Here is a 144,179-nt window from a genome sequence, read left to right as displayed (position 1 = left end):
TTTTCCCATATACAAGTTTTGTTTTCATTTTAATTATGTCAACCTCTACCATCACTTTTAATGCATTCTCAATCTTGAAACTTGTCTAAGGAACAATCTAATTTTATACATATGTATTCATACTTTCACATAATAATTTTCAAATGTTTAAAGCTTATGTTTTAGTATGTCTTATGCAAATGTGAATTGAATTGTACAAAAAAGTATAGTTTGCTTATATTGTCTGCTTTAGGAAATAAATCTATACTATAGTATTTGAAATCTCCTGTGTATTCTTCCTTATCCTAAAATTTGAGTTTTATTATTTTACATATGCCTTTACTATTTTATTACATGAGAATATATATCTAAGCAATATTGTTTTACAAGTTTTAAAAATTTATATATATATTCATATTTTATGCATTCTTTTGCAATTTGATTTTTTCAATATTACGCAACATAATATTAAGTTTCCTCCATTTGGAGATTTTTTTCAATATTATGCAACATAATATTAAGTTTCCTCCACTTGGAGACCACTGTGTTTATTTAAAAAAATTGGTATTAAAGTTGCCTATATACTCTGGACACAAAATATTTTGGAGTACATATTGTACAGTATCTTATCCCACTTTGTGGTTTTTGTTTTTGTTTTATACTATCCTGTTTTTAAACAATTTTAGATTTACCTAAAAGGTACAAAGATTATACAGAGAGTTCCCATATACTCTGAACTTTGTACATATATCTGGTACATTTGGTATATTGTCACAACCTTGAAACCAGCATTGTTACACTACTAATAATTAAACTCTAGGCTGGTTTTTTTCCCCCTGGTTTTTCACTTAATATCCTTTTTCTATTCCAAGATTCAATCCAGGATGCCACATTACATTTAATATACTATCTTTTAATGAAAAATGTTTTTTACATTATATAGAAGTTGAAGAAGTTTTCCTATAATTTGTGTTTTTTTGCAATTTAAAAGTCTTTCCCATCTAAGATCATGATATATTTTCTTACATTTTCTTCTGGAAAGTTTAAAGTTTTGTTTTCCACATTTGAAATTAATCCATCTGAAATTTGTTTTTTGTAAGATGTAAGGATGATGAACAATTTCTTTCCATGTGCATTAAGAGTTGTCCTAGGACCAATGACAAACTTATTTCCCCACTGATCTCTAATGTCTCCTCTGTTTATGTATTATTGCCATCATAGAAATATGTATATGATTATTTTGAAAAAAATGAACAAATGTGTGTTTCACCAATAAGGAGTAAAGTGTGTGAAGGGTGTGTGAATGTGTGTATGTGTGTACATGTATGTGTATGTGTTGGAGATGGAGGCTTGATAACCAGAGTTTCCAGACTTGGTAAGGGAAAAATGAGAATGAATTAGTAGAAATGGGAAGGGTTGGAAATAAGCTAGGATAACAATGTGATGATACATAAACAATGATTTAAAAGGAGCACATCCATCTGGTAGGTACTTTTATAGCTAATTTTATTATTATGTTTACTAATATAAAAGAACACCTTTTGCAGCATCTCTTCCTCTAAGGAAGTTATAACGTCTAAGAATTATTGCCTCATTTATGGCATAGTAAATTTCTCAACCTAAGGTTCCTGTTACATATAATTCAATTGTAACTTGAGGAACAAATTAAAATTCCAGTTTGGGTTCTGTTTCATCAAACTCTGCATCTACTCGGAAAAGTCATAATGCTGATCTGTCTCCAGTCTGATTCTTTATTAAAGTTTATGCTAAATTTTTTTTTTTTCCCCATAAAATCAGGGTCCTAGCTTTGCTGGACAAAGCAGCAGATACAATGTCATGACTCTATTCTTCCATTGTTTCACAGTTGTGAAAATCTTTTGTTAGTGGAGTTTTGTGAAATTTACAACGCATAAAGTTAATGTTTAAGGAGGGAAAGATCCCTTCTTCAAAGTCAAGATGAGACTTTTATGCAACCTCTCCTCAAATCTGTACAAGTTGGTCCTAGTATCAGGTCACAACTAACGAGATTATCTTTTTGGCCATGTAAATAAATTATCAAAACACATCATTTTCAAACGTGTGAAACATTCTGCAAATCCAAGGGAAAATAATGCATAAACAGAACTTCTAACAAGGCTTTCTGATTTCTTTTAAAAAATAAATTTATGTCATTTAACAACATTTCATTTGAATGTAAAAATAGTAAATTAAATGAATGGAAAAGTCTCTGAGCCCAATGTCCCTGAAATAATGGAAGGAGAATTGTTCAAGACTCTTCTAATTAGTCTGACTGTAAGACTGAATGAAATTTTTGAACAATGGTATTAGGAAAAGTTAGTTTAAAATGTCATCAGCTAATAAGACACATACCAAGGTTTTTGTTTGTTTTTAAGTTAAATTGTTAGATGAATTGTTCATTGAATTTACTCAATAGAACGACACTTGCTGGTCATAGTCTTATTTGCCACACATTCACTCAAAGTCCTTACTTTTATCTCATACACTTTTAATTGCTAGAGGTAAGGATATGAAAAAAGACAGTTTTAATTACTTGTGATTCAGTGATATAATAGAAGTGTCTGTAGGTAGCCCAAGAAAGGTGCATGAAGGGTTCAGAGATACATGGATAGGCTGCAGTCAGGAAATGGCATGTAGTAAGGATTTATTTAATGCTTATTCTATATCAGGTAAGTTGGTAAGTACTGAGAAAATGTGATAGTCACCAGAGAAACTGAAACTAGTTCAGTATTTTTATATAAGCCTCAGTAAACTATTAGTGATCTATGAACGTTCCAAACAAAATGTTTACAATAGGAATGTGTTTTTAACTTCACATTGTAAATATAATTTTTTAAAGATTTTATCTATTTATTGAGGAGGGGAAGGGAAGAGGGAAAGAGAGAATCTCAAGCAGACTCCATGCTGAGCACTGAGTCCGATGAGGGGCTGGATCTCACAACCTTGAGATCATAACCTGAGCTGAAATCAAGAGTCGGATGCTTAATCGACTGAGCCACCCAGGCACCCTGTAAATATAATTTTAAAATAAAATTACTTATGTTTATATAGGTAGTTTGTTACTTTTAATATATAACTTTTAGTTTTCCACAAACTGCTAAAGCTGCAAACAATATTTTGGTGTATTATTTTCCTAGGAGCACTCAGTTGTTATAATTCGGAGTGGCAATATATATAATATATAATTTATATATACTACATACATATGTACTATATATATAATTATAGATCTTTAATCTGAATTATATAGTGATTATATATAAATTATACACATGAATATATGTTACAAATATATATATAAAATCTTAAAGTTGGGGCTCCTAGGTGACTTAGTTGGTTAATCTTTCCACTCTTTTTTTTAAATTTTATTTTATTGTATTATGTTAGTCACCATACAATACATCATTAGTTTTTGATGTAGTATTCCATGATTCATTGTTTTCGTATAACACCCAGTGCTCCATGCAGTACGTGCCCTCTTTAATACCCATCACTGGGCTAACCCATCCCCCTGCCCCCTCCCCTCTAAAACCCTCACATTGTTTCTCAGAGTCCATAGTCTCTCATGGTTCATCTCTCCCTCCGATTTCCCTCCCTTCATTTTTCCCTTCCTCCTCCTAATGTCTTCCATGCTATTCCTTATGTTCCACAAATAAGTGAAACCATAGGATAATCGACTTTCTCTGCTTGACTTATTTCACTTAGCATAGTCTCCTCCAGTCCCATCCATGTTGATGTAAAAGTTGGGTATTCATCCTTTCTGATGGCTGAATAATATTCCATTGTATATACGGACCACACCTTCTTTATCCATTCATCTGTTGAAGGGCATCTCAGCTCTTTCCACAGTTTGGCTATTGCGGACATTGCTGCTATGAACATTGGGGTGCATATGGCCCCTCTTTTCACTACATCTGTGTCTTTGGGGTAAATACCCAGTAGTGCAATTGCTGGGTCATAGGGTAGCTCTATTTTTAATTTTTTTTAAAGATTTTATTTATTTATTTGACAGAGAGAGACACAGTGACAGAGGGAACACAAGCAGGGGGAGTGGGAGAGGGAGAAGCAGGCCTCCCGCCGAGAAGGGAGCCCAACGTGGGGCTCGATCCCAGGACCCTGGGATCATGATCTGAGCCGAAGACAGACGCTCAATGACTGAGCCACCCAGGCGCCCCTCTATTTTTAATTTTTTGAGGAAGCTCCACACTGTTTTCCAAAGTGGCTGTACCAACTTACATTTCCAGTGTAAGAAGGTTCCCCTTTCTCCACAAACTCTCCAACATTTGTTCTTTCTTGACCTGTCAATTTTTGCCATTCTAACTGGTGTAAGGTGGTATCTCAATGTGGTTTTGATTTGAATGTCCCTGATGGCTAATGATGATGAACATTTTTTCAGGTGTCTGTTAGCCATTTGTACTTCTTCTTTGGAGAAGTGTCTGTTCATGTCTTCTGCCCATTTTTTGACTTGATTATTTGTTTTCTGGGTGTTGAGTTTAAGAAGTTCTTTATAGATCTTGGATACCAGCCCTTTATCTGTAGTGTCATTTGCAAATATCTTCTCCCATTCTGTGGGTTGCCTCTTTGTTTTGTTGACTGTTTCCTTTGCTGTGCAGAAGCTTTTATCTTGATGAAGTCCCAATAGTTCATTTTTGCTTTTGTTTCACTAGCCTTTGGAGATGTATCTTGAAAAAAGTTGCTGTGGCCAATGTCAAAGAGGTTACTGCCTATGTTCTCCTCTAGGATTTTGATGGATTCCTGTCTCACATTGAGGTCTTTCATCCAGTTTGAGTTTATCTTTGTATATAGTGTTAGAGAATGGTCGAGTTTCATTATTCTGCATATGGCTGTCCAATTTTCCCAGCACCATTTATTGAAGAGACTGTGTTTTTTCCATTGCACATTTTTTCCTGCTTTGTTGAAGATTATTTGACCATAGAGTTAAGGGTCCGTATCTGGGTTCTCTATTCTGTTCCATTGATCTATATGTCTGTTTTTGTGCCAGTACCGTGTTGTCTTGGTGATCATTGCTTTGTAATATAGCAACGTGATGCCCCCAGCTTTGTTCTTCTTTTTCAACATTTCCTTGGTGATTCGGGGTCTTTTCTGATGCCGTACAAATTTTAGGATTGTTTGTTCCAGCACTTTGAAAAATGTCATTGGAATTTTGATCAGGATGGCATTGAAGGTATAGATTGCTCTAGGTAGCATAGACATTTTAACAATATTTATTCTTCCTATCCATGAGCATGGAATGTTTTTCCATCTTTTTGTGTCTTCTTCAATTTCTTTCATGAGTGTTTTGTAGTTCCTAGAGTATAGATCCTTTACCTCTTTGGTTAGGTTTATTCCGAGGTATCTTATGGTTTTGATGCTATTGTAAATGGAATCGTTTCTCTAATTTCTCTTTCTACAGTTGCGTTGTTACTGTATAAGAAAGCAACTGATTTCTGTGCATTGATTTTATATCCTGCCACATTACTGAATTGCTGTATGAGTTCTAGTAATTTGGGGGTGGAGTCTTTTGGGTTTTCCACATAAAGTATCATGTCATCTGCGAAGAGAGAGAGTTTGACTTCTTCTTTGCCAATTTGAATATGTTTTATTGCTTTTTGTTGTCTGATTGCTGTTGCTAGGACTTCTAGTACTATGTTGAACAATAGGGCGAGAGTGGGCATCCTTGATGTGTTCCTGATCTTAAGGGAAAGGCTCTCAGCTTTTCCCCATTGAGGATGATATTCGCTGTTGGGTTTTTCATAGGTGGATTTTATGAACTTGAGGAATGTTCCCTCTATACCTATACTCCGAAGAGTTTTAATCAGGAAAGGATGTTGTATTTTGTCAAATGCTTTTTCTGCATCAATTGAGAGGACCATATGGTTCTTCTCCTTCCTCTTATTAATGTGTTCTATCACATTGATTGATTTGCGAATGTTGAACCACCCTTGCATCCCAGGGATAAATCCCAATTGGTCGTGGTGGATGATCCTTTTAATGTATTGTTGGATCCTATTAGCTAGGATTTTGTTGAGGATTTTGGAATCCATATTCATCAGGGATATGGGTCTGAAATTCTCCTTTTTGATGGGGTCTTTGCCTGGTTTGGGGATTAAGGTAATGCTGGCCTCATAGAATGAGTCTGGAAGCTTTCCTTCTGTTTCTATTTTTTGAAACAGCTTCAGGAGAATAGGTATTATTTCTTCTTTGAATGTTTGGTAGAATTCCCCAGGGAATCCATTAGGCCCTGGACTCTTGTTTTTTGGGAGGTTTTTGATAATTGCTTCAATCTCGTTACTGCTTATTGGCCTATTCAGGTTGTCAATTTCTTCCTGTTTCAGTCTTGGCAGCTTATAGGTTTCCAGGAAGGCATCCATTTCATCCAGATTGCTCGGTTTATTGGCATATAGTTGTTGATAATAATTTCTAATAATTGTTTCCATTTCCTTGGTGTTAGTCGTGATCTCTCCCCTTTCATTCATAATTTTATTAATTTGGGTCCTTTCTCTTTTCTTTTGGATAAGTCTGGCCAGTGGTTTATCGATCTTATTAATTCTTTCAGAGAACCAAGTTCTAGTTTCATTGATCTGATCTACTGTGTTTCTGGTTTCTAATTCATTGATTTATGCTCTAATCTTAATCATTTCTCTTCTAATGTGTGGTTTAGGCATCGTTTGTTGCTTTTTCTCTAGTTCTTTAAGGTGTAGAGTTAGTTGGTGAATTCGGGATTTTTCTATTTTTTTTGAGTGAGGCTTGAATGGTTATGTATTTCCCCCTTAGGACCGCCTTTGCAGTATCCCATAGGTTTTGGACCAATGTGTTTTTGTTCTCCTTGGTTTCCATGAATTGTTTAAATTCTTCTTTGATTTCCTGTTTGACCCAAACATTCTTGAGCAGAGTGGTCTTTAGCTTCCAAGTGTTTCAATTTCTTCCAAATTTTTTCTTGTGATTGAGTTCCAGTTTTAAAGCATTATGGTCAGAGAATATGTAAGGAATAATATCAATCTTTTGGTATCAGTTGAGACCTGATTTGTGACCCCGTATGTGGTCTATTCTGGAGAGAGTTCCATGCGTGCTTGAGAAGAATGAGTATTCTGTTGTTTTAGGGTGGGATGTTCTGTATATATCTATGAGGTCCATCTGGTCCAGTGTGTCATTCAAAGCTCTTGTTTCTTTGTTGATTTTCTGCTTAGATGATCTGTCTATTGCTGAGAGTGGAGTATTGAGGTCTTCTATAATTAACGTATTGTTATCAATATGACTCTTTATTTTGGTTAACGGTTGGCTTATGTAGATGGCTGCTCCCATGTTGGGGGCATAGATATTTACAATTGTTTGATCTTCTTGTTGGATAGACCCTTTAAGAATGATATAGTGTCCTTCTGTGTCTCTAATTACAGACTTTAGTTTAAAATCTAATTTGTCTGATATAAGAATACTACCGCAGCTTTCTTTTGAGGTCTGTTGGCATGGAAGATGATCCCTTCACTTTCAGTCTGGATCTATCTTTATGTTCAAAATGAGTCTCTTGTAGACAGCATATGGTTGGGTCCTGTCTTTTATCCAATCTGAAACCCTGTGCCGTTTTATGGGAGCATTTAGGCCATTCACATTGAGTGTTTATTTAAAGATATGAATTTATTGTTATCATGTTGCCTGTGAAGAACTTGTTTCTATAGATTGTCCCTATAAATTTCTTTTCTATATCACTCTCAGGTATTTCTCCTTTATAGAACCCCCCTTAATATTTCTTGCAGGGCCGGCTTAGTGGTCACATATTCTTTCAGTTTCTGCCAGTCTTGGAAGCTCTGCATCTCTCCATCCATTCTAAATGAAAGCTTTTCAGGATAAAGTATTCTTGGCTGCATGTTCTTCTCGTTTAGTACCCTGAATATGTCTTGCCAGGCCTTTCTGGCTTGCCAGGTCTCTGTGGATAGGTCTGATGTGATTCTGATGTTCCTCCCTCTGTACGTAAGGAATCTCTTCTCCCTAACTGCCCTTAAGATGGTTTCCTTGGTTCTAAGATTTGTAAGTTTTACTATTACATGCCGGGGTGTTGGCCTGCTTTCCTTGATCTTGGGAGGGGTCCTCTCTGCCTCTAGGATGTGAATGTTTGTTTCATTTCCCAGATTAGGGAAGTTCTCAGCTATGATTTGCTCAAATATATCTTCTACTCCTCTCTCTCTCCACCCCCTCAGGGACTCCAATAATTCTGACATTGGAACGTTTCATGGCATCACTTATTTCTCTGATTTTATTTTCATGGATTCTGAGTTATTTTTCCCTGGCCTCCTCTTTTCCCTTTTTATCTATTAATTGGTCTTCTAGGTCACTAATTCGTTCTTCTGCCTCACTTACCCTAGCTGTTAGATTAGATTGGATCTCATTGATAGCATTTTTAAGTTGTGCCAATTCACCTTTCATTTCTGCCCTTAGAGACTCTATGTTGCCATTAATTGATTTCTCCATTCTAGCCATTGTCTTCACAATTGCTAGCCTGAATTCTATCTCCGACATCTTGGTTATATCTGAATCCATTTGTAAATCTGTGGCATAAGTCATAATGTCTGAATCTTTCCTATCTTGGGGGTTCCTCCTCCTAGTCTTTCTGTTGAGGGGTGGTTGAGGGAATGTATAGAGTCCAAATTATTGACCAGAACCCAAGCAAGATGCACCTGTTTTATAGGGACCTTAGGGTTGCTGGCCTCTTGTTCTCCCAGCCTATCTTCTGGGGGAGGGGCCTACTGTGCTGTTACTCAGGCAACACTATTTGGGCAGAGTTGCCCTGCCCCCTGTGGTGGGAGATTGGCTCAATGAAAACCAGTTTTGGGGGGCTTTTGTTCTCTGGAGGCTTTCCCTGGCAGCTTTCCATGTCTCTTCCGAGGGTCAGAGCAGAAGAGACCATTTCCAACCCTCTGCTTCAGAGCAGAGAGATTGCAGTCTGTTCTTCAATGAGCTCTCCATGCCACAGTCTCTCCATTTCTGTCTGTGCTGCTATAAACTGTGGCGCCCTGGGTTGTGCACCCCTCTGCAGCATTCCCAGTCCTTGCCTCCAGGTCGGGGCACATCCCTGCCCTTTGTGCTTCGAAAACCTCCAGCTACCCCCAGTTCTCACATGCGGCCCCACTGCTCAGGGTTTCCATCCAGGTGGGGCTGCCCTAAAGTCCTTTCCCCGCCATTACCGGTCTGTAAGTCTGTGCCCAGTCCCCAGCACGGGAGACTATCACTCACCGGCGGTGTAGGATCTCCATGGCTGGCTCCCTCCCCACTGCTGTATATTCTCTGTTTTCTGCCCAGGTAATCATGGCTACCCGCTTAGTACCTCAAAACCAACTGCCTGCGATATTCTGTTTGTAGAGATCCAGATCTATCTTCTTGCATCTCAGGCTGATTTCGTGGGTGTTCAGAGTGATCTGGTAGATATCCAGCTCAACTCCAGGGACTGGTTGGAATAGGGTCCCCTACTCCTCCACCATCTTTTCCCCCTTACCTAATCTTTCTACTCTTGATTTCAACTCAGGTCATGATCTCAGGGTCCTGAGATCCAGCCCTGCATAATATTCTGCCCTCAGCAGGGAGTCTGCTAGAGATTTTTCTCCCTCTGCCCCTCCGCCCACTCATGCATACATGGGCACTCTCTCTTTCTCTAAAAATAAAATAAAATCTCAAAGTCTAACTTATATTATCACTGGTGTGCTTGTCATTTAAATGTATCGTCTCCTTCTTCAGTGTGAATTATTATGGATAACAGAGGCAAATATCAGTTTTTATAGTGAAGACTACTTTTACTAAGTGTAGTTTGTGAAACTTAATAGGAGTTGAAATACGATTGGCCAACATTCATAGGAATCAGACTTAGTTAGGAAAAGGTAAACAAATTAATAGAAATAGAAAGGGTTGAAAATAAGCTAGGACAAGGGTAACAACACATAATCAGAGGTATAGAGATAAAAGGAGCACATATATCTGGTAGCTAATTTTATTGTTTTGTTTACTAATATAAAGGAATTTAGGATGCTACCTTTTGTAGCATCCTTTCCTCCTGGAAAGTTATAATATCTAAAAATTATTGCCTTGTCACAATCTATCATGAGGACATCAACCTTGTCCTCTAGAAAGTTGGACAGCAATGGCCCTGGAGACTCTGGAGACTTTGTCCCCTCCCCTGCCACACCTCGCCCTTGTCCCACCCAGCCTTTGAAAGATCTACCCATGCAGACTAATGGTGATTCCATCTCCCAGGTCATGGTCAGGACACTTGAGGTCAGAAGAGGATGAAGTCACTGTCCTTGGGCATCTTAGCAACACTTCAAGTGTTTCAACTTTAATTGTCAAGGAGTTGTACCTAGTATTTGTTTAATTTCTTTTATATCTGTGACTATTCATATTTCGTTACTAATTTTGTATATTTTGACTCTTCTTTAGTTTCAGACTAAAAATCTACTTAACTATTTTTTTAAAGATTTTATTTATTTATTTGACAGAGAGAGAGAGGGGAGAGAGCATGAGTGGGGGAAGGGGCAGAGGGAGAAACAGACTCCCCCCTGAGCAGGGAGTCTGATGCAGGACTCAAACCCAGGACCCCAGGATCATGACCTGAGCTGAAGGCAGATGCTTAACTTACTGAGCCACTCAGGCACCCAAAATTTACTTAACTATTAATCTGATATTATTTTAGGAACAGTTTTGGATATATGCATTCTTCTCACTATTTCTTAGTTTTCTGTTTTATTGATTTCAGCTTGTGTATTTATTAACTTCCTTTTCCTACATGCTTTTGTACATTTTGTCATAATCCATACCAAAATGAACATCAGATTAAATTTCTTCTGAGGGACACTAAAGAACTAACTTTCTTAATAATAAAGATATGTAACTTTAGTGTCTCCCCATTTCTCTGTGTCTTACAGATTTTTATATGCACACTTTATTTAAAAATTATATAATTTGACAGATTATTTTTTCTTGATGTGGTATTAGCTAGGGATCATTTCTTAATTTTCAAATAGAATTTCATTTTTGGCAAACTTTCCAATTTTATTTTTCCTACTCTTGATTGGACTATGATCACAGGATGCAGGTTTTAATATCTCTACTTATTAAATTGGTTTAATTATCTTTGTGATCAAATATATGATGGATTTTGGTAAAACTTTTATTATTATAAAGTAATGTATATTTCTTATTTTATAATATATCTATATCTCTATATATGGAAATTGCAGCTTTTATCTTCTTTACTGACTCACTCCAAATCTGAAAGACATTTAATGGCGGTTCCTTACATTTACACTTATCCCATTTTCTAGTTGCACATTTTGCTTACAAAACCAGTGGATTTACTAAAAACTATTATTTTTAATTGATGTTACAGTAATGCAAACTCTGATTTTATGCAACTGAATTTTTTGTCCCATTTATTGTCGTTTTTCCTAGATACACATATATACTGTTACACAGTCAATAGTGTTTCTTCTCAACTTTATTTTTTTTCATTCTGTGGCCATATTGTGGTTGATTTATTATTTGGTTTGAGTCTTTTCTCCAATATTTTCCTCAGATAGGCTATATGGGTAATATTCTCTCTCAATTCTGCTGTATCGATACACATTTTTCACTTATCTATACAGGTGAATGATATCTTAGGTAGATATGAAACAGATATACTGATTTAGTCTTTGTCAATTCAAATAAATGTTCTTTATCATTTGCTCTCTGCCATCTATTTCTTTTTTTTGAATCTCATACCAATCACAAGAATCTAAGACTCTCGTGATTTTCATACTTTTGTATTTTTGTTCTGTGATTTGAGAAAATTTGTCTTGTTGTTTTCCCAAATCACCAACTATACACTGATGGTTCTATCTTTTATTTTGTCTGATTTTAAAAATTGCTTTTATAATATATTTACATTTAAGTTGCTCTGTTTCTTCCACTGACTCTATTTGGTTGAATTCTCTTAATATTCTCCATCTCTTCTTGTCTCCCTTCATTGATGTGTTCCATCATTTTTACATCTACTGTTTGAGATTGGGGTCAAGGTGTAAGCTGTAAGTTCTAGTGGATCTGTGAGTGATATTAGGAAAAGTATTCTCTGCTGTACTCTTGGTTTGAAGTAGCTAGCCAGCTTTCAATCCTTCATTACACCACTGGTAGAGGTAGGCTGTTTTCCTACAGTCTTGGAAAGTAGTAGAAATAGCCCATCTTAATAGCTCGTCTTTGAATTCTTGGGACCAGAGGGACCAGGTGTCCTCAATGGTGCACTCAACTTCCCTACTGAGAGATCTAGAGATCTCTGTGAATGGAATTCTTCCCAGAGTGCCCTATGTGTTCTGATCCCCCACTAGAACAGGTTGATAGTGTGTGCAACCTTTCCAGTGATTGATCCACTAAACAGAAATCTCACACCTCTTCCTCAGTCTGCATGCACAAAATATCCCAAGCCTGATTCACACCAGGCTACTTGCTGACTCCTACAATACCTGGTCCTAGGAAGGAAGTTTGTCAAAGTTGAGAGTGGAGCAGAAACCAAGTCATTTTTCTCTTGGAAAGTTCCACGAAACAGAGCATCTATTCCTAGTTCATCAGAAATAAAAGTTTCTTACACAATCACAACTTAAATAACTTTAAAACAAGAAATGCATTAGCATCTTTATTACAAATGTAATTGGTTTTCTTTTATTTTTCTTTGTGGGGATAGGGTCACTAGTTAAAATACACCACTGTAAAATCTGCAATTTAAATTTCATTTCATGGTGCATTGTAGAAGTAGTTTACATAAATAGCATCCATTAATCATTTAAAACAAAGGTTAAATGTAAATTAGGATCCTGCTATTTATTTCTATGATTATTTATGGTTTTCTGGTAAAGTTCGATTTTTCTGAGGGTAAAAGAACTAATATGTTTGAAAATAAAATATCTTTAAACTAAAATTGATAACTTCCAGAAATCAATCAACCTAGAGAGAGTGCCATAACATTGCAAACAACATCTAAGTTAAAAAGCATGCTAGGTTTCAGTCCCAATTTTAACTGTCACGATTTAATCATGAAATCTCTTTCTCCAGGAGACCCACCTACTAATATTAAATACATACATCAAACACAATTGGAAAAAAAGATCTTTCTGGTGGCTGTAATTTTTTGAAGAGGGTTAGAATATTGGTTTGATTAGCTTTCAATTTTTTCAGCGAAAGAAGGTAGTAAAAAGAATAAACATGAGGATAAGTTAATAAAGACCATTTAATTTAAGGTGCATTGACAAAGGGACAAAATACCTGAATAAACACTTTGTTTCAGTGGTTTGTATAAATTATTATTTATCCCTTTTTTATGAAATACCTGAATAGTTGACCAAATTTTTACTCACCATTTTAAACTATTATCCTTGGATAATTGCAATTAGTTTCTTTAAAATATATCTATTCTTTAATCTGTTTCTTATGGTTTTACTCTTTTATCACAGCTTTGATAATGATACCCATGTCAACAATGACGGTCTGAGCTTTAGGAAACAAGGCCAAATAAATAATTAGACATTTTATCATTTTACTAAAGTTCTAAATGAAAGCATAAAGGATGTTACCAAAATTAAAGTTATCTGAAAGAAATTAGTATTTTGATGCATAAGAACCTAGAAATAGTAAAGATCATAGTCACAGGGGGGAAAAAAGCACCAATAAAATAAAACCAACTGTTTTATTTCAGAATCTATTTTATTATGTTGCTTTCCTTACGAAAGTTGTTAAAAGTATAGTCAGCAATGAAGGTACAGTCAGCCTTCTTTGAATCCTAAAACAAAGAATTCGATATTCTGGTGAACAATATCATTGTAGCTAGATGTCATTATACATCTTTCTTAGTTCTCTGGGTTTTTGAGCAACAATCTAAGAACAAACTGAAGTTACAATCGGAAGAGTTCTATCCTTTGTAATACAATAATAGCATCTACAATGTTAAATAAAAGTTTTTCAATGTATTTGCAATAATTTTAATAAACCATCATTATAATATCCATTCAGAGAGAATTTAGTTAACTAGGGTGTTATTTTGAAATATCTGAAGCAAAGTTCAAGTAATTGTCTCTAATAAACTCTTTTAATGGCTTTTTATTCATATTATTTCCAGATCGTGTTATTGAAAGTTGATTATATGTAAATATAAGTTTGTAGCTCATTGTCTCAAGCAAAAATTATACTTTAATTATGCTCTGAACATATTTTGTGTAGCTCTTTACCCATCCAAGAAAGCAATTGCACTTTAACTCTCTTTTTCTGGTGAAATAATAATCAGAATGCATTAACGTGTTAAAAAGGATAGATTACTACAAGCAATGTCATTTAGAGAGTGAAAGTAAATGATTCAGGGTCAGGAAATTATTTTCAGGATTTTGAGAGTAATGCTTCTTAGAGCGAGGCCAATTTACAGATGTTTCCGTTCGAAATCTAGGTCTCCATTACTGTATCTATCTCTAAGGACAACATGGTTTGAATTTGATCCTTTGCAATGTAACCTTTAAAATGAGCAAAATCCATATTTTAATATCTCCTGTGAAGAGGAAACAATATGTGTAGCAAGTACACAAGGGGAAACTTTATAAATTAATTTACATTGAGAACAAATGTCACACAAAGTGCATTTTTGATACTACCTCGAAAGGACAAACATCAGCCCTTGAACACCATATGTGGTCTGCATTATGGCTTCTTGGCACCAATCCACAATCTATTTCCAGCAGCTACCATTTCAAAAATTTATGAGGACCTGGAAAGCACAGAAGGGCTAAAGAAGCCACTTGAGTTCTGCCTGTTAGCATACTCATTAAGCCTAATCAATAATTGATGAACAATTTGTGAAAAACATATGGATTAAATTACTTCTTGGCTTAGATCATTCAGAAAAGAGTCATAAGTATTGTTTGCTGTGTAAACATGATGTCAAAACTGATTCTGTAACAGAAAGCTGAAAAGGCTTGCACTTTCCCTTCTCTACAGACCAAAATTATAATGTATTATGCCTTTTTTTTTAAATGATTGAAATGAATTTAATACAGAAGCTACTGAAATGTAAAATTGCTGGAATATAAGAACTTTTTAAAATTTTTCAAATAGCTCATAATATATACTTGAGAGAAAAAATCAAAAGCATCTATTTATTTTAAGATTTTATTTATTTAATTATTTGACAGAGAGAGACACAGCAAGAGAGGGAACACAAGCAAGAGGGGTGGGAGAGGGAGAAACAGGCTTCCCGCTGAGCAGGGAGCCTGATGCAGGGCTCAATCCCAGGACCCTGGGATCATGACCTGAGCCGAAGGCAGACGCTTAACAACTGAACCACCCAGGCTCCCCTCAAAGGCATCTATTAACTAAAGTTCATATTTTATTCTGATTTCTTTAACTTTTATCTAACGTCCTTTTTTTAATTTCATGATCCCATCTATGATACCACATTACATTTAGTTACCATGTGTCCTTAGGCTTTTCTTGGTTGTAACAATTATCCAACTTTCCTTGTCTTTGGTGACCTTGATAGTTTGGAGGGGTATTGGTATTTTGTAAAAGGTCTCTCATTTGGGATTTGTCTGATGTTTTTCTCATGATTAGACTGGATTTTGGAGATGTAAAGTGCATTTCTCATCAAACTGTATCAGGGTACATACTACTAACGACTAATTACTGCTGATTTTAACCTTGATTACCTGGCTGAAGTAGTTTGTCAGGTTTCTCTACTCCAAAATTCTTCTTCTTTCCCCCTTTACTATATGTATTCCTTGAAAGAAAGTCATTAGGTACAGTCAACAGTTAGGTAGTGGGGAGTAGGCTTCATGAATGGAGTATTTATGTAAATTATTTGGAATTCTAACATATGAGTGATTTGTCTTTTCTCCCCATTTATTTACAGTATTCATTTATTCAATCATTTATTTCTATCAGTACAGACTTGTAGATATTTATTTCATACTTTGAGTTATAATCCAATACTACTTAATTTTTTTGCTCATATTGTTCTAGCTTTGGCTATTGGGTGATCTTTCAATTGGCTTCTGCATCACTTTAGAATACCACTGTCGTGTGTGTGTGTGTGTGTGTGTGTGTGTGTGTGTGTTGGTGACCTTCCTTACTTTATGGCACTACATTATGCTCAAGGTTCAGACATTTTGTCTATTTTCATTACAGTCTTTAAGGAGCTTTTATTTATTTGTTTTAGAAAGATTAGGAATAAAGATCTGGGTCCTAGTGTGCTCTTTGCTACTAGAGTGTTATTTCTTCCAGGTTCTCTCATCTGAGAGAGTAGGTAAATATATGGGTGTATACTAACATATCTATATATATTTCTACATATAACAATCTGTGTCCATATTAAGTTAAAGGTGAGTTCATACTGATGTCTCCAACTCCAATTCATTAACACATGGAGCATTCTAACTTCCTCCCCTTGCTTATCTATAAACTCTGAGTCCAACAGATGTTCAGTGGCTCTGAACAACCACCATCTATTTACTTAATTACTCAATTCCAGTATCCATTCACCTATTGAAGAATATGTTGGTTGCTTCCAGTTTTTGGCAATTATGAATAAAGCTGTTATAAACATTCACATGCAAGTTTTTGAAGGTATTTAAGTTTTCAAATAAGTTGGGTAAATAGCTAGGAGTGGGTTTGCTGGATTTCATGATAAGACTATCTTTAGCCTTGTAAGAAACTGCCAAACTCTCTTCCATAGTGACTGTACCACTTTGCATTCCCACCAGCAATGGATGAGGGTTCCTGTTGCACTTTATGTTTGTCATCACTGGGTGTTGTCAGCTTTTTGGATTTCTAATATGTGTGCAATGGTATCTCGATGTTTTAAATTGTATTTTTCTAAAGACAAATGATGTTGAACATCTTTTCATGTGTTTATTTGGCATCTATATATCTTTTTTGGTGAAGTATGTATTCAGATACTTTAGCTACTTTTTACTTGTGTAGTTTGTTTCCTAACTGTTGAATTTTAAGAGTTCTTTGTAGGTTTGGATACCAATCCTCTTCCTGGCATGTGTTTTCCAACTATTTTGTCCCAGTCTCTGACTTGTCTTTTCTTAATTTTACTAAGTTCAACTTTTCAATTTTTTCTTTAATTGATTGAATTTTCGGTATTCCCTCTAAAAACTCATCAACAAATTCAAGATAATTTTGATCAGATATTTTCTTCTAAAAATTTTACTGTATTGTTTTTTACAATTAGCTTTATGATTGATTTTGAATTAAATTGTGTAAAAGGTATAAGGTCTGTGTTTAAGCCATTTTTAGGGGTTTGTTATTGTTTTGCATGTAGACATAAAATATTCTAACATCGTTTTTTGAAAAGATCATACTTTCTCATTGGATTGGATTGACTTTGTACCTTTGCCAAAGATGTGTTGACTATATCTATACGGTTCTATCTAGCTATCTATTCTTTTCCATTGATCTGTGTGTCTATTCTTTCACTAATGCAATACTGCCTGGATTATTGTAGCTTTCTGTTAACTATTGAAATTAGGGAGTGTGCGTCCTCTAATTTTTTTTCCTCTTCAATACTGGATTGGCAAATCTAGGTCTTCTGGTTTTACCCATAAACTTTAGAATTTATCAATATCTATAAAATAACTTGTTGAAATTTTTAATGGAATTGTATTGAATCTATAGATCACATTGAGTAGAATTGAAATCTTAACAGTACTGAATGTTCTTAACCATGAACATGGAATATTTCTCCATTTATTTAGCACTTCTTTGATTTGTTTCATCAGAGTTTTATAGTGCCTTGTGTATAGCTCCTGCGCACATTTTGTTAATGTTATATCTAAGTGTTTCTCTTGTTTTAGTGCTATTTTAAATGAGATTATTTTAAAATTTTCAAATCCCAATTGTTATTTGTTGGTATATTAAAACAACAACAACAACTGACTTTTGTCCATTAATCCTGTGAACTTGCTAGACTTGTTCATGAGTTCTAAGAGCTTTTTTGTTGAGTCTTTGGGATATTCGACATGGATAATCATGTCATCTATGAATGAAGACAGCTTTATTGTTTCCTTTTCAATCTGTATACCTTTAATTTCTTTTTCTTGTCTTACTATACTAGCTATGGGGTCCAGTACAATGTTGAATAGCAGGGGTAAGAGATTTTTTTACCTTGTTCCTGATCTTAGGCAGAAAGTGTCCAGTTTATCACCATCAAATATGATACTATGTATAAATTTTTATAAATATTAAATACAATTTTAAATACAATTTTTATAACACTCAAAATCCCAATAATCAAAATTTGTTCTAAGATCCATCATAAATTCGTACTTATTTCTCTAATTTATTATTACTTGTCCACTGTCAGTAAATATTTTTCTAATTCTAGCATGGAGAAACATAATTTAGCTTTAGTTAGTTGGTAAGGGCACAGTTACTAAATTTAAACTCCACAGAAGTCTAAAAGCCTAGAAAATAACCATAAAAATAGACATGTCAATAGGGCATTTTGTAAATACAAAATGAATTGGCATAGATGTTCAAGGGGAATAAATGTAGAAAAGTCATGCAAAGAATAAATGAAATTATGTAATGTAGACAAAAAAAGATAATCAGGAAATATTTAGCGCCTGACATCCAGTGAGAGAAATTTAGAACATAAATGATACTAAAAGAGCAGACGTTTATAATTTCTATTTTCTTCTCATTCTATCTGTAATAATATTTTTAAATTGTCAGCAGGCTTCAGATTGTTTCAAACACCTGCAGTCAGAGGACAAAAAGTCAGATTGAGCTAAAATAAAAGACATAAAGATCATTGTATAAATGAACACAAAGCCACTTTATCATCTACCCAAAAGTAAAAACAAAACAAAACAAAACAAAACAAAACCACCAATATTCTTATACAGCATGATTTTTTTCTTTGTATTCATAGTAGTAACCCTTTAAAAAGACTATGAAAATAGAGTTCTCTAATAAAGAATTATGCTAGGGCTGATACTCTTAATGTTGGATCATACAGGAACTAAGTGATATTTAAGGATATAATCACAGACTCAGTATCAGGAAATTGAACTATTCAAAAAATTCTACTATTAAAGATTAATTTTTAAAGAAAGTTAAAATCCAACTTTGAGTTTTATTCATTCATTGAACAAATGTTTATGGAACATTACTTTGTCCCAGGTATTCTAGGTGCTGGCTAGAGTGGTGAGGAAATAGTCCCTGACCTCATAGAGACTATATTTGAACAGCGGCATGTATAAAGTATGCCTTTATGTATATTATATGTATTATATATTATAAATATATGGCATTTGGTGGAGAACACAACTATTGAAAAACTAGTAACTATATGCTCAGAGTCAGTTTATATATTTCTGAGAATGTTATTTAAGGTGCACAAAAGGGTGCATAAAAAAGCTTTTTATTGATAACATTGAATCAGAAGCCTTAAAGCCATTTTAAGTCTTTGACCAAGTAATTCAAATTCTGATTTAGCATGAAGAAGTAACCAGAGAAACAATTTTAAAAATCACATATAAGAATGTCCATGTCCATCTTTATAACAGGAAAAATTGGGGAAAACTTTTGTATAGAGAGGGAAAACTGTTTAAATAAATTATGGTGTATTGATTTGATGATATATTTTGCAGCAATTAATATTGCATTTTATTAAATTTGAATAATAAGAAATGCTCATAGCACATTCTGTGGGGAAAGTGAAATACATAACTGTATATACATTAGGATCGTCTTATTTCGGTATTTTTTTAATGTGTTATATTGTCTGAACTGAAGTGCCAAAAGACATCTTGAAATACAAAAGATTTCTGTCTTTTTCAGTGGCAAGGACTTGAATTATTCTTTGCGTAAATTTCCTTTTACCTGAGAAAACGTCTTTAATCAGTCCTTCAATTACTCATATATAAAGTGACCATATTCTCCACCTTTAGAAGGAAAAAACTGAGAAGAAACCATTAACTTGAATGCAAATATTTTAGAGAAGCCAAATGTTCTGTGTGGCATGTGTTTTATTTATTGTGTTTTTTTATGAGAGGTTTGTCTCTGCAGAAATTGTGGCTTTTGGGATTTATGCTTCTTGTAAGAATGGAGTTTGATGGCTCTGTGCTGCACTCTTCTGCTCATTTTTGTGGAGCTGTCTTCTCTTGTCAGTAGTTGTTTGCAGAAGATGCAGAGCTGAGACAGAAGAGCCCAAGAAGGATGTGTGGACCCGATCTTCACCTGATACTGCAAGGGAGGGACATAAAAAGTGGTCCAGGGAAATCTCACTATGGACTGGATTGTTATTGATGACTGTATCCATAATCTATTGTTGAGTTGCAAATCACCCCAAAACTCAGTGGCTTCAAACACAATAATTTATTATGGTTCATGAGTCTGCAGATGAGCTGGAGTTTGGCTAATCTAGGCTGGGCTCTGCTGTATGTCTCTGCATCAGGAAGCAGCAACTGGGACAGCACTACTCACTGCAGGTCTATTGGTCATGTAGGGTAATTTTAGCCCACGTTTCTGTCACTCTCCCTGCACATGTGGACTAGCTGGGCAGTTGGGTTTTTTTCCCTCTACAATTGCAAGGTGTAAGCGGAACACATAAACTTCTTGAGATTAGGCTCTGAACTGGCATACTGTCACTTCTGCCCATACATCATTGGCCTAACAAGTCAGAAAGCCAAGCATAAAGTCTAGGGATGAGGACATACACTGGACCTACAGTGAACATGACAATGCAATTTGTCACAATGAGGTTATACAAGCATCAAATATCTTGACGATGGGAAATGCACAAATGTTGGGGCACCGTTTTCTGATGTGACCCATTGAAATCCGTGTAGGAAGTCACAGCCCTTGGTGTTCATTCTTCTCTAAAGGACATGAATATTACCCACTGTTAATCATCTAGAAAATTGCAAATTCTATGATTCAGTGACTCTAACTAAGCTGGGGCGTTCTTCTCCATTGGTCTTGTTCATGCTGAACTTTGTGTTCAATAAAGTCTTACGGTTTTAGGGATCCCATCTCAAAAATGATGTCAAAGTTTTTGTGGAAAACATCCACCCATGGCCTAAGTTTTGTGTACTAATTTTGGTTTCTTTGAAAAGTGTCCCTATAGTGTCAAACTTGTAGTAAGAGTTCTTTTTTTTTTTTAAAGATTTTATTTATTTATTTGACAGAGAGAGACACAGCGAGAGAGGGAACACAAGCAGGGGGAGTGGGGGAGGGAGAAGCAGGTTTCCCGCCGAGCAGGGAGCCCGATGTGGGACTAGATCCCAGGATGCTGAGATCATGACCTGAGCCGAAGGCAGACGCTTAATGACTGAGCCACCCAGGTGCCCCATGTAGTAGGAGTTCTTTGGATCAGCTTCACCTAGACTAGTAAACTCCAGGCTTAATCCTTACATTTAAAGAGATTAACAGACAAGAGTTTATTCTAGTCTTCATGATTGGTCATGTTGATTATTTAAGTTAAGACTTTGTAACACTAAGTCTCTTAAAATAAAAGTCAACTTATTTGAAGATATTTTAGTAAATGAATCAAAACCATGTATTTATTATTTCACTGCTAATTTTAGTCCAAAAGCAGGATCAGTCTTATGTGATCTTTCATAAGGCTTTTGAGTCCTCTAACACAAAACCAGCAGAAGTAGATGTGGGCAAGACATGTTGGTCACTGCCAAATCCCAACTTCTATGTCAAGGGAGCATCCAGACCAGGGGAGATCTCGGTTGATAGCTCTCAGTTGTGGAATGACACCCATCGCAACATCTGGGGCTACTGATTTATCAAAAGATACTCATGTCTTTGAGGTACAGTTCTGGTTCCCCTGGGACATTTAACCCCTGCTTCCACACTGATCCTGAAAGAAACGAAAGCTAAATCTACTTAAGAAATGTACTGATCCTTTATGGCCATGATTGAGGATAATAGTCATTTGCCAATTCCTCTATTATTATCCACTTGATGAATATTCTGTCTCTAGTATGGCTTTACTCTTTCCCAGAGAAAAAGTTCAACACACAGAATATCTTTAATGCACATAATTAGGTTAGCATAAAATTTCATAAATTGATCTTTTCTCCTTTCTTATACATCCGTTCTGCATAAAACCCCTTAATAAATCTGTTATTTTTATGTAAGAGGATTTTTTTTAATACTTCCCTGATATAGAACATTCTAGATCACTGAGGTGATAGTAGCTGGTTAATGTGCCACTAACACTTCTTGCCACATACTAACATGTTGAGGATCATTAAAATTCCAGAAAGCAAAGTGCCATTACATGACATACATCATATGAAGAGGGAAATATATATGAAGGATGATTATTTTATTTTATAATATGTTAGTAATAAAGGCAGAGGAGAACTACCAAAGAGGGCAGAGTTGGGGAATCTGAGGTCCTACTTTGCAACAAGTGAAATTTTAAAGCATTAAGCCTTAGTTGGTATGTTAATGTTACCTTATTTGTACTTCTATGCTGGTAAGTCCAGTTGTCTACAATTAGAATTATGCACTCAAAAATGTTACCAATGACTTTTTAAATAATAGCAACAAAACAACAAAGATCATTGTCTCTGTTAAAAATATAAAATGGAGCTGGTGCCCCCAAATTGCTGTGGTGAAAGATAGAATAATCGTTAAAGTGGTCCCTTTATGTTTTCCATGCCAAGGAAAGGATATAAACTGGGAGATTGTGGAACATGGTAATTAATGGTTGTTGACTACTAAGGGGGATGAAAACCACAATGGGATTGATGGGTAAGTGCCTTGATGACTCAGGTTTTAGTATCACACCTATTTATAGCAACTCATTCTCATCAAAAGTGAAATCGTGGATCTAAAATAATAATACATATAAATGGGCCCTGAAGGATTTTTTTTTTTTGTCCTTTGCACTCTTCTGTTTGTGTACTATGATAAGCATGTAAGGGAATTGCAAATTATCCTAGAAAATTGGGCCACTGAAATGTTATCAACTGTAATAGTAAAGAGACAAAGGTTAAAATGAGATTAAATGTTACTAAAAGAATGAGAATATCCTGCATTCCCTTCTTGTTCACAGTGATCCACTATTTAGTCTTGCCTTTACAAACAAAAAAAAAATGTTCTTTTTCATTTTCTAGCTTCAACTGAAGCTCATATTATACTTAATGAATGGCCTTTTGCTACTTATCACAGTATTGCAAATGACTTTGGGGAAAAAAAACAGATTTCAAATGCAGAATGAAATTTTAATACATGAGATGAAAAATCTTAAAGAAAATTATATAATATGATCTGTTATTCTGAAAATTCATTTGCACTGAATTATTAGCACCAAAGAATAAAATGTTTCTGAAAGATGTTTTAATTTTCCCAAGAGTTATTGGTCCATATCTGAAAAGGAATAGTTGGTTTCTTCCTTGATGATTAATTAGAATGTGATGAATAGTGTCAGATAAAGGAGTAGTACTTAGCATATATTAATGATATTGGAATTTAGGTATCTGTTCCACATTACAAACACCAGTGGCATCTTAACAAAAAAAACAGAGTATAAATGCACGCTATAAATCCTGTTTATGATACAAACACTTAAATATGATATTCTGCTTTAAGTATAGCTATTAAAGTATTTTTAATTACTTAAGTATGTTTATTTGTCATTATTTTCTGCAATTCTTTAACTCTGTTTTTCTCTGCCACTACCCATGTATTTTTGCCTTAGTGCCTTAGGTTATAAATAATAATACAAATACATGCACCAGAATTTTCAATATCCAAACCAAAATAACGTTCAAATATCAAATGTTGAAGAAAAGACACTTTTAAACAATTTTTAAAACACCAAAACTTGTAAAAGGATCAGTAAGTTGTCCCTAGAAATATTTTTATATGTGGCGTCATTATTTCCTAATTAAAAATTGGATATTTCACAGGGATAACACATTTTTCCCCCAAAATAAATGGTATCTAATTAGAGTAGCTTAAATCTCTTTTAAATAGAATGTTAATTATGTTATTGTATTATTTATTCTGATTAGACATTTTCTGTAAAATGTAGTCAAATTTATTACGAAAATATATGATCAGAAGTGTATGATATTTGGAATTAATTAAAATCATCACCGTTATAGGATAAATAGGGTTTATATTATTCAATTTACTTGATAAAAGTTCCCATTGTATTAAAAAAAGTTCATTTGAAATTTATCAATTCACTCATTCAACAAATATGTATTGATTGCACAGTGTGTCCCAGACACTGTGTTGAGACCTGAGTTAAATCACTGAACTGAGCAGACATTGCACATAACCTCTTGGTGCTTACCATGTTGTAGGCAGGAAGTATAGATTTAAAACATAATAATTAGAAGTAAAGGGGCGCCTGGCTGCTCAGTCTGGGAGGGGGCAACTCTTGATCTTGCGGTTGTAGGTTTGAGCCCCATGTTGGAGGTAGAGATTACCATAAAAAATAAAATCTTAAAAAAAAACGAAGAAGAAGAAGAAGAAGTAAAGAGTGTGGCAAAGGAAAGTACATAGTACTGTGGATGTGAGGATAAAAAAAATAATAAAAATAATTTTTTTTTAAAAATCCCTCATCTGTAAAGTAAAACAAAAATTAAAAATGAAGAAAAAATAGCACAAATACAAACAACACGTTTAAGCTGAGATCTGAAAAGTGAATAGGATTCAGCCAAAAGAGAAGTTGTGAGAGGCGCGCGAATAAAATGGGTGGAGGATGGAGTAAGGGGAATGTGGGGGTCCCTCCGGGAAGTGAAAAGGGCACCCAATGCGGAGCATCCACCGTCCGTCTTTGGACCTGGAAGAAGTAACCTGGCTGGAAGATAAAAACTGAAGCAGGATATGGACTGAGATGATTAAATGTGAGTCTAGATCAGGCACGACTTTATAGGCCATAATATGAAATTCTGCCCTTACCTTAAGAACAATGGACAACCACCAAAATGATTTAAACAAGGAAATGAGGCGATAGATCTGAATTCAGGAGTAAGCTCTCAGACTGAGGAAAATGGATACTGAGTTAGCTTGCAGCCCGTGGAGGCATTTCAAAAGGCTATTTATTGCAGGTGTTTGGGAAAGAGGTGGTGGTATCAATTGTGGTGACAATAATGGAAATGCAAAAAAATAAAAAGGGTTTGAAAGGAAATCGAGATGTAAAAGTTTATTCCATTTGGTGAATGGTTGCATGTACGGAGTAAAGGAGAAGAATGAGCCAAAGACGACTTCCAGATTTCTGGCTTGAAGAACCCGAAGGTTTCTGAACAGCTCTGAAAGTGGGAAAAAATGTGTTCAGTTACAGACATATTGAATCTAGGTAGAGAGTTCAAGGAAAGAGTTGTACTTAGAGAGGATAGGAAAAGAATGTCTCAAATACTGTAGTATGACTGTTCATGCATCATTCAACAACAATAACAAAATTGACAGCCTGTTAATCAGTTTTCTGCTAATTATACCACCATGCAGACAAGTTAGGCAAATAAGTGTAATGGAAAGATTGAGTTATGGTAAATCTTACACACAATGAGTCTATTTTGAGGACTAAGGTGGGGAAATAGGTAACAGAATGTTCAATTTAAAAAATCATGTCTGTTACTCTTTTTTCCTCAAACTATAGAATATTAACCTTAAGTACTAGGGTTAAAAACTGTGTGGTTGAGTGAGAAATACAGGAAATATAAATTAAAGAAATTTAAAATAGACAAAAAATATTATAAATTTAATATATATTTCTTTCAAGACACTCCAAATGTATGTGATTAATGGCAAAGCAGGGACATCACGAAGAAGTTGACCGTATGAAATATCTCCGAATATTTTTCAAATTTTACTGGTGTATAGTTTAAGCCACTATGATTTGCAGTTTAGCATTTTAAGTCCCATTAATTGTAGAATAAAGCCATGCTTCATTTTTGACAATTAAATACAATTTTACTGGAAGGGAGAAAGAACTCTGAATTGGACTCAAAGGAGAAATCTTCTCTAAAGGTCACCCTTATTAAATGGCATGACAATTTGATTATGCCATTCATGCTCAATACCCCAGTCTATTCCCAACAGAGAAGCTGGAGTAATGCTTTTTAAAATGAAAGTCAGATCATATTACTCTTATACCCAACACCCTACCATGCCTCCACATTTCCCTCTGAACACCCAAATCATACCAAAATACTCATGATCTGTTCCCCATCATCACCTCCCTGACAGCATATCCCCTTACTCTTCCCTTGCTTACTCTAAGTAGCCACACTGGCCACCTTGCTCTCTCACATGCCAGGCTTAGCCCCTGCCTTGGGGCCTTTTATGTTGGTTGTTTTCATGTCCTGGAAATACTGTCTGTCCATCCCAGATTTTTACAGGGTGAACTTCTTTTTCTTCTTCAACGTATACTTTCTCCATAAGACTTTTCCTGATCTTATTTTAAATCAAACCATTCCTAAATGGCACCACTCATCCCTATTCTCCTCTATTTTAGCCTTTTCCCATAGCATTCAACAACTTTCAAAATACCATAAAATTTGTGTACATATTATTTTCATTGTTTATTTTCTGTTGCCCCCTTCCCATTGAGAATATGAGTCCCAAGGTCCTAATGATATTGTTTATTTTATTCACTTCTGCCTCCCAAATAGTACCTCCCACAAAGAGGTGCTCAGTAAGCATTTGTTGAATGCACAAACACTTATTAAATCTTATACTTACAGAAGGATTTTAAAATCTTTTTGTGGGTAAACTTTCAAGAAAAACCTAATGGGCTCCAACTTAAGATGTAGAAAATTGAGGGACGCCCTGGGTGGCTCAGTAGGTCAAGCATCTGCCTTCTGCTCAGGTCATGATCCCAGGGTCCTGCTCAGTGGGGAACCTGCTTCTCCCTCTGCCTGCTGCTCCCCCTGCTTGTGCATATGCTCTCTCTCTCTCTGACAAATAAATAAAATCATTTAAAAAAAGAGATGTAGAAAATTGGAAAGAGCTTCAAAATATCTGAACCAAAAACTTAAGGGACTGTGAGGAGAAATAGACAAATTCATGTTAAAAATTGGAGACTTTCCCACTCCTCTGTTAGCAATTGGTAGCACAAGTAGACAGATAGTCAATAAGGACACAGAAGACCTTAACAACACCATCAGACATTATGACCTAATTGACATTTAAGGAACTCTTCCCCCAGTAATAACAGGAATTGTTTTCAAGTCCATGTGGAGCAATCATTAATATATACCATAGTGTGTGCATTTCAAAAATATTAACAAATGTAGAAAAGGATACTGTACAATGTGTTTTGATCATAACATTGTTTATGGCAATAAAATAGGTTATATTCACATATTTATATGTTCCTATGTTATTACTGGAACAAAATAAAACCAAAACTCAAGAACAGAGAGATATGTGGAAAATGCTCAAATATTTAGTCCCAGAAGTTAGTCAAAAAGATACTCTCAGTGGAAGTAAGAATACTCTTAACTCTTATGGGTTGCCTGTCTGAAGTGAACTGAAAATCTATCATCATTGGAGGGTTGGAGCTAAGGCAGTACTAAAAGAAGATATTATGTCATTAGTGTTTCTATTAAAAATAAAGGTGTGGAATCAGAAATCTAAGTTTTTCCTTTAGGAAACTAGGAAAATAAGCAAATTAAAAACTCAACTTAAGCAGAAAGGAAGAAATAATAAAAATAACAGTAGACATTGATGAAATTAAAAACAGAAAATCAATGATGTCTAAAGCTGGTCTTTGAAAAGAGCAATATAATTAACATAACTCTATCTAGACTGGTCAACTAATGAGAGAGAAAGAAAATGAATTACTTACACCAGGATTGGAACAAGGACAATAACTAATAGACACATGGGCATTAGAAAATTAATAAAGGAACATTACATACCATACTATGCCCATAAATTTAAAAATTTAGAGGAAATGGACAGATTTCTTCAAAAGACACAAACTACACAATCATACACAAGAAAATAAATAACCTGAATAGTCCAACATCTTTTAAAGAAACTGAATTAATAGTTAAGTACCTTCCATCAAAGAGAACTCAAAGCCCAGACTGTTTCTGGCACTTCTGGTCTAAGCTTTGAGAATTACTAGAATATCCCCTCTCTTTCAGTTAGAAGCTATGGAAACCGCCCAGTTATCTGAGTCATAGTATAGAAGAGATTAATTATTGGAACTTGAAGATTTCAGAGAAAGAATATACAGGCTTCTGAAGCATCAGATAAATTTACTGGATGTGACTATAGCTAAGAAACAGGTTAGAAATTTTGGTTTAAGCAATCTTCATGGATGCCTAGTATTTCGAGAAATTACATCCACTCTTGGGATTGGAAAAATTCAATTGTAGATATACCTGAGCTTATTTAGGATCCTTAATTCACCTCACTTGTTGAAAAGAAGATCCCTGGAACTGGAACTAATGCTATGAGCCAAGGTGACCGACAGCAATTAAATGGAGGAAGATATTCCTTAGGAAGCACCAAAGTTTTGCCTAGAGGTAACAGGATCAGGGATGGGAGAAAGGAATTTTGATTGTATGATCTTAACATACTACTAGAATCCATCAGGGCTGCAGGGCTTGGAGGAGAAGTGATGGAAATTCATAGAAAAATCCATAAATTCCTGTCTGTGAAAAATGCTTGACAGCATTTTTGATCAGATTTTTGATCACATGCAAGCAGGAGGGATGAGAGTGGTGTCTGCACATGGTATAAAAATGGAAGACATGTGTGAGAGTTTTCATAACACAGTTATCTGAGGAACATTTTGGAAAATTAGATGTAGTTAGAGTAAATCACTATGGGAGTAAGATATCTGTACCTGGAAAAATGTAAACTTTCCCCAGGACTAGGGATTATATAGAAAGTTAGTTCAATGAGAAATTTGGTGATAGCTGGGCAATGATCTCTATATTCCAACGGGACTGAGTCTCTTTTTCATTCATTCAGGCATAAATTGTAAAAAAAAAAAAAAACCTTAAGTCTTTGGGCATCCTTTTCCCACATGTATGAAAAAAAGTCATAATAAGAGTAGGTATTTTATTAAATATAATAGCAAAATTACTGAGAAACAAGAGAAATATGAGGAAGGGAAGAAGAAGGTTTGTAAAAATTCATATTATATTCCACTAAAGATAAAACAAATCTTTATTTGCAGGCACAGTTTGCTGCTTCTTCCTCAGATAGTACCTCTTTCAGTTGTTTTCACTTTGAACTTGGTGATAATCAAAATCATTATCTCTAAAAAATATATGAAACATGTATATTCCAAAATATCTCCTCCCAAAAGGCTATTTGATCCTGTGAAAAATATGCTTTATTTTGCCTGATAACTTAACCATTTTTTATAGCCTGGGATAACAAAGTCCACTTATGAATAATAATTTAATGTCTTATGTTTAAGTAAAAACCACCAATTGAATTTAGCTTATGATTATTATATACTAATATCCTATGTAATATCTCATATTGCTATCATATCTTAACATTCTTTGAATTAGAAAAGTGTTTAATTTGATTGAATTTCTTGAAGTCATATTTTCAAATTTATGCACAATTTTAAATTTATGCACAATTGATTTTTTAAAAATTTAATTATGCTTCATGGAAAATGCAAGCAACATATTCTTTGAGTTGGCGTTGTATTTCTAGAGCAATTTTGAGTAGCATTACAAATTTAAAATAAATTAAAAAGGTCTTCATTGATAACACTCCGTTGAAATTAAGCAGAAGCAAAACCAAAGCAAGCCAAAGCATCTGACAAAATTAAAGTACCTAATTTGAGGATCATCAACATCAAACCTCTGATAATAAGCAGACCACCTATTAAGAGTGTAAACATATCTACTGGTCATTTTGACATATAATGACTTACACTTCACTAGGCTGTTTTGACCTATTTCCACCAACCACTCTCCTCTTCAGTTTAGTGCTTGTTACCCTGAACGAACGGTCTGCACGGCACTTTCTAAGTGACTTGGCCTTTCCTCATTTGTCACTGCATTTCTCAATATATGACATTCCTTGACAGTTCTGCTTTGTGTCAAGTGATTTTTCTTTTAAAGGAAAAATGCCACTATAGAATTGTATTTATTTAAAAAAAGGAAAGAAGGGTAAATTTAAAAGCCAAACAAGGAGAAATTTCAGGAGACTATCATTATCACATAGGTAGAGAATTGGTGTTTAAATTTTTTGATATTCCATTCACATGTATATTTAAAGATTTGTCTGATAGGAGGCGATTTTTAGATTGTTTCTGAATGTTGTATTCAATGGCGTGTATGAAATAAATGAATTTTTATATTTAGCATTCTGCTACTCCACCATTAGGAAAATTTATTAATAGTCTTCAACATTTTAAATTATACGAATTTGTTTTCTTAGATCCTTTAATTTGTATCCAGATTTTTCCATTCTTAATCTGGTGTTGAGTTCTGAAACTAAGCTGCATGATTTTACTGATTTTGAGAGATGCTAAAAAAAAGATTAAATGCAGGTAGAAAGTTAATTGCTAATTATAGTTATCTGAAAGCTAGATCATATAGTGTTTCATGTTGCTGTGAAAATAACTGGATAAAGCAAAAATATGAAAGCTATAGCTGTTATATCAAAATAAAGTGTGTATACACACAACACACGTGTAGATAGCTAGTTGGAAAAGTCTTTTATTTATACTATATATGAATATAGATTTTAAAGTAGATAGGTTGATAACAAATAGCTAGCTAACTAGATAGCTATACAGATTTAGATGATATAGAGGTGGATAGATAGATGTAGTCGTGGGGATATGGCTATTTTACCTTACTGATTACCTGTTCTCTTTTATTTTATCAGAAGTTCATTCCAGTTACAAATTTCACAGAATACTAATTCATTTCTCCAGCTCTATGTTCTATCAAACACAGAGATAAAAATACTCATCTATGGGTGAAAAAAAGCTCTGATTTTAGTTTAGAGTCATCAGTATTGCAATATATTTTTTTACCACCTTCAATCACACTAATGGATATTTCTGGATCAATATATCCTAGGAATCTTCATGATACTGCCATTTCGTTTATTGAAAATTAGAATGTTTAAGGATTTGTTTTTCTTATTATTACTTCTAAGGTGCTAAAAAACTAAAGGTTGAAGATGGTGTTGAGAAAATTGGACAGTCACATGTAGAAGAATGAACCTGGACCACTTTCTTACACCATACACTAAAATAAACCCAAAATGGATGAACGACCTAAATGTGAGACAGGAATCCATCAAAATCCTAGAGGAGAACACAGGCAGCAACCTCGGTGACCTCGGCTGCAGCAACTTGTTGCTAGACACATCTTCAAAGGCAAGGGAAACAAAAGCAAAAATGAACTATTGGGACCTCATCAAGCTAAAAGCTTTGGCACGGCAAAGGAAACAGTCAACAAAACTAAAAGGCAACCTACAGAATGGGAGAAATTTGCAATTGTTGCAAGATAAAGGGCTAGTATCTAAAATCTATAAAGAACTTAATCAAACTCAACACCTAAAAAAACAAAAAATCCAGTAAGAAATGGGCAGAAGACACGAACAGACATTTCTCCCAAGAAGACATACAAATGACCAACAGACACATGAAAAAATGTTCAACATCTCTCAGCATCGGGGAGATACAAATCAAAACCACAGTGAGATACCACCCTGCACCTGTCAGAACGGCTAAAATCAACAACTCAGGAAACAACACATGTTGGCCAATATGTGGAGAAAGGGGAACCCTGTCACGCTGTTGGTAGGAATGCAAACTGGTGCAGCCACTCTGGAAGACAGTATGGAGATTCCTCAAGAAGTTAAAAAAAGAGCTACCCTACAACCCAGCAATTGCACTATTAGGTATTTATCCAAAGGACACAAACATATTTATTTGAAGGGGCACATGTACCCCAATGTTTATAGCAGCAATATCCACAGTACCCAAAATATGGAAAGAGCCTAGATGTCCATCTAAAGATGAATGGATAAAGAATATGTGGTGTATATATATAGAATGGAATATTACTCAGCCATCAAAAAATGAAATCTTGCCATTTGCAATGACATGGATGGAACTAGAGGGTATTATGTTAAGCGAAATAAGTCAGTCAGAGAAAGACAAATATATGATTTCACTTATATGTGGAACTTAAGAAACAAAACAGATGAATATAGGGGAAGGGAAGGAAAAATAAGACAAAACCAGAGAAGGAGAACCATAAGAGACTCAACCATTGGAAACAAACTGAGGGTTGCTGGAGGAGAGGTGGGTGGGGTAACTGGGTGATGGGCATTAAGGAGGGCACTTAATGGAATGAGCACTGTATATTATATGCAACTGATGAATCACTAAGTTACCTCTGAAACTAGTAATACCCTATGTTAATTAAATTGAATTTAAATCTACAAAAATTAAAGTTGAACTTCAATGAAAAGTTCAAGGTCTGTAGCACAGTCTAAATATTCTGCTCATTTTCATTTGGTGTTTCAATTTTCCCTCTATGTATTACCTTCAGGTGAAAGAATGACCAGTTTTTGTCACATTGACATCACTGTGGGTTTGGTAATTCACAGAGAAAAATCCACCAATCTCAGAGATATAACACCATGAAATCATTAATATTTGTAAAATATTATTTACAATACTCTAAAATATAAATCACAATACCAAATAAAATAAACTATATTAATAATAAAAAATTTATGAATTCAAACAATGTGCTTTATCCTGTATTATCTCAATGGCAACAAAATTCTACTCCTCTTCAATTATTTGGTTAAGTCTAGGCATTATTATAGGTTATACCAATGAGGGTAGCAGTTTTAAGTTTATTGTCATTTGATAACTGATGAAAATACAATTCAAAATTTGTTCTGGTTTATTATCCATTAATATATCTTCATACATTTTCTCATATTATCACAATGAGATCAACCACTTGTACTCAGTCTTGGCAAATTCTCTTCTCTTTTGAAATTCTCTTCATCATTTTAATGGAGCCATGCAATTTGAATTTTTTCTGTCCATCTCACCCAACAATTTTTTTTAATAGTTCTTAAGATTACTAATTCAATGTAATGAGAAGCTTCCATTTCTAAAAGGGCTAAGAAATTTTGAAACAATTACTTTATTAACCAAAAAACACTACATTTAATATGTTCACTGTAAGGTAGATAGTAATAGGAATCCAGTTGTCTCTTTTTGCCTGATTTATTTCACTTAGCATAGTATCGTCTAGGTCTTTTCATGTTGCTGCAAATGGCAAGATCTCATCCTTTTTTTAGAGCAGTGTAGTATTCCTACACACACACACACACACACACACACACACACATACACACAACACTTTTTTTTTTTTAGATTTTATTTATTTGACAGAGAGAGAGAGACAGTGAGAGAGAGAGAGAGCAGAAGCAGGGGGAGTGGCAGGCAGAGGGAGAGGGAGAAGCAGACTCCCCGCTGAGCAGGGATCCCAATGCAGGGCTCAATCCCAGGACCCTGGGAATATGACCTGAGCCGAAGGCAGACGCTTAACCAACTGAGCCACCCAGGCGTCCCTATACCACATTTTCTTTATCCATTTATGTATCGATGGATACTTGTGTTGCTTCCATATCATGGCTATTGTAAATAATACTGCAATAAACATAGGGGTGCATATATCATTTCCAATTAGTGTTTTCAAATCACTGTTGTACACCTGAAACTAATGTAACATTGTGTGTCAACCATACTCAAATTAAAAATAAATAAATAGTGATTCAACATTTCCATACACTACCTGGTGCTCATCACAAGTGCACTCCTTAATCCCCATCACCTATTTAATGCATTCTGCCAGCCACCTCCCCTCTGGTGTATGAAAGTGTTGAATCACTATATTGTACACCTGAAACTAATATTAAATTGTATGTTAACTAGTTGGAAATTAAATAAAAATTTAAAAATAAATAAATAAATAAAACACTTGATAAAAAATTTCTAAAGTACCATTTTTATACAAGTTAAATCTATTTGAATCAAGAATAGAATTAAATATTATATTTGAATTAGTCAATGGAACATCCAAAATTAAAGTTTAATGGAAAACTATTACAACTTTAAGATTTTTTTTTTTTAAGATTTTATTTATTTATTTGACAGAGAGAGACACAGCGAGAGCAGGAACACAAGCAGGGGGAGTAGGAGAGGGAGAAGCAGGCTTCCCGCGGAGCAGGGAGCCCGATGTGGGACTCGATCCCAGGACCCTGGGATCATGACCTGAGCTGAAGGCAGATGCTTAACGACTGAGCCACCCAGGTGCCCACAACTTTAAGATTATTCTGTGCCAAAGCGTATCTAATATTATCAGTTTTTCCTTTCAACTTCTATGTCTTCCTTCCTGAGAAACCCTTCCCAGAAATCTTGTATCTTTCTTTATAAAACTATAGATTCCAAAAGAAGTTAAGAATCATCATTTACAAGCTATAGAAGAAGGTAGTGAGGAAAGTAGATTATGGGATCTGAGAGAGGCAAACAGAGAAATTGATGAAGATACATATTTTGAAATTCAAGGAAATCTAAATATTAAACCTTTGGCAAACTTCAAAGCTTAAATTACATAAAATAGCTGTTGGTCCTGACTTTGGGCAAAAACAAATAATCATTTTCAAAATAACTTTACCTAAATATACAAATGAAGCACATATCACTCATAAGAACTTTTAAGACGCAAGATAGCTAGAATGCATTGCCACCCACTAAAAAGCAATGTCCCAGGCGCCCGGGTGGCTCAGTCGTTAAGCGTGTGCCTTCGGCTCAGGTCATGATCCCAGGGTCCTGGGATCGAGCCCCGCATCGGGCTCCCTGCTCCGCGGGAAGCCTGCTTCTCCCTCCCCCACTCCCCCTGCTTGTGTTCCTGCTCTCTCTATCTCTGTCTCTGTCAAATAAATAAATAAAATCTTTAAAAAAATAAAAAAAAAATAAAAAGCAAATGTCCCTATAATTTCTGAGGAAAATACCAAGACCTCAGCTGACACTAAGAAGAAATGACAGCATGGTTTGTCATCACAAGGATGTTGCTGTATTCTGTTCGTTATGCCATACTCTCTATTATTGAACGGAACTGGATGATCTTTATTTCATTTACTTTAATCAGAAGCCTCTTCTAAAATGCTTCTGGTTAATATTTGGTCTGAATGAAGCACTTTATTAAAAATGCTAGATGTTTCCACTTAACATAGCCTGAATAGCTAAAAGGGAAATAATGGCACAAACATAAAATGGCACAATAAATCAAAGGGCACCCTTTTCTTTCTAAACATTTCCAAGGTTAGTTTTCATCTTAATAGATTTGCTGATCTGTCAACTGATCAACTGTAGATATGCCTGTGACTTGTTTCAGTGGGAAGAGGGATGCCAAAAATAATGAGAAATAACCCTTTGAGTCTTGTCTAAAAGCATTTTTGTTTTTTTGCGCATGCTTTGTGTGCATGGAAAATTCTTTTCCCTTCCTCAAAGTAAAATTCCAATTGATTCAAAATAGAAGGATTTAGCTGGTTCATATTTCTAAGGAGCATGGGACAACAAATCATTGTGGTAAATAACATTTTCAGGATTTACTTTAAATTGTAATGGCGGTAATAACACTTGATTAGAAGTGTCCAGTTCCACCAGGAACAATAAGGTGTTACTCCCATTTAAAAGGTTAAAAAACAATATAATCTGAAGCCAGAACAATATTCATATTGCATCAACAATAATTAGGACCTCAAGATCATTTCTGCAAAATGAGAGAGATCTTTTCTTTCACCCCCTATATATACATTCCAGACTACAAGTTACACTTTCACCGATAACAAGAATTTTGAAATCCCTTCAGACACTTACAGTGACAGTTGTCACTTAATTCCAGGAAAAGATAAAGAGTCTCTAAGGAAGATAAGAAACCCAGGTTGTGCCATATCATATCATCCAGAATAAAGCCTTTAATCAAGAAGGTGGCACAACAGAAAAGTATTTCAATCAGTTTTGAAATTAGGTCATCACAAAGTAGGCAGAGAAAATATCTATATAGCTCACCCTTTAAGTGAAGGTCCCTCCCTACTGACCTCAAGTAAAAGTCTCTGGTTAAGTTAAGTGGCCCCTTCCTCTGAAAAACAAACTGAGGGTTCTAGAGGGGAGGGGTGTGGGAGGATGGGTTAGCCTGGTGATGGGTATTAAAGAGGGCACGTTCTGCATGGAGCACTGGGTGTTATGCACAAACAATGAATCATGGAACACTACATCAAAAACTAATGATGTACTGTATGGTGATTAACATAACAATAAAAAATTAAAAAAAAAAGTTAAGTGGCCCCTTCTTGGCAGGCCGGGCTCTTTCTCGAGACTTGCTGAAAATACTCCTCTATTAGAATAACTCAGCTGAAATTATACATGTCTCTAGGTGGAAACTAAGTTTTATTCATGATAGAACCCCAGTGTTTATCACATAGTAAGCATTCAATAAATCCTTCTTGAACCCCTGTGGAGGTGTACATTTCATTTAATCAGCCATCAGATTTCAAGTTCTCTCAGGGAGAGTCTAAAGCCAGAATTTTGATCCCCTTCTAATCAAGGATTATACATAGAGAAGCTAAGAGTCCCAGTGTTACAAAGGGTAATTGGTATAGCTTTAATTCATCCACAAATCCTTAAGATTGGAGCACATACTTTTGCATGGGATGAAAGTGCTTTCAATAAGAACATGTCATTTAGAAGTCTTACCCAGTATTTCATTTGGATATATATCCTGATACTGTTCCAGTGTGATAAGGAATATTTTGAGCTTTAACTTGGGTAGAGCACAAGGATATCTTTCAAGTCATTAGTCTAATTGCTTTAATCTGAGCTTTAAAAAAATATTCTCGAGAAAATCAGAGAAGATGATGCATTTAATATACAAGTCAAATATCAAGGGAAAACAGACATAAATTTGTGAGTGTATGCACACACACACACACCCTGAAAAACCTTTCAAAATACCTTCTACAATCGTTATTCCCATTAGTTTAAGAAAAATAGCTAAAACATCCTTTTCTGTAACTCAAAGAGCTCATAATAAAACGAATGAAATGGGACAGTTCAAATAGGTCTTCACTTTTCATTTATTTTTTTTTTTTTAACTTTTCATTTACTTTTCTCTTGGACATCTCGCTTTCATCCCAATCCCTGATGGCATGGTTTGTATCTCCACTGCTAACGTTTAGCTTCTCAGATTTCATCACCGCATTTTACAAAACACAAATACAAAAAGTTTTCCTTCCTACAGAAATAAGTATGAGAAACAGAAGTAAAATGCTAGAGAAATATTTGCTTTCTACAAATAAAGAAGCACAGACAATCCCTGTATTCTAGAAAATAAGTTTGAAGTTAAATGGTATAATAGTAAAAAAGTGCTCAGAGATACAAGAGCAAGAATTAAAATCATCATACACAAGATTACATCATTTGTTTCTATAATGATGCATATGTACCTCATTATTTAAAACAGTAGCTGTGTGATATCATACTATATTAATATAATTTTATTCTTTTTTATACTTACCTATTTTTCTCTTATAGTGTAGCAAAATGGCTTGTAATATTTCTTGAAGCCCAGCTAATCTTTTTTGGAATAAAGTAGGTTCATTGTCATTAATAAAACAGTATATTTATTATAAAAATAAAATTCATGCAAAAAAGATTTTAAAGATAACAATTGAAAGAAAAATTATCCACAGTTCACCTACTTAAATGTGATGCTAGATTAGCATTTTGTAAATTGGCTCTGTTTAATACAACCCTATCTGTGGTACAATACTAGCGGAATTTTTTCATCTTTAGAATTTAGCTAGATAAAATAATAGCACTATTACAAACTACATTATTGTTTTAACCTACAAACTACATACATAGTTTAAAACAATACATATATAGTTTTATATGTAGTTTATAGTTTGAAACAATATTTTATTTATAACCTATAATATACTATATTTATATTACATTACATTAGTTATACTATATTGTGTTGTGTTATATTTAAATAGTAATAATTTAAGACCTTTTAAGTGTTTGTCATGGTTCATTTTACATATCAGCTTGACTGGGCTAAGGGATGCCAAGATAGTTGGTGAAACATTATTTCTGGGTGTGTCTGTGAGGGTGTTTCCTGAAGAGACCAGCGTTTGAATTGGTAGACTGAATGAAGAAGATGGCCCTCATCGATGCATGTAGACATCATCCAATCTGTTGAGGTTCTGAATAGAACAAAAAGGTAAAGGAGGGCAAATCTGGTCTTTGCTTGAGTTGGAACACCCATCTTCTTCTGTCTTGGAACTTTGGCAGTCCTGGGTGTCAGGCATTTGGACTTGGATTCAATTATACCCCTGGCTTTCTTGGTTTTCCAGCTTGCCGACAGTACATCACGGGACTTCTCAGCCTCCATCATTGCAAGAACCAGTCCTATAATAATCTCTCTTGATCAATCTCAGATAGATAGATACTAGATACATAGATATCCATTTTTTTTTCTGTTCTGTGGAGAGTCTGTTTTGTGATCAGCTATTAGAATTTTAGTATTTTTCTTATTGGCTTATATGAGTTCATTAAATATTAAAGCTATGAAATCTTGGCAGTATTTCCTGAATATATTTCCAAAGCACTTGCTCTTTACTTTCACTCACAATGTGCTGGAATATTATTGCTATGTGGTTCCTGTTCTGATATATAGAAATTCTTAAATTATCCCTTTCAAATAATAGATTGTATAATCTATGCAGCTGAGAGTCTCAAGATGTTATCACTGAAGTATTTCTTCCAGAGCATTCTGAAAGGTTACCATTCAGTGTCAAATAAGAAAAATGTACAATGTTTGAAAATTAATATTGCCAAAAAGGGAAAGGAAATACATGTTATTACATAACAAACAAAGTGGAATTCTTTTCACAATGTAGTTGACGTCAGTTGGCTTGGTCTACCATTTTGTGTGTTTTGATATGAAGATGACAGTCACTGAGGAGATGCATCTTCCCCTCTGTCTTATCTTGTTGAAGTTTGAGTTGATTTCATTTCATCCCACATTGATCTGATGCAGCCGCTTTCCCTTCATTCTACTAATACCGTAACAATATCTAGGGCTTTCTGTCCCTGGAGAGTCGAATGTATATTCTGAATCATTCACAGAGGTAGGCCAGGGGGTGGGTAAAATCTTGGGCAAATCAAGCATCACTTCTCCTGGGAAATGTCTGGGCAGTTTGCCTCACCTGATAGCAGGAGGAAGACCACTCGGCACTGATTTATAGGTTGCTAGCTGTCACTGACAGGACCCCTGAGACTCCACTTTCTCCAACTCATTCCCCTGTCCCTGTGATACTTCCCTTCTCTTTCCCCAGCCTTAGCCATCTTCTAACCATTTTACAGGGTAAACCTGAAATCTGCACACCAATTAATATTTCAAAACATCCTGTCATAATGCATATAAGAGATATTACCAAAAAACTGGAGACCTGAAACAATGCTTTGGAGGGCATGACACTGAGACAATGGATGTCTAATCAAAAAGACTTTTCTGCTACAACCGCTGTTGTATACATGAGGGCACTTAAAAAACTAGAATTTTTGCAGGGATTTTAACTCCTATCTGTCCTTTTTCCATTTGCAAGCTGCAGGTTATTTTCCTCTAAATAAATTTTTGTCTGACAATTTTTGAGGCATAGATTTCAGTAAGAAGTGTTGGGTAAGAACACTACATCAAAACTAATGATGTAATGTATGGTGATTAACATAACATAATAAAATTAAATTAAAAAAAAGAAGTGTTGGGTAAGCTATGCCTATTATATATTCAAAAATTCTCTACTTTTTTATAGATGGAGAAGCTTTTGCCCAGAAAAGCAATATTCTGCAACATAAATTATCCAGAAGAAGGCTTCTCTGACTTGGGTGCTTATAAATATTTTTTCTATTAAATCTACATTCTCCTGCTAGCCTCAAATGTATACTTTTCCTCAGATAAAACAGGTAGACAATTGAATGTTACAAAATGCAATGGACTTCTCATGGTGCGGTGGGGGGGGGAGATAAGAATTTTTTAAATTTCCAAATTGGATTATATAATTTTCCCTATAGTATATATAGGTGATGAGAAGGGGAGAATTATGAACCCACATTGGATTTGGTTATTGAGGAGCTGGCTAGGCTCACTCATTAGCTTATAGGCACCCTCACTTACACTATCCCCATTGTATTATTAAAAATAGAGCTCAGCAAAATTATATCAAATTATATACTCTGCATTTAAGAGACTCAAAACTGTTAATGTTACAAATACATCATGTGCCTATATGGTGAGCAAGGAGATAAAACAAAAAATAATGCAAAAGACAGACACAAATTATAAAAGTAGTGTTTTAAACATTTGCTTCCAATACATTTGAGTTTGAGGTTTATAGCAGTTACGTTAAAAGTTTGGGTACAGTAGTAGACACATCGATAGGTCAACACATTTATAATTAATCACCATTGTACAGTTTGGTAGATTTCATAGCATAAATAACAAAAAAGGAATAAGATTACTGAAAAATCAAAATAACAAAAAATTATGTGTACTCAAAGAAGACATTTCCCCATGAAGAATCTTTCTTAAAATTACATCTTTCAATATTGGAAGTATTCAAGGAATGAGGAAATTAAAATTCTACTTCTGAAAATGCAGCACAACTTGCTGAAAATAATTATTCAGTGACAGAAATAAATGCATCTAAGAGCATGTGAGTATAATTATGTACCACAGGTAGTAAATGTCATGTTATGTTTCAATGATTTTATGGATATCAAACTCATCTGTATGCTATTTCTAATAGCAATTTTATGACTAAAACTAATAAATATAGGAAACTGTTCTGATTTTTAATAATACATGGTTTCTTATGGTGGTAGTTTATTTTAGCTGATGTGAAATGATAAATCTGAAGGCTAAGGTTAAAGCAGGCCTTGAAAAATAACTTAAAATATTAAATGCATTCCTTGTCCTAGATCTTCCTAAAGTCATTATGGCATTTTTTGAAAGTATACTGTAGGGGCTTCTTTTTCACTTCAAAGTTAAAGCCATTAAACTTACTGTTCCATGTAATAAATTAATAAACAAGAATAGATTAACTAAATGATATGGAGCATTACCTTCTTCCACTTCCTCTCGTTCTCATCTAGTTCATTGTTTTTTCTCTCTTGGGAAGTGGTGAAAAGTTCTATTTAAATTTAGATTGAATAAAGTGCGTGGTAAGATATTTCAGACTCTCAGAAGTGTGGTATGTGGTGGAGAGAGAGGGAAATGGACTTTTTTTCTTTTCCTGGAGCTTCTAACTACCTTGACCTGTGCCAAGTGGAGTCGGCAGCCAACTCAACAGAGCACTGGCAGTGGGGAAGCTCCCACCAGAGCCGAGGAAGCAAACCGGAAGTGATTTCCCTAAACACCAACTATGGCCTGTGGCTTGGTGATCTCTAATACTGACCTTCATTATGAGCCTTTGCCCTTATCTTGTAGAAATCCTTCAGACCTGGGGAGATGTCAAGGGGAAAAGACCAATAGCAGCAACCACCAAGCAGCTTTTCTTCGTGGTTGAAACTCTTCCTGAGGCTTTGCTTTCATTTGTGACTTTCACCACAAAAGACTTCACTATAACTAGGAGAGCTCTCTGCATTGTCTATGGCTGGGGTATGGTGTAACTTATTAAACTGGAGCGATTTTGAGAATGAAAGAGGATCTAACTAACAATTATATCAGGTCGACTATACACAACAGCAAGGGATGAATAACATAGATATGGTACTGAGGGGAAGGTGCCAGATATAAAAGAGAATCTAAAGTGTGACTCAGGCAAAACCTATCTATGATGTCAGAAGTTAGGCTAGTACTTTCCTTGGAGAAGGAGTTGTCACTACGAAAAGAGTACAAGAGAGTTCCTGCAATTGGGTTAGTGCCTTTTTTTCTCACCATACACTGGTTACATAGCTGGGTTTACTTGGTGGAAATCTCTTGAGCTATACACCTATGATAATGTATAATTTTCAGTGTTTAAGTTACATTTATATTTTAATAAAATCTAGGAAAAAACTATAAATCACAATAATTAACATATATATGCATACATATGCATGTTGAAAATATTCACCATAGCATTATTGAAAACAGATTAAAAATTAGAATAAATCTAACTGTCCAACAAACTTGGTTAAGTAAATTATAATTTACCCATACAGTAGACTCTTGTGCAACCAAAAAAAAGTAAATTTGTAAAAGAATATTTATTTATGTGGAAAGATGCAAATAATACAATCTTAACTGAAGGAGATTTAAAAGGATATGTGCCTATTGAGTATTTTGTAAAGAGACAAACACATACTAAGACCTCAGACTAGAGTAATCTGCACAATGGGTAGTATTTTCTGCTGGGTGTGACTTTAGAGGTGCTTTCACTTTGCTATTGTTTTTGTTTGTTTATTAGTATTTCCTGATGATTTTTAAAAGTGTGCAATATTGCAATATTTTTTTGCAAATTTGCAAAAAATTGCAAAATTTTTTTTAAAAACTATTTTAAGACTTGTCCATTTTAAGTACTTTGGGAAAAGTTTGAAATCAACACTATGATTTGAAATCTAGAGGAGTTACCCTGGCCAGTGTCAGTCAGGAAGATAGTTTGGAGAATATGCAGACAGATCTATTAGTATCCACAGCTAGAGAAGAGTTCTATAAATATGCTGCTTCTATTTGGGTCTCTCCGTATAAGATCTCAACCTCAAAGAGATCTAAGCCTTCGCAGTATCAAAAATATCACGCTGACATTGCCACCACCATTCATTTATAAGCATCATAAGCCCCTGGGGGTGATAGATGACTTCCCTCTCCTGCTGATAAAGAGAAGCTGACATTGCTTTATTATCTCCTCAAGGTTAAAAATCAATGATTTACCTGTGAAAACATCTGTTTGTAAGCTTGTCTTCGCTTCTCTCAGGGGCCGCATTTACATGCTGGGCTTTAAGCATGCCAGAAATGAGAAGCTTAAGTTTCATTTGGCGCATTTTCTTTTTAAACATGCCAGGACCAGCTCTCTATGAGAGAAAGGGAAAAGAAAAAAAAAAAAAAACTTGAACAGCAATGTAAGCCTACACTCATCCATTTGTAATGAGAACAAGTTAGATTTCACCTGTTAAAAATTAATGAATAGTCTCTCTGAGCAGGTGACTAGAGACATGAGCATTGATTTTAGATCAAGTGATGGATGTAGAATAAATACCAACCAAGGGAATTCAAATAAGGCTAACTTTGTTGTTGCTGCTGCTGGTGCTAGAGAAGCCTAAGGAAAAAATGGATTAAATTATCTCATAGAGAGACTGGAGAGATTTTCATATTTAATTTGACTTGTCTTCACCAAAATCAAAATCCCAAAAAACTCAGAAAATGGTCTATTGGAGAGCTGAGGACTTTTCATCCAAAAATCTTTAACACAAGAGAAGAGGGGTTTAGGTTAAAAAGACAAACAAAAACAACCCATCAAAACAAAACAAAACAAAACAAAATAAAAAGTCCCACTGCCACCAGGTCGTACATTCTGCAAGCACAGTTCATGGGTGTATTTGAGAATAATTTTCTAGAATTTCTCAGTATTCTAGAGAAAGCATCTCAAATTCAACACAGCCAAAAACTGAGCTCCTCCCTCTGTGCCCCTAAATCCACTCTTTCCTGGAGCCTTGATCTCTGCTCACGGCAGCTCAACCCTCCCACTGTGCCCAGGCCCTAAGCCATGTCATCATCCTTGATTATTCTTTCTTCCACATCCTCCATCCATTTATCAGCAAGTCCTGTTTGATCCAACTACAAAATATGACCAGAAATGAACTTCTCACCACCCCTATTGCTACTACCCTGGTCCAAGCCACCCTATCTCTCATGTGGATTATTGTCCAGTCTTCCAAATGATTGTCTGATTCTGTCATGCTCCCTATAATCTAATTCTAACCCAGCACCCAGAGCCATTCTGTTAAAAAGCAAGTGAAGTTATGTTCTACTTTTGCTCATATTTCTCCAGCAGCTCCCCATCTCACTCAGAAAAATTCTCACCATGACTCTCAAGACCATATCAAAGTGTAACCTTTTATTTATTCCTTTGCAATGTTTCCAAGCAAAAACTCATAGATTCTGGCTTCTATTAGCAGTTTTTGGGGACTTTGGGGGCTTTTTTTGGTTTGTTTGTTTTGGTTTTGTTCTATATTTGAAGCAAAATCACTTGGATGCTAACTTTCATTTAAATGCTGTGTTCTGTTCTTTATGGTTTTATACATGATCTCAAGTGGTTTTACATATCATTTATACAACTATATTGAAAGTGAGAGCCTTGGGCATCTGGCTAGCTCAGTCAGCAGAGCATGAGACTCTTAAAGTGGTAGCCTCAATTCTGTTTGGTCAAGTGTTCTCTTTGTTTTAGGGCTTATATATGTAACAGCCAGCAGACTATATCTAATGAATTAGCCATGTTTATAAAGATAATTTTCTCATAAATGATACTGTACCACACAGAATTGCATATCCATAAAGTGTTTAATACATAAAGCTTAGAGGAATGGGTACACTTGCTTTAAAAATCCGTTATCTTGAAGTTGAAAATGTCATTACTAAGTAAGACAGCACTCTCGGATGTACTGATTGATGAAATCAAATCAAAGGAATATTTCCAAGGTAAGATCTTAGTCTCAAGAAAGAGGCTAGTAGAGCCAGAGTCCAAGAATCCTAATATCAACTTCAGTTTCCCAACACTTATGTCTTGTAAAAAGACAACAAAAGTGTCTGGTTCACAGGTGATATGATTTACTTCTCACCCAGCTTGTCTATGGAAACAATGGTGTGTTCTCAGATTCACTTGTATTTGATCAGAATTAAAGAATATTTATAGAAACTTCCAAAGCATGTGTGGTTTCCCTTCAGGAAATAAAATTGTACCCTAATAATCCAGAATATGGTGTTTAGCACTCACTGTAGCCTCTGAGGTGGGTCTGCTTGATTATACACCCATCTCTAACACTTACAGACTCTAACCTTAGATAAGTTATTTGGCCATTTGTTCCCTCCATTTCTTCGATGAAAATGTGATAATAATAGTTTCAATCTAACAGGGATGTTGTGAGGTATTAATATATATAAAATATATATGAGTCCCATAGCATTATCTGTTATCTTTTTACTAATAGTTACTTCTCCCACTCCATTCTACAGATTTAAATAAATTAAACATGCATTCAGTAAACTTATTTTCTATTAGTTTTTCCTAAATACAAGATATTTGAATTTGAATATTTATGAACTCTCTAATGATTCAGGAAAGCTAAATTCAGCATTAGATAGCATTTTTTTTTCCAGTTAATCAGTGCCTTTTCCATACCAATGTGGTTTGAGAGGGGTGTAAAGTATAGATGTTTATTTGGGTTCCCCCAGACCTGACCCTATTCCAAGGACTTAGGTATAAATAATTTATTTGGAGATGCTCCCAGGAAACATCAGGAGAGGAAGAGAAAAGTGAGAAAGGGAAGATAAGGAAGCCAAAAATAGAGTCCCTCATCAAGCAAGTTACTACCATGAACGAGTGCAGCTCAATCCCACGGGTGAAATCTGAGAGCCATTGTAGGAGGCAAACCTCAGTTATCCTGTCGAAAGAGTAAGAGAGCAGGAGCATTTATCCACCAATTTCCAACAGTCAATGGTTAAGTGTTGATTCTGGGTGGTAGAAACTCCTTGGCACTTCTGGCCTGGTTCAGGAAAGCTCAGGCTCATAGGGCCAGAGAGCATCCTCAGATAGAGTCACATATTCTAGCAGTTGGAAAAAGCACCAGAGTGCATGGAAACAGTAATTGCGAAGGGGCTGTGAACAGAGCACTGACAGCATCTGCTACGGAGTAAATAGAGAAAGAAGCAAGCTCAGAACCAGAAAAGCACTTGTCAATTTCTGTATGATATGAAATCTAGGTAGAAGGCAGAGTGTGTAAGTGTTCTATTGTGAAAAAGGGAAATAATCTTAAAAATTTAACCCTGGAACAGTTTTAGAGAAGAGGGGATTTGAGGGTAGTTTAGATTTTAAAATCCCCCTAAGAAATATCTAAAGAATTCATTACAATGGTGGAATAGAATAGAAACAGGAAGAGCAAAAGAATAATATGAGTTACCAAAGACATTTAGTGCTATCCCAATTCCTCACATAATGATGAATTTTATTGCACCATAATTCTTATTTATTAAATTTTTTTTGTGTTTCAACAGCTCCAATGAGATGCAGCTCTTTGTTTTTATGTTGGTCCAGGGAGCATTAGAAGACACCATACTCATATAACATATTAAGCACACCATCACTTGTACATCAAACTCTAATAAATTCCTGCATCTTGTGATTTAAAAGGAATGCAAGGTCCTGAAAGGTTAGAACACATTGCAGTCTTAAATTTTCAAGTGTGAAACCTTGTTTTCTGTACAAATTGTAAAGAGTTTGAATACTAAGTTTTAACTAGGTTTCCTTGAGAACACAGTCATACTAACTTCTTGTAGATTTTTGTCTTTAATTGACTCTTACAAGAAGAACATGTGGATTTATCAGTAAAAAATATCCAACCAAGTGGGTGGCATGCAGTTTTAAAGGAAAATAATAGGATATTTACTGTAACCTATGGGCAGATCAGTTATGAGTCCCAGCCTTGGAGATCAGACTGGTAGAACAATTTCTTTCTGGTATGAAGAGCTAAGTTATGTGAAAACAACTAATATACTACATAAAAACACATTTTGCATGAATCTTAAAGCATGGGAGAGCTGAAAAGATATTAGAATACTACCCGGGCAAATTCTGAGAAATAAAACCTAAATCCAAAGCAGTAAGTGATATATCAGAGTGTTAACACTGCTTCTGTCCTTAGGGTATGCATCCATCTATCTGGCAAATTCAGGCTGTGGTGTGTGGCCTCATTGGGCCATTGTAGGTGAGAAGCCATGGAAAAGATATTGCCTCACAGTCAGTGGAAATTCCCCCAAATCTACACCATCCAAAGAAAAGTAAACCAGAACTGGTATCCCTCACCACTCCCACAATTCTGGTGCATGGCAGGGTAGAGACATCCGACTGGCTCTGAAAACAGCATGGAGAACTAAAGGAAATGAAACACACACAAACTTCCCTTGATAAACTGCCAAGCACAGCGCACTAGAGAGGAATATGCAGCTGAGATGCACAAGGCTCAGTGAGCCAGAGAACCACAAGCTCTGAACTTGATTTAAAGGGGTTTCTATCTTGTTTTGCTCCCAGGTTTCTGGTAGAAGCACATTCAGATCTTCCCTGGGATGTGCTTTCATCTTCTGCTTTGAAGAATCCCCACAAACATTTTCCCCGGAGCAAATATTAGCACACTTAAAGGGAGCCAGGCACCCAAGGCATCATGAACAAGAATAAATACAAAAAATATACATTAGAAACAGGCTCACACAAATTTTAGATATTGGGGTTATCAAACATTATATAACAACCATCTTTGTTTAAATAAATGAAAAGTTTGAAATTGTCTATAAGTAACAGAAAATTCTACATTAAATGACAGCTGATCTGAAAAAGAAACAGAAGCGACTTCTAGAAATAAGCCAACCAATGTTTAAAAAAAAATATTAGACAGAGATGGCAACAAACAGAAAAAGCATAACAGAGAAGTAGTGAATTTAGCAACAAGTTTAGAAGAAATGAACCAGAATATAAGTGGTGGTGGGGGGCGGGGGGAGAGAACTATAAAACAGAGGATAAGAAACATAGACTACATGATGAGGAGTCCTAGCGTTATGTTTAACTGAAGCTCAGAAAGAAATTAGAAAAAGATGAGTGAGAGGCAATATTTCAAGAGATAATTGGTAAGAATTCTAGAATTTATGAAACATACCAACTTACAGATTCATAGAATCAGGCAGAAAAGCCACTTCCACTGAGTAGCTTTATGATCTTATGCACATTACTTATGCTTTTGGACTCTCAGTTTCCTCACTTATAAAAGGATAAATCCCTAACAGACTAGGGTTTTCAAAAAAAACCGAGTGAGAAAATGTACAAAAACATCTTTTACACTGACTGTCACATGGTGTGGACTCAAAACATGGTAGATACTATAACCTCGTACACAAATTAATAAGGACAGGTTCTGTAGGAATTTCATGGACAGAGGATATCCAATATCCTACATAGGAATAGTTGATAAAACTTTCTAAAATAGTCTAAAAACTTACATACTGACTACCAACCATCAGTTATACCAAGTGGTGGCCACTAACATTCTTAAGACTCAAATATCCTTCCATCTGAAGAATCTGTTAATATCCAGACTAATCTGATCAGTTTAAGACATTTTTAAGAAGCTAAACCCAATAAAATAGAAGACAAAAAGATAGGAACCAGGTATCCCCAAAGTGAGGTAGTTGCAGGTGACATGAGTTGATAAATGTCACAGACAGCTGATGGACCACAATAGTACTAGATATGACAAAACATTAGAAATGTGGACAATATTTTGTGACATTCAAGAGTCAGTTTGTGTGCCTTTAAAGTAAATGTTGAGGGCACTTGGGTGGTTCAGTTGATTAAGCATCTGCCTTCGGCTCAGGTCATGATCCCAGGGTCCTGGGATCAAGTCCTGCATCAGGCTCCTTGCTCGGCAGGGAGACTGCTTCTCCCTCTGCCTCTGCCCTTCCCCCACTGCGTGTACTCTCTCTCTCTCTCTCTATCTCTCTCAAATAAATAAAATCTTTTAAAAACTAAAAAAATTTTAAAATAAAGTAAATGTTGAAATATATTTAGTCTCCTTATAACCTATTTTTCTGGATTGAGATTACTAACTTACTTATCTTCTACTAACCATGTCTATAAGCTCTTTCAGAACACAGACTAGCTCTAGGCCTCAGAGCCTGTCACGTAGTAAATTTCCCCAAAACAGTGAGGATCAATTGATTCAAAGAATTAGTGATTATAAGAGGCAAAAATGTGAAAAATATTTATATAGCGTATTAATTAGAAAAGCAATATTGTATAAAAGCAAAATTGTATATATAATTACATAGTATTTTTAACCTATGCATAGAAAAATATGAGAAAATGTACCAAAATGTTGGCATCTGTTATCAGTGATTGTAATTATATACTGAAATTGGATTTTTCCTATTTCTACACTCCTTTTTAATTTTAAGATGTTCTCAAAAGAATATGCGCTGCTTCTGTATTAAAAAAATAAGAAATATGTAAATATAGATATAATCTCATCAACACAATTTCTAATACATAATACAATTTCTAAGACATCTCATCATAAAATGCAGCATTGTATCTGGCACTGATACATTATTACATCTCATTTTCATGTCAAGTCAGATCAATACATATTAGCTAAATACTAGTTCAGACAAGTGCAAGATGGGATTCCTTTCCTCACAGAACTTTCTGAGAGCAAAAAGTGTCCTATAATTTTTGTGTTTTTTACGGTGCCCACCATAGAATCAGGCAATAAGCTATGCATGTAGTAAATATTGATGACTTTCTTGATCAGAGACTTAAAGGAAATTTAACATCTGAGTTTAGGGAGATGAAAAATAAGGCATTTCTCCAGAAAGAGGACTATCTTTTCAATAACATAGAAGAGAAGATAAGCACTGAGCATGTGAAATCTCATTGGTATGAAAGACATTATTTCTTTCTAAATATTCTTTGCAGACAGCACCCATTTATTTTATGACCCTGATGGGAGAGAGGGGGAGACCTTCCAAACTTGTTTTTCAAGATTTTTAATTGTCACCTGAATTAGTTATCCAGTAAGAAGACAAAGAATGAGGAATATCTGTGCTCTTAATTATAAGCTTAATTATTTTACTTTATTAAATCCTATTTTTAGAAATAGAACATTATAGCCTATTTTTGACATTTAATACAAGTATATTCATCAGACCCCTACTGTAGGTGACATCAAGTTTTGATTGTAATCTAACATTTATATAAAGATTTTTTACTTGAAGTGTTCTGGGTAATTATGCCACCCACACAAGGATGAATAGAAATGCCCTTGGATACAAATGGCAGGTTATTTATAAAAAGAAGAAAACAAAAGAGTCCAAAAATACTCTCAGATTTATGAAACCTATCTGTTTTGCAATTTGATTTACATTCCCAAATTGCCACTGTTTGTGCCTTTCATACAAGTTATTTTTAAATTCCTCTGAGATCAACTAGGCATATAAAGTTTACTTAGAAAAAAATCCCATAATTAACTAGTTCAAACCCCCTAGTGAGGTAATTAAAGTTATCTTCATCAACTGTGTTTGACGTTTATCTAGTCACCTTCTTGTGTCACTGATAACTCTCAGAGACAAACTATGCAATAAATGTTAAGTCATCCCTTGGACAAAGGGGTGGGGGCCATAAAAGCTTGTGACAAAAACCAGGACAAGCAAGCATTCTCCATATATCTTGAGATACTTGTTACATAAATGTTATTAAATTCCTTTTGTCTATCTTATGAAATTTCTTTTAATGAAATCTGAATTCTTACATTGGTTAATAATTTGAGCATTTTTGCTGACTTTGTCTCCGTTGGTTGTGAATTCGGTCTTGGGGATTAGTCCATTCAGTTCTGGGAGCACATTCTTAATTAGTTAGGGTAGGAATATGATTTATATACAATAATGGTAAGAAATATTTTTATTTTATTTTTTTTAAGTAAGCTCTACACCCAACATGGGGCTTGAACTCACAGCCCTGAGATCAAGTGTCACATGCTCTAACGACTGTGAGGTATAACTGGATGATCCTTTCAGATCTTAACTATTAAATTCCCATCCACAGTGTATAACTAGGATCATAAACATATCTGCCCAAAGACGGATCTTTTCCCAAGAATGAGAACACACCCGCAAATCATAAGGACTCTCATAAGCTCTGGCTTTCTCTAGTCACATAACTGGGTGGGGTCAAATCTATGTTACCTATAGGGAAAATCTGGAGAGGGCTGTGGACGTGGAGTCAAGAGCAGTGAGTTCCCAATAGAAAAGACTGTCAGATTCTCAGGGCCGGGGACAAATCTTCAAGTCAGTTATAATTCCAGCACCTAGAATAATGCCGAGCACTTAGCTTGTACTCAAACACATAATTTTGTTGTTGAGAGTTATTTCACAGATTCCATGCTAAACCGCAGCTAGATGAAAGCAGGTCAGGATTGGCACTGAAAGGCAAACTAATTGGGATGAGGCATTGAGCAATTGCCATTAAGAGAAAATTCCACAAAGATATGGAAAAGACATGAAGGTAATCTTCTCTACCAATGAATCCCTCGCCAGTAATCAGACCTGCTTATGTGTACCTTTATGAACTACAATTAAATTATAGGTGATGACGGGTATGAATAAGAAGAAATAGGTGCCTCAAGTATGATAGGTAATTTAACATTTGATGAGATGGGCAAAATAAAAATTTGACTCCAGGTAAAATCTTAAGTGGAGAAATAAAATTTTCAAATATTATATTTGAGATTTGGATTTGCTCTCAGCTACATTAAAATAAAATTTAAAAAACATAATGAATTTGTCCCAAGTTATAAGAATTACAATGAGATATATGAGAAGTATAAAGACTTTTTTTTAGGAAGGTGAATCAAATGATCAATAAGAAATTATTAGAAAAGAGTGATAAAAGGTATGGTACATACAAGTACTAAAGCATAGAAGAATCAAGATGAAGGAAGAAATTTAAGTCAAAATCTGTATCTTCATTTAATTTTAGCTTCATTTTCCCAATAAACAGAACACAACTTAATACCATGTATCTATGGTTAGAATTAATAGATGTTAATATTTTTATATTTGTTTCAGAACATTTTTCAAATAAATAAGGCTGGTGTATATCATTCCCATTCAAGTTTTATACTTCATCTACATAATTATATAACATCATGGATCTTGGGGAAAATATAACTCTTTTAGTTAAACATACGATAAACCAATAATGCTTATTTAAAGTTTTGAAGTTATGAAGAACAAAGATACACATATCATAAAATACTTCTTACTGAGCAGGGATTTCCTCCTGGATATTTGCAGCTCTGAGAACAATGAAGATCTTTTCAAAATGTTTCCTTGAAGCCTGGAACTTAACTTACAAATAAAGATGCTCCAATTATATAAATTATCATACTTTGAATACTACTGAAAGAAAAAATAATTCTGATATTTTTTAGCAAAATAACATGTGCTATTAAAATAATGCTTTAAGCCATTAAACCCAATAGAACAAACTGCACAGTTAATACCTACCTCGCTAGAAACCCTTAACAGGATTACAAAAAGTCCCTAATGTGTTTTGAAGATTCATTTATGACTGAGATAATACGAAGTCATTAGTTTTGCATCAAGGTTGAAAGGTAGACACACATAAGAGTGAACTCTGACTGAAAGCCAACTCCCAGGTGATACATTAAATATGACAAGAATGTTAACAGCCAATAATAAAAAAAAAAAAAGATCTTGTCATGCCTCAGTTCAATAAAATGTTTATGACACAGTTATTGGGTCTGCTCAAATATTGCAAGAAAAGAAATAGAGTTATGGTTTCAAGTAGATATTGACATTGAATCCTCCTTATCAAAAGTTGAAAAGAAAATTTGTAAAGAATGTCAAACTGACAACATAAACTATTTTGCTGTATTAACATAGTAATTAGTCTTGCACAGAAAATTTCCCAATTGCAGTTAGATAAAATTGAGAGCAATTTTATATCAAAGTGGAGGATTTTCTAGTGTACTTCCTGGTGCAGATGAGCCTCTCAAAATTAATCATTGCATTCAAAACAAACTACTTAAAAAGAAGTGGCTATATGAGACGCTTGTGGTCGTCTTGATGTTCCTTATGATAAAATGTGATTATATCTAACATTACTCCTAACATATTTCACTCCATTTCTTTTGTTAACCTTTATTTATTTATTTATTTGTTTGTTTGTTTTGCTGTGATTGATATACAGGAAAAGATTTACATCATAATTCAAGTAATTGAGACCGGAAGAGAATTCCTATCCCCACTATTAACTTCTTTCTTTGTCCATGTCACTGTTAACTCTGATGGACTTCAGTTTTCTGATATTTATGTATTTCAAGGTTACATTATAACATAATAAGAACAGTTTCTAGTGCTATCAGTTTATATAATTCAGTGTTCTGCATTGACACTGTAAAGTTTCCTAGTATAAGATTCCGAGTTTTGTATTTCTAAAGATAATTCCTTTAGTCTGCCTCTTGACTAAACTGAAAAAGCATTTGTTGAGACTTTTCTAACAAAGTCAAAAAATAAAGAGTTAACAGTTACCTAGATAAGTCAAAGTATCCTAAACACAAACTCATTCTTTGTTCTTGAATTCATAAAGTAATTTATAGCCTCCCATTACTTATTGTGAATTCTATGCCTCATTAGCATACAAAATAATTGAAGTTTTGTATGTTCAAAAAGCAATAGGGGTGCCTGGGTGGCTCAGTAGGTTAAGCATCTGCCTTTGGCTCAAGTCATGATCCCAACTCTTGGGATCGAGCCCCGCATCAGGCTTCCTGCTCAGTGGGGAGTCGGTTTCTTCCTCTCACTCTCCCTCTGGGTTCTCTCTCTCTCTCTTTCTCAGAAATAAATAAAATCTTTAAAAAAACAAACAAACAAAAAACAAAAAGCAGTATCTTATATGCTTAATGCTGATTGGGTCTGCAGTAGCAAAGTGGAAATCTCAGCCCTTATCCTGTAATACAGATAATATGAACCAAAAATGCTTAAATATTTTTTCTTCTTAATTGAAGAACTTTTGCCTGTTTTATGAAATCAGATGTTGGGATTATAATCAATCACTGTTAATGACTTACACCAGGAGACAGTACTTTATGGTGCTTGAAAGTTTGAGCACTGGAGTCAAACTAATTAGCTTCAATTCCTGAAGTTCTAAGTAGGGGTTGACTTTGGAAAGTTACTTTAAACCCTTGTGTTTCCATTTTATCTACTTTAAAATAATATTTGGATTCAATTAATTAAACCATGTAAAGACCTTAAAGTCACTCCAAGCAGATAGTAAGTATTCAATAAATGTTAGCTATCATTATTATTGCCCCAACTTACCATACGCTTTATTTTTTTAAGATTTACTTATTTATCTTAGAGAGAGAGTGAGTGGGGGAAGGGGCAGAGGGAGAGAATCTCAAGCAGACTCCCTGCTGAGTGTAGGGCCCAATGTTGATCCCACCACCCATGAGCTCATGACCTGAGCCGAAACCAAGAGTCAGACACTTAACCGACTGAGTCACCCAGGTGCCCCTCCATACACTTTATTATAATAAATCCCACAATAGCCAAAAAAGTATAACTTGTGGCAATGTATCATCTTTTATAATATTGTAAAAAACTTCTTTCAAAGAAAGTAGAAGGTATTGCATACTCAAATTCATCATCATTATAATTCTCTAAACTTTCTGTATAAAATGCCGGTCCACTTGTAAGACAACTGTTAAAAATTTGGGGCAACTGTTGTGTTTGTATGAACCATTTCTCAAAACCTGACAAGGTGATTACTCTTTTCCCTAATACATAACATCCAAACTACCAGGATAAAAAAATCGTCACAATAAACCAGAAAGAAAAAGTATTCTAAGTGAAACAACGAAGAAATAATGGCCTCTCAAGCATTTATCAAAGTAAACCAGCAATAAATTCTAATCAATGGTGTGTCAGTTCCCATTAAGAAAAACTATACCTGTTATCCCATCTACATTCTGACATCAAGTTTTCACCTGTAAGAAGTGAAATGTAAAACCTTAAAATCTAAATTTAATAAGCAGATGGTAGCTGTCTGGAAATGCAATTGTTTTTAAAGCAAAACAAAATTTTAGATGGTTCTAAGAAGCAGGCTTGTGGTATTAATACAAGGACACATTTATCCAGAAGCTGCACCCTTGGAGGAGTGAGACTTTCATGACTCTGGAAGATTTTCTGTAGTACAGGGATTTATGTCTGCATTGGTACCATTTTCTCAAACTCCACTATTTCTCTGTTTTAACCATATTACTTTGACTTAGGTTTGGTGAGGCCAGAAGCAGATCAAGAGAAAAAGCAGAGTCTTACAGTTTTGTTATATTCACAGTTCCCTGGGGAGAACACAGCAGCCACACAGGGTCACTCAAGGAAAGCACTAAAATCTAAAATGAGTCAGAGGGAGAAAACCCATGTGGATAGGCACCTTTTTTGTTTCCAAGAGAAGCAATTGGGCAAGGCAGGCTAAACAGGTTTAGGTTTAGGAGTAGCTAGTTATGTTTGAAAGGGGTACCCTTGTGAAGTTCATGCCCACCATGACTGTTAAAGCTATGGTTTGGAGCTATGGAAAGTCTCCAGATGTTTTGGGTGAGGCAGGATCTTCCTGGGAACAGCTAGTAGATGTTAAATCATCAATTTAGAAAAATTACAAGCGTGATTAATACAACACGGGAGGGCTTATTCAGTAATGTAAATGTTATTTGTTCTTGGTTTTCAGAGAAGTCCTGAATAACTAACTCAGAAGAACATTTATAAGAGGCATTTTCAACTTATCCCATACCTCCCTCCCCGCCATGTCTCCATTTCATCCATATTTTACTGACCGCTACCTCAGGACATGCAATTTATTTTTTTATCCTTCCCTTCATGGATGCCAATGTGATTAATTCATCAGATCAAAATAAAAATAATTTCGTTTGTTACCTTTTCTGTGTAAGGCGTGCATTTTACAAGATGGTGTGGAGAAGGGGTTCTCAAACTTGGCTACATGGTAGAATCATCTGTGGAGAGCGGGAAAACTTACTGCATAAGAGGCTACCACTTCCAGAAAGTCTGGTTTAATTGCTCACAAGTGTAGCGTAAATGCTGTTTTTTTTTTTTTTTAAGCACTCTCCAAATGATTAAAATGTGCAATCAAAGTTATGAACCACTAGTCGAGAGCAATGATTTCCATGTTTTTTCTTGTATTGTTATTAATTGTGTCCCATGTTGATCCATATATAAATATCACTCCCCCCCCCCAGGTGTTTGTGAAATACCTCTTTTTAAGGATCAAAGGACTAAGGAAAGGACAACGTCTTACAGAACTGGTACATTACCCGTGATGGAACTGCTGAGAGCAATTTTCTCTCCTAGTGCCCTTCAGATCCAGCTGCAGAAGCCACCACTGAGAATGATTCCATTTATTTTTGTTTTGGTAAAAAGATCAATGGTGCCCTAGTCCTCTTGCCATAGCAAGGTCTTCGGGAAACACAGCCACTGCCCAGAATCCCCTTCTGCTACCTGAAAGGTCTGCCCCTGCAGTGTAGCCCGAGGGAGGAAGGAGTGCGGAAAGTCTTTCCTCTCTCACTCAACTAGCTTTTACAAGAGGCTCAAGTGGCTTCCTTAGCCAATACTGTTACGCATCCTAGAAGATCAAAAAATTAAATATAAAGATAGCCCCTTATCTTCAAAAATTTACAACAAACTGGGTAAAAATGATATATGTTCAGAAAACTGTTAAGTCAGATCATGTAGATATAAATGGGTTAAAATGAGTAATTCAGAAAATAATTGTCTTAAGACAGAGTATTTAGATGTTGGTTAACAAAATCCAGAGGTGCTCAACTGAGGCAGAGGGAAACAGAATAGACACAAACTTGACTCTGTAACAGTCACCAGCCAACTGTGGTGAGTGGATCAAATTTGTGGATCAAATTTTGCCTGTTTTTGTATGGCCTGCAAAAGAAGGGTATTTTCAAGTTAAGGTGACTGAAAAGAAAAAAAAAAAAATTAAAAGAAGACAATTTGTAGACTCAAGAAAATTATTCAAGATTGTGTCCACCAATAGAATTTTATTGGAACATGGACAGGCTCATTTGTTCTCACCTGTGGCTACTTCCCCCTTACAGCAGGAGAGCTAAGCAGGGCTGATGAAGACCATGTGGCCCAGAAAGCCTAAAAAACTCATTACCCTTGCCAGAAAAAGTCTTCCCACTTCGATTTTACACATTAAAAAGAGAGGGAGGGGAAAGCAAAAGTTGTTTTTTTTTTAATTTTTTTATTGTTATGTTAATCACCATACATTACATCATTAGTTTTAGATGTAGGGTTCCATGATTCCTTGTTTGTGCATAACACCCAGTGCTCCATGCAAATGTGCCCTCTTTAATACCCATCACCAGGCTAACCCATCTTCCCACCCCTCTCCCCTCTAGAACCCAAAGTTTGTTTTTCAGAGTCCATCATCTCTCATGGTTCGTCTCCCCCCCGATTCCCCCCCTTCATTCTTCCCCTCCTACTATCTTCTTCTTTTTCTTTTTCTTAACATATATTGCATTATTTGTTTCAGAGGTACAGATCTGAGATTCAACAGTCTTGCACAATTCACAGCGCTTACCAGAGCACATACCCTCCCCAGTATGTATCACCCAGTCACCCCATCCCTCCCACCCCACCCCCCACTCCAGCAACCCTCAGTTTGTTTCCTGAGATTAAGAATTCCTCATATCAGTGAGGTCATATGATACATGTCTTTCTCTGTTTGACTTATTTCGCTCAGCATAATACCCTCCAGTTCCATCCACGTCGTTGCAAATGGCAAGATCTCATTCCTTTTGATGGCTGCATAATATTCCATTGTATATATATACCACATCTTCTTTATCCATTCATCTGTCGATGGACATCTTGGTTCTTTCCATAGTTTGGCTATTGTGGACATTGCTGCTATAAACATCGGGTGCACGTACCCCTTCGAATCCCTACATTTGTATCTTTGGGGTAAATACCCAGTAGTGCAATTGCTGGATCGTATGGTAGCTCTATTTTCAACTTTTTGGGGAACCTCCGTATTGTTTTCCAGAGTGGTTGCACCAGCAGCAAAAGTTCTTTACAGAGTGGAAGGATTACATTTGTGAAGTCCTGAGAACAAAACATGAAGATTGGGAAAAAAGGAACCTTGTGGGAAAGAAGCTGGTTTGTTTTAAGGAGCATGGAAGCTAAGGTGAGATACATTCATTTAACAAGTCTTTTTTGGGGTGCCTGGGTGGCTTAGTCCATTAAGCAGCCCACTCTTGATTTGGACTCAGATCATGATGTCAGAGTCGTGGGATCGAGCCTCGCATCTGGTTCTGTGCGCAGAAGGAAGTCTGCTTGGGATTCTTTCTCTCCTTCTCTCTCTGCCTCTGCCCCTACTCCAACTTGTGTGTGCGATTTCTCTCTCTCTCTCTCAAAAATAAATAAATCTTGGGGCGCCTGGGTGGCTCAGTCATTAAGCATCTGCCTTCAGCTCAGGTCATGATCCCAGGGTCCTGGGATCGAGCCCCGCATCGGGCTCCCTGCTCAGTGGGAAGCCTGCTTCTCCCTCTCCCACTCCCCCTGCTTGTGTTCCCTCTCTCCTGTCTCTCTCTCTGTCAAATAAATAAATAAAATCTTTAAAAATAAAAATAAAAATAAATAAATAAATAAATAAATCTTTTTAAAAAAGTCTTTTTCAAGTGCTTACTGTTTAAAGCAATATGCTAAGTTCTGAAAGTATGGAAATTTTTATTTATACCCTCATAGAACTAACATAATCTTGAAAGCAAGATATATATACACACAACCAATTAAATAGATATTAATTGGATTCATCTACACCGAACACTCATTTATAAATTGGTGGCTGGCACTGACTGATACCTGACACCTTCCCTGCCATACGTTTTTCTGGCCTTTCCTTTTTAGCTTAGACACATTTACTCTGACATTGTTCATTTCCTTTACACTTAGACAATCTAAACTAGCCCCTCTGGTTTGGTTTGTATACCACTCCTTCTTAGATGTGTTAGAACTAGTCTCATTTCATGGTGATGTCTATGAAAAGGATTACATGAAGGTATTCTGTAACCCTTTTAGTATTAAAATATTTTATAACTTCCATTCTTGATTAATGTAAAATACTAGAACTTGAATCCTTCATCATAGTTCTGCTATATGAGATTTATGTAAATGTTAGGCCCTTGTCATTCTGATGCATTCTGGAAAATAATTTAAGTGGTATCCTTGATGTTAAAGTATTAAAAGTATCCAGATAAATCTGGGAAGCTTTTATAGAGCAAATTGATGGATAGTGAAAAGCAGAAGAGCTCACAAGATGCAGATGAGAACATTGAAACAGAGCAGAAGCTTTTTCATTCTGTCTTTCTTGATAAAATCTCCCTTTGCTTATTATGGAAGTGGGAGGGCTGAACTAAGAGGAAGCCAGAAACAATATTATAATATGGAAAAGGACCTAGGCCATGTAGGCTTCTGGAAATCCTTACATTGTTAAAGTAAGATGGAGACATTTCATGTTTTCTCTCCCTGCTCACAGTTGACATTTCATGGAAAAGGAAACCTCCCTAGGAATCCACAAGTTAAATCTGACTCTGTCTTCATCAAGTCAGACCCCAAGGTGGTCATACCTATGGGAACATGTGGCAGAGGCAAGTGGTAATTGAAAATGATGAAGTCATAGATTTGGTTCAAAATAGAGAGTAATAATCTTTGTTTATCAGGATATGGGGCACAGCGGTTGAGAAATTTTTCACACAATCACCTCTGCTTATTACAGCTTCTCCTTGAGAAAGTCCTTAATTTATCTAACACTCAGTTCTTCAACTATAAATCATGATAAAATTAAATCATAGCTGTATTGTGAGAAAGTATGATAGGCACAGGGAGAGAATGGGAGGTAGATACATGGTAACATATAGGGGAAAAATTAATAAATGTAGTGCCTAGACCTACATCGTACAAGAACGCCAGCAGAGATGACTGGACACTGGAGCTGAGGATGAAGAGAGAACAGTGGCACAATTAACATGGGTTTTTGAACCCTTCTAGGGAAATTAACTCGACCCACCGAGGCCACGTATTACATTGCTCTGCTGCCCTGGATTCACACCATGGAGGTTGTTTTCAGTGAATCACAGTTTAAATCGTGTTCTGCCTGCCCTTCCTGCATTGGATAACCCCACTTCATCTAATCTACAACAGCCACTTAGAAACCTGCTGTTATTTTGTTCAAGCTGAAATCACAACAGTCAACTTATGCTGTACATCTCTTTGGTGACAGTAGACTGGCTGTGTTGTAAGACTTTGTGGATGTGCTTTTCATCTCTGATCTCTCGATTCTTAGCAAGGGCTCACGGGGGCATTGATCTCAGAACCCGAGACATGATCTCCATAGCAGGTCCACTGCCATGGTGGAGGGAGCTTCAGGGCTCACAGGACTTTTAATTTGGTTTAAAGCGACATTTCACAGTGACACAATACTCTCTTAGTCTGCTAAAGGACATATCGGACACACTTTGATTTATTTCCTACTTCTTTTCTGACTATGGCTAATAAGGAACGACTCTAATTGAGCATAGCTCTTTGATCTCTTGTAGCATATTGCTTTGAAAGAGTTTATTACAGCTGTTAAAAGGGAGCTATAAAGATACAGATCCTAATAAAACATCTTATTTGGTTAAACATTAAGGCAGGAGTTTTTCAATAGCTGTTAATACTTGTTTTCCCCATAAATTTATTCTTGGATCTCAGATTTCATGGAACACAGCCAATTTCCTAAAAGAGAAATTATGGGTAGAGAGGCTATTTGACATTGTCGTTGTAATTGGGATGGGCAATGAATGAGATGCCCCAGCTGCAAATGTTGATAATGAATGTTTACACACAGAGCCCCAAAACATGGCCAATTTCAATTTTATTCAAACAAATAGTTGAATTAGGGTAGAACTAGGTAACATAGAAAATTTTTGCAATGGGTAAATAAAATATGTGTTCAAGATGTTCCAAATGAATGCAAGCAGGCAGTAAGTGTGTGGGAGGTATATGTGCTCATAGCCAGGTATCAATTATTGAATTGGATTTTAAGGAAAAGGGTATAGCCCTCAGGAAAGGGATAGAAAAAATAATGTATGTAAGGTACTAGATGGCTTGAATAGAAATCCAGGAAAATATATATATATACATATTTAATCTGAAGCATGTACGGTTGAGCAGCATGTTAAGAAATTAATCAGCTCAAGAACTTGGGATAGGAACAAGTGTGGAAGAAATGGGGCACTTGGAAGCAGCCATATCATCTCCCTGGGAGAGATCCTGTGCTCCCAAGATGGGGACTTTCAAGTATGGAAAACTGAATGATATAAACACTGCCCATCTTACCTTCTCAACATGCTGGACATTGCTAATAGGTCATGTGTTCCTGAAAAGCAGTAGTTGACGGTTGTTTATAAGTCAGGCATGGACAGATCAAGCCATTTCTGAAATGGAAATACAACTGATATTCACACGACACCCCATCAGTTCTAGACCGTGAATGCCTTGGTCAGGTCTCACTATTTTTATAACTATCCCAGAAATGAGCATATTTCTTTCTATCCTCTACCTGTTACCCAAAATTCTCCTGCAGCAATCAACCAAACTTCAAAACCTGGTCATTTCTAAATTTCCTTTTGGATACTTTGTCAGTTTGTTCCAATCGGATTATTTAAACTAAAATTAGTGTTTAGACTATGTATTTAGTCATTCTTTATTTTCTGAGTACTGACACTGTGATGGGTCTTGGCGGTGGAACGCTGAACACAACAGGCTCTGCTCTTACACTTATGAATCTTCCATTTCAGTGGGTTTTAGAGCCAGAGTGACCGAGGGGCAAATGCTTTACGTACTGTTTCCTAGTTCTGGGTTGCTGGGGAGGCCACTTAATTTCTACCAGTTGCTTTTCTTAACGCCTAATATATCTCCTCTTTGGATTCCAATAACAATTTCATTACTTTGAAACCTATATTATTTTCAGACAAATAAATACGAGATGTATTTCAACAAAGATACCCTTTTCCCTTGAATCATACATAAATCTTCCAAAGAGCAGAATAGAGAACATTCAGTTCTTTGTGTAAGAAAACATACATATATGTACATTCAAAATTAAAATTAAGAGTCTCATGCTCTACCGACTGAGCTAGCCGGGCTAAAATTAAAATTAATATATATTTAATAAATTAATACATATAATGCTAGAGCTTGACAGATTTTTCCCAAAATTCTTATGATACCAACTGTAGTACTTTTATGTCAATCCAAGAATTATATTTCATATTTGCACATCCCTATATATACTTTGAAAAAACAGGGGTTCCTGGGTGACTCAGTCGGATAAGCATCTGCCTTCGGCTCAGGTCATGATCCCAGGGTCCTGGGATTGAGCCCCACATCGGCGTTGGGCTCCTTGCTCAGACGAGAGTCTGCCTCTCCCTCTCCCACTCCCCCTGCTTGTGTTCCCTCTTTCGCTGTGTCTCTCTCTGTCAAATAAATAAAATCTTTTCCAAAACAGAAAAAAATATATGAATGTAACACTCCTGCTTCTTATTTGCCAAGGTAACTACCATATTTGGAAGCACCTCCAATTAAACCCGAGGAAGAGGAGAGTTGTTATCATTGAAACTAAGATCTTAATTTTAGATCATAATTCTTCCCTTCAGGACCAAAGTGCAGCACAGCTACCTGCCACGTGATACAATGACATGACTCATAAGTTGTTTTTCAGAACTTTGTGTAACAATATACATTTACATATTACACAGAGTAACTAAAGAAAGGACCTATTCTTAGGGGACCCACCTCTCCATCCCTGTCTTCCTATTTCATTGTAGCACTACAGTCTCCCTTGAGAGATATTAGCTAATGACAGTTCCTTCTATATTTTTCCTTTTCTATTGTCTTCTGTTTACAATTGTTTTTGTAAATGCTATTGAGGTTACTATGTTTAATGCACTCTGTTCCCCTGTGACTGAAGTATGTGTAGAAGAAGGAACAATTTATTTATTTATTTATTTATTTATTTATTTATCAGAGAGAGAGAGAGCACAAGCAGGGGGAGCAGCAGAGGGAGAGGGAGAAGCAGGCTTCCCTCTGAGAGGGGGCCCAATGCGGGGCTCGATCCCAGGACCCTGGGATCATGACCTGAGCCGAAGGCAGACACTTAACGACTGAGCCACCCAGGTGTCCCAGAAGGAACAATTTATGAAAACGATGTTTGAACATCCTGCATCATCTTAATGTCTTTTTAAAAATCTTGTCACTAGAATATAATTCTACTGACCTCTAGGTCAACATCTGTCAGGGGAATTTCATCTATCCAAGTGGACCTGCAATCCAGGGACTATATAACCGTATGCCTAAGCACTGGCTGTCTTAATAGACAATGCATCTCTGCAAAGTTTTCTTTACTATTTACACAGATAAGTTATAATCGCTATGTGATAGTTAAGGTCTTATGCCCTAGACAGATCTTCCCAGATGCACTGCATGAAATTGACATTTTCAAGTTTCTTCAGCAGGATATAAAGATTTTATATAAATAGAAATTTTCCATTTCCTAAGTGACATTCTAAATGCTATAACTGGCTTATACAGGTACCAGACAAGAATTTTGTTCATTCTAACTTAAGAAACATGCAAGGAATTAATTGTAATAAAATCTCTATTTTTACTGATTTTGTCTACTCACTAAAAATAATCCTCCCCTGACCAAATATGAAAATACCTAAATTTATAAATATTCTCCTATCTCTCACTTTACTGTCCACCATTCCTAACCATCAGACCAATACAACAAACAAATTAAATGAATCAGTTGAGGCCTTCTCATTTCTCTCTTATATTGTGCATACAGTGTAAGAAAAACAGCAGGGAAAAAGGGTTCTGGTAATGATTTGCTAGAAACTGATATGCTTTCATTTATAGTATTTAGTAATCATTCCTAGTTAGGGAAGTTTAACTCACAGGATTGGTAATAGGAGCCTCCTTTCCATTTCATGAGATAGCTAACACACCACTGAGTGTCTCACTCTCAGTGATCCCCCTTCTTGGGGAAACCTCATACACAAGACCTGCTGCCGCCAGGGGTCCTGCCCCTCTGGCCATAACTGAGTGATACAAGAGCAGATGCCTGGCCCCACGTAAGACAATTATGTTCTTTTTCTCAGATAGTAGAATCTTGAAAACAAAGACTGAGGGTAATGAGATCTCAGCACATTAAAGGCAGCATAATAGAAGTTGTGTCTCCACATCTCTGCTCCTGATACAAACAGGGTTACCTTTCCACCTGTACTGCATACAGGTGGACCATTCAGTTCTTCCCAACATTATATGTCATAACTCCCACCAGACATTCAATTTTTTTTCCTCTGGCTGTTTAACATAGTAAGAGTACATTCTCATTGCCAGTTACAAAAAAAGGAAATTTAGTCACATTTCTCAAGGCTAAAAATGTTCCTTTTTAAATCACTATTTGGTTTTCTTTAGAGGGTTAACATTGCTAAAATATATCTAGGGAAAGAGATAAGCCTCTGAGAATGCCCAAATACTCTTTTGTAAGATCCCCTACCATCATCTGAATGTTTGTTTTAATAATACCCTCATCGTATAAATATAAGTGGAATTTTCAAGTGTTTAAAACCAAAACATATTTTCCTGTGCACTCATTGAGTTCTTTTTGTCATTAATACAACATGTTTTTTGACAATTTCAAATCAAGGACCTATGCCATTATTATTTTACACACTTTCCTGTTGTAATGATTTTCATGGAGCATGACAGAGCTGGGATCGTCCTCTTTTATCATAATTTCAGAAATAATCAAAATATTTCTTACTATAATAACAGCAATACATTTACTTAACATGTAATAATATTATTTAAATTACTGATATGCAAAGTAAGCAATACCCCTTTCTCCAGATTACTAAGCTTAAACTTTTAATGTTTTATGTTGCCGACTCTTTCTCTTTCTCTTTCTCTCCTTCTCTCTCAACTCGACTCTTTGAAATCTGTACCATTTCTCAAGAGGAAGAAAGCAATTTCATCATTGGCAAACAAGATCTCTCTTTCTATTCTCACACATCTCCAATTCTGCCTCTGCCAGGTCCTTTGAAGCCTTATCTTATGCATTACATCTACAGACAACTCTTATTATAGCATCACTTACAATGCTTGGTTGTGGGATTTAGTTCATTGAATTTTTTAAAGAATTTTGAATTATTCAAGTGCTGAATGATCATTATAAAACCCTAAAAAACAGATAAAATAAATAAGTGGATAAAGTATAAATAAATCATAGAGAATACAGTGAAAATCATACATGATTCCCCAACTAGAAACAAAAACTAGTAATATTTTGGTGTAATTTCTATTCATGGTAACTCAGGATTGTTCTTCATCAAGACTGGCTTTGGTCCAGATTTCCACCAGGTTTCACCTCCACTTTCTTTAGCAACAGAATTCCCATCCTTTAGCTAATAGCCACATTACTACCCACCTAAGGACTTCATCTTGCAAGTTCTTTGTAGCTCCATGGGGTCATGTGGCTCAATTACAGTCAGTGAGATGGGAGCAGATGTCCTTCTTCCAGGTCACCCTCCGGAAAAGGAAACAGTACATCCTCTGCTATCCTTTTCCTCTTCCCTCTGTCTAGAAGTCAATGAGAACTGGTTCGTTGATCCTCAAAATGGAAACTTCATGTAAAAGAAGGAACAATTGCTCTAAGAGTTCTAAATTACCGTCTTCTGAACTACTTATTTGAGAAAGGAAAAGTCTATCTTAAGCTGTTATATTTAAGGTCTCTATATTGTAAAACTTTGTGTTCAATCCAATCCAGACATTTGTACTGGAAGTGGTCTGCTGCTCTCACAAATCCTAGTATAAAAGGTACTGGCTTAGCAGTGGGTGAGGACACAGACTGTTGTGCATTGGAAGCTGGTTGTGATAAGGTGAAAAGCAGACTGTATGCCAACAAAGCAAATAATGAAAGCCCAAGCCTAGTTCTTTATATGGATGAAAGGAAACCCGATTAAGGTGCTGGAGAGACGGTAAAACTGAGCATAGGACCAATAAATGAGACTTTAGGTTTAAGAACTGTATCTAGGGACAAATAGGGAAATATTGGCCAAAGGATACAGACTTCCAGTTATAAGATGAGTAAGTTCTGGGGATCTAGTGTATAGTTTGGTGATGATAATAACAATGCAATATTGGATACTTGAAAGTTGCTAAGAGAGTAGATCATAAATGGTCTCACCACAAAAAAGAAATGGGAATTATATGAGGTGAGGTAGTGTTAAGTAACACTGTGGAATCATTTTACAATACATAAGTGTGTCAAATCAACACAAATACAGCTTAAATTTATATGTCAATTATATCTCAATAAAGCTAGAAGGAAAAAAAAAAAGAAAAAGGAAAAATTGCAGCCTGGGCAAGGATCCTGTTCTGCAAGGCTATTATTCAAATAAGTCCACTTTTATTTATTTTTATTTTTTATTACTATCTTTTTTTTTTTTTTGAGAGAGAGAGAGAGGCAAAGGGAGAGGGAGAGAGAATCTCAAGCAAGCTCCACGCCCAGCAGGGAGCCCAAAGCAGGGCTTGATCTCACGACCCTGGGATCATGCCCTGAGCCAAAATCAAGAGTCAGACGCTTGGAGCACTTGGGTAGCTCAGTCGGTTAAGTGTCCAACTCTTAGTTTCAGGCTCAGGGCATGATCTCAGGGTCGTGAAATTGAGCCCTGCGTTGGACTCCGCCCTTAGCATAGAGTCTGCTTGAGATTCTCTTTCTCCTTCTCCTTCTGCCCCTCCCCCTGCTCATGCTCTCTCTCTTTCTATCTCTCAAATAAATAAGTCTTAAAGAAAAAAGAGTCGGACGTTTAACCAACTAAGCCACCCAGGTGCCCCTCAAATAAGTCCACTTTTAAAACAGAATAAAAATACTATTCAATAACATCACAAGTCTAACAACACTCAACTATAAATTACCTAATGACAATTATAGCAATAACACTGTACTTAGTGTAATGAAAAATTAACACTAAAAAAAAAAAACCTATATATAGGTACAATTTGCACCGATAACTCCTTTCACATGGAACTGACTGGAAAACAAATTGAATACACCTACTAAGTTATGGAGGGCTTTTTATTGCCAGGGAAAGCACAACCTGGTTTAAAATACCTGTAATTGTGTGACTCCTAAGGCAATTCCTGTCCCCCCAAACTGTGTAGCCCTCAAGGAGAGCACATTTTCCAATGCACACTTCAAATGTGATCATAAAAGAAAATGGATAAAGGGACCAGAGAAGCAAATGGACAAAGGAGTTCCTCTGGAGACCAGAACAAGAACTAACCAAGCACATCTTGCAATGCCAACACTTGCTCAGCGGGATTTGATTATTGCTCTGGGCAAGTGACTGCTCTGTGTTCCCTTTATTCGCTTTTCTGAATGAGATTTTTAATTGAAGTTATCTTGGTCTTTCTCCATTATTGTTTAATGTGTATAGAGAAGGAGCAGATAATTTATCTATCGGGTTATAGGTCACCAAAACACCAGGAACCACATACTGACTTAGTGGAAAGAACCAACAGAGAGGTTGGCATTTTAAGAGTCGTAACTGGATATGGCTTTCATTGTTATCTGTGGAGGTGATTGTGTGGGTTCTATGAGTGGTAAGAGGAATACCAGATAGATATCAGGGTACAGACTGCTAGTTGTTCCCTGACATGTATCCATTCTTTTTTCAATAATAGAACTCCCAGGTTTTAGCTGGGTATATAATCACACAGATAGAGTTTCCGCTGCTAGACTCCCTTGCAGCTTTGTGTGGACATGTGACAAAGTTCTAACCAAGAGGGTATGAGCTGAAGTGATGATGCCATTTCCTGATTCTACCTCTGAAAACAATTTTGTCCTTACCCTTCTGGTCACCCTCTTTTCCCTTTTGAACAGAGAGATGGTGTGGACAGTAGCGACTGCTTGAGAATCTGAGACAGAAGTCTTGAGTATGGCAAGGCACCTGATCAGCTGTGAAGCACTAATCTCTGAACTGTGAAATGAGAGAGAAATATCATTTAAGCTACTCTCTCTTGCTCACAACATACTAACCTATAATCAAATACTCTGGTCTTTTCTAGGTTTTTATCATCATCCATTTCCAAACCAACACACACAAACAAAGCCTTGTAACAGCAGGGGGAAAAAAAGGTTCTTCCTCAATAGAAGGGAGGGGAGGAGGGAGGATTGGAATATTTACAGATTTTTGTTTTGTTCTTGTCACATACACAATATTATGTTAACATATAGTTTTGTGCTAATTTTGTTTTTTACTTACAGGTCCCCAAGTTATTGAAAAAAATACTTTTAGTACCTTTATTCTACATGACAAATTAGTCTAGAATAGTGGCAGCCACTGGAAGCTGAATTTTGTAGGAACATCACTGAGACAGTGAGAAAGTGTCTGCACAGATCACTGGTTGGGAGATCCTGGGGTCTTTGGGCCGAGGGACAAATAGCATGGGAGAGGCAGGAAATGTCTTAACTGTCTTAGTAAAGGCACTCAAGCTTGCTGTTTCCTGAGGTGAAACATAGAAATGAACAATCTTTTTCTCCTCTTTTCCTATCAACCTTCAACTTAATAAAATTTTTCCCAAAACTTGTTTCCCTGAAGTGTTAGTGTTCTATGTTATGAATTTTCATTGTTGTTCTTCTCTGGTTCCATGATATTTTAATGGAAATTTAGGAGTTATATACTAATTTGTTTACTATCTGTCTCTCCTGCTACAGTTTAAGATCCACTGAGGAGAAATTCTTTGTCTGTTTTGTTTTTAACACCATCTCCAAATCATAGACCAGAAACTGGCCCAGACTAAGTCTTCAATCAATATTTGCCTACTGAATAAATGAATGAATAAATGAATCAATCAATCCAATAATTTAGGGACCATTAGCCAGATGCCATTTTAAGTTACATGTTCCTTCTTTACATTTTTCTCTTGAGTTGTCATCCACACATACTGTAAATGAAGTTAGATGAGTAATACGATTAGCCAGAAAATTGGACTGTGAAAAGAGAGTAATTTTACAATCACAAAAAATAAAGGCATAGTCTTATCTGAAACATTTTTAAAAAACCACTTTGACCAAATTTAGTATACAGTTACTCATCACCATGTTTTCCTTTATTGATTTCCACCAAGGATTTCTAAGCATATTAGATAAGAATATTCTCAACCTTGCAAAAAGGAAAAAAAACATAATTTTTTAGATCTCAGGTTTGGTATATTAGTTTTTTCTTTTCTTCTGCTATAGTAAAAATTATTGAACATAAACTCAAAACCTGCCTTACACTGGTCCACAATGAACGCAGGCAGAATAGCCCAATGTGAAGCACTTTGAAACCAAACTTGGTCTCCATCTGTCCTATAAGTCATTTCCATGGCCCAAAAAAGTGAACAAACATGCCTTCCGGGGATGCTCTCTAGATTAACAGATGTTGGCTTTATCAGATGGATAAGGGAAAATAAGTTTAGAGCTAATGGCTCTTCAAAGAAATATTTTCCCTTCCACTGTTTTTTAGAAACAACATTTAAAACATTAGGGAGAATGGCATCCTAAAGCTCGGGTTGTAACATCTGTAAGCAGAGAAAGGGAGTAAGTGGAGATATTGTTCCTTAATGATGATCTCATTAATTAAAATCTTCATACACATCCAGATTGAGCCATCCAAGCATAAGGCATTGTGATAATGCACCCTTCTTATCTACACTAAAGTGTGAAACAGGTCAGTCTGTCTACATTAATCATAACCTTTTTGTTTTTAATTTCTCAAAACTTTTTAGCATTTCTTCATCAATTCTCTCTACCCCAATATTAAAACATTTACTAAAATATACAAGTTCAAAGATAAACTAATATATATTTATGATTTTTAAAGATGAAAAGTATTAAGCCTTGGATTAGACTGAAGAATTTAGAATTTGGGAATTATGATTGACTTGGGGTTGAGAATGTCTCATTTAACTTAATGGTAGCCAATAAGTTCTAGTTTTATATAGACCGAAGTGACCTTTCAAGCATCACATTGATGTAAGTAGAAAAATATGCTCTTTGGCTACAGGATTGTCTGGATAACCTTTTGTTTATTCCGACGGGCAGCTCTCAGTGGTGTCCACAGGCTTTCACTCAGCAATGACCCCAGGACAAATCACCGTGTCAGACAGAGTATCTCGGACACCCCGCAACCTCTCTCTTTGCCCCGTTCTTATTCCCCCTTTAGCCTTCGGCCCTCAGGATGTGCAGTTCATCTGTCAAAACCTGCTCTCAAGAAATGATCAGAAACACATTCACACTAAAGAATGTTTGACAAATAGTAGTTTCAAATATGAGCTATTCTAAGTCGCTCTGAATTTAAATGCACAAAAGCCAAAAACATTAAGTTCGTACTGAAAGCCCTAAATATAATTTCCATTTTCAGCCAAAGTTATCCTTGCCCTTCTAGGTTTCATGCCCCCTGGCCAGCTCCTCCTCTCATTGGTGGGAGAGTCAAGGGTTTATATCTGTGTTTGTGTTTATGTTTGTGTTTGTGTTTGTGTTTGGAGAGTGTGAGGGTGTGGCTTGTCTATATATGCCTGTGTATGTGTGTGTGTGTGTGTGTGTGTGTGCATGTTTGGTGGTATGACTTGTGAGGGACGTGTGTGTTTGTGTGTGTGTGTAATGGTACTGTGAACATGGAGGGCTTCTTGGACACTTATAATCACACCATGTAAAACCACCACCTTTGTATTTTAAAGCTCCTTCAGTTTTCATAAACATCCTGAAAAATAGTAAAGAAAATATTTGAGTATTATTCCACATTAGGAAAGATATCGAAAGGTGATGATGAGTCAATGCTTGTAATTCTTAAAAAGGTACAATGTTTAAATCACCCTTCAACGTCTTTTCTTACCTCTTACACCTTCTGGCTCCTCCACTTTTGTCCTCAGGTCTACATCTTGCGTGAAACAGAACAAAAGCCAAAACAGCTTTATTACCTGTTATTTGCGTTGTAATTTAAATTAGTTTCTTTCAGTAACGCATTCTTGGGATTGGTAGCTGTCTCCACATATTTCAAGAGAAAAAAATTTGCCCCCACATCTCTGCGGCCATGTCTGCATTGGCCCCTTGATCTGCTGGGCAGTGGGAGCCATCTACGGGACGCTGTCCTTTGAATCTAGACCTCTTTCGCTGAGTGCCCTAGTGAGCATGTCACCAAGGGATTTCTCTCTGGTGTGTGTGTTCGGGAAGCTTTAATCAGCACAAGCAGCTACGGAAATGCTGATACACCTGTCAGAGAGGAGCGGGATGTTACAGAAAATGTAAGGAGTTAAGTGAGGGACTGGCAGCTCTGTCGGCTCAGCATTCACCTCAGAAAATAAGAAGAAGCTCAGTCTGCAGACATGTTTATGATTTTCTTATTAAGTGTCACAGGCAACCCAGTCTCTTCCAGAATATAGGAACAATATTGAGAAGGAGGTATTAAAATTTCAACCAGTAATAGCTGAGGTAGAAAATAAAGTGAGCTGGCCGAGCAGAAAGAGCTTTGGATTAAAAATAACCTGGATTTAAATCCAGGGTCTTCCACTCACAGGATGAATGACCTTAAGCAAACTGTCTAACTTCTATCAGGCTCAGTTTCCTTATCTGGAAAATGGGCATAAACATCTACTTTACGCAGCCTTTGGACAGATGAGGTAATATTTGTAAAAAACAAACCCAGACACTGATACTCCCAGGCTTTCAAGAAATGATTGGAGGGACGCCTGGGTGGCTCAGTCTGTTAAGCATCTGCCTTCGGCTCAGGTCATGATCCCAGGGTCCTGGGATCGAGTCCCACATCGGGCTCCTTGCTCAGCAGGGAGCCGGCTTCTCCCTCTGCCTGCCGCCCCCCCTGCTTGTGCTCTCTCTCTCTCTTTCTCTCTGACAAATAAATGAACAAAATCTTCAAAAAAAAAAAAAAAAAAGAAATGATTGGAAATTAGTTATTATTGGACCACAGCCACAAGTCTGCTACGAACACTTTGCTTAGTCATCTCCACGGAGCTGGTTCTTTCCTCTGTCGTCGTTGTGGTCATTAGCCTTTTGTCTTTGTGTTATTAGGTTTTTGTCTGTTTCTTAAATTCTGTGACTTATTCATGTTTGTATTCCCAGGTGCTACTGTACTATCCTGAATATGATCATAAAAATAGCAGATAAACTTTACTGGATATTATTTGCCAGGCCCTCTTCTAAGTACTTTAACGTTCTACATTCTCACGAGAATCCTATTAGGGAGTTCCTACTGTTATCCTCATTTTGATGATGAGACATTCCCTAAGTTGTCCCTTATCACAGAGCCAAATAAATTTCAAAGCCTGGATTCCAAACATGGACATCTGGGTCCAGATCCTGCCTTTTGACCAGCATGCAATTACACTGAAGGAGAGGAAAGGAAATCCAAATACGGAATCAGGTGGAGGCTGCCACCCAGTGAGAAAGACTTTGAATTGCAGTGAATTAACCAGAAGTCGGGGGAGATGCAAGCAAATTATACTAAGAATGTAGGAAAGAAGGCTCCAGAGAGAGGAGTCCCTGAGATTGAACAGCATTTGCTGCCACTAAGAAACTGAACCATAGGTGGGGCTTGTAAATTTTCAAGGAATATTTGATTCATTTCATTTATTTACTTGGAAACTATACCTAGGCCACTGATCAAAAATACTTTGAAAATAAAGACTTCCACCATGAACAAAAATATATTTAAAAGAGCCGACATATTCCAGGTCTCCATGAACCACCACCGGACAATGCCCCACTTATTTCTGTGGTCGCAGGACGCGCATGAAGTAACAGTAGGTCTCATTTTCTGATTGAAAGATTCATTAACGCTATTTGGCATTAAACTCCGGGAGGTACTTACTATGTATTGATTAATAATTAATGAAGAGATGTGTGAGTGGGTCAGTGGGAAGAGGGTTATAGGACAGTGGTATAAAAGTGATTAGACACTAAAATCCGGAGCTACTGCTGTGATCAGGGAAGTGTTTAACTGTTCTCCAGTGAGGGAGTTGTTTTCTGCTCAGGTATAATCGGGAAGTTATGCTTTCAGCCTCAAAGCCAAAGGCTCATAAAACTCTTCTCAGTGGGGCGCCTGGGTGGCTCAGTCGTTGAGCGTCTGCCTTTGGCTCAGGTCATGATCCCAGGGTCATGGGATCGAGCCCCGCATCGGGCTCCCTGCTCCGCGGAAAGTCTGCTTCTCCCTCTCCCACTTCCCCTGCTTGTGTTCCCTCTCTCGCTGTCTCTGTCTGTCAAAAAATAAATGAAATCTTAAAAAAAGACTCTTCTCAGCACCATGGTCCTGCTGGACTATCCTCAGTGTGAATTGTGAATGTGAGCAAGACAGAGAACTGTAACATCAAAAACCAAAGAAGCCCTTCCCACATAGTGTCTAAGTCATGGCAGGCATTTAAGAAAATGCAGGCTCTGGAGAAATACAAGGAAATGGAGAAAATAAGATTTAGCTGTTAATAGTAACATGGACCTTGTTACATATTAACATCCGTTGCTTCTTAGAGAGCTTTGCCCGGGTCAATTAGTCCTTATGTTTTCATTAGCGTTCTCGGGAATATACTGAGCACTTACTGTCTGTCTGACACATTAGGTGTTTTCCCCGAAATGTGTTCATTTTATCATGACAAAAATCCTGCCATACAGTTATCCTAGATAAAGAACCAAAGCTCAGAAAATGTAAGTAGCTTGACTAAGTCACCCAGCCCAACTATGAAAGTTAGCATTTGGAAGTCCCACAGACACTGACTGAATAGGCATTTTTTTGAATAGGTTCTCTGTAAATGCAGAAGGCAAAATGTAAGAGCAAAACTTAAAGAGATGATAAAGGGAAAGACAAAGAAGGAAGGGAGGCTTAGATAATAAATCACAGATTGTTTGCTGATAAGCTGAGCCCAGGAATGTAATAGGGAACCTAAAGAAATGTATATCTAACCTGTCCAGAACTCTCCTTCACCAAAATATCTAAGACTTCCAGTAAGACTTTAGAAAAAACTGGACTGCCATCCAAAGATAGATTCTCCAAACTACTGATATTTTAAAGAAAAAAAAAAATGGGTATCTAAGCAATGATGATACAAATTCAACCTTTGAATTAACTAATTACCTAACTAACTAAATAAGGAAAAGAAACTACAGCCCATAATACTTTTATGAAATAAATTCAGGGATAGACATATATTTAATCTAACCTGGGAAGTTTACTTCTGTGAATCTGTCCAAAGACATGCTCTTTAAAAATAAGACATTTTTTCCTGCATTACAATGTTTAGCATAATTTATTTATAATAGTCCACGAAGATTACACTAAAAAAGGAAAGTGTTTATAATTAACATTGGCAGATAAGATATGGAGCATCCAGTTAAATTTGAATTCCAGATAAGCAGCAATTTTTTTAAGTAAAACTATTTCCCTTGCAATATTTTAGACATACTTATGCAAAAAAAAAAAAAAAAATGCTGTTCATCTGAAATTCAAATTTAATAGAGCACCCTGTACTTTTATTTGCTAAACTTGATAGCCTTAATTATGACATAATGTTGAGTTGAAAGAAAGCAGGATACAAAATTTTATATACAAATGGATTTGAGCTAGGTTTTTAAAAAATGCAGCGTTTGGCGTTCTTATATCATTTGCCTTTTTAGAAAATGTTTCTGTACTTTCAGTTATTTCTTTAATTAATATGTTTTACTATTTAAACTTAAACAATGAAAATTTCTTTTTAAGGAAAAAACCAGACCCACCAGCATTTTTAAAGGTTAGGATACACTTACAGAGTGGTAGACACCTCTTCATGGAATGGGTAGCTCATGGAATAGGATCTTTAATGATTTTTAGTAGTGTGTTCAATATATATAGTAAGTGAATACATATGTGTGTGTGTGAGAGAGAGATGTATATCCGTGTGTATATTTATATGTGCACGTGTATGTGTGGATATTTGTGTGTGTGTGTATGTAGGCAGGGAGTGAACAAATAGATTATGCCATAGTAATTCTAAACATAATCATCTTTTGTCAGTCCTGTCTTTATCTCTAGGTACTTCAGCTATAGACGTGGAAAGTAGCAAGCACTTCTCAACTCAACTCCAATAATTAAAAGAAAAGGAAACTCCTCGTATGATTTTAGGCTATGTTCTCTACATGCACCAAGAGGGACTATAACAATCTAACAAACAAAAAATAACAGCAACAGAAACTGCCTTTCAGCTGATCTCTGGGAAACAAGCATGCTAATTTGTAGTCTCTCCACATGCACGCCCGCCTCATTATAATCCACTCTCCACACTGCAGTGGCCAAAATGTAAACCTCTGCTTCAAATCCTTCCAACAATTCCATCACTCTCTGCCTACAGACCTCTTCTTAACACAGCCTATAATTAGGGTGACTCAGTCCCAGCGGCCACCTGTTGTTCTGGTGTAATCATTGGTAGTATCTCCCTTTTAATCTCAAAAGCCATCCAGTTTGGACAATAAACTACACAGTTACCCCTCCCTGTACTGACTTTTCTCTTGTCCCTCCCTCTTTACTAGGCCCCCACCGGACACACTGGCATCCCATCCTCCTTTCTAATTCAGAGCCTCTTCACAGAGGAAAGAATCCTCAAGGCTCTGAAATCCTTGAGGCTTTGAAATACTCTCCTTTTCCCCTCTCTCCTCCCCCAGGCTAATGCCTCCTTAAAGCTCTTCAGCATTCTTACTTTAGTTCAAATAACCCTTTCTTTCCAGATTCTTTTTCCCCTAGAGGAGGTGTAGTCCTCCTAGTATTTATTCTCATAGCACCATATGCCTCTCCATTCATTAACAGAGGTGATATGACATTTATTTGCAAGATTATTTGATTAATGACCACATTTTCTATCTTACTGTACATTCCATGGGTACAAGGACAGGGTGGTTTCTTATCAATTACTTATTTTGTTTTGTTTTGCAAGCCATTGTATCCAGTCCCCATAATTGTGCCTCGTATGTTATTGGGGCTTGATGATTCTTTATTGAACTAATGGTTGAAGGTGCTGCGCGACCTTTTGATGAAAGAGCATACAATCTCAACTATTTCACTATGCCTCCTTCAAAGTGAGGTTGTATTGTGTTCTTCACCAAAAGGTTTGTCATGTTGGTTTGACTTTTTGTGAGGTTATCAGCCCATGGTACTCATTTCCTACATCCGTTAATTCAAAACCATGCGTGAAAATAGATTAAAATTATCAGTTTTCTTTGTTTAGTAACTAGAACACATTTACAAGGCAATGAGCAAACTTATTCTGCCTTTTAAGAACGCCTCTTATTTCCCCCAATTCATGTTAGCTTGTTAGCAAATAAAACCTTCACCTACCGTCTCTTCATTAAAGCACCATTGTATCTTAGTTCTACAGGTAAATGTATATTTAATATTTAATAATTACCCTGTCTTTGTGTTTATGTCTCTCCAGAGGCTTTTGCCAACTAGTTTGTTTTAAATGGTGTCTGTTGGTCTTTGGTTTTGCTGTCTTTATGCTCATTTTTATGGAAGGATTCTGGAAGATTCAAACTTCACTGCACTCAAACCCTCTTCTAGGATACCCTATATCTGTTTAATTTTTTTGTGCACTTCCAGTGTCCAACTCCCCATATATCCTCTGTTACATATCCCATCTCACATAGATCGTTACAAACTAATCAGTGAAAATCTTAATAATAATAGCCGTGTACATGTACTAAGTGCTTACAATGTGATAGACAGTCTTCTAAGTGCCTTCCACCCATTAACTCAGGTCTATATCAAGAGGACCATAAAAATGCAAAATGTAACAACATTCTATAGCAATTAGCTTGGAACAAAGAAAAGTCATTATGAAAACACAGATACTGTGCCTTGGGGGAAGAACGCCAAGTCTTTGGTTCCAAGAGAGAGAAATAAGGCAAGTGGATGATTTTAAGTACATTTTGCACTTTGGTTTCATGCCGTTTCAGGATGGTTAATGTTTGGCCTCTAACATTAATATTCTTTAATAGACACTTAGGACATGGGTATATGACAACAAACAGATACTTCCCTGATGCCACCGTCTTTGGAACAAAGCTCCCATAACTAAAATTTCTGCCAAGTAGATTAAAAAGCATTGTACAAAAGATATTCCAGCTCCCTCTGATGTGGACCGAAGATTGGATCAGTCTTTCTTCACTAGGAAATAAGAATCTCCTCAATGACCTTAAAGTGCTCACTTTGTTGTTGTTGTTGTTGTTTTTTAAGATTTGTTTATTTATTTCAGAGAGAGAGAGACAAAGAGTTGGATGGGGGGAGAAGAAGAGAAAGAATCCTCAAGCAGACTCCTCGCTGAATGCAGAACCCGATGCTCAATTCCAGGACCCTGAGATCATGACCTGAGCCAAAAATCAAGAGTCAAACGCTTAACCGACTGAACCACCCAGGTGCCCCTAAAGTGCTTACTTTAAGTGTGAGAATTCTTCACCTCAGTGAGAGGAAGATGTAATCTACATACTCCTGAAAAGGAATCCTGACCACAATATATAAATTTGATTGAGAGTCTATCCATGTACCAACACTATTATGAAATACTGAATAATCTTATTTGTGACAAATTTTTAAAGGCTGTAATATTTATATACTCAAATAACTTGCCTTATTATATAATCTTCTTAGCTTTGCTTAGCTATTAGTGAACACCCAAATCTTACTAACTCAACCACTTTTTCCTTCTTGATGAGAGCCTCAGGAACCACTCACTTTGAGGTTTTGGTCAGGTAAGTTTTACTCAAAAACATAGCTGCTTTTTATTGGTTTGGTGCTGTTAGAGAGATGTAAAAAGTGAAATCAGCATTAGGTATTGATCTCACAGTTAATTAACTTCTATCCTGAAATTAGTATCTCCCTAATTAATGATGTGCATGCTAATAAAGAAAAATGTTCTCTGTAATAGATGTGTATTTGATTCTTCTACATTTTTTACTTACTCTCAAGAAAGAACCTGTTAAATGTTAAATTCCTTTCTCTTGGTTTCAAAATCACCCCCAATTCCATTACTCATTTCATTCCTAAAAGTGAACAACTTTGTTCTTCACTTAAGTCTCTATATATTCAGTAGGCTATGTATCACAATATGTAGAAATTTAGAGTTCTTTCAGTCTTTCTCTATGTAACCTATCCTTTATTCTTCTAAGGAGAATCTGGATTTCTTCCTCATTTTTCTGAACCTTAATGATAATTCATAAAAACATATTATAATTTACTTCTCTCTATAACCTCAAGATCTTAAGTTATCAATGTTTCAAACATGTTACCCATAGATTTAATTTAAATTTTAATGAGAAAATAATTACTAATTTTTAATAAATGTATTATTTATGAAAAAGCCCCAATTTATTTGGATTTGTGAGACTTAGAACTAAACATATAAGTTGAATATCCCACTAATTTTAAGTAGTGACTCATGATGGGCTGTTAAGAGTTATTCATTGTCTTTGTAGCCAAAGAAAGAGGACAAGATTCTTTAAAGATACTTGTTCCTGTCTCGCTGTAGCCAAGTTTTTGAGTTCAGCAGATTATGAAACACTTAATTCAGTCTCAAGATATGAAATCTTGTTACACCTGGGTTTCTTTGTTATGGATAATAGATATATGTTATGGATAACAGGTATATTCATAGTTAGTGTTGATGGTCTTGTAGGCTACTTCATTGCTATCTATCAAATTACAATAATACCTGAATGGGTTCTGAACCAGCACAATGAAAATTAGTCAGAGAGCATACTACCTGTTAGTTTATATAGCATGATATTTCAGAACTACAGCTACCACACAGGAGTTATGATCTGAATTTTTATATTCTCATTTGGTGATTTGGTAGAACCACTTGACCAAATGTGGCTATGACCTTCCTTTATCTTAGCCCAGATCAGCTTTCTCTTCCCCATTTTCCAGGTTTAACTACCTTCCCTCTATGGGTCTCAAAATGTTTCATGACCTTCTGGGTAGTTCAGAAATTCCCTTGTATCGAGTACTTAAATCATTGTTATGTAATATCAAAATTTCCTTATTCTCAAACTTCAGCTTTTATTTTTTTTAAAAAAAGATTGATTTATTTGAGAGAGAGAGCGTGAGGAGAATGGCAGAGGGAAAGGGAGAGAGAGAGAGAGAAAATCTCCAGCAGACACCCACAGAGCCCAACTCAGGGCTCAAACCCAGGACCCTGAGATCATGACCTGAGATGAAATCAAGAGTCAGATGCCTAACCAACTGAGCTACCCAGGCGCCCCAAACTTCAGCTTTTAAATAGAGACATTGTATTTATATAGAGACATTGTATTAGATTTTGAAGAGAGACATTGTATTCGAACAGATTATATCAATCAGCATTATATCAATTTATAATCAGCATTACAATCAGCATTACAATCAGCATTATATCAATCAACATTGATAAGTAGCTATTTGCCCCCTTGCTGTAGTAAATGCAGATGACAGCCACTTATGTTCTTGCTTTCATTCTCCACTTGTATTTCCCTATTCCTGTCCCTTTTGAAGGGCATATGACACTGTCCAGGTTCGCAGATGATGGTCTCAGTTACCATACAGTCTACACACCTGATATATAGTTAAGCATTTTGTATTCATGCTCATTATTTTTTGATTATTACAACAACCCTAAAAATAGATGCGATTATTTGCTCTTTATAGGTTAGGAAATTCAGGCTCTGTGCAGTCATTTAACTTGTCCAAGTTTTGATAGAGATGCAGCAAAGGCAAAATAAAATTTGAAATATCAGTGATGCCATGAGGCTAGTTTCTGGAGCATCAATATAGAAAAGTAGTAAGTACATAGACTCCAGTGTCAAACTGTGTGCATTCAAGTCCTGGCTTGTCTCCTTTTGCTAGATTTGTGAACTGTTGTAATTATTGAACTTCTCTGAACCTCAGTGCTTATTGTATCATTGTAGGATGCAGAGTGCTCCTTCTTAACTCATAAGATTATTGTGAGGTTTTGATGAGATAAGGCATATAAAGAGCATAGTATCTGACATGTGATAAATTCTCAAAAATTTTAGTTAGCCCTTCATATATCTTATTTTCTCACCAAATTGATGGGAAAGAGTTCTTTTCTCCTGCAAGTTTTGACAGAGTGTAACTTCCAGATTGAAGCTAAGTTCGAAAGCTTCCCCCATTTCACAGAAACGTGGGCAGCATCACTGAAAATTCCTTCTTTCTGCATTAGTGCATGACTTTTTCAAAAGACAGATGCCACCATCACATAGATGACCCAAATACAAGAAAAAATAAACACAAAAATCCAATCAGAGCTGAATTAAGACATTGCTTTTAAATATTAGCTGTATAGAAAACTTGATTTTTTTCTTAATTTGTTTTTAAACCACTAATCACTGTGTATTTGCCACATGATAAGCACTTGGCTAAGCTTTTTTGACGTAACATTGACTTCTCAGAATAACACTATGAAATAGATATTTTTATCATCATTTAACACAAAAAAGACTGACGCCCAGACAGTAACTTAACTTTCCAAAGATAATGCAGCATTTTCCAATAGTACCTGGGTATGACCCTGGCCTTCCCTTTCCAGTCTACTTTCTTTGCACTATCCCATGTCTCTCTCAATGGCTCAGTCTACATTTGTCACATGATAAACGCTTACACTTTGGTCTTCCATATTACTTACCATCTGTGAGTTTTGGAGTGAAAAAAAAATTAGACTCCACAACCATCTATATATTAAATTAATTGATAAATACATAATTAGTGTCTTATTAATTAATATAGCTAAAGCCAATAGCAAAATGATACCAAAAAAAGACAATTCCATCTAAGTGTATTAATCTTGTGTGACAGAAATTTTATATTCCTATTATTAAAGATTTAAAAGTCCTGGTCCCCAAAAGTTTTCCAGTTCCCCCTTCTTGGGCAGTAGTATGAGCTTGAAAGTCTTTTGAAGGGAGGTTTATTTTATGTTATGCAAATAACACATTTTCATTCAACATTAATCCACCTCCTTCTCTACCCACCAACTTCCCCTCTCCCAGAGTTATCCTTCCTGATCATAGTATAATATGTATATTTTGGAATTTCCTTAGAATAACAGAGTCATGAAATTTTAGGGGAGAAAGAGGCTTTGGAGATCACATAATTTAAAATTGTAATTATAAAGATGTTAAAGCTCAAACACTGAAAACATGTGTGGTCTGGTGAAAGTCACAGAAGTGAGACATAACAAAATCTATATTTCACTTTCTTGTTGAATTCAAGATCCCTTCAGGAACTATTCCTATAAGGTAGTGTTAGACCCATAAGAAATTTTACTCCAGAGAGGAATTTGCAATATGGATGGGGAAAAACAAGATACACACCGATAAACTTATTTAGTTAGTCAAGACAGGTTCTCCATTAAAGAATGTTACCATAATGATACATACATACAAATATGCATATAAAGAACATTATTACCAAGAGTAGAAATGTACACCAAAAAATGATGTGGCATAAAATATAAAGCTTGTGTCTATGAGCATCTTGAAATACAAAAGTCAAAGCATTGGCTAAAGGTTAAAATTGGAGAGAAAACAGAAAATCACTGTGAATAAGGAATGAGTCAGTGTGCTTAGAGCATCTTCTGTGAAAAAAATCTGCTCACACTCTTTGGCCAAAGCAGAGGAGGTGTCAATCCCCCCCAAAAGCTAATGGCACAGCGCAGAGGTTACCTCTCCCACATTAATCCAAGAAAGAGGCCCTTGAAGCTGCATGATGCAGGGTCTTTGTTCTCCTTTAAAGTCTGCCTTAGGATTTAGGAGTAAAAAAACTAGGGTTATGACTTTCTGGCAATGTAATGAATAATTTGCAGCCACACAATTATTGGAACAAATTGACAAGAAACATTAAATGTCTCTATTACCAGTAAAAGTGTAAAAATATGAGAAAAATGTCATCCTGGAGCAGATCAATCATTTAAGCATTCCAGTAAGTGGTTTCTCAAAATGTTACACTGAAGATCTCTAACTTCCTTTGACAGCCTGACGTGCATTCGCCATCAATTAATTTATCTCAACTATTCTTGAATCTCTATCTTTCAACAACATCACCTTTCTGGGAAAAGACTTTTACATGTTTATAATCCCTTTCAAGTGTGAAAGGTGACCCTTATTCTGATAATTAGAGATCAAATAAAGAAATTTTAAGTTACAATATACACACCCTTCAAAAATGTTTTAGACTTCAATTATCTCAAGTCTCAGCTTTTATCTTTGGATGTAAGAGTCCTCTTTTTTTCTGTGTACATCAATATACGGAGAGTGGTCAATCCCATTTCATCTGCAACTCTATTGAAATGTCCAATATCTTTTAAAAATGGGATCATTTACTGAAAAACTACTAAAAATCTATGTAAATTCCTTTTGAGGCAAAAGCACTTTAAAAACCCCAGGTACTACCATGTCCAGAAAGACACAAAATACTTATTTTTCATGTTTTCAGCTGTGTTCTGCTTTTTAAACATCGATGGACAGCTAACAAAAAATTGGGGTAGAGTATTGGGTCATTTGTTCCTGTGAATGGTCTTCTCTTCCCAAAGAATCATACTGTCTACACACGATGCTGACCATTCTGCTGCTCGAAAGTGGTGACAATTTCTCCTCGTACTTTATGAATCCCTAAATAAAAATCTGTTTTGAAAAAAATAAGAGGCAGGCACCTAGGTGGCTCAGTCGGTTAAGCGTCTGCCTTTGATTCAGGTCATGATCTCAGAGTCCAGCATCGGGCTCCCTTCTCAGTGGGGAGCCTGCTTCTCCCTCTCCTTCTGCCTGCGTCTCTCCCTCTCTCTCTCTGTTAAATAAATAAATAAAATCTAAAAAAAAGAAAAGATAAAAAAGAAGAGGCAACATTGATGGTGAATATGATACTGATTAGACTAATGTGCACTGAAATATTAATTTCTGTTTAGTGTAAAATTACTACCAAGCATACTATGTCTCTTTTCCCCAATTAAAATATAGCATTGACACCATCTACATTTTTTCAGGAGATAGTTATGAAATCATCAGGCAGAGTTGAGGGCCCCACACATTGGAGGTGTTCCTTAAATATGTTCAAAAGAGTAAGTGAGTAATTTTAGGCAAGTACAACACCTATTCATTTCATACACCATAAATAAAATTTTATTTGAGGAATTAAATGATCAAGTGCTTTAAACACTAACCCAAGATATTAAATTGATCAGGAAAAGTCCCTATTCTCAAATTAGAGGTTAGCCTTATGGATGTAGAGAAAATTTTGCCACAACCTACTAACTGACTCAGCAGAAAGAGAAAATAAAAAGTAAAAAAATCTTCATAGTTACACTCAGAAAAGTCACCATATATCTTTAAGTCTTCATTTGCTATGTCATCACAACTAACCTAAAGACTAGCTAGATATCTATCTATAAAATATGCAAAGTCTGTTTTCACTTTTTGATAAAATGTAAACATATGAGCAAAGAAATTGTAATCAAATAATCTTTTTGTATTGTTTTCCTGATTCCCATGAGATCTGACAAATACCTTACCATAAAAATCTAATTAAATATTCTCAAGAGCTTTTCAGGCATGTATTTATTAAGTAGTTCCAATATGATTTTAGTTCATTATTTGCTAAAACAAAAAAGGTAAGAATTATTACTTTTTATCATTCATTAATGCATTCAACAAATGTATTAAGTACCAACTATGTGCTAACAGTCTTGAAAAAGGCAATGAATTCACAGCCATGTTTATTACAATTTTGTTTATAATATTAAATATTTGGAAAAACTAATTTCAAACACTATTAAATTGCTTAAATAAACTCCATTCAACTAAATCTGTGCAAACATTACCACTTACAATTTATACAGATAAATAATGATTTATAATAAATTGTTAATTTTTAATTGAAAGGATTGAAACTTTCTAGTTGGAATCTGGTTGTATTTTATTTTGTAATTCTATAGCCATATATATAAGATAGCAAAATGGGTACTATGGCTAGACAACAAAGTGACATATTTTCATGTATTAGAATAAAAAAAATCTTAAAATGTTTAAAATTAAACAAAATGTTAAATTTGGTTATCTCAGTAATATACTTAATGAAATGCTTTATTGTTTCCACTGGTTTTCCACATTTTCTAGATTTTCAACATATTTTTATTTGTCATTTATGGTATGTCCAGCAGTAAGCAAGGGTTGATGACATGATGAAGAGGACACCATTCGGAAGTTCAACGGCTAACGTCTTGGGAATAGTTGAATGTCCTACAGCATGCTTTATCAGGATTTGGTCAGGTGGGCAGAAGCAGAGGATGCCTGGAGTAGGAGACTAAAACCATGTCTTTAGGGGAAAGGTTTTTCTTACTACATAGATAGCAGTTAGTCGGGGATGAATGTCTATCATGTATATATTCAGAAAACATTGTAATGAAGATGAGTGTGTTTGGTATGACTCAAGATAAAAAATAAGTCTTTACATTCTATTAGAAAAGTCTGGGAGGTGGATCCAAGTATCAACTAAACACTTTATATTCAACAAATGGCTTATAACAAATATTTTAATTTTGTAGGAAAACTAAATTCCATTTTGAAATAAAAGAGATTTCTTAATGATTACCCCAGTGATCTGAATTCCATTCTCAGCTCTGCACAAGGACTTCATCATGTCACATTAGATGAATCACTTAATCTTTCCAAACTGTCATCTATCAAAATATCTTGACAGTGATTATATGTGAGGTCCCCGAGGAAATTTATGAGGATGAACTTAAATTCCATTCTCTGCCAAAATGAACAAGAAAGACCAGGAAAATGTCTACAATTATCATTTTATGTGAAAAGATAAACAAAGAATGGAAATTATTTTTTTTCAAAAGCAATTGTGTTCAAAAGTAAAATTCAATTTTTCAGCACTTTCCAAGTTCATATAAGATGCCATGTACCATAATCTTTTCCTAATTAGTTTCTGTATGAAAATGTGAGATGCTTTTCAGTTATATGGTAAGGCAATTCTTTGGAAGTCTTCTTAGGTCAAATCAAAGGAGGATTTAGATTTCTTTTTCCCTTTAATGTTAACTCAGCACTTCTAAAGGACTCTGATGAAAAAAAAAGGAGGGGGGAAATATCGTGAGTACATATTCCTCTAAGTGCCACAACTAAATTAATATTTTAAAATCCACTTAAACTAATTTTGTAACAAGTTCATACAGTTCATTAAAAAGAAAACAAAACATGATTTCAGTAGTGTAAGCTTGTGCAGGTGAATTAGAATTACAATATGAAGTGTATGTATGTATGTTAAAAATATTAAATTAAAAAATATTAAATTAAAAATTTACAAATATTTGTCTCACAAAAAAATTTTCAGTTTGGAAAAAAATCCCATCAGAGGTGGGAATAGACTCCTAGACTTTTTGGACACAGTAGTGTCCAAGTATACATATATACTTGTATTTTTTTCATTTTATTAAGGAAGATTCTGAAGTCTCTAAGAGCTTAACTATCTTGTTCAAGACCATACTGCTGCTGGTTTCATGGTACGTGCTTTTAAGAGATCCTTTAAAGACAAATGTCATATTCGATACCCTATTTAAGTGAGCCAAAAGCTGGTGACTTGAGAAAGCCGTCTGAGAGCCTGATTCCTTTCACTTAACAGTCTCCCTGGTGACCTATTCATTGGCATCGTTGGAAGAAAGGAAAAGGGATTAAGGTAATATTTTTCATGATCTCTAAATATGGTGTATGCAGATTCATAGACATGTGCAATTTTTAAAACAGGGTTTATAGGTCTATATATTTAGGTGTAGCCTTGATTCAGATGGGGGGGAACTTCACTACAATGTTTAAATTCTGATCGTCCAAAACACTGTTCATTCCTGAAAGTCAGCATCTCTGAGAGTAAATAAAAGGAGAAGATTAAAGATGGTGGAGGAATTCAAAGCCAGAGAGGAAAGAAGGTAATTTATGTAGGCAAACCATTATGCTGTGGCCATCAATACAGGAAGAACTGCTTAGCATATAGCTGGAAGATCCATTATTCTATGTTAAAATATGTCTTTCAAATTTAAGAATTTTGAACATAGTTAAATATTAAATAGTATATAGTAAAAATAATATATAAATAAATATTAAATATTAAATAGTATATAGTAATAGTAAAAAATAAAGGAAAAGTTCTCCTTTAAGAAGTTTGATCTGACTGGCCCATAATTACCTCTCCAGCTTTGTCTCTTAGCCCTCTTATATTCACACTGGATGTTCTATTTACATGGAATTGCTGACAGGTCTACACACACCTTGATTTTTATTGTTAATGCCATTTCCTGTCTTTAGAATTCCCTTCCCCTTTCCTGCCTCCTTCCTCTTTCTCTTAACATATTTTTGTGTTAACCTGTACTTGAAGACATCGGTACAAATTGATACTTGTACATTTGCAGCGTCAGGTCACCCAGAAGTCCTCTCTCATTTTTCTGCTGCTCCCTCTACCACCATCACCTGTATTGGGTACCTTTTTTAAAGCCCCTGAAGTCTATGCTTACCTTTGCTATCGTATTGCAATAGCCTTTGTAATTATGTATTAGTCTCCCCTATTAGCCTTGACCTCCTTGGGTACAGGCAATGGTCTTTTTCATCTTTGCTACACTGATGCCAAGCTTAATACCTGACACGTAGTAGGTGCAGAATACATAGCTGCTAAATGAACACTTGGGAGTGTCAATAAATTAGCCCCTAAAGTACTGGGTTTAGTAATAGAGGCGGGTGCTACTTTTGGGGAACAGAGTTAAACAGACACCACCAGAATGACATGGTTTGAAGAGATGTTTCCTAAAAGTCTCTTTCCTTATAATGTTAACATTACAATTTTCTTCTATGGAATCAGGCATTTAAAATGCACCAGTTAAAATGCAGATGGGTTGCCCATGAGGCATAATGTATCAATTCATTAACATCCACTCTCAAATAACAAAGAGCTTGAGTGTAAAGAAATGAAACTCAAAATAGCTAAGTTTAGATAGTATAGTTTACCCAAACATAACCATTGCCCTGGGGGAGGGGATGGGAGGAAGAGAGGAGGAGTGGTGGGTACCACAATGAAAGCTAAATATTAAAAAGTTGAACAGGGAAGCTATGACAATGTCATTTATTTTCAGATAGTGTCTAATCTTGGCCGTAGAGAAAGACAGAAGTTTTGAAATCATGAACAGAAAGTGAGGAACACTATCCTAGGAGGACAAAAAAGGTTTAGGGGGGAAAAAATTAAATAATAAAATAAGAAGGATAAAATCCTCATGGCCTTAAAGCTCAATGTAGCAGATAGAAGCTTTGATTTTCCTTCTGTCCTTTCTTGTCACCTGTTCATATTTGTTACCCTGCTGCCACGTAGTGCTCACAGACACACTATTGGCCACTGTCACTGAACGTCTGCATCTTCTCCTTACCTGGTGGAGGCCTCTCATTCATGTCCTGATTTTAGGCTTGCTATGAAAGAATGTTCCAGAGTGTCAGCCTTGGGTTTCTGGGCTTCCTGCCAGCTACTCACTTGTCATTTTGTCTCTACGACAGCAACAAGGATACATCGGCTACCCCTGACCTGGTTATTCTACTTTCCTTCATTTTCTTCTATCATGAGGCATGTCCTCAGATGAAAAAAAAAAAAAAAAGTAAGTTTCTAATCACTGGCTATACGCTTTCTTCCACAACTACAAACTGCTTTATAACTTCTTTATGTTATAACTTCCTTTTACCCTAGTAACAATTTTCATAGTTGCTGTGGTGAATATCAAGACAGAACATCCTAAATTTCCATGGACGAGTTTTACAAAATGTGGCCTCAGCAAATATCTAAGCCATTTCTTTTCCTGCTTTTCGCATCCCTTTCCAAAATTCATTCCTTTGTGGATTCATTGCTTTCATTCTGGAGAGCCAACATAAAATTTTGATACGAAAAGTAAAAATTGATTTTTGGCAACTTCTAAGGTGGCTCCAGAGACAAACCTAATGAATTAAAATCTGGGCTTCTCCACCTATCAGCTAGCAAAATTCATTAGCTTGGGAACCTAACACTTTAATTTCTCCAAGTCTTTGCTTCCTGGATCTATCAAATGGAAATAAAATGAGAGGCCATACTACACTTGCTGGGATTATTCTTTGGCAAATACAAAGGAGTTCACACAGTGTAGGCCACAAGGTAAACCCACAACATATGTAAACTGTTGCAACTGGATTAGCAATTCTATCAGTACCCTTATTCTAGTCTCAGCTCAGTGATGATTTAATAGTGTGAAATTTGGCAAGTCTTCTAAACTTCCACATTGGCATTGCCCCCAAAGAGCATTAGTAGGTTATCTATTCCTTTACAAGGGGCTTCTAAAGAGTTGCCACTCTTTAGAAGGTTTACAACTATCAAAGTGTCAATTCTAAGTCCCTGCTGCCTTTCATTTGCACCTAGTTTTCCATGTATAAAATGAGAATAACTTAATAAAATCCTAAAACTGTTTTATATAGCTTCTGTATGCTAATAGATCAAATATATAGACAAGAGATTTCATTTTGCTCAAAGAGATTTGTTCAATCTAAACAACTGATTTTAAACATTGATAAGCATAGGCAACATAGCCTAATGAGGAACATGGTTTCTGGATCTATTTGAAATGCCTGAGTTCAAATCCAGCTTCATCACTTCCAAGCTCTATGACCTTGGAAATATTCCTTAACCTCTCTCTGCCTCTGTTTTCTCATCTGACATAAAAAAAAAAAAAAGTATCAATAGATGTATTGTGAAGGTTAAATAAGTTGATATTTTCAAAGATCTTTCAAGAATGGGTGCAGATAATAAATATTATAGAAGTAGTTAAATAAATGATAACATTAATACAAGTCAGCATTTGAGAAATGCTGTGGCAAAAATAGTAGGGAAGGATAATGAGAACAGAAGATGGGAATATGTATTATGGAAGAAAACACATGATATAAAGATAGGATAGATCTTTTGAGTCCCCAAAATTGAAAAGAAATTTTATATCAAGTATATTATTAATATTTGAATAATATAAAGACAAGTATAATTAAAAAGTTACCAGAACATTATATCTTATTTAGTATGAGTTTTAAAATTCAGTAACATGAGTTTTGAGCCAAACCACTTGCCACTTTCTACTTGTGTGACCCTGACTAAGTTACTAAAACTCTATTTTTCTGTTTCCTTGCTTGCAAAAAAAAAAAAAAAAAAAAAGGAATAATAACACCTGTCTCAAAGGAATGGTCAGAGGATTAGGTACATTAATTCATGCAAAGTACTTGGAAAAAGAACTGGTGCATGGTAAATATTTAGTAAATGTTATTAAAGGGTATATTTTCATGCACCGTTACAAAATTGTATATAAATTGCTGTACCACAGCTTTCAGTTCAATTAATTAGCAACTGTCTACCCATAACGTGATGTAATTAGTATAAACTCACTATCTTGCCTTTATCTATTCTCTTGCCAGGGAAAACCTGACTGATCTCAAAATGTAAGCTAAAATGTACAAGGTGGGGATATCTGAAAAAGTTTTACTGCAAAAACTAAAATGTATACTTTAAAAAAAAAAACATATTAGAACTTCCTTGATCTGCCCTTTAGCTAGAGAGAGAGAAAAAGCTCTGTAAAGAGAGAAAAAGCTAATTTTCTCATTAAATTAGCTCTAGTTGGAATTGAAGAAATTGTGTGATTATCTTAAAATATTGAGGAAATAACAAGATATAGTGTGCTTTCTGACAGAATTTTGATGTGTCTTTATTCCATGAGTATTTTTCAGCATAGGAAATGTTTCAAAAGGGTCCTTATCAAACCCTGCTACATTATATATCTTCTCAATTTACAAAGAAAAAAAAAGCACCCTGTTTATAAACACCTTTGAAAATTCACTGTCATTTTTTTCTTGCCATGCTTTTCTCAATTAATATCTCAGTGCTTTAAAAGAACTATAAATACAAATTTTTAAAGTAGATGACATTATAATATTTCATAATTTTATTAACTTTAATTTAACCTCCTTGATGCCCTATTTATGTCAGACATCAAGCAGGGAAGGGGTGTAGCTTGGCAAAAAACTTTACCCATTGGAGATAATACCTGAGCTGAGTCTAAACAAATAAAGGGGAAGAATTTTGAGACAATGTGTGAGGAAATAAACAACTGTTAATAACAGTCAGTTTAAAGAGCAAATACATCAATACTGCTGAATTGCAAGGAAAAGAACGGGGCTGATATAATTTAGGAAATAAACTGGATCCAGGTCACAGGTGCTCAATATGTCTTCTAAAAAAACTTGCTCTTTCCTCTGTAAGAGATAGGGAACCATGAAGACAATTGAACCGAGGTAAGAGTGAAGGTCAGAGACATATGTTAGAGAGATCACTTTCTTACAAGAGTGGAAGATAGATAGAGGATGGGGGCAAAACCATATGAACAAATAACACTTCCTACTAGCAATCGATCATGCAAAAGATGAGCACCTTCACCAAAGGGCTGGAAAGAAAGGATTGGTTTTTAAGAAGGTTTATAGAGGCAGGAGTTGGTGATTATTTGGATGCATAGGATAAAGGGAAGGGGAATGTGGAGAAGAGTCACAGAATTTGGACTTAGGAGACCACATGAATCTTTGGGCCACCCTCAGAGATAGGAAACAAAGGGAGAAAAGCACGTTATGAAAGAAAGGTGAGTTCAGAGGATCAGCATATTATGTCTGAGGAGCCTGTTTAAGAAGCAAGTGGAAATGTCCAAGAAGAGGATGGATATCTGAGTTTGGAAGTCAGAAGGGTTGCTTGTGCTAACAGCATTATTGGCTGTAGATGAGTTCTTTCTAAGAGTGTGAGTAGAATATGAGAAGCAGGCAAGGATTAAGAATATTAAAGTGATGGCCAGAAAAATGGAATCCAACAAAGGGGGTTCGGAAACAGTGGGTAAGGAAGAAGGAAGAGAGCCAAAGGAAGCAAGAGTGTTGTCACAGAAGCAAAGAGAGGAATTTCAAGAAGAATGGAAGTAGTCAATGATAATACTGCAATGTGCTGACAAAGTGTTTATGAGATTTGGGTGTGTGGTTTATGTGTATAGGAGCTAGAAAAGTTACTGTGGAATGATGATGGTACAGTAATTTCAGGAGTAAACTGTAGGTGAGAAAATTGAATGGACTGTGTGAGTGGGCACTAATAGTTGAAGAAATTTGGATAACAGAGGAAGAAAAATAAGAAAAAAAAGAAAAATATTTGGGAAGTATAGGATAGCTCAGCATGTTATTAAGCAGTAAGATAACCCAGGGCCCCCGGGTGGCTCAGTCATTAAGCGTCTGCCTTCGGCTCAGGTCATGATCCCAGGGTCCTGGGATCGAGCCCTGCATCAGGCTCCCTGCTCAGTGGGAAGCCTGCTTCTCCCTCTCCCTCTCCCCGCTTGTGTTCCCTCTCCCCGCTTGTGTTCCCTCTCCCCGCTTCTGTTCCCTCTCCCCGCTTGTGTTCCCTCTCTCGCTGTCTCTCTCTGTCAAATAAATAAAATAAAATCTTAAAAAAAAAAAAAAAGCAGTAAGATAACCCAGCAAACAGGAAGAGTTTTTAAATATTGAAAAAGTTGAGATAGTCTTATCAAAGCAAAAATTTCACTGCACAAAGTTAAACAGGCAAGGATGACTTTTTCCACAGCTGCTGGAAAAGGGGAAAGAAACTAGAACTCAATCTGAGTTGCACTCTGCTGAAGAAAAAAAAAAAAAGGCCAGGAAACTTTTGAAGATCTGCATGGGGGGACCATAGGCCATCTGATATCAGAGGCTTCACTCAAGGGAAAGTAAACTTTCTCCTATCTTTATGGCAGGAGATAGTTTTACAATTTGGGGCAAGGCACTTTCAAAGTTAGTCTTCTACCCTCCCACAGATACTGGAAGATGGGGCCTGTCTTCCATGATAATTACATCCCAAAGGGATGGCTCTCAGGTTCTGGAAAAAGACAGTCCTTGCTGTAAACAGGCAAGAAGCTTTAAAAAGATTTGCATCTCTAAGGGGCAGAGAAAGACTTATCATTTAAAGTTTTCTAAAGTAAAGTCTAAAGCCAGGAAGAAGCCTTTCTAAAGTTTAGTCAACATGCAGGTAAGATTAAGGCTATGTTGGTCAATCTACAAACCAAGTCCTTGTTGAACATGAAAAAGAATGGGATCAAAGTTAAGGATGGAGCTGTTGAAATTAAAAAGCAGAAAGTGCACCCATCAGCTGAACCTGGAGGTAAGCCTAGGGTGGATATAAGTAAGTCTATAATGGAGTGGAAGGTAGTAGAGAGATTTCAAACCTGGGGTTCTCAATTTTCTCAACAAAGTGGGAGATCAGAGAAATAAACATCTTCTGAGAGTGTGGTACAGGGTGGCACTCATGATTGGGAAATTGGGGAAACAAAGTTTAGGAAGACTTACTGGGGGTATAGAGGAGGGAGCTAACCAAACCATTGCCCTCAACATACAGAAAAGCATTTATAGAAAAAGAAACATAATATGTTTCAAAAGAAGGCATTGCCCAGGTCCCCAGCATCATTTATAAATGGTCCCACTGTGTTTCCAAGTTGTCATTTTTTTCTTCTTCCACTTTTTAAAAAGATGAGTCTGCTACGTAATTATATTTTTTCCCTTTTTTTAGCTAATGATGTTTTCTAGTTCATCTGATTTTTAAAGTCTTCGGTGTCAAACCTACTATAAAATTTTCTTGGCAGATTGTTTCCTCTGTGTATAGAATATGAAAAAGAGGCATTGAATTTTCTTACCAACTTTTCTGAACTTTAGTTATTATAGTGATGCTGGGTCTGTTCATTTCTCTGCTCCTTTTCACAGTGCATTAACTTTAAAATCACATCTAAGTCCCTGTCTAGCTGTTTTCACATTTTATTTTCTTCTATTGCCAGCCAATGAATTGTTCAACTTTCCAGTCTCTCTTTTGGGATTCTACTTTCATTGACAATAAGAGTTATTAAGATCTGTGTAGTTGATTTTTATCTTTACTTAGATCTGTTTCTATCTCTTGGGTAACTTTTTCTGTGCACAACTCCAATTACTTTATTTCTATTCTGTCCTTTCTTTGTACCAAAATTTGATTTTGTTCATTCTTATTCCCATATAATGGATGTTTGGACTCCTTTTTATTTTCTTGTCATGGGTACTCACTGATATTTTTTAAGGCTTTTATGACTTGAGATTAAAATCTATTTGCAAGTTTTGAATATATCTTCCATTTCTGGAGAAATTTTTGTATTTCTTTGTTCTTTCATCTTGAAAATGTTCATAACAGCTATTCTTTGGATAATGCTTTTATTCACATATAAAACTGTATTCCATAAATTTGCTTACAATTTCATAATCTTATTAAATAAATATTACAATGATAGTTTTTAAAACTTTCTTCTTCTAATTACAGGTTTTTGTCATATGAAGAAGAGATTAGATTAGGTAATTCACGAGGTCCTTTACATCTTAAAAAATTCTGTATGTTATAAAAATGTTTCTAAACTTTATCTTGATATTTAGATTAAAACTCTTTCTCTGAGTTAGGCCTATAAAAGAGAGAATAAGCAATTTCCAACCAGCTATGATTTGAAGGCTCCCCAAGGCTCAAACATGTACCCCTATTGACCTGCCTGATACTCTCTCTCCCCATAACTGACATGAAATTCTAATTATAACTGTGATTCTTTGGATAATAAAATGTAATTTTATCTCTCTGAGACTCCAGGGGCTACATAAGTAAGGTTCTTAGGTCAGGAGTAAAACGTTCCATATAGCCATGCCTTGGAAGTAGCAACCAGAGAGTGTGAGAAGGGTAGGTAGAAGATACTATAAGAGAAGAGCTACTAAAAGAGGCTAAGTGGGGCAACTTTTAAAGTAAGTCCAGAGTTAGCCCCACTCTTAAATTACAGATGAGTATTTATTATGATGTTAAGTTCAATATTCTTTTGGTTGTTCATTTAGCAACCTAATACTATGAGGTTTGAGAACAGCTTGTCTCCTGGAGGTTAAATCCTTTCCCACTGAGAACAAAAGACAAGTATATTTAGCCCTTCTATTTAAATCACACTTGAACTAATTAGTGAAAGGTTTTTTAAAAATCTGCTTTACTTTAAAAAAAATTACTTTTACTTTAATAACAGGGATACTTACTTCAGTGTAAGAAGAAACAATGGCATTCCATTTCCCTTTGCAAATAAGAGTACTGAGAAACAGACAAACAAACAAACAAACAAAAACCCCACCAAAACCAAAACCAAAAACCAAAATCCAAAAATAAAACAAAAAACCCCAGCCACTTAGGTGGTCAACAGCAGTGAAATTTGTACCAAAAAAAAAAAAGAAAAGAAAAAGAAAAAAGAAATGTTTCTATAAATTGAAAGCTACAAATAATTCTACTGTGAAGGTAAACATTTCTATCTAAGACGTGGGAGAGTCCAGACAATAAAGGTAGGTCCCTGGAAGGACGAAGTAAACAGTAATTGAGCTGCAGAAACAGCTCCCCTTGAATGAAGTTCTTTTTTAAAAATAATATACTTATTTTTAATTTTTTGAGGAAGGTAGGTTATTGCAGTAAGTAAAACAACCTTTTGAACTGATAATCGAATTAAGTAATCAAATAATTAAGTAATTCAATATTTACATTATTAAAATCAATATTGATTTGTTAAGACACCAGCCATGAAATACTTGTTATCCAGATCTGATTTTTAACAATAAAAAAAAAAAAAATTGATTGTGCCCCAGGCTTAAGGTTTATAATTTAAAATAAATAATAATAATATCAAGTAGTTATATATTTTGACTTCTATGAAACTTCCAATATTTCTCAGTGCATTCATGTCATAAAAACTGACTAAGGGTTGGGACGCCTGGATGGCTTAGTTGGTTAAGTGACTGACTCTTCGTTTCGGCTCAGGTCATGATCTCATGGGTCCTGGGATTCAGCCCTCTCCCCACATAGGGGCTCTGAGCCCAGCATGGAGTCTGCTTGAAAAATTCTCTCCCTCTGTCCCTCCCCCCACATGCACAAGGGCACACATACAAGCTCGCTCTCTGTCTCAAATAAAAACTTAAAAAAAAAAACAACTAAGGGCAAAATTGTCCATTTATGTTCAAAATTAATGAAGATCAATTTTTTCCTTTTTATATTAAAAAATATATACATTCCAATATTTTCTTTCCCTACCCCATGAGCCATCTTGCTCTCACCCATAGGCCCAGCTACCATTCTAAGTATGTGAGATAATAAAAATCATTATTTTAAACACATATTGTGTGAAGTAATAATCTCTGGTGACAATTTTGGTCCATATGCCGGAGTCACATAAAGATTTGTAAGCATTTCACATGATACTTACTATCAAAATGCAAATACTACTATATGCAATGCTCTTCTTATGAAAGGTGGCGCCCTTGGCTTGAATATTACCCACAAATTGTGACATGTTTTAAAAGTCCTCTTGCCCTTTTCCAGGGAAATACATATGCTTACCATGGTGCTCATCTTACCTAGAGATGATATTCTAAAGTCAGTGCCTAGGATGAAAATTACACCTGGATAAAATTTCCCTTGAAAATAGTTTATAGGGCGCCTGGGTGGCTCAGTCGTTAAGCGTCTGCCTTCGGCTCAGGTCATGGTCCCAGGGTCCTGGGATCGAGCCCCGCATCGGGCTCCCTGCACCGTGGGAAGCCTGTTTCTCCCTCTCCACTCCCCCTGCTTGTGTTCCCTCTCTCGCTGTGTCTCTCTCTGTCAAATAAATAAAATCTTTAAAAAAAAAAAAAGAAAGAAAATAGTTTATAAAGTGGTTGAATTAGAGAATGGCACACTATGTCAGCCACTTTATTCTCTCAGCTTTGCGTGAAATTATTTAAAGTACTTTGCATGTTTTTAAGAGAGATGCTGTAAAAAAAAAAAAAAAAAGAGTGTATTTCTTTGAACTTTAGTAACACAGTAGGTGCATAGGGATGGAGATGACCTCCCATGAGCGACTCAGGAGAATCACCTTCACTCCAGGGTGGACACTGATCAAATAATCCATGCCTCTGAAAAGCATGCCTGCTTGTTCTCTCTCTTTCCTTCCCCTCACCTCCAAATACCAACCCTTGGGTTTTTGTAATTTAAATTTTTATGTGACATTCACGGTGGTGCTGGACCTCAATGTGCCCTTAAAAGCTATGAGTTCTAAGACAAGACATTTCAAAAATTAGCTTTAGTCATGGAACCTCTTCCTCTCACGGATGACACACTCTCTTGGCTCCGCAAAGTGTCGTCTGCCTAGTTGCCTGCTCGGCTGCCATGGCGTGCCGCAGCCCAGGACTGAACCCTTTGAGGCTGTGCGGCAGTGTGATTTCATTCCATCTTCTTGCACCTCTTTCCCTTCAACCTGTCAAGCAGCAGTTACTGACAAATCCCGCTGTCATCCTAGAGAATTCATTGTTGGCAGGAACTCAAAAGCTTCCCAGCATCGGGGGGCCAAACACACCCTTTAGACTGCATATCTAGGCATTCACAGGGAGAACTAATCTGCTTTGTCTCTCAGTTCCCCTTCAAAGCCTTCTATCTTAAGCCATTGGCGGGCTGCGGAAAGTCGTACTTAAAATAATGCATCGCCACCCATCATCCCCACCCTGAACACGCAGAGGAAGAATGAATTTAAGTGGTACTGTGTCCGAAAATATGAAAATGTGCAGTTTTTTTAAATTGCCAGTGTGAGTAAGGCATAGAGTGAAGACAAAGTCATCTCGTACTTCAATTTCACTTTTCCATTTTTCTAAATGGCACTATTACTTAGAGATTCCAGTATTAGGACAGGTGCTAGAATAGTCAGCAACAACTGGACTTGACCCATTTAGATTGCCACTTCCAGGCAAGTTAATACCACTCTTAACCTGGACCCCAAACAATTGGTAATTCCAGAAAATGAAATTCTCTCTCTCATGAGGGCTGCTTGCTATTGCTCTTCTTGGGACTTCAGGCATCCGTTCCCCTCGCTCATGAAGATGTTCATGGATGTTCTTTCTTCCTGCAGGTGGGAAAAGAGATCTCACAACTGAACGGGCCAGCACTTAGGTTTGCTTCAAGAAAATGTATGATGATGGGGATTACAATCAAAATGCAATTTGAAATTATGATAACGAAGTGATCTCTAAAAATCATTCATCTACATCCCCGGTTACTTCTATCTTTCTCATCTCTAAAATAATACGAATCTTACAAAGAAAATATTCTGCAGAGGATAACCTGACATAGCATTCTTTCAAGAGTTAAAAAATAGATCAAAAGGTTAGAGCGTTGAGGTCGGAAGAAGTGCGCACACAGTAACTTCTTGTTTTTATTTAATGTCCTGTTTGAAATTGACTGTCCTACAGGTTAGTCTTCTCTACTCTGACAAAATAAGCTCTGTTTTTCTTTTATTTGATTATGCTTTGGGTAAATTAAAACTTCATGTTCTGTTACTCAATAGGGGATGCTGTACAATTCAGCATTTAGGTATACTATAGGGAAACACAGATGGACAAATGTAATAGAGTAAAGGGAGAATTTCACCTAGGTTTCTATTACAAAAACTCCAGAATGTTAGAACTCTGTAAGTCCTGTGATTTGCTTAAATTTTCCAAGGAGCTATTATAAAAGCAATTGATCTGATGAGCCTATTTTAGTGTCAAAAAGAAAAAGAAAGCAAGAGAAATGACTAGTTTAGACAATGGTGTTTGTAGTCAACATAAGCACAGGGCAACAAGGGAGCTGAGACTCCTCCGAAATTTCAAGGGCAGAGGTCCTGATGCAGCCAGTCTCGGGAAGACAGGAGCTGGAGGGAGAGTATGGGTTTAAGATTGCCATAATAATCTTAGCAAAGAGTAAAGTTGCAGATTTTATTCTGATACCACACCATTAAGTTGATCGTTTACAAAATATGCACGCTAAAATAGCTGGTGAATAAATTTCAGAAGATGTGTAATGTAATTTTTTCACTATTTTTTTTTTCAACAGAATCAAGAGGCAAAAGTGGGAGAATGGTTGCCTGCGTAGTAACCACATGCATCATTAGCCATTTTACCATTTATTTCTATTGTCTCACTTCCCCATTTTCTTCCTCTCATCAACTGAGATTCTAAAAATGGTGACTTGCATTAAAAAAAAAGACAGATTTGAAAAGAAAAAAAAAAAGACAGATTTGAAATTTCACCTTTTTAGGCAAATTTATAACAACTGGAAAACAATAGCGGGATTTTGCTTCAATAAATGGATATACTTGGCTTTTTATGAGGAATGTCCTGATCAATTCTTTAAACACCAAGTTAATGTATTACTTTCTTCATGCAGAAACAAAAGATTGCATGCTAAAGGATAAAATGAAATAGAGAAAATCGAATATCTGTAACATCGGAGTAATAAACGGCCAGATACGAGTTTGGTGATAAAGGGTCAGACATCAGTTTATTTAATAGATATTTTTCCAAAGATGAACATTCTCAACCAACAATGTGAAGGAAAGCTAAATATTTTTACTTAATTACTTACCGTAAAGGTGTTTTCCTAAATAGTAGATCAGAGACCTTTGAGTCACACAAGAAAAAAATTGTTGTGGTGAAAATTAAATTTGAGAAATGGAAACAACTTTGAGTTGCTTGAACTATTCATTTTGCAGTGAAACATAGCATACATGGTAAAATAAATGATATTATCAGCCCTCTTTCTTCAGTGAAAAAGACTTTCAAGATCATTTCTCTGAGATTGCTGATTAGAGACCCTTAAGCTAGCCATGTAAAGACACAAACAACTCGACCCCTAAGAAACTGACCATTTACCCCCCAGAACCTCCAAAGTACCTTGAAAATGCTACCCCAATGGGCCCTTCTGTGGCTCCCATTGGTACCTGAGGACTTGAATACATTCTCTGCTACTGAGGGCACTTTAGTTTGTGAAGCAAGATGCTATACTATTTGCAACTTAGTGGTCTATAGAGTTGAAACCCTGAAAGACTTGTCAGAGGAATTGAAGATATAAATGGTAACCTTTTATTCAATGCAAGTATGAAAATGAAAGACAAAACAGCATTTTTTATTTGTAACATACATATTCTGTATATAATTGTATTAGACAATGCTTATGAAAGACTAAAGAATCCAATACTTGTATTTTAGCAAAACAATCTTATTGCTAAGGGAGAAAAATAATTTTTTCTCTTTACGATTTTTGAAAAATAAATGCTCTACTTCACAATAACATATACATCATTTTCTTAGAGTCATGACATGCATACATTCTTCTTGGATAATATATGGGAGATATAGTTGAGTGGGAACAAAAAGAGTCCATTTATGTTTTGAAAATGATTGATGAAAATGATAATTCAAAGAAAAAAATGAGTAACCAATGTTTCTACTTCTCACCTTTTCATATTCCTGAATTGAAGGATTTAGTTCGTGAACATTTATCATTTGAGCACATCACTCCTCTACTTAAGTGCAATTTTCTCTTCCACGGGGCTAATGTGAATTAGTAGACCAACTGCTGGGATAAACGGGCTAAAGTCAGCCAGCAAAATCTTCTAAATTGGAGAGGCAGTGTGGAATTTGCTGATGTTGCCATAATTAAAGTTAGATCAGAAGAAGGTATATTCTAACAATGTGCACTAGAAGAGATGATGCATCTTTTCACAGAAAAGAGAGGCTGTGTGTGCCTTTAGTGTATTACTTAAATCCACAGAATGTATTTTCAGAAATTCCACCTCACCTCTCTACCACTGTCGACATATTTGAGCTGTGCATTTATATTCTTAACGGGGTATTTTTGACAGACCCCTCCTTGGTATAGATGATGTGAAATTTTATATTTTTATTTTTTAAAGTTACTTCACTATAATGTTATAATAATTCACACTGAGAGACTGAATAAACTAATGGACAAATAACATAGGGCAATAGAGCCCCGATCCCAAAAACTCCGCAGCAAACAGTCCAAAAAGCCAAACAACAACCTCTGGGGCAATCAGCCTAGACTGGTCGGGCCTTGGTCAATGACTGCGAGCTTCCTTCATTTTGCCCTTGCTTCTGTCTTAAGACCATCTACAGAAAGCCAAATATGCTCCTCAAATCAATCACGTAAGATGCCGCACTTCTAGTTAACCCTCCCCTCGCTTCGCCACGCCAACAACCTCCAATCAGAGCGCACCTGGAGCCTTCATTTTACATACTATAAAGCTTTCCCACTCCGCTGCTTGCCTTTGAGTTGTTGCCGAATGAGAGTGATGGTGGCTGGCTGAGTAAATAGCCTCTCTCTGTTCTCATTTTGGCAGTCTTCATTTCAACAGCACCATAAAGTGTTGCCGGCCAAAAAACATTATTTATGCTACAAAATATCTAACATACTAAGACATTTGCTTCATTTGAAATGTTATTTTAAAGGTGTAGAAAGGCAAGATTTTAAGGATTCAGATTTTAAAGACCTTAATGATATCTTTACTATACATTCTTCTTAATAATTCAACTGGTATTTGCTACCAATTAATTGTCAGGCATTGAGATGTAATTGGATATTCCCACAAAGATAAATAAATCGGTTCCTGTTCTAGAGATTAGTTGTGAGTTGTGGGAAAATATAAATAAGTGAACAAATAATCTAATATAGTCTTATATGTACACATATACCACATGCTAAGAAGAAAAGATGCGGAGAAAACCTAACTCTACCAGTAGGGAATGAAAGGGTTGAGAAGAATGATTAAGCTATAGAATAATCTTCTGAGGTATGATCAGCATAGTTCAGAAATTGCCACAAAACGTCAACTGCAAAAGAACTTTTTTTAGAGTTTCTCTTTATGGGGTAAAGATGTAAAATTTTTTTAAGAGTCTGTCTTAGGGTTCTCCAGAGAAACAGAACCAGTAAAGTAAGTCTGTGTGTGTGTGTGTGTGTGTGTGTGTGTGTGTTTAGACAGAGAGTGAGAGAGAGAGATGAGAGACAGAGATTTATTATAAGAAATTGGTTCATGCAGTTATGGAGGCCAGATACCTATTTACTGCATAAACAGATTGATGAGGAATGAATTCCCACTATCTCTGCAAAGCTCACAGGTGCTCATATTTAAAGATATTAGTCCTTATTGCTCTTGTAGAATTGAATCCTAGGACTATGCATCCCACTTAGGACAACATAATGGAAATTTACTCCTAAATCTATGTCACAACTCAGGGAAGGCAGTCAGGCCAGAGGACTTTTCTTAGTCAGGTGAGGGTCAGCCTTTTGATCTATTCATGTCTTCAACTGATTGAATAAGGCTCACCCATATTAGGGAGAGCAATCTGCTTTAGTCTATTGATTTAAATGTTAAATCCAAAAACACTCTCATAGAAACATCCAGAATAATAGTTGGCCAAATATCTGGGCACCCTGTTTCTCAGTCAAATTAACACATAAAATTAATCATCAGAGTTATTTCAAGAGGAATATTCCAAAGAACCATGGATGCAGGTTTTTTTTTTAACCATAAATAAAATAAGGAAAATGTGGAGAAATAAGAACTCTTTAAAAGTTGATTATATTTGTATGTGGTAAGCCTACAACAATGTTAATGAACTCTAATGAGTTATTACTATACCACTAGGATATATTGCTATGGGAGAAAACTTTGCAAAAAAAACAAATTATAGTTTTTGAAAGTAAAACATTTTTGGTAGAAGAAAAACCTGTATACTTTTCTAAATATAAACAGAGTTGGTGGTACTCATAAAATAGTTAAATAGCTTTCCATGTGGAGACAAAATACACATGAGCATTAATGAGAATCTTAGGCTTTTAAATACTAAGTCTTTCCTATAACATACTCAACCAAATGGTTTCCAAGATGTTCAAAGGTGTTGCTGGAAGGTGGCTTGATAAATTTTGGACATCCTGGATTAAATACAACAACAACAACAAAAAAGTTCTCTTTAAACAATACTCTAAGAACATTTAGTATTTACATTAGCCTTGTGAATCTTTAAAAGGGAGATATAATATATCTTTTTCCAACTATACTGGACCACAACACTCTGTCCTGGAGCATTTCACAGATTAGTGTTCTGTGAAACACACTTTAGGAAATTCTTCTCTTGAGTATTATAAGTTTGAAATGCTTCTAATGTTCTTTTCAATTTAAAAGAATAAAAATATCTCTTTATATTACAAAATTGTTATAATAATATCTTATATAAGCACAGCACTAATTAGTTTCAACGTACTTTCACCACAATTATAGCATTTTAGCTTTACAAGATTTTTGTAAGGCAGGTATAATGATCTTCATCGCATGAACAAGAATTTAGGACAGAGATAATTTAAGAGACTTGCTCAAGGTCACATAGCTAGTTAGTAATAGAACTTCAGTTAGAATTCCTCTTTTTAAGATACCCAGGCAAAAGCTTTTCCACCTTAATTATAGTGTTTCTACAGCATTTATTCATTAATGTCTATTCATACTTTACTTGTATATAAATAGATTAGTCATTTCTGAAGTCTAGTTAGGAAAATTACTTTTAGCCATCTAAGACTGAGTTTCAATACTAGTTCTTCTATAGGCTATGTGACCCTGGTCAAGTTTCTTGAGCACTTTGGGCCTCAGTTTCCTTATTAGTAAATGGGAATTAGAAATAATTCCATCATACCTTTTCCAAAACCCTTGGGGCCATATGTATTTCTCAATTTAAACTGTATGATAGTGAGGTAATTCACTCATATTCTATATACTATATAACAATCACAGCGGTACTCATAATAAAAGACAATATTTTTTTTTCCTAAACATATAAACATTCACACTGAGTAGGTTAGTTAAAGACTATTAACCTCAAATCAGTTCAGCTGAGAAGTACACCACCAAATAAATTTTGTCATAAAATAAATGAAAATAGCTTTCAGTTTTCAGAGGTTGTGCAAGTCAGTTTGGATTGCTATAACAAAGTACCGTAGATTGGTTGGATTATAAACAATAGAAACTTATTTCTCACAGTTCTGATGGCGGAAGTCCAAGATCAGGGTACCACCATGGTAAGGTTCTGGTGAGAGTCCTTTACTGGATTGCAGAGGGCTGACTTATATACTCACATGATGGAGAACAGAGAGGAGAAGCAAACACTCTCTGATTCTTATAAGGGCACAGTCCCATCTACTGTCATGACCTCATCTAACCCTAGTTACCTCCCAAAGGTCTCACCTCCTAATATCCTCACATTGACTGTGGGATGGGAGGGGCGTGTGTGTGAACATTTCAACATATAAATTTTGAGAGGACACAAGCATTCAGTCCATAACAAATGTTCTTGGATATACAGAATTGTGATAACAGATAAGAAGTTTTTTGTACCTCAATATCTCAGGATTTTTGTGAAAATATAAAGAGATACACATGTTACAACACATAGAACAGTGCCTGGCACACAATGAAGGCACAATAAATGCCAGATATTGATATTATTATTATGGCTATTAAACAAAATTATATTCTTCATATTCTTCACAATTATGTTCATTAAAAAAACACCCTTCTAATGCATGAAATTTAAAAATGAGCAAAAATATAAAATATATTTTCTGAACTATTCTCAGACTTCCAGAAGTGTGTGTATATATATATATATATATATATATATATATATATTTGTGTGGGGGGGGTAATGAAACTAGTATCAATGTAGAAGAAAAGGTAAATAGAAATTATAATGAATGTGAGCCTCAAGTGGATGAGAATCTTCAAAGTGATGACAAAATCCTGACTTAACCTCAAAAGAAACTTAAATAATATCTTTGATCTTTCTCCATTGTAAGCAACTAGAGAACACTCTTACTCATCTGTGCATCCAAGTGCAGCATCTGGCACAGAGAAAAGCCAGATACCTATTTACTGCATAAACAAATTGATGAGGAATGAATTCCCATTATCTCTGCAAAGCTCACAGGTGCTCATATTTAAAGATATTAGTCCTTATTGCTCTTGTAGAATTGAATCCTAGGACTATGCATCCCACTTAGGACAACATAATGGAAATTTACTCCTAAAATATGTGAGGTTTATTACTAAATCGTTTATTACTAAATTCACTGACTAATTGTTTATTAATAAATTGTAATTGTGTTTTTTTTTTTTAAATTGTAATTGTTTATTACTAAATTTACTCCTAAAATATGTGAGCCTTTATTACTAAATTGTTCATTCCCAGATAATGTCCTGGAAATCCTGAAATAGGAAGTGTAATATACTGTCCCCACATGTGAGTTAACCCAAGTGATAAGCATCTTATGCTTCAACCAGGTATAAATATAAGTTGATACATGTGAATTAAGAAAAAATAACAATTTGAGAATATGTTTTAAAAGATATAATTTCAAAATACTCATTAAAAAAAAACCATATTTATCTCTTAAGAATAAAAGTTTTTACTGCCAAAAGCAGAGAGAACATATAAGAAATGATGTTCACCCTCTTAATTGAAAATACATTGCTACATAGCAATAATACGTACATGTAAGCGTGTGTGTGTGTGTGTGTGTGTAGGTACAAAAATAGTTTTTTTCTCTAAAATTGATAGGCATTCACCCTATTATTTATACTATTATTTTGTTTTTCTAATCAATATGAAATAGTTCTGAGAATATTAAGAAGAATAATTTTGTTATATTTATTGCAGTTTGTTTTCTGTTTGCTGATTATCTTTTCATTTGGGGTGGATTTTTATGATGCAAAAATGCTTTTTCCTTCTTTGGTAATCAAATGCATATGTACATGCTTTCATGGTATCTTCTACTGCTTTCAAATTCAGAAAATTCCTGTCAATCATGGACTTGATAAATATTTTCCTTGGAGTAGCTGATACATCTTGAGTTTCATTAAGAGGTGGACACAATGTGTCGCCTTTACAATTATATCCTAAATCTCAATTCATCCAGGGATTCTCCTTCCCCCCGCATTGCCAAGAACTCCAGGACCTACACAGTGCTGTATTGTGGGTCCTTAGCCTCACTCCTGCCTTATTTGGTAAGGAAACAGTGGTCTCAGACCTAGTAAGACCCTGAGCATCTAAATTCTCTTTCAGTGGTGTCTGCTATTCCATCTTCTCAGAAACTTTAAGATCCACGAGTCGCTGTCTGCACCAAAAATATTTCATATTTGTATCCAGAGTTTCAGAGGGCTTTCTTTTCTCACCACACAGCACTTAGAGTCTCTGCTAATCAAGTGTTGGGTCAGTACAAGGCACTAAATCCCCAGAGCCCTGGTAGTTGTGAATGAGGCAGGAGTTAATGGAGAGCCCTAAGTCTTCATGACCTGACACTCATTCCACGTTACCCTGGCAGACTCTTCCTTCACTCTGGTTGTTTTCTCTTAAGAAGTCTATCACTTCTCCCACATTCTGGCTTTCCCTTTGCTTCCTAAAATTTGTAAGGCATGTCTCGGCATATTTAATATAAATGTGAACATAGAGTTCAAATTCTTTCTAGTTGGTGTCTTGGGGGCTCCTGCAAATTGAGAAATGTGGCCACTTAGAAGACTATATAAAGTTAGTTTTAAAAAGTGGATGTTTAGGAAGGCACGTGATGTAATGAGCACTGGGTATCATATAAGACTGATGAATCACTGACCTGTACCTCTGAAATCAATGATACATTATATATGTTGATAAAAAATAAAAAAATAAAAAGTGGATATTTATTAAGATGTATCTCTGTTCAGAGTATATAGAGTACATCTGATGGTGGTGGGAAGGAGAGGGGTGTTAGGAGTGAAGAATGTCTCCCTAACTTCATAAGCAGGATGGTCATATCTGCTTAACCCAGACATGCTGCTAACATACTGATTTTAGTTGGTTGGGTGGGTGCAAAAAGGAAAATTTGGCCCATGGTTCTCTGTTACTTTTTTTTTTAAGATTTTATTTATTTGTCAGAGAGAGAGAGAGAGAGCACAAGCAGGGGGAGCAGCAGACAGATAGATAAGCAGGCTCCCTGCTTAGCAAGGAGCCCGATGTGGGACTCGATTCCAGGACCCTGGGATTATGACCTGAGCCAAAGGCAGACGCTTAAGTGACTGAGCCACCCAGGTGCCCCAGTTCTATGTTACTTAAACACAGTGGAGGAATCATGTGTGAAATCATTCTGTATGTTGCATTTTCCAGGACTAGGCCAGGCACTTACACTGCCATTCATTTTAACTGAGTTTTATTGTAGCAGGGTTTTTAGTTGTGCTCGAGACACTGTGTTCTCAACTTAACTGGTAATATATTAAGTCTTAGATTTCAGATCTAGGCTCATCACAAAGCCTAACTTTGTTTATGAACAACTTATTTTGTCTTAATGGTCGAAAGATCTTACCTGCATTCCTCTTTCCTCGACCAATCAATTTAGACCAACCAGCTTTACCTATCATAATGTGCAAGTTTTTGCAGCAATGCCCTGCGTTAGGAAGGATCTGGTTTCCAGTCAACAGAATGGTGGAGACTGTTCTCGTGGTGTGACTTGCCTGTCACAGGGTCCTTTAAAATTGTCTACACCTCCTATGTACACTTAGCTTAAGCAAAAGCAAAGATGCTATATTGTGGCATCTGTCCAAGGGTGGACACCTGGCTCAAGCTGGGTTATTCATAGCACCCTGCTGCCCTCCTAGCAAGTATGGAGGGTTCAGCAATAAATGTCATACCCAAGTAGAGCTAAAGAACACCCTCCCTGGAGTTTTGTGTCTGGAGCAAGACAGAGACAGAGTTGTGTGAGCTTCTTACCAGTGATTAAAGATATTAAGAGGACGAGCAGGTACAACATCTATGCTCTATGTACCCAACACTAGCAGAGGAAGGAGAGAAGAGGAAAGTTAATGTATAGCTTTATGCAAAACAAAAAATCCAGAAAGGACTACCATGGTTTCTTTGAGTCATGAACCCCAGGTGTTTTAGAATCCTTTCTATTCTGGAAAACTTTATATTCTGTAACCCATCAAATTGTCAAACTGTCTTTCCAACACGCTAGTTTTGGTTTTTGTTTTAATTTAAAGTACTTTGAGTTTGTTTATGGCATTCGCAAATAAAAAAGTGAGTCTTGTCTAATACAGAAGGTCAAGGCTTTATATGTACAGCTATTATATTAGGACTATTTATAAAATAAAAGAGTAGAAATGAAATGTTCAGCAATGGAAGCATAGTTAAAGAGGTCATTACAAAACTATAAAACTGAAATATGTTGCAGCCATTAGAACTGTGTTTGCAAAGATTGTGAAATAACCATTGTTTACATGAGAAACTGTTAAGTGAAAAAGCAGATACGAGATTGTTTAATCAATATTAATCACATTTATTTGTAAATACATAGATGAATGTTTAGAAGGAGAGCTATGCAAACGTCAAGAGCAGTTGCTTGTAGATTATGTGGGTTCACACTCTTCTTACTAAGTAAGCATATATTTTTATATTTAGAAAAATTTAAAAATAATGGTATAGAAATTACATTCCTTCATATGCAACATAAGGGAATCTTTAGTTCAGTCCCTAAGCATATTATTAGAAATTTTAAGTTAATAGAGTCAAATTACTGAAGTACTTATTTTAGAGAGAAAAAGCCAGAGAATGAATGTGAGAGAGTGTTATTATTCTAAGTAGTCTTTATTCTCTATGCCCATCTACACAAACATACCACAGAGATGTCTCTCCCAATAAATTAGATTCTTAAGTGACTTGTTCTTTAAACAAATATTAAGAAACTATGATCATTACTTGAATTGTGTTGTTTTCTTTCAATTAAGAAATAAAGCCCACAATGAATAAGATAATTCTTATGCTGAAAAGGTATGTGATTCCAGTTATATGCTCAAGCACTGTGTAATGAATTGGACCCTTTATCTTTCAATTACCTCCTGAAAAAAAAAAGGGAGAGAGAGAAAGAAAATTATCTTGATTGCTAAATGGCTAGTTCAAATATTTTTGCTGATTTTTTCCAATAAAGGCCTGCTCCCTAGAAAACCAATAGCAAAAGCTAAAACTCAATTTCTTAAAGTAGAGGGATTAAAAAATTGAACAAGCAAAAGATTAAAAAATCATGACTGCTAAAATGAGGACAATTTTACTAGTTAAAGACCTTCATTTTTGGTGCAGGCTAATGGTGCCATACATATCAAAAACCCATGTATCTTCCTTTTTCATAAGAATGCAGAATATTTAAGTAATAATGTTTATCAGATTGAAAGGGGAAATTAACATTTTAAAAATAATTTTAAACTTTTCAATAATAGACTCTTTTCTCTCTTCACATACTTCAGTCACCTTTGATTGGTCGTAATCTATGTTCATCAACTTGAAGATCCTTTTACCATTTTTTATTTCATTTACTGCTTATTCCACTTCATTTAATTTTATTTTAGCCTCAGCAAACTGTTTTCTAATTCACTTTTCTAATTTTTAACAGGAGTGCAAAAATTCTTTAAGCTGTTTTGTGCTGATTGCTTTGTTCTTTGCATGACTTTTCCCCTTGAACATCAGATGATCAAACTATAGCCTCTTTTTACTTGTGAAGCTACTTCCATTTTCTTTAAAATTAAGATCAAATCAAGCCAAGCATCCTTATTCACCCCTATGATCTCCAAATTTAATTCGACAGCTTTTTTTTAATGCTGGCATATAAACCAGAAACTGTAAAAGATGCAATAATCCATAGACACAATCTACTCCTTCAAGGAGCATACACAATCAAATTTCGTGTATTGTAAGTGGGGATTTTTCTCCATTCAGTGCATCCACAACACTAAACATTCTTTTATTCATTCCTTCTTAATCTGACTCATTCTGCTGAATTCCTTCATTTTTAAGTTCACACTTATCCTTGAAGAGTACATTTCCTTTACTTCTGATCTTACGATCTTACCTCAAACTCACAAGCCATTCAGTTCTAAGCTCATGTAAATGACCAGTTGGAGAAATGCCTCATGGTAAATCTACTTTATTTAAAAAAAAAAAAGAAAAAGAAGAAAAAGAAAAAGAAGAAGGAGGAGGAGGAGAAAGAGGAGAAAAAAAAGAAGGAGAAGAAATGAGAAAAGATAGGAAAACAGGCTGGTTACAAATCCAGGAGTTTCTTTTTTTTTTCTCTCTCTTTTTTTTTTTTTTTAGATTTGCACTCAAAGGGCTTTCCATTTCTCTTAAGAAAAAGCTCATTTTACCCTGCAAGGCACTACATAATATTGCTCAGCTTATCACTTTAGAGTTATCTCAAACCTCTCTCTTTCTTGCTAACACACTGGTCTCTATCTTGTTCCTTGAACAAGGCCTTTCCTGCCTCATAACCTTTGGCCTTGTTTTCTTGTTGTTGTTGTTGTTAGTTTTTTTTAATAAAGCTGGCTCTTCCTTCTATTGTTATTTCAACTATTGTCTCCTCCAAGAAGCTGCTTCTTAATCATTAAATAGCCCCCCAACACACTACCAGATACTCTCTATCACATAACTCTTTATTTCCTTAAAACTGGTACCATGGCACATAATTATCTACTTAAGCTTTACTGTGTGTTCCCTCACTCACCCGTAATTAATTCTGCCTATTTCTCTATGAGGATAAGGATCATTTCTATAGCAGATACTCAAAAAATATTTGTGATTAACAAATGACTATATAGGTGAATAAAATTTGAGAGAGGAGGTGAATTGAGTGTGTTGTGTGTATCCCAGATTGGATGAGAGATCTGAAGTGAGAGAAGGTTAACCACAGAAGATAGTATGTGTTGAGTCTAGAAAGGCCAGCAGGAATTCATTCAAAACAGTCCTGAGAAAGATCTTCTAGACCTTTATGCCAAAGGCAAAGAAATAACATGAGAAATTTTCAGAAACTAAAGAGAATCCATAGTTCAATTTGGCAAGAGGGTAAGTTGCAAATTATATAGTGGTGGGTCTTAAGTTTTCTAAGATAACTCAAGCAAGATAATGAAAGCCCTTGTTTGCTAGAGTAATTACTTTTAAATTGTATTTTATTTATAAGATATGTCAAAGTAAAGGACTTTGTATGGGAAAGTTAATTTTATATAGATCACTCTGATGGCAAATCAAGGATGGTTTCCTAGGTTTCTAACCTAAGCAAACAGATAGGCAATAAATGCCATCACTGAGACAGGAAATAAAAAGGAGATGTTCTAATGTGAGTGAAAAGGTAAGAGTTCCATTTTAGATACATGTTTCATTATTTTTTTAATTTTCTTTTTTTCTTTTCCTTTATTTATTTTTTTATTATGTTCAGTTAACCAACATATAGTACATCATTAGTTTTTGATGTAGTACATGTTTCAAATTCATATAGGTTTCCAAAAGACAGAGCAATATATATAGATCTTAAGCAATATATAGATCTTAAGATCTAAGCAGGAAATAGAAGTTACAGGATATGACAGCATTAGAGCTATTCACAAATATTCCAGCTCTTTTCCTGTGGTAAGGCAAGGCCGTGACAGTAAAATGTGATAAGCATTGATCTGTGCTACATCTGCAAAGATGTTTTAAGACACAGTATGTAACTCACCACTTCCTTTGAGTGACTATAAAGAGTACTGACCCCTAGCTCCTCTGTTTCTTTAACCTTTATTGGGGTAAGACATAGAGAGATGGGGAGCTAGCTTATTACTACAAAAAGCCTAGTCTTCCTGATTACTAAAGAAGTGATCGGCTATCCACTTGGGGATGGTAATTAAAGCCAAGACAGCAGATACGATTTCTGAAGAGTATGTAAGAAGTGAAGTATTTTAAGAACTGAGCTTTATGCAACAGCATCACTTGAAGAACAGATCAATCAGTAAATGTCCTCAAATGTCACTAAGTAGGAACATTGTCTCTTTTCAGTGAAAGAGAGCAGTGTCATATAAAAGCAAAAGGAGAGAGGACTTCCAAGGGAGAGATAGAAAATGGAATTAAACACAAACTATTCAGATGAATTAAGAACTGAAAAGTGACCCTTGAGTTAGGAGCTAAAATCAATGATAACCTCAATGAGAGAAGTTTTATTGGGATTGCCTGAAGGCTTAGTATAATCAGTTTAAGACTAACCAGGAGGCGACAACTACCTTTAAAAAGCTTTGCTGTAAAGGGTAAGATTATATTTTCCATAAAAGGAAAAATAATTAAAGTAATAAAAATAGCTTGAATTGATCATCAGAATTTCTTTTATTTCACCCTGTAAGTACAGCAACAGATAGAAATATTGTATGTAAGGAGATACTATATTCTGGGCCTTAAACATTGGGAGAAAAATGTATATAATTACAATGAAGACCAGGATAAGAGACTTTAGAACAAAGAAGAATTTTACATAAACTATTCTGCTATAACTTTATATAAATTCCATCACAAGTACAGCAAATATATTAGGAAAAAAGACTTGCTTATTGAGTGGGACTAAATTGCCTATATATAACATGTATGCGCATGCATCTACATACATATTATAACTATTTTGATATTGAGAAGAATAACAATGATTTGCTAAAATATATTTCATTCCATGAACCAAATTTCTCTACATTTTTAGAATGCATTAGTATCTTTATTTATGATGAAGAAAATGTATGCTCAAGGTTATTCACTATTTCTCTTAAAGCTGGTTTTGTCCTACAACTTGAATTTGTCCAAAGGTAGTCTGTGTGCATATTTTTCATAAATAAAGCGAATTATCATCTAGTTAAATATAGTAGTACAGGTTCCTTTAGACAACTAAAATTTTAAAATATTGAAGATCTTGAATGAATATACATATATATGGTTTGTTACCCTAAATCTACTGTTTTTTAGAGTAGAACTCCTAATAACATTTATCTATTGTAGGAATGATATATTCAAGAAAAAAAAAATCAAAGATTAAATAGCTCTGTCTCAATAATTGTTTGAGATGATAAATTTATAGATATAATTGGATGGATAATTTTCTGAGCCTCAAGAAATATTTTGTTGTCTTGACGTGCATTAGATACCATCCTGAATATCAATGGTGTTTAGAAGCTGTTTAAGTTGCTGTTAAGCTTAAAATGTAAATTTATGCAGCAATTAGAGAATTATTTGTGTAGAAATGCAGCAAATTTGAGATAATATAAAACCGCTACAAGCTTTTAGACAGGGTGAGAACCTTACAGACTCATTATAAGCTGTCAGATGAAGTGTTGTGTTGTTATGGACACTCTCTTTTAATGCTGATGGGATGAGAAGCTATTTATTATCCTTGCTGAGTATATCAAGATCATCCTTTCTTAATCAGATTCCCTTCTGGTTATAATTAAAATTCGGTCTTTCCAAACTGTAAGCCACAATGTACTATCATATAAATTAGTTCATAAATTTAAGCTATAAAAGAAGGTATTTAATTCTCTTCTGTCACATAACACAGTTACCTAAATAACATTACATGCCCCAAAATGTCAGCTCCGTACTATTTGGATATGCCAACAAAGTGATGAGAAACACACACCTTAATATAAAATCTGGATAATTACGTGCTCTAAGATGTTAGAAGTTTTTCTCTAAAATTAACTCTGTAATTATACAAGTAAATCTCCAACACAGGAAAAACCTTATCCCCACAAATATATTCTTCAAAGCGATGCTTCTTAAAGTCTGGTCTGCTGGGCACTGGAAGACTACAAACTAACATAGTCCGTGACGAGATCAATACGTTATTTGAGAGTATGTGTTTAGGAACATAATTGCAATATGGCATTGCCATGACATCCAAGAATGTCATTTCTTTCCTGTGGATTCATTTTTATTTTATTTTTTTTTAAAGCCTTGGTCCCTTGGTGGGGGGAGGCAGGGACAGATCATTTGAGAACTGCAAGGATGCTGCTGCTGCTTCTCTTTTTCTTTTTCTCTTTCTTCTCCTTTCTTTTCTTTCTTCTTTTCTTTTTGTTTTTCTGAACAACCTAAAAGTAACTATCAAGTGGGCTCTGGCCACTTGGCTTCCGATGGATATCTATAGTTCACATTTATTAGTGATTTTATTCAACATTGAAATAAATTCTTTTTATGTAATGAGTCTAATAACATGCTTAATATTTCAGCTTGATTCCACACTGACTGCAACTCGTTCATAGTTCTAAAGTCACTTCTTCAAGCAGTTAGTGATGCCTGGGATTGCTTCACATAAAACAGTGTAACTGATATTTTTTTTAAAGATTTTATCTATTTATTTGAGAGAGAGAGTAGGAGCGAGGGGGAAGAGCAGAGGGAGAGGGAGGAGCAGACTCCCCGCTTAGCAAGGAGCCTGATGCAGAACTCCATCCCAGGACCCTGGGATCATGACCTGAGCTGAAGGCAGACCCTTAATCAACTGAGCCACCCAGGCATCCCTTAACTGACATTTATAGATGAACTTGCCAAGGCTTAACTAAGGAAAAACATTCCTTATATACCGATGCTTCTCCAAACTCCTCTATAGCACAGAAGGTCATATGGTTGTTGCTTTGCTCAGAAAATGTCCATATTCAAGCACAACAAAATCGAACACCTTCACCTAGGCCACTGGTCCCCTTACCATCTTTCAGAAATTCAGCCTCTTACCAAAGCATTGGTATTACTGTTGAACGGTCCTATTAATTTTGACTTTAGACAGATTTGCTTCATCAGGAATCAGTTTTCCCTTTTTTCAGAAAAACTGATCATTGAAAAGTATATCTTGAGGAATTTGGTAATCCCAAAATTTATGAGAACCACTAAAACATATTTTTCTCACCACAGATGTAGAAAAATCTATCATGTACATAGTCTTAACTTGAAGATTTGTAAAGCAAGATGCTTTTTCCCATTCCACCATGAAAATGTTATGAAATAAAGAAAGGAGTTGTACCACAATAAAATTTATTTTCATTAGACTATATACACATGCAAAAGAGGGTTTTCTCCTTAATTTTTAATATAATGGGATTGGAAGAGCCAAAAGTAACCAAATGCCTGCTGTATTTCCACAAAAATAAATCTTGGTTGTTTTTAACCTTGCCTTCTGCTTCTCCTTGAATAGACATCTTTTCCAAGGCATTTTCTTCTAGTATAGACCAGATTCCTCTGCTTTGAACACTTGCCCTGACCTATAATATTTCACCTGTAACGTTTTTGTTTTAAATTCTCAAAAGAAACTGCTTCTGCAATAACATGGTTATCAAACGCGGACTCTTCTGTTAAGTTCACATTGTGTAAAAAAAAAAAAAAAAAAAGACGAAGAACTACTTTTTAAAATTCTTGAACCTAGCATTGTAATGGTAAAGGTCAGTTCTATTGACATAATGGCGTCTTCACTGCTTCCTACTTCACGGGAATATTTATGCAGGCATCTTTCCCTCAAAATCTCACTTCCTTGCAGTGTGATTTATACCTTCATACCAGGTCAACCACCTTTCAATTTTTTACTGAAGTTGTATCTCTCACTTGGTAAGCAATTTCTTTCATTAGCTGGAGGAGTTATTGAAATGGTTTTATTAATTGCTTTTCCTTTGTGCTTCAAGTGGAAGCTGAAATTGTTCTCATATTTTAGCTCCAGGTAGTTTTGACATCCCCTATTTAATTTTTGCACCACTATTGGGTTACGCTAGCTTTATTTTAGTTTAGTTTTTAGATGTTATCATCTAAACACCCATATTCCATGACGGGAAGACTTGAGTCTACCTTAAATTTCCCCCCAGATTCTTGTCAGACACACATGAGGTATGTTCGTTTCTAAATGCCAACTTGATATAAAGTTAAAGTTTGAATAGGCTACTTCCACTTCTTTGGGTCATCCTGACATTTTGAAAATGTAGCTTGACCTTCACAGTCTTGTTTCTCAGAGAGGATATTCTTGCTGGTTCAAGGGTCAGCACAGGCTTCAGAGAATCATGAAAATTGAGTTTCAAAGTCACAACAGTAATGTTCAGGCATTGTTTCCCAAAGCACAGCACTGACACAAGTTCCCTCTTTCTTAAAGGTGGATTTCTCTTGGTAGATGATAGATAGATAGATAGATAGATAGATAGATAGATAGATAGATAGATAATAGATAGATAATAGAACATATATATAATATATGTTATTACTTTTATATTATATATTATAAAATATATCTGATATAAGATACATGTGTCTTTTTCTTATATACTACATACAATATTTTATATGTATAATATGTATATTTCTCTCTCTCTTCTTTCTTTTCCTTTTCAAACTTAGCTCTTCTCTCTTCCAGAAAAAGCCCTACCTCTGTGAACTCTTATGCTCATGTTCTGAGCTCTGATTTTAGCCCATATAACCCTCTTCCTAGATAAAAGGTAATTTTCTATTTCAGTGAATTCCATGCTTGACTCTGCCAGCAAACCCTCAGTGGGCCCATCCTGGTCCACTTTGACAGCTCTATATAACTTCAGATGTCAGGAAGCAAGGCTTGGGGAAAGATTTTTACCTCTAAGATTTTGCTGATATCCCTTCTGTGACCAGCTCTGCAAAGAAGAGCACTCAGAAATGTGGGGCAAATAAAAAGGATAGCAAGAGATGGTCTGGGAGTGGGGGTCAGGGGGTCAGATTAAGAAAGTCCAAATAAGGGGCACCTGGGTGGCTCAGTCATTAAGTGTCTGCCTTCAGCTCAGGTCATGATCCCAGAGTCCTGGGATCGAGCCCCGCATTGGGCTCCCTGCTAGGCGGGAAGCCTGCTTCTCCCTCTCTCACTCCCCCTGCTTGTGTTCCCTCTTTCAGTGTGTCTCTCTCTGTCAAATAAATAAATAAAATCTTTAAAAAAAAAGAAAGACCAAATAATATATCTGGAATATATTTGGAAGATAATGATAACATAGGTTTGCCTGTAATAGGGATATATGCAGAGAGAATTTCAAAGAATAAGATAGACACCAGAGTGTGATGATTCTGAAATGTGGTAGAATAAATTGAACCTACTGTTACCATAGCCCTTGGTCAGAGGAGAGTCTTTGGGGTTAGAGAGAGCTGATTTGTCCATTGCTTCAATCATTGTGTGTTCACATGATGGAGCCTTAATGAAGATACAGTGGAGATGGATGTGTCCTTCATGAAAAATGTTTAGAGTTATTATTTTGCAGGATATAGGGTGAAAGCAATGTGTGTGTGTGTGTGTGTGTGTGTGTGCGCATGCACACATATGTAATTTGATGGAGTTACTAGAAAAAATATTCTTGTGGGGTTGTTTTTAAAGTTTTCATCAAATCTATAAAAATGCAAAACCACCTATATAGTCCCTAGCCATACTCTCCTTTCTTATCAACACCCATTCCACTCATAACCTCCCTGACCAACTCCATGTAAGCAGAGGCAAGAGAAACCGAGATCAGATATGCCTCCCCCAATTTATGGAATCTCTCCCCCAATTTATGGAATCACTCTAAGAAGTTGAGGAAACCATTGACATTTCAAGGGATCCTCAGGTTTTAGCATTTGTAAGATCCCAGAATCAATTAGGAGAAGGAAGAATGAGTTTGGGTGGTGGTGATGGTTAAGCAAGTGATTTTCATCCACTTACCTGCCCGATGGATGTGCAGCTTTGGGACAATTACAACTTTTCAACAAGTGTTGAATAAAATTTTATCAGGGTCCAGAGAGTGTTAGGATGAGACATACCTACATATGTCTATTCCAAAAACAGTCATTGGTAGAGGGAATAGGATTACAATTAAACATACCTATGAGGTCAGGTCAGCTTTCCTTGAGATACATGACTATGTGGATGAGGGGTGGATATCGGAATAACATCAGAATTTTAGAAAAAAAAGAGTTGGGGAGGGATATTAAATAAGAAAACATCAGGGCATGCTCCTGAGCCAATATGCTTATCCCTATTTTATAAATGAGAAAGCCAGGGTTGGATGGGTTGATTAAATTGGCAAAAGTCTCATAGGGTCCCATATAGAGTCAGAATACAAACTAGTTTTGTCAGACTGAAAAACCTCAACTAGCTTCATTGCCACTGAAAAGGATACTTTTATTTTTTTAAGATTTTATTTATTTACTTAAGAGAGAGAGAAAGAACATGAGTTGGGGGAGGAGTAGAGGGAGAGGGACAAGCAGACCGTGCTGAGCACAGAGCTCAACACGGACTCAATCCCATGACCCCGAGATCATGACCTGAGCCAAAACCAAGAGGTGGACACTTAACTGACTGAGCCACCCAGGTGCCCCAGAATGCTTTTAAAGAGAATAGAGTATCTGACTAAAAAAAATTGTATTCCAATCCTGCATGTTGCCTTTGAAGAATGGAACTTTGTACCTGAAATTTGGAAGAAGGTAAAAAGACCTGGCATTTGCTATTTTCTTCATTGGAGAGACAGAGTAATAAAACTGATGGAATTATAATCTCAGAAACTACAGGTGATTTTAAAACAACTAGAGATGTATTAACTAAAAATCTAGTGCCCAAATTCTAGGCAATAAGAGAAAATCTCTGGAAACTGGTTTGAAATTACCATCTTGCTCTTTCCTAAGTAAGAACACCTTTTATACAGTTTTTTAAATGGTCATGGTTCTTGGCCTACAGAAACGTATGGCAGTGTATAGCAAAAGGCAAAGTTTCTATAAAACCTTTCATTGGATGATTGTTTATTCTCCAAACTTGTGTTGTGTGGCTCTTCCCAGAGTACACAAGCTGAAACCATCTCTTCATTCACATATAGGGTCTTTATCTTAGCATCACTTTTCAAATTTGTTGTGTTAGAAGGAATGCTGTCTTAGTCCATTTGGGCTGCTATAGCAAAATCTTATAGACTGAATAGCGTATAAGCAACAAAAATTTATTTCTCACAGTTCTGGAGGCTGCAAAGTTCAAGACCAAGGCACTGGTGACTTGGAGTCTGGGGACAGCCCACTTCCTCATACACTGTCATTTTTCCACTGAAACTGCACATGGCTGAAGGGGCAGGGGAGCTTTCTTCAGACCCTTTCTTAAGAGCATTAATCCCATTCATGAGAACTGGCTCTCATGACCCCATCACCTGCCAAAGGCCCCATTTTCTAGCACCATCACTATGAGGGTTAAGATTTCAACTTATGAACTGGGGTTGGGGGAATACACAAATGTACAGACCATAGCTGATGACTTTTCCCATTAAAGTAACAAATGTTTGGGATACAGTTTGTTTTCAACATCCCCATGAAGATAATCATGAACCAATAAGGCCTGGAGGGGAGCTAGATAACTTCAACTCCGAAGTTCTTGCAGTGTTGCAAGTGGCAGGGAAGAGGTCTGAGCACAATTTCCTCCAGGAGCCATAAATGGGAATTGCAAGGCACTGTATTGGTTTCTAGGAATATAGAAATAATTAGAGTGGACCTATTCATTTCTGAAGTTGTATAGAGACCTCGCATGGGTGAAACAATTGAATGATTGTAATGTGGTATGATATGAATGGTATAAGAGAATATAGGAGGAATACATAACTCAAGATTCAAAAGGAAATGTCTATGTGAAAACTTTTCGGGAAGAAAGGTTTGGATGGAGTTTAAAAGAAATCCGGATGATATAAAGGGAATGAGTATTCCAGCCAGTGTTAGAACTTGAGCATGAGTAAAGGGAATATCTGTGAGACATGGCAGGTAGCTTGGCATTTTGACATTTATTTTTTGGAACACAGATTGAGTTTGGAGGATCAGAGTTTGGAGAGATTGGCTGGGTCCACATTCCAAAGACTCCTCAGTGCCAAGTTAAGGAATTTGATACTATCTTTTTATAACTGGAGAACATGATCAAATTTACATTCTTGAAGACAATTTTAGTAACATTGCTAAGAATGATTTGTAGGGAGATTATGATCTAAGGCAGTGGGAAGCAAGTCTGAATTTATGCAGCTTTTTAAGTGAGAGATGATGAAGATCTGAATGAAATCAGCAAAGAGAGGAAATAAAGAGGAGAGTGTGATTAATTGGATATTGGATGTAAGGGAAGAGTCAAAGATATATTCAGTTTCCTGTTTTGGGAATGCCAGGTACCAATAATGAAAATGTAGGAGGAAGATCGAGATAGGGTGGGGAGGGGGAAAATGATGAGTTTGGTTTGGTACATGTTGAATTTGAAGAATAAATTCATGTTTACCTGGAAAGATTCAGTAAGCTGTTGAAAGTATATAACTGGAGTTTCAAAGAGAGGTACCATTTGATGGAAGTTGAGAATTTTGAAAGGGTTTGATGAGTCAGGTAACATTGTAGTTTAAAACGGAATACAGTTTCAGCCGAACCAGACAGGACTTAAGAGTCAGGTAGATGAAGGGTCTGGAGAGTGCAAGATCACACAAAATCTACACAAAGTAGAAGGAAACAAATTGGGAGAGATTATTCTAAGACACTGTCAAAGACAGAGAGCACACAAATAAGGAAATTGATTTTATTCAGGTTATTGCAATAGGATGAGAACTCCAGATCTGAAGATCAGGGAGGCTTTGCGCTGATCTTTATGTTTAAGGTTATGTATAATCTTAAAGGAGATTAGGGAGTGGTAGAATTAAAATTACGAAGTGCAATACCTCCAAGATCAAGGTAAAAAGAAATTTTAAGAAAGAGTAGGTGTTTTTAAGTTAGATCAATTTAATGAAGACTGAGAAAAATCTTTTCTCCAATTAGAGAATCAATAGTGAGGTTGGAATGAGTAATTTGAGAAGAACAGTGAATATACAAGTTAGATTGCATATGATGTGTAATACTAGTGAATGTGAAAAATCAGACTCTTGTTTTCTCATAAATGTCTTCAATAAATTGTTGGTAGGGAATACATTAAGTAAGAAATGTACCAGAATCAAGAGAAGATGTTGCCATGTTTTGTAGGCAGAAGGGAAATAGTAGGTGGAAAAGAATAGATTCAAATTTTAAATTTTGCTATTATGTAACCAAGATTTTGATATGGATTAGAAAGATAGATATATATGTGTATAGTATACACATATATATGTATAATATATACATACAGAAAGATATATATGTATAACATATCCATATATACATATGATATTATGTGTATAATATATACATATATATAATTATCTACAGATATGTTAAAATGCCAAAGGTATGATTGAGATAATGGAAAGATTTGGGGAAACAATCAGATTAATAGGCTATGCACCTAAAACACTAATAACCTCTTTTAAGGAGATTAATTGATGCATTTTCTTTATGGATCACAAACTAGGTTAGGATTTTGGTAAATGGAACCAACGTGGGAGCGTAATCTAAGTGATAAACCTTGAAAAGGCTGATCTCTGTGAGTCAGGGAGGACGTTTAATAGCTTAGGTAAAATGTTACAATGCACACGTTGTGCCTCAATCACAGAGGTCTTGCTCCCATCTAAAGTAATAACATTTAATTGTCCCTTCAATGCAGCCTGTGCAATACAATGTGCTCAGAAAAAAAAAGGCCCCAAGTAATGGCCATGTAAATAGTGAAAGATCCCCCAGGGTTATAAATGATTAGTGGGAAAACCTTTGGCAAACACATTGAAATTGTGAGTGTCCCCAGAAGACTCAGTTTTCAAAGTGAACTTGGAGAAATTGCACATCTGTGGACACTCTTCTATGAGTAGAAAGCTATGACAGAAAAGAGTTCTATCTCGGCCCAGACATGGATATTTACATTAGCACCATATCATGCAATATACGCAGACATATAAATACACACCACAGATATTATATAAATAAAGCTCTCAATTTTCAATTCCCTTCACACTTAATGACTGTGGAATTCTTAGCCAAAAATGGCCATTATAATCCCCACCTGATTTCCTTTGGATTCTTTTAATCTTATGTTGTCCAAATTCTATTATCCATCATGTTGTGTGTGTTTCACTTTGCTTTGTTTGCTTATTTGCTTTGCTTTGTTTTGCCACAGGTTTGTCTGGGCCAGGCTATCCCCTGATTGCATCAGGGTCTTATTAATATTGATAGAAAATCTAAGAATCTTGAAGAAAATATATAAGGCAAATTATTTTTTTCATGTTTGATGGAAAATATGCTCATGTCCACTTATTCGTTGCTGTTAGGACTACAAATGGATCTTAAAGCTCTCAGAAAGGAATTTGGTGATAAAAACATTATTTATTTATTTATTTGAAAGAGACAGACAGACAGCGAGAGAGGGAACACAAGCAGGGGGAGTGGGAGAGGGAGAAGCAGGCTTCCCGCTGAGCAGGGAGCCCGATGCAGGGCTCGATCCCAGGACCCGAGGATCATGACCTGAGCTGAAGGCAGATGCTTAATGCCTGAGCCACCCAGGTGGCCCTAAAAACATAAAACCTTTAAGAAAGTCATCCTTTTTGACAATGGATTCTGAATCCATGTGTTTATCTTAAAGAAATTATTAGAAATTATGCAAGAAAAATGGTTTGTGTTTAAAGATATTTACTAAAGACATACAAATTAAAAAATATGCCTAATTTGTCACCGTAGGGAAAGGAAGTCTATGTACTTGATTGAATGTACAGACATTCAAATAACGTGTACTATGAATTGAATAGCAAAATAAACTGTTAGTGTTAGGTGAAAAAAGAAGGAAACACTATTATACACACACATGACCACAAATATATTAAAAACAACAAAGTGACAGAAAAGAAATATAAGCAAATGTAAACTATAGATGTCTTCTTTGTAAGATTATGAACATTCTGCCCTTTCTCCTACATTTATGAATTTTCCATATTTTCCACAATATACATGTATTATTATATAAACAGAGTAATAAATAACAATAGCAATAAAAAGAGCCTCCCTCACTGAGCCCAGATGAGAGCACATGGAGAAAACTGAGAATTGCTGTTATTGACAAGCCATTGTTGGTCTAAGCATGCAAGGATCATTGTCCTTGAGGTAACTATCATTAGAATCATACTCTTGGGCTTCTGGGCTCCAAAAATCATTGATAAAATGCAGATATATTATGTTGGTCTATTAGTACATGAAGTCACTACTTCCTGTGAAGCTATCAGGGCTGCTATCAATGTCTAATTTGACTAATCTACATACAGGAATGCCCAGGAGAAATAGAGTCTAGGAAAGAGTGTTCTCAACAGATATGGGAGGAAAGAAATTTCTGAAGCTTGATTTAGGAAATCCACTTAGGAAATCCATGCATCACATAAAGTCCTAGATACTGTCAGTTGTTAGATGCACTATTATTTAATATACCACCACAGAATTTAAAAAGCTGCCAATTAAACACAATGTTACCTGCAACTTGAGACTTGTATTTTTTACTCATTTTAAAAATTGGGACTTCATCAAGATAAAAAGCTTTTGCACAGCAAAAGAAACAGTCAACAAAACCAAAAGACAACCAACAGAATGGGAGAAGATATTTGCAAATGGCATATCAGATAAAGAGCTAGTATCCAAAATCTATAAAGAACTTATCAAACTCAACACCCAAAAAACAAATGATCCAATCAAGAAATGGGCAGAAGACATGAACAGACATTTTTCCAAAGAAGACATCCAACCGGCCAACAGACACATGAAAAAGTGCTCAACATTGCTCGGCATCAGGGAAACCCAAATCAATTAATTGATGCATTTTCTTTATGGATCACAAACTAGGTTAGGATTTTGGTAAATGGAACCAACGTGGGAGAGTAATCTAAGTGATAAACCTTGAAAAGGCTGATCTCTGTGAGTCAGGGAGGACGTTTAATAGCTTAATCTCTGTGAGTCAGGGAGGACGTTTAATAACCTCAATGAGATACCACCTCACACCAGTCAGAATGGCTAAAATTAACAAGTCAGGAAATGATAGATGTTGGCGGGGATGTGGAGAAAGGGGAACCCTCCTACACTGTTGGTGGGAATGCAATCTGGTGCAACCACTCTGGAAAACAGTATGGAGGTTCCTCAAAAAGTTGAAAATAGAGCTACCATACAACCCAGCAATTGCACTACTGGGTATTTACCCCAAAGATACAAATGTAGGGATCCTAAGGGGTACGTGCACCCCTATGTTTATAGCAGCAATGTCCACAATAGCCAAACTGTGGAAAGAGCCAAGATGTCCATTGACAGATGAATGGATAAAGATGTGGTATATATATATATATACCTACCATACACACACAGACACACACACACACAGACACACACACACACACACACACACACACACACACACACGCAATGGAATATTATGCAGCCATCAAAAGGAATGAAATCTTGCCATTTGCAATGATGTGGATGGAACTGGAGGGTATTATGCTGAGCGAAATAAGTCAATCAGAGAAAGATGTGTATCATGTGATCTCAATGATATGAGGAATTCTTAATCTCAGGAAACAAACTGAGGGTTGCTGGAGTGGCGGGGAGTGGGAGGGATGGGGTGGCTGGGTGATAGACATTGGGGAGGGTATGTGCTATGGTGAGCACTATGAATTGTGTAAGACTGTTGAATCACAGACCTGTACCTCTGAAACAAATAATACATTATATGTTAAAAAAAAAAAAGAAGAAGAAGATAGCAGAAAGGGAAAAATGACAGGGGGGAAATCGGAGGGGGAGACGAACCATGAGAGACTATGGACTCTGAGAAACAAACTGAGGGTTCTAGAGGGGAGGGGGTAGGGGGATGGGTTAGCCTGGTGATGGGTATTAAAGAGGGCACGTACTGAATGGAGCACTGGGTGTTATATGCAAACAATGAATCATGGAACACTACATTAAAAACTAATGATGTAATGTGTGGTGATTAACATAACATAATAATAAAAAAAAATAATCCATGGCCAATCCAGCATCATCAAGATTTATACTTATTCTTTCTTCTAAGAGTTTAATAGTTTTAGCTCTTGTATTTGGGTCATTGATTCATTTTTAGTGAATTTTTATAGATGGTGTGAGGTTGCATATAAATTCATTCTTCTGCATATGAATATCCTGTCGTCTCAACACCATTTGTTGAAGAGATTATTCATTCCTCTTTGAATGATCTTAGCAACCTTGCCTAAAATCATTTGAGTTTATTTCTGGAATGAATGAATGAATGTAAATAAATAAATTTATTCTATTGGTTAAAAAAATTTAAAAAAATAAATCTATAGTGGGCCTTCTTACACATCAATTTTATTATACATCACTCTTGTGCATGTATAAAAAGGAAAATGGAAAGCAAAATGAACTGGCTAGAATGTTTCCAGCATGACTTTCTGAGTTCAACTCTTTTGAATAACTTTGCAACTCAGAACCATTTATGTCTATGTTTTTCACACAATATCATTAAACGAATTGGCAATGGAATTTTCTTCCAAACTTTCCAAGTTTTGATGCTGTCACTTTTTGAATCGTACCAGAAGGTGTCAATGTGAAACACATAAAGTCTTCTTGAAATGGTTCTAAAAAGGTTTGTGGACTGAAACTCCAAGACTCTCATCTAATCAGGAGCCAAGTTCATGCATACGATAACCGCTAAGCCATGGCTGTTGACTATCCAACAGTGATTATAAGCCCCCACACGTGATAAAATACATCTTAATTTCACAGAAATTAAACTGTTTTTAAAGATGAATCTCGGAATCTTTGACTAGTGTGACAAACAATATTTTCATAGGCTAGTAAAGAATATGTGGACCCTGGCAAGTGAGAGCATGAGCAGATGCCAGTTTTGCAGGGGAGGCAGGTTTGTAAAGGAAGACAGAGATGTCCACTAATGGTCGTAACTACTTAACTTTCCCAAGTAGGCGGAGCTGGTATTACTATTTCCATTTTACAGTAGAGAAATAACACCCATTGTTTCAAATATAGTAAATAATGGGCAGAACTTGAATTTAAGTCTCCTGATTTCTGGCATAATCTATGCTACTCTGCCATCATACACATAATCACTAAAAGGAATACAAAACTAATTCACATATACATGTATGTTAATTAGATATACATACCCAATAAAAGGGATAGCTTATTGGATATACATACACAATAACAATTAAAAGGATAATACAGAACAACCACATCTAACACAAGGGGTATGCAATTAATGAAACTTGATATTAATGTTTAATTAAATATTTTATAAAAATACATAAACCAGATCTAACCATATCTCTTTTGGTTACCCTAAAGACACAGGTGTTCAAAATGCAAAGCCAATGTATATATTTTACCTGCCTGAAAGATGTATAACTGCATAACTTCTCTCTACTTCTCTCTTCTTTAATCCTTCCCTCATTAGTTCTCTTTTTAATTTGATTCTTCTAAGTTTATTTCTTTCCTATTATTTTTTATTTCTTGCTCTCCTCTGTTTCTGGCTTGGTGGAGGGCTCTTTCTTCAGTCATTATGCTGTTCTACTGATTAAGCTCAAGGCTGAAAACTTCACTGATTCTTAAATTAGATGCTAAGTTCGCTTTTGAATTTTCTCTAGATATTCTCTTCTATGATCTGATATAATGATTTCCTGTTTGCATTTTAAGCATTTGCCTGAATTTGGATTTAAAACATATACTTTTATCTCTATCTACACAATCATTACTTTGTTATCACTATCACTTACTAGTCTGAAATTTCTCTTAAAATATAATAAAATTAATGAAAACACCTTACAAATATATTTAAACAAGTCCTTCATCCCACAGGTGTTAAGTCTTTTAGTAGTCACCTTTTAATTTCAAGAAGTACAATTTTATAAGGAAGCAGAAAGATTATTAAACTGCTTTGTGGCCAACAAGATTAACATAATAAGAATGGACTAAAACTAAAAATCGAATGGTGATGTTCTCTTCTTTGTTGATGCTGCTCTTCTTCCAAGAAGTTGGGAGAAAAAGAACATTTGTGTAGCTATTGGGAAGACTAATAAAGCATAGCTTGTTATTCATAATCAGGGTCCTTGTTGGCTTCCAGATCTATTTCAATAGCTTATACAATTCAGCAACCATGAGTGATGCTAGCAGAATATTTAATAAAGAAGGTCATATTCAGAATGCACTATATTTTCCTTCTTCCTGACAACACAAAGCGGATTATCCTGAGCAATTAAATATTTGCACAAAAGGAAGACAAGAATTCCTTTGTCAGAAAAGTTAGAGATTATGATAGTTTAAGCCTGCAATGGTGACATGTGTTATTTTTCTCTTGGCTGTAATTTGCTCAGGTGCTTTTATCAGGCAAGGGCATCTAAAATACATTGTAAGTTGAAGGATTAGCAAAATGTGCAAACAATGAGATTGTGAACCCCATGAAGATGAGAAGTAAAAATGCATACCACTAGCATATAGAAAAAAAAAAATAAATGCAATAAGAAGACACAAATGATATATATTTTTATTTCTTGATATTCAGATTGTATTTCAACATTTTGTCTAATAAGACTTAACACATGTAATTACTGTAATTACTGAATAAAAGATGAATTAAGAATCTAGTTTGAGAGACAGATAGACTTTTAAAAATAACCACCCTGAATCAATCTTTTTTTTTTTTAAGATTTTATTTATTTATTTGACAGAGAGAGACACAGTGAGAGAGGGAACACAAGCAGGGGAACTGGGAGAGGGAGAAGCAGGCTTCCCGCCGAGCAGGGAGCCCGATGCGGGGCTCGATCCCAGGACCCTGGGATCATGACCTGAGCCGAAGGCAGACGCCCAACGACCGAGCCACCCAGGCGCCCCTGAATCAATCTTTCTGAAAAGTTTATCATTTTTATTCTCAAGAATATGCAAAATTTGTAGATTTTAATTAAAAAAAAAAAAAAAGAACTCCATAAAACCCTACTAGAACACTACCTTCATAGCTCTGATACTGAAGTAAAATGTGGTTTGCTAAGAAATGCAGTAGTCAGGGTAATTAGATTTTTTTTTAACTCCAGGATACATTTCATCTTGAAATCTTCTCTCTGAATTAGTATTTGAGCTTCTGCTGAATATAAATTATCCTGCTAGTCCTTTTTACAGTATATCAATTTATTTTCATCACAGCCAACTCTATCTGAACCCAGACCTGCAAGGACTAGTGATGATTTCAAAGATGTTTTCCAGAAAGGCTTTGTTAAAAACTGGTATCTCTTCTTTAGAACACTTCAACTTCCCTAGTGATGAAAATTAACAATACAGAAAACAAATTGAGTGTTTCTGGGTTTACTTATCTAATCAGTCAAAAATATAAATATTATTTGTGAACACAGGCTGTACATTCTCTTTTTTTTGTACACATCTTAATTTCATCATCTAATCAATCTTGCTTAGCTCTTTTATCCCTCTTAGAATAACCTGTTAAGACATCAAAAGAGGCAAGCATAAAGAATTCAACATTAAATACTAATTAAATAAGGGGGCCTGGCTGAGTCAGTCGGTAGATCATGAAACTCTTGACCTCAGGGTCTAGAGTTCAAGCCTCATGTTGGGCATAGATCTCAATAATAATAATAAACTAATTAGGGGCGCCTGGGTGGCTCAGTCGGTTAAGCATCTGATCCTGAGGATTGAGCCCCATGTAGGGCTCCCTGCTCAGTGGGAAGTCTGGTTCTCCCTCTCTCTTTGCCCCCACCCCCTCATGCTCTCTCTCTCTTTTGCTCATTTTCTCTCTCAAATAAATAAATGAAATCTTAAAATATATATATAAATAATAATAATAATCTAATTAAATAAAGAAGCACAGCTCAATGTAAGCTCCCATTATTGACCTATATTTTGTATCTGGTACATCTAACTATTTGACATGTGATAATTATTATTTAATATAGCTATAAAATATAGCTTTAAAATTATTTAATAAATAATTATTATTTAGTATAGTTTTAAAGAATGTAGGCTACATTACTATAAGATTTAAAAATTGGTCATTTAGAATGATACATTAATTTATTAAAAGACACTGCTGAACAATTCAAGTTTTCTGTCCCCTAGCTTCTGAAGAAGACCATTCTAATTCTTTTCAGGGTTCCACACCAGTGAAAAGTCTGGTGACACTTGCCTACTAACTAAGCACTAAATTGACTAGAGTCTCCCACATGATGCAGTTGCTCATGGATAGGGAGTATTTTCCTGGTGATCCATGATACTGCTTTATTTCTGCTCATCCATGTTTTGCCCAGTTCCAGCAGAAACACTGAAAAAAATACAGAAGGTTAGAGACATATCCAGCCCTAAGGGGGAAATTAGGGATGGGCTGCAAGAATTTGGATAGCTTAATCCAACAAACTGACTGGTACACTTTTGACTCCACCATTAACAAGCTATGTGACCTCAGGCAAGCTATATATCCTCTTTAAGCTTTAGTTTCCTTGCCTGCCAGATAGAGGAAATAGTAATAGCCACCTCATATGTCATTGTTCTGAGGACCAAATGAGATAATGCATCTTAGACAGAGGAAGCACTCAATAAATGTCAGTGTTTGATGTTAATGTTGTTTTCCCTCAATGAGTCTTAGAATGTTGAAATAATATTGTCTTTCACTTTATTACATATCCCTTATATACATGCTATATTTATTGCACTATACTCGGATATAGTTAACTTTTTGAGTCAATAGGCTAGGTAACATTCCTTTGTTGCTCATAAAGGAGGCATGTTCCTGAATCAATAAGAAGAAGAAAATAAGGGAGTTTAGAGAGGAATGCAGAACTGACAATGTGGCTCTTTATTAACTGGGAAAAGAAATCTCTACCTGCTTCTGGATCTCTCCCTTTTGGATTTGGTCTTTGAAGACTCCTTAGTCTGCTTCTAAGGAACAATGGCTAAACACATCCTCTGCTACATGGAGGGAATCAGGGAACCAGGCGGAGAGCTGAAAATGGATAAATTAATCTTAAACCAGATTATTTACCTTTCTATTGCTCACTGTGCTATTTTTCCATTATTCCCTAGCCTTAGTAAAACAATACGTAAGTATTCTAAAACAGAGCTAGATTATTCCATGAACAACCAAGTAAACCAGTGAGAGATCCCCAAAATGAAGGAGAAACATAGTAGTTAGGAGTGAAGCAAAATCCAGCCACCCTCCTAAATAAAGTCACTTTGTCCATTGCCAAACTTAAGAGTTTGGGATTTGATTTTATAGAAGTTTCCAATACATTTGGGGTAAACTATGAAAAGCCTAAGAGATGCTCACAGGCTGCACTCAAATCAAACGGGTGGTCAGAAGGAATCCTAAAGCTTTAGGTTCTAAGGAACCCCTGCTATCTAGAAAGATTCTAGTTCATCAGCTCTATCAAGGTTCTGAGGAGTGTCTTTTAACTTCCTGATGAGGGAATTTTTTCATCAGAGGCCTTAGAGACACAAAAAATACCCAAGAAGCAAAAGAAGACTCCAACTGCAGTAAAAATATCCCAAAGCATTTTTGAGCATTTTGTTATTTCTAATACACATATTAAAGGATTTTTTACTAACACGTTGAAAGAAAATTTGTATAAAGCATAGAAAACACAAAAATATAGAATCTAAGATTTTAACTCCATGTTATATTTTAATGGTGTCAGCTTCAGCAATTGAACTGTGGCTCTCCTAATTTGCAAACAATGCATCTCTTGTTTCATTTATCAGAAGAGGTAGTATATGAGAACTGAGGTGAACATTTTTTAAACACTTGAAACAGCTTTCAGTTAAAGATGCCATCTATTTTAATTTTGCCCTCCTCTCTTAAAACACACTTAAATGAACATAAAAATTTAAAAAACCAAACAAAATCCCATCTTCAGTGAAGCAAAAGAAGCAGCAGAACCTCAAACAAGAACTTCAATAAATACATCTTGGAAACCTGTGTTCTAAGAGCTCTTTATACATTCTAAGTGCCACAACGTGATAAAAATGTGCATAAACTCATTAGTCTTAAAAGTTCTAACCACTAATCCTTTGACTAGGGCAAAAAACAAAACAAAACTAGAAAGAGGAGGATGATCAATGGGAGAAAGAGAAAATGTTCTTGAAAAAAACTAAATTCGATGCAACAGAAAGAGAAAGAAAAGCTGAAAGAAAAAATCTTGCTGACATGAAATTTCTGGCTAAAGCATACCACCAGGCTGAGGGTCAAAGAATTGAGGACAATTGTGAGTTTACAAAACATAGTTTTCAGGCCCTGTTATTAGCCATGGAGACCTCATTAACATCTAAACCAAGATAAGACCTACCCCAGGGGAAAAAATGTATTTAAAAGATCTTCTGGCCCTACTCAGATTTGTTGCCAAAAATAACCTTTGAAATGAACTGCTGACCTATGCCCCTCCCCCACCCTGTATACACACACACACATACTTCTTGAGCAAATAGCCTACCCCACTCAAATATAAGAAATAATCTGAAAGGAAAAAAGCGTAACAAATGTTTTAAATGAAAGAAATCAACTTAAGCAAAATAAGGGTACAACAAATATTACAAGAGAAATTCCTAGAGGATACTATAAAAATGATCAAGCATAGTCACAAAAAATAAAGACAACATTTCTATGAAGAGAGAGAGCTCAAAATAGAGATACAATGGCTGTAAAACAAAAGGAGGGAATTAAAAATGAGCAGGCAGAGCTCAGCATGAAGTTGGAGAAAATAATAAAAAAATATTAGAGATATGAAAGTCATTAGAGCATTATGTATGAATTAAATATTATAAAAATACAGAAAATGATAGCTAGACTGGAGAAATCACACAAAATGAGATGAAAAGGGGCAAAGATATAAAAATGATTATAGAGAAGATCTTAAGAAGTTAGAAAAATGAAGAGCAAACATCAGCAAAATTCAGAATCCTGAGAAGAAAAATAGAACATAAATGAAATTTAAAGAGAAATGTTCAAAGACAATAAACTCTGGATCCTGCAGCTGCTAACTCTCCATGGGAATGTACAATCCAGAGGTTTTTAAACTAAAGACATGTTTTAATGATCAAGTCATAAAAAAGTATGAGATACTTAGGGGATCAAGATAAGAAATAGCAAACGTGAAAATCTCATGCACTTAACTATAACCTTTATACAAATATATGTAAAAATTGCCACAGAGACATACCCAGTAACTCACAAAAGATAAACAAATATGTTCGCTGCAAGCATGATCCATGTAATGACCAGAAACTGCTAGGCAGGCTAACAGGTATTTGTACGCTCATATTCATAGCAGTGTTATTCTCAATAGTCAAAAGTTAGAAGCAATCAAAGTATCCATTGACAAATTAATGGATAAAAAAATACATAAGTACAATGGGTTGTTATTTAGTCTTAAAAAAAGAAAATTTTGACACATGCCACAACACAGATGAACCTTGAAAACATGATGCTACTGAATAAGCCAGTCATAAAAGGGCAAACACTATATGGTTCTACTTTATGAGGTACCTAGAATGGCCAAATTCATAGACATGGAAAATAGAATGGAAGTTGCCAGGGGCTGGAGGAAAGGGGGAAGTGGAAAGTTATTGTTCAATGGATAAAGAGTTTCAATTTTGCAAGGTAAAAAGACTTCTGGTGATGTTTGCACAATATGAGTGTATTTAATGGCACTGAACTGTACACTTAAAAGGGTCAAGATGGTCAATTTTCTGTCATGTGCATTTTACAATTAAAAAAAAATAAAATGAGTTATTAAGCCATGAAAAAACATAGGTGGATCTTAAATGCATATTGCTAAGTGAAAGAAGCCAACTACACACTCTATTATTTTAATTATGAAATCTGGGAAAAGAAAATCTATGGAGGGAGGCCTGGGTGGCTCTGTCGGTTAAGCCTCTGCTTTTGGCTCAGGTCATGATCCCAGGGTTCTGGGATCGAGCCCCGCAGGGAGCCTGCTTCTCCCCTCTCCCTCTGTCTGCAGCTCCCCCTCCTTGTATGCTCTCTCTCTATCAAATAAATAAATAAAATCTTAAAAAAAAAAAAAAAAGAAAATCTATGGAGATGATATAAAAAAAAAAATCCGTGGTTGCCAGGAGATTGGGTGAAGGGCAGCGTGGTTGAACTAGGTGAAGAACAGTGGATCTTTTAGGGCAATGAAACCGTGGTGCTGCAGGAAGTTCTTCCCACTGGGAGGTTTTCCCTTCACCGCTGTTCTTCAGAGGCATCCAGAAATCAGGTCTGCGTTTTTTCTTCTTCTGTTCATGAGTCATAGGTAACTCCCCGTCTGATCAAAATCATGAGTTAAGGCAGAATCCACAACATAGGGTGAGCAGCTACAATGGAAGTCCCAGCTCCCTACCCGTGCTATGTCCTCCTTCCTTCTGAGCCTGCTCCATCCCAGTCTTTTAGGTACCATTTCCATTTTACAGGAGAATGCTGCTGTGCACATCCAATTTTATGGTTGACTAGACTAGATAATACTCAGTTTATAGTGGGCAATTGGGGTTGCATAGTCACTTTGTGTACGGGTAGGAAAACAAGAGCTGATTTTCCACAAACAAAATGTGTTGTCAGAAGAGGATATGGCCTCTTCCTAAAAATCACTAGGAGTCTGACTCTTAGTCTAATGTGGAAGCTGGTTCTACAGGATCTACCACAGACATTTGGGACTTCTGACTCATAATGCCCCAAGTGTAAGAGTAGCTTGTCCTATGTCTCATGCAGACCCCTTTCTTGCTCTGAGACATAGAAAAACTACCAGCCTTTGGAATGCCCAGAAAATAGGGCAGAGTCACACAACAAATGATATACGTATTACATCTAAAATTCAGAGATGCCCATTTGCTATCGTATCTCTTTTTTTGTGGTAGGTGATTCAAAAACACCAAATTATCTTTCATTTCAGAAGGGCATCTCAACATGCCACAGAACCCGGGACCTTGAGAAACTTCCCAATGCTGGCATGGCCCCCATGGATTTTCACTGAGATTGTATCTCAATCTCTTGCAACACATGTCTTACTAAAGTATCTAGGATGTTTGCACTCTCCTGCTCATCAGTTCCAGTTGGCATAATCCCATAAATGCAATGAACCAGTGCGGCATCCCATTGAATATCAAGATGATCAAGATAGCACTTAAGCATAGCAAGGAAAAAGCCAGAGAACTGGCATCACCTTGAGGCAAGTCAACGAAAGAAGACATGTCTCTGCTATATGAAGGCAAAATGCTTCTGCTTTCCTTTCATGAGACATATGAGGGAAAAGACAAAGCATTCAGGGATGAAGACATCAGATGTCAGGACTGATGCTGATTGGCTCCAGTAAAGATAGCACATCTGTAACCACAAACACTGGCATTACCACCTGATTAAGTCAGTTTAAGATACGGTCATTCTCCATGACTCCTGGTTTATATAAGCACAGGCCAAAATGGCGAGATTAATGGCTATGAGATTAGAAACACCAGTCCTGTGCAATCTCATCAATCCCTCCTGGGATGTGATATTTATTTTGTCAGGAGCAGAGACTGTTCCGGGAGCATCCACTTAGCAATTCGTATTATAATACTTGCTCACTCTATGCATAAGGGAAATGATATAAGTATTTTGCTAAGAAGTACATCTTTTCCAACAAAACAAACTCTGGACCTGGAAAACAATCAGAGACTGAGAAAACAGTCTTAATGGAAGCACAGTAAGGAAAAACCAGAAACTGGGAACAAAGATGTGGGAGTAAGGACAAATACAATAGAGGTGAAAGGGAAACTTCTCTGAGCATACTTTTTTATACCTTTCAAAAATTGTAAACCATGTATATGTTTTACATTTTAAGAAATAAATGGAAAAAGAAAAATATATAACATTGAATGCAGAGAGAAAGAATTAAACTAATTGTACGCCAAAATAAGACTATAAGAACAGAAGGAAAAAAAACCTTAAATCAAGTAACTCATGAACAAATACTCTGAAGCATTCTAAGGATAAACAGAACTACCAAAAAAGGAACATCTTGGACTTAGCAGTTTTGGGGTGGAGTGGTATTTGTGTAACAGTTCCAAAATTATTATATGGGAACAGTAAGAGAAAGCATATATATGTATATATGTTTTAAAAGCAGCTTTGTCAAATACTATTATGATTCCACTCATAAGTGGAATCTAAAAATATGAATACACAAACAACGAGCAGAATTAGACTCATAAGTACAGAGAATAAACTGATGGTTGCCAGAGGGGAGGGAGGTGGGGTGTTGGGCAAAATGGGTGAAGGCCTCCAGTTATGGAATCAGTAAGCCATGGGAGTAAAAGAGGATAAGGAATACAGTCAATGATATTGTAATAGTGATGTAATGGGACAGACAGTAGCTACACTTGCAGTGAACAAAGCATAATGTATTAACTTGTCAAAACACTAAGCTGTACACCTGAAACTAATGTAATATTGTGTGCCAACTATATTCAAATTTTATAAAAATAAATAAAAGAAAAATAAGAAAAAAAATAAAGCAGCTTTCTCCTTATGAAAGTAAAGAGACACAAATGTGGAATGGGATAGGTGAGTAAGAAACATGTATTGTCAAATTTGAATTGGAGATATCAGTATAAGACTGTGGTTAATAATAATAACAATAATGATAAAAGTGACAATACAGCTCTATTTGCTAAAAGGGCATGGAAGCAAGTTACCTAAGCAGCAATGGTCAGATGTAGGTTTCAGAACTAGGTTTCTGAGTGCCCTTCTACTCTAAAAGGAACAAAAAGACTCCTTGGAAAACTAGTTGGCCTCCCAAAATTATACCAAGGATCCACAAATAGACCCCGCAGTACTGCACATTTTGGCATTAATATTGGATGATAACATGTTCACAGGGACAATTCAATTTGCTAATTTTAGATAGCATGTTGGATATTGTCTACTGGTGATCAGAATTCATTTCTATTTGTCTCTGTTCTTTGTATTGCAAGGACTGGAACCTTGGAAAATATATTTCCAAATTGCCTTGGTGCAAGAATTCTGAAAATAACTGAGTTTTGTCCAGGGAGATGGACTGGAATGAGTTTTGAATAGGCGAGAAGATCTTTTTTGTCTTGTAGCAGTTGAAGCACGGGCTTTAGCGGAGGTAAATGTTCAGTAGACAGCTCAGCTCTGCATTCTGGGACTCCACTGGATTTGGGACTATGGAGTAGCTGTGATGCTGGATGTCACTAACCAATTCCTGAGCTTCAGACTGCAGGTCCAGGATGACAAGGAAATCTAGTTGTGCCCACCCGCCTTTTGCCAACTTCTTTATGCCAAACCTCCCAATATATTTGGGTAAGTACCACTTCCATTCATTAAATCCCTTTCCACTTGAAAAATCTAGAGTAGTTTATGTATTCTTACACTGAACTCTAACTGATATAAAGGATTTGCAATTATTTTTATTATTCTTTGGAGAATACTTTAAAACATTCAGAAGCTGTTCATGTAACTGGGACATCTGAAAACCTTTTCTGACCCAATCTTTCAAGTTCGTAATAATGAGTGTATTTCCTCTAAAGGAAGAATCATTGTTTATATTCATATAAACATCAGTTATCATAATAAAAAGTACCCACCCAAATGTTTCAAAGATCATGCTCATATTAGAAGGTAATTTTAAAAATATTCATGGTCTGGGAACATCAAAGTCTAGAAAATTCCTTTGGTAAACAACACACACCATTGTCATCACATGCATCTCCATTGTCCTCCAGCTACTCTGGCTTACAGAACCCTATCCTACAGTGCTGTTACTACAACTCCTAAAACTGCCACCACCACCATACTGAAACCTGCTCTATCATATTTCTGAATGCTGGCAGGAACTTGAATGTGCCGTCTTCTATTAAACCCATGCTCACATGCGTCTTACACACATTCACTCTATTGACCCTTGAGGAATGAGGACTTCCCCACTTTTGTAATTCTAGTATATAAGACGGTATACAAAAGAAGACTGCTATAAATGAGCTTGACTCATCGATTCATTATTTAGTGTTTCCTCTATCTGGAAATCTATCCTTCCCTTCTTCCATTGACTGACCCTTATTTGTCCTCTACAATTCAGCAGAGACAGCAAGCCCTTAGAGTTCTTCCTCAGCCTCCTGCCAGCCATGGTATTACCGGTTTCTATCGTTCTTGCCCTTACCTCTCTGAAACCACTTCACATGCTTCTCTGTTTTCCTGCATAATTCTTGATGTCCTTAAGGTATAAATATGGTCATAAGAGCAGTCAAAGGACATTATTTATGTCCCAATTCACTGTAGAGAAAAAGCTGTTTCCTTGAAATGCCCTAAAATTTACTTAAAAACAACTCAGTAGCTGGAGGAGAATAGATTAAGGAAAAAGTGAAATATGCCTGGCCATGAATTGTTGAAGGGGGTGATGGGTAGATAGGGGTTCATTATACTTTTTTCTGTGTTTGCATTTGTTGTTTCAAATTTTCCATGGCAAAAATTTCAGAGTTCACCCCAAACAATTCAAGGAGTTCTTAAAGGGTCTACTGCAATCTAGCCCCCTTGGCTACAGTATCTGCTGAATTGCCGTGGGGCCATGGGGCTGCCTCCTAATCCAGCTCATGCTCTAAGCGGTAGTGGGGCTGCTGATGCTTGCCTAGGATGTGGACACTGATAACACAGTGAGACATGCCTGCTAAGGCTGTTGATTCCTGGTGCCCTGGTATCCTGGCGTTGGGGATAATGACGGAGCCAAGGACGACAGGTACCATCTCTGTAGGTCCTTGTACATAATGTTAGCATAATGATTGGCTCCTGGTACTACAGAGATCCAATTGACATTTCAGCCACATAGCTTTCTTTGAGTTTCACTTATTCTTTTATGGTAACCACCCCCCACCCAGAAGACATCCAAGTCTCTCGTAGGACACAGGAGAGGACGGTGACTGGTTTATGGGATCATCTGACACAGAGGTGCTCGACCATATTCAGAATAATACTGCCATGTCCTCTCTGACACTTATTCACTTTTCTTTACACCCAACTTGTGCTCCTCTGACTTGCATTCCTCCTATAAGTCAATCCTATTATTGGAAAATACACTTCTTAAAATTTTTATTTCTTCATTGACTAAAAATTATGCACAACACTGTCCCAGACACTATATGTGTTATTTAAAAACTCTACTATGTAATATTCAAAGGGAAGTACGTTGTTTATGTTTTAGTGCATTATAATGTAAAATACTGTTATTCCAGACAGTTGTGTTTAAACAGTATTTAGTCGGACTTTATCACAAATCATCTGGAAAAGCCTAGAGGGAAGAACTGGGATAATTACTATAAATCACATTTGGTGAGCTAGGTTTGGCTAGGGCTTAAACTAATCACTCATTGGGAGTGTGTACCTTTGGAAGGATCACTAACTCATTCAGGCCACCTAGGTACTATTTGCTGTTTTTATTACTCCCTAGTCCCTAAAGCTAAACAGGTAATAAAAAATCAACAAAGGCTTTCTTTCCTACTCATCTGCTATAAATGATTTTACCTTTGATTCTTTGCCATTACCTCAGGCAAATATAGAATCTAAATGTGATAGTACTTAGATTTGTTTTTTGAATTTTTGAAATTTTAATTTTGATTTGTTCAAAACTGTCCACTGTAACTCAACATTTGTACCCAAGCTTAGAGACTTTTGGAAAGGGATTTTTCTTTTTTAATGAGTGAAAATTACACAGAGGTAGTAAAACAAGATTTGCTTTCTCCTTTGCGGTTTCAAACATCCGAGAGTTCAATTCCCCAAAGAATTACTTCAGTAGAACTCCAACTTTTATTCAAGTAATGTTATTTTATCTACTTTTCCCAATTACATTTTCTTAGTGTTTGTATTTTTTGCCATATTCGTATGGCTTCATGAAATATACTAAACTTCATTTTTAGAGGTTTCTGTAAATAAGGTTACTGCATTAATCAGAAATGTGTCTATTATGTTCGGGTTTGAAGCAGCATCACCCAGTAGAAGTTTGCCAGATGTTGAAAATGATCTGTATCTGTGCTGTGCACTGTAGTAACCACCAATCATATGTGGCGACTGAGTTCTTGAAATGTAACTAGTGCAGCTGAGGAACTAAACTTTTCATTTTATGTAATTTTAATTGAAATAACCATGTGGCTAGTGGCTACCGTATTGGACAGAACAAGTGCAGAAGATAAAAGACCAAAACTTCAAATGGCAATAAAAGCAGTTCTAAAAGCCCAGCTCTGCTGCTAGCTTGCTGTGTGGCCCTAGAATAAGGATTTCATGACCCAAAGAAGAACAGGATTGGGCCACAGTGGGGCTTCCTAAGCGTTCTGCGCTCAGTTTCCTGGTAACAGCAGCAGCCCACACTTTTCACCTGGTTTCTTTCTTGGTCCTGGGATCTCCACCAGAAAATGTATATGGTTTATGAGGACAGAGCATAGACTGAATGGAATATCGTCCTCGGTTGCTTCCAGGCTTACTTGTATTCCAATGAGTAAGCCAACTGAATGGTACTTGGGACCGTTGCCTTTCCCCCAACAAATAATGGAAAGATGGTACACAAAACTCAGACCTGTTAAAGAAAGTAACTTCTGCTTTTTTATCAAGAGAAAAACTTCAGCTTCATCATTGCCTCGACATAATTATATAGATTTGTCCACTGAATACTTAGCAAAGTAGATTTGTGCTTTGTCTTATTTTTTGGTCCTTTCATGTGTGTTTTTTGTTTGTTTGTTTGTTTCTTTAATAATAGCAAGGTAAATTCTGACTGTTAACAAGACTTTGGGGGATTTACTAACTTTACACAACAACCTTTCATTAAAGCTGTCCTCACCATAATTGTCATGAAATGGTACTATTATCACCTCATGGCTGGGCCAGCTGTTGTGGAGACAAGACTGATTTTTCAAGTACATCAAACATGTGAAGCACAACTGAGATCCAAGGGCGAATGATATTAGAAAAGCAATTGTGCTGTACAAATTGTAGTGCTATATCGAGGGTATATATTTATTTTATAGCTGTTCGCATGTTTCTTAGAGCTTTTAAATTTGATAGCTACTTACGCACTGGGACAGTTTAGGGATATTAAGTATTTTTATATTTAAAAGTCTCCAAATGTTTACATCATAAACATTGCGCAATACTATGGTTATAACCATAAAATTAATTTGGTAATTAAATAGTCAAGTTGAACATAGTAATGTCAAGCACAAATTATAAATGTTCTTGTTAGCCTTCTAAATTGGTACTTCATTAAGCAGCAAGGAAAATCTGGGCAAACTAGCATTGCATTGTAAAGCCAATAGAAATTTCTGACCTTTCCCTCCTTCCATTCTTGGCGTGGCCAGTTAAATCAACATGCCCCTTTTAAACACCTCAGTGTTTAAAAGAGAAAAGAATGTAAAGAAAACTTGAGGGAAATAATTACAGAACCACGGAACTGAAAGAAGTAGGTTTACAGCTACTGAGCATTTGCAAGCAGATTTTATTTAATTTTTCTCAGTAATTGTGTTTCTCAGATTAAAAAAAATTTTTTTCTTTGTCAGAAATATACACCGAATGCATAGAGCCAGTGTAGAGCACCTGATTTTCTAAGTGTGAGTTTATCTTCCCTTTCAGTGTTAAACATCTGGAATGTGCCAGGCGCGCCTGCCTTCTCTCTCCCCTACTAACTCATCCCCATCGAAGCCTTTGTTCTCATTCCTTGGCGATGTGCTTCTTCTCTGAGGTCACCTCTTACCCCATATAAGGGATAAATTATATCAGTCTGCTTTTTCCCTAACCTCTACTTAAAACTTAATCACTCTCTCCATCTTAAACACCTTCTTAGGGTTTTTGTGATGCTGCACCATCCAGGGTCATGCTGTAATCTCTCTAATATAAAAAGAATAATGATTTGCAGATATGTAACTGCTGGGCTTGATCTCTTTCAAAGTCCTCCTTTCCTAAGGCTTTCTCTAAGGGAAGATGAGGGCAAGTCTTACTAAAAAACAAGTCTTTGGTCAGCTTTGGGGTAGCTTTAGGGTAGCAGGAAAGATGTTATTTCTGGACTTTTTTAGCAAGATGAGTCATAAGACCCTGGCTTTTGTAAGAGAAAGGATTTCTTAGTGCATTAGCTCTTGTTTCGGAAAACAAACACTTGGCCTGGATGGCGAGATCACTTATATAAGGTAGGTTAATGGGTCTCTTGGCAGAAAGAGGACGGAGGGATCGTGAGAGGAATGGAAACAAAGAGGAGTCTACCTGGAGGCCGCAGTGCCTAGTGGCTTCAATGAGCATCAAATCTAAGTCCCAGTACTTTGGCCCATGACCTTACGCAAATTATTCCGACACTCATTTTCCTCATCATCAGCCTTATTATTATTATCCAGTGATGATGATGATGACTGATGATAATAACTACCTTTTTAAAGTGATCTTCTCATAAGGTGGTTGCCAAGATTAAATGCTAAAACAATCTAAACCAAAGCACTTAAAACCATGGCTGGTACACAGTAAATGCCTTGTTAGTGTTTGTCAAATACATTTGTGTCTACATGTCTCCGTTTCCTGGGCCTGGCTCCTGGGGCAGGAAGGTGTGTTAAATAAGAGACTTCCCACTGAGGACTCTGGGGAATTGCTTCAGAGGCTGCTCCCACGCCAACCTGAATCTGCAGGCTGCCACTTCAAGAGTAACCTTGACAATACAGTATGGTAGCCAGAGGGAGGACTGAGTTTAGTTTACTCTCTGGAGATGATTTTAGTCCCAGATATGGATGGCACCTTGGGGGGCAGGGTCACATACACTGAAAGCTTGGCTATAGAATGAGCTGAGGTATTGGCTGGGCAGCTGACTCCAGCAAGGTCACTACCATGAAGGTAAAGTATTTCCCATCCGAGATCACAACCCAACCTCAGAGGGTCCACAGAACCAGCAAGAGCCCAGGAAGGTAGCGAGAAAGGTGGCAAAAGCTGGGTCTCGACCCTTCCAAGAAAGAGAATAGGCCACAAATTACATCAGCCCAAGGCTAATGTAGAGAGTAAAGCACAGGGCTCTGAATTCGGGACTCTCATACATACACAGGGCATCGGTACTGGAGGAAGAACAGGGAAGTTAGTGATCATATTGAATATTGAATGCCAAGAGCTCCAGGCTCACTCTCCTATTAGGGTGTCGGAATCCTGTATGCAGAATCATCCAGGCATATATTGAAAAACGTTTTCTTGGGAAATATAACCAGGCCAAAATTAAATTGATTATATTGACATTGGTTATTACCTCAAAAAAAAAAAAAAAACTATTCAGAATATTATATAAGATCATGTTGCAAACAGCCCCCACCACATATATGCATAAGTATCACATAACATATCCAGTCAGTTTCTTGCATACTCTTAAACATGAAAAGACAACAAAGTGTGATCGAATACCTTAAGAAAACCTATAACATGTAAATTATCCCAAACAAAAATCATAATGCATCCTAGAGAGAAAAAGCATTCTCTTCAAAAGGAAGAACATTATAACTAACACACTCTCAGTGAGATAAGAGTTGATACTTTATGCATGGTACAGGACTGAGTGGTATAAAGAAAGAAACATTAAGAGAATAAGAAAAACCTTTTTCCATTTAAAAATATCATAGTAGAATTAAAAATCCTGCTAGGAAATTAGGAAGTTACAACTGAGGAAATCTCCCGGAAAGAAAAGCAAAAAAATCAGAGAGGTAGAAGAAAAAGAGGGACAAGTGGAATACTGTGAAAAGTTCTAGAAGGACAGAAAGAGAAAACCAAAGGGATGACTTTATCAGAGAAACTTGTGCAGGACTGATGGAACGTCAGTTGCCAGATTGAATCCCTAGCACAATGGTAGGAAAGAGACCTATATATTGTGAGTTTTCAAAACTTCATCAGAATCAAAAAGACAGTGAAACTTGAAATTATGAAGAAAATTCTATACCCAAAACGCAATAGTCAAATAATACTTTCAAACATGCATGGTCCTGAAAACTTTATCTCCCATGTACCTTATCTTTAAAAGCCACTGAGGCTGTATTACACCAGAACTAGAACACAAACCAAGACAGAGGAAGACATGAGCTACAGAGAGAAAGTCAACAAAAAAGGATGTAGCAATGGATTTCCCAAGAGGATGGAGAAGGGAGAGCCCAAAACTGGCAGGTGCACATCCATGATACATAGGATGATGGGTCCAGATTAGAACACTGTGCCTCAAGAACCAGATCTGAGGAGGGTTCTTATCACCAAGATCCCCACTGCCACTGTATGTGCCATCTCTTTAACCTCAGAACAGAATGCCTCAGAGAACTTCACTCAGATTCGTATCTACACTCGCATTAATTTGACCTTGTGTTGAAGTCCTTCTTTTTTTTTAATGTTCTGCTTCCTGGATCAGCTGATGACTCTCATTTCTCCCTCAAAGGAAGCAGTCATTTTGATCTTTACGTAAGAGCAGGAGGTAGGCCATGGAGCTTAGAAGCCAGAGACTCCATACCACTTCTGGACTTTCAGCCACAGTCTAGGTCTGTCTGATGACCCAATTTCGCCCAGTCTTGTTTCTTAGGACCGTTTCATGTCCTTACTCACTGACTTCCCCACTGACTGAGAGTTAAGAGTTTTGTTAAACTCTCAAAGCAGTTAAAGTCAAACTATGATCTAGAGGCTCTGTTCAGCTTATCTTCTCTTGGATCCTTCTTCTAACAGTGGTGATATTATCATTCCCTTTTGCCACCAGGTTTGTCTTTGCTACAGATTTTTCTAAATTAAACACTGTATTATTTAAGGATATGCATATAGGTAGAAACACTACCAAGGAAAGAAGGAGAAAGATGGGAATATTTTGGACAAGGACACATGAGTGTTCCTGAGATACTACAACGATCAGTGTCTTAACCCAGGTAGGAAAGATGTTAAGAGCATCATCGCTTTTCTTTTACTATTAATTTGTAAATTACATGCATAGAGTGTAATACATATCAAAAAATAAACAACAACAATAAAGAAATAAGGGGGGAAAAGGAAAAAAGGAAGAAAAGAAGGAAGGGAGGGGGAAGGAAGAGGAAAGAGGGAGAAGGAAGGAAGGAAGGAAAGAAGGGAGGAAGGAAGGAAAGAAAAAAGAAATGATGACAGTGTGAACATGATTGTTCATCTTTTCCATTTTAGTGATATACATTCATTCACTATGGATTATTAACAAATAGATTTTTGATCAACCTCTGTAGTTTCTTTTTTATATAAATCCCAATTTTCCATTGATTCCACATCCTTCCAGCCTCTTGGAAATGTTACCCTGCTATGTTTTAGCTCTGTTATTGAAATTTATATCAACCTGACTGAATGCCGAGTAAAGGCATCTTTTAAGATTTTGGTGAAGAACATACTACACAATTTTGCTTTACAGTTTTATGTTTTCAAGGTTGTGGATATATGGAGAGGGTTTATTAACTAGGGTTTCCATATACATGAATTTAATGTATCTACACATTTAATCTTAAAATACTTTCCAACAGAGTATTTTATACTTGTTTCTGACAGAGAAAGAGAGAGAATGCTAGCCCTAGCCAGATTTACCACTGCATATATGTATACGGGATGCTTATGATTTATCTATATTAAAAGTAGTTGGAACCACATAGTGTTACTTAAGTTTTGTCCAGAACATTAAAACATTCCTTCTAAATGTCCTTAAAAATACTTAATACATCAGTAACTTCATTAGATTAAACATTTCATTTTTTAAGTGCACATGTCCATGGAAATGAATCATTAACAGTTCAGTATAAATTTTTACACTCAGTTTATGTTCTTTCTAACATAAAGGCAGCAGGATTATGGGCAGATCATCATTGTTTAAGATTAACTGACACCCTAATATGTTCTATAGATTGTGCTAAGCTTTTGATCTATATTCTAATTAATTCTCAAAATAAACTTCAAAGGTTGGAATTACTTTTTTTTTTATCTCTGAAATAAAATGAAGCCCAGAGACATTGTTACCTGCTCAAATCATAAGAATAAGTCAATAGCATAACATGGGTGTCTAAGCAGATCTGGTTGGGTTTGAAGTGTAAGTCCTTTTCAAGGGAAGCAGAGGAAGCTGAAGGAAAGAGTGTCTAGCATGATATGGCCCAGGATAGAGAGCCTTAATGAGGAGGTCAGATAGCATTAGAGTCCTATGCCAGGAAAAATTGGGGTAGAAAATAACAACAAAAAAGCCTTGAGAAGTAGGGAGGGTAGGAAAGCAACTTTTAAAACATCACACGTTTTTGTCTATAAGCATCCCTAGCTATCAAAATTGCAAAGTGGTTTAATATTTTTCCAAATACTAATCAATTCTGAACTAGCGTGCTTTTTAACCCAGAGTCTTCCTGGCATAGCCCAGCTTTGATGAGGTAGATTCACAAATTTGTCT

Source organism: Phoca vitulina, unplaced genomic scaffold, assembly GCF_004348235.1.
Source record: "Phoca vitulina isolate PV1807 unplaced genomic scaffold, GSC_HSeal_1.0 scaffold26, whole genome shotgun sequence".
Classification (NCBI taxonomy): domain Eukaryota; kingdom Metazoa; phylum Chordata; class Mammalia; order Carnivora; family Phocidae; genus Phoca; species Phoca vitulina.
This window is presented reverse-complemented; position numbering follows the sequence as displayed.